We start from the raw sequence: 132367 nt of genomic DNA, 5'->3' as shown, positions 1-132367 counted from the left end.
ACAAAAACAAAGTGGGGAAAGGACACCCTATTCAACAAATGGTGTTGGGATAATTGTCAAGCCACATGTAGAAGAATGAAACTGGATCCTCATCTCTCACCCTATACAAAGGTCAACTCAAGATGAATCAAAGACTTAAATCTAAGACTTGAAACCATAACAATTCTAGAAGACAACATCAGAAAAATCCCTTCTAGACATTGGCTTAGGCAAAGACTTCATGACCAAGAACCCAAAAGCAAATGCAACAAAAACAAAGATAAACAGATGGGAGTTGATTAAATTAAAAAGCTTCTACACAGAAAAATTAATAATCAGCAAAGTAAACAGACAACCCACAGAGTGGAAGAAAATCTTCACATCCAACAAAGGACTAATATCCAGAATCTACAGTAACTCATATCAGCAAGAAAAAACAAACAAATCCATCAAAAAGTGAGCTAAGGACATGAACAGATAATTCTCAAACGAAGATAAACAAATGGCCAAGAAACATATGAAAAATGCTTAACATCACTAATTATCAGGGAAATGCAAATCAAAACCCTATTGCAATACCACTGCACTCCTGAAAGAATGGCCAGAGTCAAAAAATGAAAAAATAATAGATGTTGGCAGGTATATGATGAAAAGGGAACATTTTTACATGGTTGGTGAGAACATAAACTGGTACAACCACTATGGAAAACAGCATGGAGATTCCTTAAAGAGCTAATAGTAGATATACCATTTGATCCAGTAATCCAAATCTTGGGTATCTACCCAGAAGAAAAGAAGTCATTGTACGAAGAACAACTTGCACATGCATATTTATAGCAGTGCAATTTGCAATTGCAAAAATATGAAACCATCCCAAATGTCCATCAATCAACATGTGGATAAAGAAAATGTGGTATATGCATACCATGGAATACTACTCAGCAATATAAAGGAATGAAATAATTGGAGACCATTATTTTAAGTGTAGTAACTCAGGAATGGAAAACCAAACATCGTATGTTCTCACAAGTGGAAGCTAAGCTATGAGGATGCAAAGGCATAAGAATGATACAATGGACTTTGGGGACTCAGGGGGAAGGTGGGAGGGGGGTTAGGGATAAAGGACCACACCCTGGGTACAATGTATACTGCTCAGGTGATGTGTGCACCAAAATTTCAGAAATCACCACTTATTCATGTAACCAAACACCATCTGTTCCCCCAAAAATCTATTGAAATAAAAATAAATAAATGAGAAAAAGAAGTCTGAGAAGTTAAGTGACTCTTGTCCAGAGACAGAGTTGAAATGGGAGTAGACAGGTATGGTTAGTTTTAACCATAATCTCATCTAATACTCACATATAAACCCTGCCACCTCCGAGTAATCATGTCACTCAGAATGGCCTAGATATCAACATCCCCATATTACAGAAAAGAAAACTAGCTCAGATGCATGCATACCTTAGAGGCCTGTGGGTTTTTTTTTTTTTTTTTTCATCTAAACAGTCTCCTTTAGTCATGTCATTTCTAAACATCACCTTCATCATATAATTAATAATAGGCTGGGCACAGTGTATCACGCATGTAATCCCAGCACTTTGGGAGGCCGAGGCGGGCAGATCACGAGGTCAGGAGATCGAGCCCATCCTGGTGAACACTGTGAAACCCTGTCTCTACTAAAAATACAAAAATTTAGCCAGGCATGGTAGCGGGCACCTGTAGTCCCAGCTACTTGGGAGGCTGAGGCAGGAGAATGGCATGAACCTGGGGGGCGGAGCTTGCAGTGAGCGAAATCCGCAACTGCACTCCAGCCTGGGCAACAGAGCGAGACTCCGTCTCAAAAAAAATTAATAAATAATAATAATAGTTGCAACATGAATATTTGGAAAGCAGTTTATCATTTACAAATGCTTTTATGCATATTTTCCATCTTCTCAATGGCCAATGAGAAAGGTTTTTCTTCCAATTTTATAGATGTGGACACTGAAGTTCAGTGTACTTAAGTGAAGAGCTTAAATCAAACAAGAACAATTGAGACTGAAATCAGAACCAGAAGCAGTCAATAATGTTATAGAGAAAAATAATAGTTTAATTTATTATTAAATTAAGTCTTGTAGTACAGGTCCAGTGGAATAGGCAAGAGGCCAGGTTTAAAACAGTAGCTGCGTGGTAATGCTGAGTTGTCAGGCATGAACAATGATTGTCCAGTGGTTTGAGATTTAAATGCTTAGCTGGACTTCAGGTGAGACAGATATCAGAGATGCAGGGACAGTCAGAAGATTCGTTGCCAATAAATATGCCTAGCAGTTGCTGTGTCCTGGGCTCTGCAATTGCCATGGGCTTCTCGGATTCTGTTTATCCCTTCATTCTGCCTCGAGCTTGCCAAGTCATAAGCCTACTTGCAGAGGACCAGAAATGAGAGAAAACTACTTTTGGACCTACTCCCATGGACTCTTCCTTATCCCCATCCTCTGTTGGAGAGCACCAGAAAATACTCTACCTGGATATACTGCTGCTTAGACCAGAGCAACACCATGTTCAAATACACCAGGCACATGTTCTGTGGCTGGCACATGCAGCTCAGGACCATCTGCCATGATGGCTTTTAGCCTGCTAAGAAGATAGTGAGCTACTTCCTTCACAGCAAAGGAGCCAAAAATGAGCTTCTAGAGTCTTTGACTAAATCTAATAACTTTGTCTCTTGATCTTTTTAAACAAAAAGTAATGAATTGTATTTTGTTAAACCAGTCATCTGAATTTCAGAACCTTCTGCATTCCACTGAGAGAGGTTTAACTGCTCTCTAATAAGCCTATTTGATTTCTGATGGCTAACGAAGTTAACAGTGAACTTCATTGTTCATTGGTCCATATAAGCTCCATGGAAACAGGGACACCATCTTTCCTTTCCACCAAGCATCTAGAGTCATGTCTAACACATAAGAGCTATTTAATATACAAGTAATAATGACAGGAGCACTTATTACAGTACAAGTGTACTTATTCTTATTACTCAGAATGGACTGTTCCAGACTAAATACCTGGAGAATTAAGAATTGGTAGCAGTGTAAAATTTCTTTCAATTCACCATTTTCTCTTTGCAAAGTTAGAGAATGCATGTTCTCCACCTACATATTTCAGTGGGGATAGAGTGGGATGATCAGGCATCCAGATTATTTTTCTTTGTTTGGAGAATCTTAAAACAGTGGCAGGTGGGATGTGGGAGAGTTGGACTAGGGCAGGGTAGTCATGAGAAATACAGTAGCCAATCATATGTGCTTGAACAAGACAATGAATGTTAAAGAATCATAGAGATAGATATAAATATCCATATAGACATAAATATCTATCTCCAATAAAGATTTTTCAGGGTAATGGCAACAGGAGGTTACAAAATCTTTTGATGACTCAGTCACATGAGTATCCTATGGTGGACAAAGGTCAATGGAGAAGATGCCAGCAACAGCAGTTTTAAGCGAATGAACACACTGGTCAGTTAGAGGGATCGTATGCATACCTATTTTCCCAGTACGTCTTGGTTCTGGCCTGTTTTGCAAACCTCCCCATTGACTCTAGGTACTATCCAAAAGCCTTCTAAGGGGATCCCTTTTAGGATTCATTAAATCAAAGTTGGATTCACTGATTTTCTAATAAGAGCATTATTTTGGTAGGGAAAAGAATGCCAGCACACCATTAGAGTTGCCCAGTTTCCTATGGGACAATATGTGCTTTGGGAGGAAGCAAGAGAAAACCGTAGTATCTGGTGCTTAAGAATGTTTTACCTAGCAGCCTGGTAACACAAGAAGGTATCAGGCATAGTGTGCAGTAATTTTTGTATGTAAATTCTGATGACTTGGACACTCTGCCCCAAACCATCACTAACTTATTCTTTAACTATTAATCAAATTCCTACTATGTGCTTGGAGCCATGCTAGATACTGAGGAAGTGGCAATAAGGTAGCTGAGGCCCTATTTTTTTTTTAAATTATACTTTACGTTCTAGGGTACATGTGCACAACGTGCAGGTTTGTTACATATGTATACATGTGCCGTGTTGGTTTGCTGCACCCATTAACTCGTCATTTACATTAGGTATTTCTCCTAATGCTATCTGTCCCCCATTTCCCCACCCCACGACTGGCCCCAGTGTGTGATGTTCCCTGCCCTGTGTCCAAGTGTTCTCACTCTTCAATTCCCACCTATGAGTGAGAACATGCGGTGTTTGGTTTTTTGTCCTTGCGATAGTTTGCTCAAAATGATGGTTTCCAGCTTCATCCATGTCCCTACAAAGGACATGAACTCATCTTTTTATTGCTGCAAAATATTCCATGGTGTACATGTGCCACATTTTCTTAATCCAGTCTATCATTGTTGGACATTTGGGTTGGTTGCAAGTCTTTGCTATTGTGAATAGTGCCACAATAAACATATGTGTGCATGTGTCTTTATAGTAACATGATTTATAATCCTTTGGGTATATACCTAGTAATGGGATGGCTGGGTCAAATGGTATTCCTAGTTCTAGATCCTTGAGGAATCACCACACTGTCTTCCACAATGGTTGAACTAGTTTACACTCCCATCAACAGTGTAAAAGCTTTCCTGTTTCTCCACATCCTCTCCAACACCTGTTGTTTCCTGACTTTTTAATGATTGCCATTGTAAATGGTGTGAGATGGTATCTCATTGTGGTTTTGATTTGCATTTCTCTGATGACCAGTGATGATGAGCATTTTTTCATGTGCCTGTTGGCTGCATAAATGTCCTTTTTGAAAAGTGTCTGTTCATATCTTTTGCCCACTTTTTCATGGGGTTTTTTCTTGTAAATTTAAGTTCTTTGTAGATTCCAGATATTAGCCCTTTGTCAGATGGGTAGATTGCAAAAATTTTCTCCCATGCTGTAGGTTGCCTCTTCACTCTGATGGTAGTTTCTTTTGCTGTGCAGAAGCTCTTTAGTTTAATTAGATCCCATTTGTCTATTTTGGCTTTTATTGCCATTGCTTTTGGTGTTTTAGTCGTGAAGGCCTTGCCCATGCCTATATCCTGAATGGTATCGCCCACGTTTTCTTCTAGGGTTTTTACGGTTTTAGGTCTAAAATTTAAGTCTTTAATCCATATAGAATTAATTTTATATAAGGTATAAGGAAGGGATCCAGTTTCAGCTTTCTACCTATGGCTAGCCAGTTTTCCAAGCACCATTTATTAAATAGGGAATCCTTTCCCCATTGCTTGTTTTTATCAGGTTTGTCAAACATCAGATGGTTGTAGATGTGTGGTGTTATTTCTGAGGCCTCTGTTCTGTTCCATTGGTCTATATCTCTGTTTTGGTACTAGGACCATGCTGTTTTGGCTACTGTAACCTTGTAGTACAGTTTGAAGTCAGGTAGCATGATGCCTCCAGCTTTGTTCTTTTTGCTTAGGATTGTCTTGGCAATGCGGGCTCTTTTTAGGTTCCATATGAACTTTAAAGTAGTTTTTCCCAAGAAAGTCACTGGTAGCTTGATGGGGATGGCATTGAATCTATCAATTACTTTGGGCAGTATGGCCATTTTCATGATACTGATTCTTCCTATCCATGAGCATGGAATGTTCTTTCATTTGTTTCTGTCCTCTCTTATTTTGTTGAGCAGTGGTTTGTAGTTCTCCTTGAAGAGGTCCTTCACATCCCCTGTAAGTTGTATTCCTAGGTATTTCATTCTTTTTGAAGCAATTGTGACTGGGGTTTCACTCATGATTTTGGTCTCTGTCTATTATTGGTGTATAGGAATGCTTGTAATTTTTCCACATTGATTTTTGTGTCCTGAGACTTTGCTGAAGTTGCTTTCAGCTTAAGGAGATCTTGGGCTGAGTTGATGGAGTTTTCTAAATATACAATCATGCCATCTGTAAACAAGGACAATTTGATTTCCTCTTTTCCTAATTGAATACCCTTTATTTCTTTCTCTTGCCTGATTGCACTTGCCAGAACTTCTAACGCTATGTTGAATAGGAGTGGTGAGAGAGGGCATCCCTGTCTTGTGCCAGTTTTCAAAGGGAATGCTTCCAGTTTTTGCCCATTAAGTATGATATTAGCTGTGGGTTTGTCATAAATAGCTCTTATTATTTTGAGATACATTCTATCAATACCTAGTTTATTGAGAGTTTTTAGCATGAAGGTTGTTGAATTTTGTCAAAGGCCTTTTCTGCATCTATTGAAATAATCATGTGATTTTTGTCATTGGGTCTGTTTATGTGATGGATTACATTTATTGATTTGTGCATGTTGAAGTAGTCTTGTATTCCAGGGATGAAGCTGACTTGATTGTGGTGGATAAGCTTTTTGATGTGCTGCTGCATTTGGTTTCCCAGTATTTTATTGAAAATTTTTGCATCGATGTTCATCAGGGATATTGGTCTGAAATTCTCTTTTTTGTTGTTGTTGTGTCTCTGCCAGGCTTTGGTATCAGGATGATGCTGGCCTCATAAAATGAGTTAGGAAGGATTCCCTCTTTTTCTACTGACTGGAATAGTTTCAGAAGGAATGGTACCAGCTCCTCTTTGTACCTCTGGTAGAATTTGGCTGTGAATCCATCTGGTCCTGGACTTTTTTTGGTTGGTAGGATATTAATTATTGCTTCAATTTCAGAGCCTGTTATTGGTCTATTTAGCGATTCAACTTCTTCCTGGTTTAGTCTTGGGTGGGTGTATGTGTCCAGGAATTTATCCATTTCTTCTAGATTTTCTAGTTAATTTACGTAGAGGTGTTTATAGTATTCTCTGACGGTAGTTTGTATTTCTATGGGATCAGTGGTGATATCCCCTTTATCATTTTTTATTGCATCTATTTGATTCTTCTCTCTTTTCTTCTTTATTAGTCTTGCTAGCGGTCTATCAATTTTGTTGATCTTTTCAAAAAACCAGCTCCTGGATTCATTGATTTTTTAAAGGGTTTTTTGTGTCTCTATCTCCTTCAGTTCTGCTCTGATCTTAGTTATTTCTTGCCTTCTGCTAGCTTTTGAATGTGTTTGCTCTTGCTTCTCTAATTATTTTAATTGTGATGTTAGGGTATCGATTTTAGATCTTTCCTGCTTTCTCTTGTGGGCATTTAGTGCTATAAATTTCCCTCTACACACTGCTTTAAATGTGTCCCAGAGATTCTGTTAAATTGTGTCTTTGTTCTCATTGGTTTCAAAGAACATCTTTATTTCTGTCTTCATTTTATTATTAACCCAGTAGCCATTCTGGAGCAGGCTGTTCAGTTTCCATGTAGTTGTGCTGTTTTCATTGAGTTTCTTAATCCTAAGTTCTAATTTGATTGCACTGTCATCTGAGAGACAGTTTGTTATGATTTCTGTTCTTTTACATTTGTTGAGGAGTGCTTTACTTCCAACTATGTGGTCAATTTTGGAATAAGAGCAATGTGGTGCTGAGAAGAATGTATATTCTGCTGATTCGGGGTGGAGAGTTCTGTAGATATCTACTAGGTCTGCTTGGTGCAGAGCTGAGTTCCAGTCCTGGATATCCTTGTTAACCTTCTGTCTCATTGATCTGTCTAATATTGACAGTGGGGTGTTAAAAATCTCCTATTATTATGTGGGAGTCTAAGTCTCTTTGTAGGTCTCTAAGGACTTGCTTTATGAATCTGGGTGGTCCTGTATTGGGTACATATATATTTAGGATAGTTAGCTCTTCTTGTTGAATTGATCCCTTTACCATTATGTAATGGCTTTCTTTATCTCTTTTGATCTTTGTTGGTTTAAAGTCTGTTTTATCAGAGACTAGGATTGCAACCCCTGTTTTTTGTTTGTTTGTTTCTTTGTTTTTTGCTTTCTGCTTGGTAGATCTTTCTCCATCCCTTTATTTTGAGCCTATGTGTGTCTCTGCATGTGAGATGGAGGCCCAGTCCAGCTGTCTGGATGTGAATACTGGTGTTACCACTTCTAGCTATAAGACCCTAGGGAATTGACTTAATCACTCTGTGCTTGTTTCATCTGTACCACAATATTATTCACACTTGCCATATACAGTTGTTATATTAATTCATTTAATTCTTACACATAAAGCACTGAGAACAGAGGCTAGTTTGAAAGAAGCATTCGGTAAGCATTAGTAGCAGTTGCTGTCTTTAAATTTATTATCAGTAGAATGTTTGACTGAATGTTACACACAGACAAGGCAACGGGAAACATCAAACAATTTGATGTGTTGTAAGCAAGGATATACAGGAAAACACTGAAGAAATGCACCATGAGGATTCTGGTCCAAGATGGCTGACTAGAAACATGAGATACCTTCTCCAGAAAGAGGAACCAAAATTATAAATAGACAGTCATACCTCAAATAGAACATTTAGGAGTGCACAATAAAGTATAACAGAGAACTTACAGGAAATACCTGAGGCAGAGAAAAAGAAAGTGAGCATTCAGCTCAGCCTGGGAGTCCAGAGAGACTAAAGTATTCCAAGGAGAGGGTAAGCGAGAATGCTTTGGTGGTCCACATCTCTGCCGTATGCTGCTATGCACTGTACCACAGGAGAGTTCCTCTACCCACATGAACCCTGACACTAGTTTGGGTGGTGATTTGGAGACCCCATGAGAGCACTGTATCAGAGAGGGAACTTATCCTGAGCCACTCACCCCTACCCTGAGACCTGAGCAACTGTGGCAGGACACTATTTTAGGAGCACTGCTGTCACTGGACTATATCTTGTTCTGGGAAACACAGCCTCTGTATCTCCACACCCTGGGAGCTCCCACTGACATTCCCCAGCATCCACTGGGATGGCTTTAGCAGCATAGTGCTGGCCATCCCCAAAGTTGCTACAGAGTCCCCAGTGCTCTAGCACAGTTGTCCCCAAACTCCTGGCTGTGGACTGGTACTGGCCTGTTAGGAACTGGGCCGCATAGCCCAGATCATGGCCTGTTAGGAACTGGACTGCACAGCAGGAGATGAATAACAGGCAAGGGAACAAAGTGTCATCTGTATTTATAGCCACTCCCCATCACTCACATTGCTGCTTGAGCTCCACCTTCTGTCAGATTAGATTCTCATAGGAGCACAAACCCTATTGTGAACTGTGCACGCAAGGCATCTAGGTTGCATGTTCCTTATGAAAATCCAGCAAATGCCTGATGATCTGAGGGAGAATAGCTTCATCCCCAAACCACTCCACCCCCTAGTCTGTGAAAAAACTGTGTTCCATTAAAACCAGTCCAGTCCTTGGTTCCAAAAAGATTGGGGGCTGCTGCTCTAACCCACAGGGAGTAATAATACTTGAGTAAAGGATAGTCCAGTGCACCAACAAGGTGAGCTTCTGGGACAAAGGAAACCAAGACATGTAGTTTGCAGAGTTAAAGAGCTCCCTGACTGGAGCTATGAGAAGTGACCCTGCCACCACCAGCAGCAGAAGCTCTGTTCTAGGCTTTGCATGTAAAGAGTGAAATCCCCTCCCATGAGTGGAGCAGCCTCTGTGCTTGGTCTCAAGTAGAGAATGGAACCCCCTCTTCTCTCTGTGCACACCAGCTCCTGCAGCTGTTAGAGGCTGGGATGGGTGAGCCAGTGGGCTGTCTGGGGCTATGAGTGGTGACTGCAACCCCACACCACAGCCACTGCCAATACCAACCCACATCACTCAAAGGGTCCTCCCACCACTGCCACTGATCTTGCTTATATCACACTGGCTGCTCAGAGACCCAAGAACCTGCTCAATTGCCTGGCCCACTGTTGCCACCACTCACATATGAGCAAACCACCTGGAGGCCCAATAATTCACCTGCCAGTAACTGCCAATCCAAGTGCCAGTGTTCACCAATGTAGGGAACAAAGATAGTCATACTCAGCTGACTGCTGCTGCTACTGAGGGCTGATAACTGGCCCACTTTTCTCTCTAGTCTCCAGTGTAACTTCACCATAGCCTCTAGCAATTACTGCACCCTAACCTTGTGAGAAAAAGTCACAGAAAGCATGAACACTGTTTACAGCCAAATAAATCATACAGAGGCTACACTACTGCACACACACAGAGTCAAAAAGTTCCCTACCCAACCAACACCAAAGATACATCTTCAGGAAATTCCTCTACTACAAAAGTAAATTCAAAACAAGGAAGAAGTAACCATTAGGCCAGTTGCACTGATATCCACATAAGGACACAGGAAACATGAAAAAGCAAAGAAATATGACATCTCCAGAAAAATGCAATTATTCTCCAGCAATAGATCTTAATCAAAAGAAGTCTTCAAAATCCCAAATAATTCAAAATATTGATTTTAAGAAGCTCAGTGAGCTACAAGATAATTCTGAAAAATCCAAAAAAAACTCATCAAAGAGATAGATTTTTTGTAAGAACCAAACAGAAATTCTGGAACTGAAGAATTCATAGAATACAAAATACATTTGAAAAATGTTGAAAAAGTTGAAAGCCTTTTCTCTAAGAACTGGAACAAGGCAAGGATGTCCACTTTCTCTCCTCCTATCTAACATATTACTGAAAGTCCTAGACAGAGCAATCAGACAAGAGAAAGAAAAGGCATCCACATTGGCAAACATGAAGTAAAATTATCTCTTTTCTGATGATATAATCTTACATCTTGAAAAACCTAACAACTCCCCCAAAAACCTCTTAGATTTGATATATTTGGTAATGTTGCAGTATACAAAAATCAATGCACAAAAGTCAGTAGTGCTTCTATACAATAGTAACCTAGCCAAGAAAGGAGCTAAGAAGGCCATTTCATTTACAATAGTGACAAAAAATAAAATACCTCTAAATGAATTCAACAAAGGAGGTGAGAGATCCCTACAAGGAACAGTATAAAGCACTGATGAAAGAAATGGAAGATAAAGTAAACAAATGGAAAAATATCTTACACTCATGGATCAGAAGAATTTAATATTGTTAAAACCACCATATTGCCCAAATCAATCTACAGATTAAATGCAATCCCTATGAAAATGCCAATCTCATTCTTTACAGAATTAGAAAAATCAATCCTAAAATTCATATGGCACTAAGAAGAGCCCAAATTGCCAAAGCAAGCCTGAAGAAAATGAACCAAGCTAGAGACATCACACTATCTGACTTCAAAATATTTTATAAGGCTGGAGTAACCAAAATGCATGGTATTGGTATAAAAATAGATGCATAGACCAATGGAACTGAATAGAGAAGCCAGAAATAAAGCCATATATCTACAGTCAACTGGTATTTGACAAAGCCGACAAGAATTTACACTTTGGCAATTGGGGAAAGGAAACTATTCAATAAATGATGCTGTGACAGTTGGACAGCCACATACAGAAGAATGAAACTGAACTACTATTTCTTACCGTATACAAAGATCACCTCAAAATGGATTGACCAGTTAAATGTAAGACCTGAAACTATAAAAATACTAGAAGAAAACTTAAGGAAAAAACTCTCCTGGACATTACGCTAGACAAATAATTTATGACTAAGACCTCAAAAGCACAGACAACTAAAACCAAAATAGGCAAATTGGAATAAAACTAAAAAGCTTCTGCACAGCTAAAGAAATAATCAACAGAGTAAAGTAACAACCTGTTGAATGAGAGAAAACATTTGCAAACTATTTATTAGACAGGGACTAATATTCAGAATATACAAGGAAGTCAACTCACCAAGAAAAAAAAAAAACATTTAAAAGTGGTCAAATAACATACAAATTTTTCACAAGACAACATACAAATGGTCAACAGGTACATAAAAAAATGTGCAACACATCATTAATCAGAGAAATGCAAATCAAAACCACTGAACACTATTCAGAATGACTATTATTAAAAAGACAAAATAACAGATGTTGGCAAGAATGTGGAGAAAAGGGAACTCTTGGTGGGAATGTAAACTCATACAGCCACTATGGAAAACAGTATGAAGATTTCTCAAAAATCCTAAAAACAGAATTAGCATTTGATTCAGCAATCTCACTACTGGGAATATACCCAAAGGGAATCAAATCATCAATGTATCAAAGGAATACCTGTACTTGCATGTTTATTACAGCACTATTCACAATAGCAAAGATATAGAATCAAGCTAAATATCCACCCGAGTACAATACATTTTCACAAAGTATAGTGCCACAATAAACATAAGTGTGCATGTGTCTTTACAGTAGAATGATTTATAATCCTTTGGTTACACCCAGTAATGGGATTGCTGGGTCAAATGGTATTTCCGGCTCTAGATCCTTGAGGAATCACCACACTGTCTTCCACAATGGTTGAACTAATTTGTCAATTTGGCTTTTGTTACCATTGCTTTTGGTGTTTTGGACATGAAGTCTTTGCCCATGCCTATATCCTGAATGGTATTGCCTAGGTTTTCTTCTAGGGTTTTTATGGTTTTAGGTCTTATGTTTAAGTCTTAAATCCATCTTGAGTGAAATTTTGTATAAGGTAAAGGAAGGGATCCAGTTTCAGTTTTCTGTCTATGGCTAGCCAGTTTTACCAACACCATTTATTAAATAGGGTATCCTTTCCCCATTTGCTTTTGTCAGGTTTGTCAAAGATCAGACAGTTGTAGATGTGTAGTGTTATTTCTGAGGCCTCTGTTCTGTTCCATTGGTCTATATCTCTGTTTTGATACCAGTATCATGCTGTTTTGGTTACTGTAGCCTTGTAGTATAGTTTGAAGACAGGTAGCGTGATGCCTCAAGCTTTGTTCTTTTTGCTTAGGATTGTCACGGCTATACGGGCTCTTTTTTGGTTCCAGATGAAATTTAAAGCAGTTTTTTCCAATTCTCTGAAGGAAGTCAATGGTAGCTTGATGGGGATAGCATTGAATCTATCAATTACTTTGGGCAATATGGCCATTTTCATGATATTGATTCTTCCTATCCATGAGTATGGAATGTTTTTCCATTTGTTTGTGTCCTCTCTTATTTCCTTGAGAAGTGGTTTGTAGTTCTCCTTGAAGAGGTCCTTCACATCCCTTGTAAGTTGGATTCCTAGGTATTTTATTCTCTTTGTAGCAATTGTGAATGGGAGTCCACTCATGATTTGGCTCTCCATTTGTCTACTATTGGTGTATAGGAATGCTTGTGATTTTTGTACATTGATTTTGCATCCTGAGACTCTGCTGAAGTTGCTTATCAGCTTAAGGATATATTGGGCGGAGATGATGGAGTTTTCTAAATATACAATCATGTCATCTGCAAGCAGAGACAATTTGACTCCCTCTCTTCCATTTGAATACCCTTTATTTCTTTCTCTTGCCTGATTGCCCCGGCCGGAACTTCCAACACTATGTTGAGTAGGAGTAGGGAGAGAGGGCATCCTTGTCTTGTGCCGGTTTTCAAAGGGAATGCTTCCAGCTTTTGTCCATTCAGTATATTGGCTGTGGGTCTGTCATAAATAGCCATTATTTTGAGATAAATTCCATCAATACCTAGTTTATTGAGAGTTTTTAGCATGAAAGGGTGAATTTTATCAAAGGCCTATTCTGCAGCTATTGAGATAATCACGTGGTTTGTTGTTGGTCCTATTTATGTGATGGATTACATTTATTGATTTGCATATGTTAAACCAGCCTTGCATCCCAGGGATGAAGCTGACTTGATCATGGTGAATAAGCTTTTTGATGTGCTGCTGCATTTGGTTTGCCAGTATTTTATTGAGGATTTTCGCATTGATATTCCTCAGGGATATTGGCCTGAAATTTTCTGTTTTGGTTGTATCTCTGCCAGGTTTTGGTATCAGGATGATGCTGGCCTCATAAAATGAGTTAAGGAGGAATACCTCTTTTTCTATTGTTTGGAACAGTTTCAGAAGGAATGTTACAAGCTCCTCTTTGTACCTCCCATACAATTCAGCTGTGAATCCGTTCGGTCCTGGGCTTTTTTTTGGCTGGTAGGCCAATCAAAAAATTACTGCCTCAATTTCAGAACTTATTATTGGTCTATTCAGGTATTCAACTTCTTCCTGGTTTAGTCTTGGGAGGGTGTATGTGTCCAGGAATTTATCCATTTCTTCTAGATTTTCTAGCTTATTTGTGTAGAGATATTTATAGTATTCTCTGATGGTAGTTTGTATTTCTGTGGGATAAGTGGCGATATCCCCTTTATCATTTTTTATTGTGTCTATTTGATTCCTCTCTCTTTTCTTCTTTGTTTGTCTGGCTGGCAGTCTATCTATTTTGTTGATCTTTTAAAAAAAACCAGCTCCTGGATTCATTGATTTTTTTTTTTTTTAAGGGTTTTTCATGTCTCTATCTCCTTCAGTTCTGCTCTTAGTTATTTCTTGTCTTCTGCTAGCTTCTGAATTTGTTTGCTCTTACTTCTCTAGTTCTTTTAATTTTGATGTTAGGGTGTCGATTTTAGATCTTTCCCACTTTCTCCTGTGGGCATTTAGTGCTGTAAATTTTCCTCTACAAGGGGCATGGTGGCTCACGCCTGTAATCCCAGCACTTTGGGAGGCCTAAGCAGGCGGATCATGAGGTCAGGAGATTAAGACCATTCTGGCTAACACTGTGAAACCCCATCTCTACTAAAAATATAAAACATTAGCCGGGTGTGTTGGTGGGTGCCTATTAGTCCCAGCTACTCGGGAGGCTGAGGCAGGAGAATCACTTGAACCTGGGAGGCAGAGGTTGCAGTGAGCTGAGATTGCACCACTGCACTCCAGTCTGGATGACAGTGTGAGGCTCTGTCTCAAAAACAAAAAAAAACAAAACAAAACAAAAAATTCCCCTGAACACTAACTGTAGCTGTGTCTCAGAGATTCTGCTACATTGTGTCTTCACTCTTATTGTTTCAAAGGACTTATTTATTCCTGCCTTAATTTTGTTATTTACCCAGTAGTCATTGAGGAGCAGGTTCAGTTTCCACGTAGTTGTGCAGTTTTGAGTGAGTTTCTTTATCCTGAGTTCTAATTTGATTGCACTGTGGTCCGAGAAACTGTTATAATTCCCATTCTTCTGCATTTTCTGAGGAGTGTTTTACTTCCAATTATGTGGTCAATTTTAGAATAAGTGTGATGTGGTGCCGAGAAGAATGTATATTCTGTTGATTTGGGGTGGAGAGTTCTGTAGATGTCTATTAGGTCTGCTTGGTCCAGAGCTGAATTCAAGTCCTGAATATCCTTATTAATTTTCTGTCTTGTTGATCTAATATTGACAGTGGGGTGTTAAATCTCCCACTAGTATTGTGTGGGAGTCTTAAGTTTTTTTGTAGGTCTCTAAGAACCTGCTTTATGAATCTGGGTGCTCCTGTATTGGGTACGTATACATTTAGGATAATTAGCTCTTCTTGAATTGATCCCTTTACCATTACGTAACGCTCTTCTTTGTCTTTTTTGATCTTTGTTGGTTTAAAGTCTGTTTTATCAAAGACTAGGATTGCAACCCCTGCTTTTTTTTTTTTTTTTTTTTTTTTTTGCTTTGTATTTGCTTTGTAAGTATTCCTCTATCCCTTTAGTTTGAGCCTATGTGTGTCTTTGCATGAGATAGGTTTCCTGAAGACAGCACACTGATGGGTCTTGACTCTTTATCAAGACCCATCTTTGCCAGTCTGTGTCTTTTAATTGGGGCATTTAGCCCATTTACATTTAAGGTAAGTATTGTTACGTGTGAATTCGGTCCTATCATTATGAGGCTAGCTGGTTATTTTGCCTGCTAGTTGATGCAGTTTCTTTGTAGTGTCGATGGTCTTTACAATCTAATATGTTTTTGCAGTGGCTGGTACTGGTTGTTCCTTTCCATATTTAGTGCTTCCTTCAGGAGCTCTTCTAAGGCAGGCCTGGTGGTGACAAAATCTCTCAGCATTTGCTTGTCTGTAAAGGATTTCATTTCTCCTTCACTTAAGAAGCTTAGTTTGGCTAAATATGAAATTCTGGGTAGAAAATTCTTTTAAGAATGTTGAATATTGTCCCCCACTCTCTTCTGGCTTGTAGGGTTTCTGCAGAGAGATCCACTGTTAGTCTGATGGGCTTCCCTTTGTTAACCTGACCTTTCTCTCTGGCTACTCTTAACATTTTTTTCTTCATCTCAACTTTGGTGAGTCTGACAATTATGCGTCTTGGGGTTGTTCTTCTTGAGGATATCTCTTTGTGGTGTTCTGTGTATTTCCTGAATTTGAATTTTGGCCTGTCTTGCTAGGTTGGGGAAGTTCTCCTGGATAATATCCTGAAGAGTGTTTTCCAACTTTGTTCCATTCTCCCTGTCACTTTCAGGTACACCAGTCAGACATAGATTTGGTCTTTTCACATAGTCCCATATTTCTTAGAGGCTTTGTCCATTCCTTTTCATTCTTTTTTTCTTTAATCTTGTCATCTTGCTTTATTTCATTAAGTTGATCTTCAATCTCTGATATCCTTTCTTCCACATAATTGATTCAGCTATTGATACTTGTGTATGCTTCACAAAGTTCTTGTGCTGTGTTTTTCAGCTCTGTCAGGTCATTTGTTTTCTTCTCTAAACTGGTTATTCTACTTAGCAATTTGTCTAAACTTTTTTCAATGAACTTACCTTCCTTGCATTAGGTTAGAACATGTTCCTTTAGCTCAGAGGAATTTGTCATTACCCACTCTGAAGCCTAATTCTGTCTATTCATCAAACTTATTCTCCATCCAGTTTTGTTCCCTTGCTGGCAAGGAGTTGTGATCCTTTGACGTAAAAGAGACATTCTGTGTTTTTAGAATTTTCAGCCTTTTTGTGCTGGTTTTTCCTCAAACTTTGTGGTTTATTTACCTTTGGTCTTTGATGTTGGTGACCTTGGGATGGAGTTTTTGTGTGGATGTCCTTTTTGTTCACGCTGATGCTATTCCTTTCTGTTTGTTATTTTTTCTTCTAACAGTCAGGCTCCCTCTGCCTCAGGTCTGCTGGAGACTGCTGGAGGTCCACTCCAGACACTGTTTACCTGGGTATCACCAATGGAGGCTGCAGAACAGCAAAGATTGCTGCCTGTTCCTTCCTCTGGAAGCTTCATCCCAGAGGGGCACTCACCAGATGCCAGCTGAAACTCTCCTGTGTGAAGTATCTGTTGACCCCTGCTGGGAGATGTCTCCCAGTCAGGAGGCACAGGGGTCAGTGACCAACTTGAGGAGGCAGTCTGTCCCTTAGTAGAGCTCAAATGCTGTGCTGGAAGATCTGCTGCTCTCTTCAGTGCCAGCTGGCAGGAAAGTTTCAATCTGCTGAAGCTGTGCCCACAGCTACCCCTTCCCCCAGGTGCTCTGTCCCAGGGAGATGGGAGTTTTATCTATAAGCCCCTGACTGCGGCTACTGCCTTTGTTTTAGAGAGAAGGAATCTAGAGAGGCAGTCTGGCTGCAGTGGCTTTGCCAAGCTGTTGTGGGCTCCACCCAGTTTGAACTTCCCTGGGGGCTTTGTTTACACTGTGAGGGGAAAACTGCCTACTCAAGCCTCAGTAATGGCGGATGCCCCTTCCCCCCACCAAGTTCCAGCATCCCAGGTCGACTTCAGACTGCTGTGCTGGCAGTGAGAATTTCAAGCCAGTGGATCTTAGCTTGTTGGGCTTCTTGGGGGTGGGATCCACTGAGCTAGACCACTTGGCTCCCTGGCTTCAACCCCCGTCCCAGGGGAGTGAACGGTTGTGTCTAGCTGGCATCCCAGGCACCACTGGGGTATGAATAAAAACTCCTGCAGCTAGCTCTGTGTTTGTCCAAACAGCTGCCCAGTTTTGCACTTGAAACCCAGGGCCCTGGTGGCGTAGGCATCTGCAGGAATCTCCTGGTCTGCAGGTTGTGAAGACTGTGGGAAAAGCATAGTATCTGGGCCGGAATGCACCATTCCTCATGGCACAGTCCCTCATGACTTCCCTTGGCTAGGAGAGGGAGTTCCCTGACCGCTTGCACTTCCCAGGTGAGGTGACACCCCACCCTGCTTCAGCTCACCCTCCATGGGCAGCCCCCACTGTCTAACTAGTCCCAGTGAGATGAGCCCGGTACCTCAGTTGGAAATGCAGAAATCACCCGCCTTCTGCGTTGATCTTTCTGGGAGCTGCAGACCAGAGCTGTTCCTATTCAGCCATCTTGCCAGCGACCCAACCACCTCTTTTTGGGTAGAAATTATAAAAGCCTGAATGCACTTTTTCTTTTAGTTGGAAAAATGTTTAAGCACCATTGCAAACAGTAGTAAATAAGCTTTCATAAGAGAATATATTCACTGATAGAGCAAGTACAATAAAAAGTTAATTGTAGAATCTAGGTAGAGAATATACAGATGTGCATTATAAATTCTTTCAACTATACTATATGTCTAACAAATTTTCAAAATAAAATGTTGTAAAAGGTTTTTAAGCAGGTTAAATATGACTTAAAATATAAAAGCATTAGCAAAATATACACTCTAGTTAAAATTCCATATTAGTAGATAATAAAAAGTACTAATCAATCTTATGAATGCAAAGTTTGAAAAATGCAAAAATAAATATATGAACAAAAAATCACTGTAATGTTGACTAGCCATTTTATTGCATCCTTTTGTTAAGGATGGAGTAATAGCTAGCTATAGGATACCTATAATAAGTACAATTAAAACAAAGCATAAAGAAAGGTTAAAACAAGAAAAGGAACAAAGAAAATATTAAGAAATATCTTCAATAATTCTACCAAAACAGGAAATATTTAAATATGTGGCCTTCCTTTGAATGAAAACCAAGAGGGAATGGTTCCCTTTTGCCTCTATAGATGTTTCACTGTCGCTTTTTTCTTCTTCTTTAAGTAAGTTAGGGATCCAATTGTATGAGAAACCAAGGAGTAACTTAAAAGGCTGAAGTTAAAAGCATTGATTTGCACTTGAGTGAATTTTATGGGCTTTGTTGTTTTCTGAGTTTTTTCTGCAAGCTTTACTCCTAAGTGCTCTTTGTAAGCCTGAAGAGCAACAACATGCTAAATTTTCATTTCTTAAAGGACATCTCATTTTTGGATTTAGGATGTTAGCAATTTACATACCTACAGCATACTGATCTTCCTACTGCTTAATTCTTCCCAACAATCCAGAAGACTGGGATTATGCCAGATAATAAGACACCATAACAACCAGATGGCAGGTGGAAGACGCAGCCCAGCAGGTCTTTTGCCTACACAATATCACACCACTGCTTAAGGGCTCCCCAGTATAAGAGACAATCTCACCAACAACCTCAACAGAAGAAGCATCCTGCCTGCCTCTCGTTCCTGACCTTGCCACTTGGATATTATAACAGCTGTGTGGGATCCCGCAGCTCAGCACCTCTTATTTGGCAGTGGGTGTCTGCAAAATATTTCACTTCTACAGTAGGTGGGGGGTATTAAATAAAACCTAGTTCAGGTGTGAGGATAAATGTACCCTACATCTGCTCACAAATTTTGATGATGCACTGCTGGTGGGAAAAAGCACTAATCATGAACAGATATCATTTGTTGCTTAAAAATAGTCAAAGTATATATTTAAATAAAACAAGATGATTTCTTAAAACTTGTGAGAATTGAAGTAGTATACAAGTCCTAATAATTATTTTCTGGTCCTAAATTAAAAACATCTATGGTGATTTTTTTTTAATGCTAGACACTATGCTAAGTGATTTAGGGGAATTGTTTTATTTGGTTTTCATAACTTTCTTTGTAAGTACAATATTATCCCTTTTTACAAAGGAGGAGACTGAGGCTCAATGCGCCTTAAGAACTTACTGTCTCCGTGACCCCAGCATGTATCACAGCTAGGGTTTTGATAGGTCTAATCTGACACCCAATCCAATGATTTTCTCCACCCAGCAGTACAGACTCCAAGAGCGTTGTATTGGGTTACTAAAGTCATATACGAAGTTGAGACAAATTTGTACCACATATGGAGTTTGGCAAACATTAAACTCTCTTCTTCTAAATTCTAAAACAGTTAAAGATATTTCTGAAAGAAAATTATATAACATAGCATATTGCTAATTTCAGAACCTTGAAATGAGTTAAAATCATGGTAGATGCCATATTTGCTTCCTGTTACAATTAAGATTAAAAATAACTCTCTATTATCTATAACTATATAAAATATACAGTATATCATTATATAAAATGAGAAGCATAGATGTTATATAGTAATATTGTTATAATATCCTATTACTAAATCAGTGCTTCTCATTTTATTTTTCTTAATCTGTTAGGTTTTTCTCCTACCTGATGCTCTTTTTTCCCAACAATTATATTTTCCTAGGTTCCCTGAAGACAGAGAGCAGGAATGCAATACATTAGCAAATAACAGTGAGCTCCAGCACTTCCCCCCACCCCTGCCCCACCATTTTCTGTAAGTTATTTCTGATTCCTTTGATAATTTAAGAGAATAAAAGAAACTTGGATTTTATTTCAAAGTTATATCAAAACAATCATTTTAAAGAGGAAACTCCAACATCATAAAAATTACAGATTTTTTAAAGTATACTAAACCTAATTGAATTTATCTTAAATAGGCATAGTTATGAAGACCAATATTATGTATATGGAAAAATCGTGAAAAGTTAATACAAGTGTTTTATTTATCCAGAAACTTCTTATCTGGCAAACTCAGTCTATTCTTGAAGCAACCAGGAAGGTAGAAACAAAGACATTTGATCAATCAAAAAAGAGTTCTGGAAGTCACAAATACACATGACCAAGGAGGTCAAGTTGATGTGGCACCTGAATTATGTGAGTCAACGGGAATGGTGGTGACCAAGGATACAGTATCTAAAGCGAGCAACAGCTACTCAGCACTAGTGGGGTTTTGCTGAGTAGGACCAAGGTCATAGGATCTTCCAAGTTTCAAACAGAGGCAAAGCTTCCAGGTGTTTCATGTGACATTTCGTCCTATATGAAGCACCACACAGGGAAAAAAAAAAAAAAAACTCTACCATCCAAGACCCAACACCTGGATGCCTCTGAACTCTGCTAGCCCTACCTCCTACCTATGCATGGACACCTAGGAGATTTGAGTGACTCTCCCAAGGTCAGACAGTTAGAAAGGGACAGAACTGGAAAGAGAACTTAGGTCTCCTGTCAACCTCATGCTCTCCATATTTATATCACAGCCCCCAGAAGAGACAACCGATGAATTTTCTTGGCAGCTGTTCCTCCAGAACATCACAGCAGCACATCACAGCAAGCCCACCGGTGGGCCATCCTCTGGGAAATGGGTAGAAAGCAAGTAGTGAATGTGGATGACACTGCACTAAGCTGTTCTGTGTCCTTCAGTCAATCATGCCTGCATTATTTTTCCCTTTGAAATGACAGTTTATCCTCAGAAATAGGATTTTATCAACAATGAAGGGAATTCTACTTAGGTGTTTTCACCATTAAGCAAATTGAGAACTAGTCTCGGGAAAAGAATCTGTTAAGTGTCATTGAAACACTGCCCAAAGGAAAAAAAACAAACAAACAAAAACTAAGATTAATATTAAGCTATAAAGATGGCATTTTTCTTCTCAAAGTACTTTTCAAACTCTGTAATCTCATTACAAGTCAATGAAAATTCATGGCTCTGATGCATCTTGCATGACAGGATTTCTAAGCACTTACAGAGCCATAAATTCCCATCAAGAACATCTCACAACCTGAAATTTTCCAAAGGAAACTCATCCGGTTCCTCACTCAAATTGGGCCTTATATTCCCATCACCAGACTTTGGCCTCGTCCAGAGCAAACCCATGAACTCATGGACTAGATATATTATTTTTCCATGTACAATAAATTCAAAATTAAGAAAAACAAAGTCTATGCTCATATCATCCAGAATCATCTTTTATAACATCTTTGAGAAACTCAAATAAAGCTTGTACAAACTCCACTTTGCTGTAATTTTCTGATTCTTGATAATGTTACTATTATTGAAGTATCAAGAGTAATAGGGAAATAGGTTACCTTCTTTATGTTAGTGTAAATATTTAATAGCAAAAACACACATTGTTTAATACATGTCAGACATTCTCATTGTCACTCTATGAGAGAGCTACCATTATCAGCATCATACAGATGAGAAACTGAGACACAGGGAAGTGAAGTAAGTGGCCCAAGTGCAGTGCCAGGACTTGAATCCAGGGAGTCTGTCAGAGTTCAAATACTTGATAGACCACACTGCCTTATGGAGAGGCATCGGTCCTTCAGCAAGGGGATCTGGGCTTTCTCTTATCTGCTGTGGTAAAAAGTTACCCTGTGAGGGTGTTGAAGTCCTAGAAGTCCACATAGGTTCAAGTACTGTCCCTGAGGCTCTCCTCAGAGGTCACATCCACCATAAGGATGGGCGATTCAGGGTCATCTTTCATCAGGGCCCCTGAGAGCTTCTTCTTAATCCCAAGGCCATTTAAGTCACTGGGGAAAGCTTTCCACAATGGAAATAAGTCTGCTTCTGAACTGAAGAGGAGGAATTATCTACCTACTCTGAAGAATATTCCTTTCCATCTATAAATAGGATCCTGCAGAGATGTGTGTGGAAAGGTTTGGAAATAAAAGAGCCAGGAGAAAGTGCAGGGCCGCCTCAGTCCAGCAGGCTGCCCATGACCCCCTGCATATTCCCGCTTATGGGCTTAGGAGAATGGGGGAAGGAGGTGGTAAAGCGTCATTCTGAAAAGGGTCAAGCCAGATTTGTCATCACCATTTATTTTAGCAGGCTCTTTCATTTTATCCTCCTGGTAATCCCTTGAGATGGATGTTATTATTATCTGACACATGAAGAAATTGAGGTTAAAAGTAGCTAAGCTACTTGCCCAAGATCAAGCCTCTTGGTAAAAGAGAGCAAGAAAGCAAAAACCTAAGATCTATGTGAACTAGTCCAGTGCTCTGTATGAGCAGGAGGGAAAAACAGAAGCCCAAATGCCCTAGATGTCAACCATCAGTGAAAAATCAAAACTGATATTGAGTCTATGGGTTTAGAAGGTCTTGTCCCAGGACTCTGTTTATTTTGAAATATGCATTTACATTGTCTATATGGCTCTATGAAATGGTCTTCATTGGTATTCAGAGAGAAGCAGAGAAAATAAAAATGTTGGCACAGAGTATTTTGGGACTAGAAATTATGGCATTAAGGGAGATAGGGTACTGCTTCTAGAGTTTCTCAGGGAACCTGCCCGTCACCCTCCAAGTTCTCAGATTTATAAACTGTTACTGATATAGGAGCTAAAAAGAAATTATCGAGTCAGATAGTGAGGACAACAGATTCCTCAGTGGAATTTCCCTTTTAACAAAAGGCAGCCCCAAAATCATTTCTTTTCTAACGAACAGCAGCCTGAAAAATTGAGCTACAGACATAGATAAGCAAGCTGAAAGCTTGCATGGGGGAATGCCGGCAGCTGTACCAAAAGAAAAGGGCTACCTGGAAGACAGGCATGTTCAACATGGAGGCTTCATCTTCTCTTTTCTTTGTCACTACATGTACAGTAAGAAACAGGCAACGTGGAGCTGGCTAGGTAGAGAACCCATCTGCATGACCAAAGATTAGAGTGGGGATGGCCAGATTTTCACACACTACACAAATGACACACTTGGTCCGACCAATCTTTCATGCTCTATATAAATCAGACACCACCTCCTCAAGCTCACCTATAAAACCTTCTGCACTTCACTGCGGAAGTGGCAACCCATTTTCTCTGAGACCCCTTTCTGTAGCAAGAGGGCTTTTCTCTTTCTTTTGCCTATTACATTTCTGCTCTGAACCTTACTCTTGTGTATCTGCATTCTAGTTTTCCGTGGTCGTGAGACAATGAATCCCGAGTATTTAACTCAGACAACAATGCTGCTACCCTATCACCCCCAAAACCAGAGCAGAAGCCAAACTCAGGCATCAGATCACCAATGACAAAGCTCAAAGTGCCAGAGAGCATCTACCTCAACCTGTGCCCTGCCTAACAAAGTGAAAAGAGAAATCAGAGGTTCAGAAGCTCAAGGTCAAATAGAAAGTCTCTGTAACAAAGACTAGCAACTACTCTTGCCATTAGTTTGGGATTCACTCCTCTGCTTTCTACTTTCTGGTTATAGTATAGGCATTGCAACTATGGTTTACAGCTCTGGGTCAAATGAATGAGGGTTCAAGTTGTGATGCTAATTTGTGACCTTGAACAAGTTTTTTAACCTGGTATGCACATTGGTTTCCTCATTAGCAAAATGGGGATAGTAATGGTGCCTACCTAATAGAGTTATGAAGCATAGAAACTAGAGTTATTATGCATATAAACACTTCGTACAGAATCTGACCCAAGGATGTGTTCAATAAATGTTAGCAGTTGATTATGATGCTCATGAAAGTACATTATAAACTGAAGTGCCATTTGGATGTTATTTATTACTACAGCCTAATATTCCTAACAAGATCCTATACTATATAAATCTATTCTCCCTTACATATCATAATAGCATTTAGGCAGTTACAAAATCTATAAAACCATCTTGTTTCTCATCATTTTTAATACAAGAAATGCAAACTACATACATAATCCTTTCTAATATTCTTACATATCACAATCCAGACCCAGATAGTAAATATGTCTTTGCACAAAGCTACAGATTAGCCAATAAGACAAATAGCCCTCTCTGACAACAGTATATATTCAAAATACAATTGAAAGATGTAGTGTAATAAACATATATATTTGGTCTTTGTCCCAGAGTTCCTGGCACAGAGCTCCTAAATCCTTTGGAATTTCCTCGGCAGTAGGAATATCTTTTGTGATTTACAATGAGACACTTAGACCATACCTGCATTTATGCTAATGAGGTGACTCATGAAAAGGCCCCCTCAATAGCTTCAAGATGAGTGCTAGTCCCAGAAAGTCCAAACATGTTTAGAGAGTGGGAACTATCAACCCTATCCTCCAGTCGATGGGGATGAAAGACAAACTGGAAATTGAGTTCCATCATATGGCCAATGACTTCAAAACTCACATTTACATTATGAAACCTCAATAAAAATTCAGAAAACTAAGGCTTGTAGAATGTCCCTCTCTTGGCGACCACATGTGTTTGCAAGGCTGGCACACCTGGAGAGGGCATGGAAGTGCTAAGCCTCTCCCTCAGCCTCATATCTTACCCTTTGCATCTCTTCCACTTGGCTTTCCCTGAGTTGTACCCTTTATAATAAAACTGTTATCATAACTACAGCTGTTTCTTGAGTTCTGTGAGTTGTTGTAGCAAATTATCAAACCTGACGGGATAACTTCATGAAAACTTCCAAATTTGTCACCAGCTGGGCAGAAGTGCAGAGGGCTTGGGGGCATTTGGGATTGAGAGCTGGCATGTGAAGTAGGGGTGGTCTTGTGGGACTCAGCCCTTCAACCTGTGGGGTCTGTGCTAGCTCTGGGTAGTTACTGTCTGAATGGAATTGAACTGTAAGACTCCAGCTGGTGTCAGAAAGCTGCTGTTGGGATGACACAGAAGACAGTTGGTTTGATTTTGAGCCTTCATTTATGTGTTGGTAACTGTGCTGGTAAGAGCTCTCTAGCTCTACTTCCCCTTGTGATTAATAGATTCCCCCCTGTGGAGCAAGAAAAGAAAGGTTGTCTGCACCCTCTATCCTCAGGCTGTGTCTGAGGTTATGGAGATACAAGGAAGTCACCATGATAAAAATCTAAAGCTGAATTTTAAAAGCAACCTCAATGACCTACTAAACATTTGACTCGTTTTTGTCACCCTTGGTTAGGACAAACCCTTCCAATTGTAAATTGAGAAAGATGTGTTTGCTTCAAAGGCATTGCACAGAAATACAGGTTAGCTGCAGATCCAGGTAATTATAAGGCAGCATGGGGGTGGGACAGAATCCTTGAGTTCCAGTCTTGGTTCTGCCTCAGAGTTTAAGTGGCCTCACCAAGGTCATACAGCCAAGGAGTTTCTATTTCTTCATTCATACAGTGAGGAAGTTGCATGAATTTTGAAAGTGTGTTCCAAGAGCCACTTGTGTCAAACCCACCTGGTATGCTTAGAAAGGCAGTCTATGTTGCCCCACATCTGATGACACGAAATATCTGGGGTTGTGCACCGTGGAATCTACATTACTGGTAAGCGTTTTGGGCGATTCTGATGCCCAGTAAAAGTAACAACTGCGACTTCTTTTCATTCTAAGAAAGTATTTTATAGCATTATTTCTATCACATCATTTGTCTAAGTACAGAATAAGTTATGTTTGCTCAGGGCATCAAAAAGGCAGGCATCATGTATTTCAGTATTAATAAGTCTTGCTAAGTATCGATATGGACAGGAGACAGGGAAATACTGGGTAGAAGAGGGTGGGTCCCCTGGCAAAGGCCCCACCCTCAAGCCTGGAAACCTGCAGCCCTAAATTAGATCAGGCATTCCTGTTTACATGCCCAAAAAGTTGCCTTTTGGCCTGCCATGCCCCATATTCTGTACCCATATAAACCCCAAACTCTAGACTTCAGAAGGAGAAGATGAGCAGACGAGCAGATGAACAGAAGAACGGCATGGCAGAGAAGGAGCGTCTGAACGTCAGGAGGAGTTCAGCTGGGGATGGTCAGAGAATCAGTTGCTGGATGGCCAAGTTCCAAGGGAAGATAATCTTCCCAATCCATCCCCTGTCCAGCTCCCCATCCCTCCCACTGAGAGCCACCTCCACCACCCAATAAAACCCAGCATTCACCATCATTCAAGTCTGTGTGTGACCTGATTCTTCTGGTATACTGGACAAGAACTCAGGATACAGAAAGCTGTCACACTGGCCCCCTGCCCTTGCAAAAAGGCAGAGGGTCCACTGAGCTGGGTAACATTTAAGCCATTCACAGACAGTAAGGCTAAAATAGCACAGTGTAACACACATCCACTTAGGCTCCTTCACCTGTCTGTCTGCATGATCCCCCTCCTGTAAGGGGTTTGAGCAACAAGCCACATCCCTGTCACATGTCCTGTGAGGGGGGTCAGGGAACTCTCCCATTTCAGTATAGCTAGTTAGATAAAAATCAACACTTTTGCAATTTGTGAATCTACATAATTCTCTGATAATCCCCAAAACCTCCTTGTACAACTTCATCTTTGTGATAGTTTCTTTTGTGTGAGTTTTTCACACAATGGCATTATCTTTCCATTTAATTGGTCTACATAGTTCCAGCAGGCCTCAGAAGTAAATCTCCCCCAACTCTATACCAAGCCAGTTACAAGCTTCTTGACTATTCACTAATTTCAGGTTAAGGGCAAATGCACTTAGTTAATGCTATGATACAATATTTTAACCATCAAGGAAGTGCTCATTAGAGTAACAAAAGAATTTAAGAGATTCTGATACCATTAACAGTGCAAATGCTCCTGATTCTAAAGATTAGTACTGACCCCTCAAATCCATCTCCTTCAAAGGACATCAGCTATTGCAAAGTTTCAGAATCCTGCTTCTCCCTTTTTGTCTTCTTTCTTCCCTCTTTCATGTAATATTTGAGTTGTTATCTGAAGCACCCAGCTGAGGTCTTTGGCTTTTTTATTTCCATTTCAAAGTGCCTGGCTTCTACACAGATCTCTTTACATTTTAAATAACACTTACATGTTTGCAACCTTCTTACATTGCATGTTTGGAAAACACATGCTGGCTTAAATCATTCCCACTTCCTTCATTTAAGTGGCCACTAAACTGATGCTTCAATGCTCAGACCTAAGCCATTTGTCCTGGGTAAGGTAATTTAAGGTAATGGAAATTTGGCTATGAAAAAAAAAGAATCAGGTTCTCCAGAAGGATTGTAATGGGTAACTTAAAATAAAGGTTGTCTGGATGGTGAAACCACTTTTTGTTCTTATGAAAGATTCCAAGAGAATCCAAGAAACTTCAAGCTCGATTTCATGTTTATAAACAATATCTTTCTACACACTAGTTGCATAGGATAGACTCTATGTATATGGGTCCTAACCCTTGGAGGGAATGGGAAGGGTAGAGGGCTTTACAAATTTTAGGCAACCTTTCCCCTACACTGTAAAAAAGATGGAACTTTCCTACATACTCTCTCAACAAGAGCTTCTCCAAGTGTGGGCCATTGTGCTGGCCTATGAGTTGTTTATTACTGGTCTGCAGCAAGTACTGACATTGAGGGAAAAAAATCAGAATTTATAGAGATTGAAAGAACAATTTTATGCCTGCTAAAAATAAGGAACTTGTATTTTGTATAGATTTTTGTGTTTTTGTCTTATAAGAGTGTTAGCCTATAGTGGACTAGAAATTTTTAAAACAGAAAGACCATTTATCACAGTTTGAAAAATGTTACTCTATGTGACAGCTTCCACTCAACTTTCAAGAGAAATCTCAAAGACCACAGACATGCTCCCCCAAGCCATGATGTGCTGATCTGTACAAATTCTAGTAGCCTATGCATCTTATATGCTTTAATAGTTGCAACACAGAGATGGGAGGTTACTTCATGCCATTTGTGCCAAAATTTGGTCAAGAGCCAGCAGAATCTCCAGTATGAAAGAAGTTATCAGATAGCAGAAAACACAGAACAGAGGTGGGTTTCACCATTATGGAGCTCAGATATGAGCCTCAGTTCTTTGAGCTCAGCAAATCCCCAGAATCACAATCCCAATAACTTGTACCTCTGGGGGATATGCAGGGTCCTTTTAGGAAATACAAAACACACTTATCAGTGTTGACTGCTATGGGGGGATGAGGAATGTAGGCTGCAGAGACTGTGGGTGCATCAGTGAGCACTTCAACATTCCCTCCCTGCAACTTCTCTAAATGAATTAACCTGCTGGGGGGCTGGACATCCCAAGGGTGGGGAGACTCCTGATAATACACCCAGAATACGGTATCAAGTCTAGGAAACTCATGGACTGAAATGAGCCCATGAGCTTCTTTCTAGTACCCTTGCTCAAAACCATCATTTTTTTGGCATAGGGGGCAGCTATCAGAATTAACAAGGAGAGGGATTGGGTAGTGGCCTCCAGCAGATTGTGTATTTGAATGTTTAGAGGTCATAGCCATTGCCTACTCCTACAGCTTTTGCAAATCAGTCAAAACAAAGCTCTCTAAATGATGGGGGACTACCATATCTTTTAAGTTTATTAAAAATATAAAGTTAAGGAGAATCCTTGATATTCCTTCTCCAGAGATAATGTGCAATACTCAAAGAAACGATGCACTGAGAAACAGGAGAGTGGGTTTCCATAATGCCCCCATCTTTCCATCTACTTCACACACACAGAATTTCAATCACTTATTCCCTGCGTGACTCAAGGAAACGATCACTTCCTCTCTTGGGCCTGCAAAGTCCACACAGCTACCTATGAGTCTCTCCAGATGACAACCCAGGTTTTCCAACCTGAAGCCTCACACCCCCTTCCACTTCTTTGATCTATTTTAAAAATAAGCAAATTCTGCACTTACTGACTCCAATTGAAAGCAGAGGTGTCTTTAATTATTTACATCCAGCAAATGCATTCCATGTCTTCAATCCTGAAAGAAATCCAAACAAATGTCATCTTCAAAACCCATTCTTAAAAAATATTAGGACTTGCTTTTGCCATTGACATTTGTGTGCCTGTATAAGTGGGCCAAATGGTTAATAATAACTATAAATCCATGAAAACTGAGTGGTAAAAGAAAATCCGCTCAAAAAACTACTCTGGAAAGCCAAGAATTTTCAAAGTGGCTTTAAGTACAGGGATAATTCAAGAAGGTATACCACTGATAGGGAAGGATTGATACTATCTTGAATCAGTACATTGGCCCAGGAAAGCCAAATCTTTCATCCTTCCCAGAATCTTGCATTTCTGAGAGGCTCATTGCTGGGTGGGAATTGTGTTGGTATAATATAGTTAATGCAATAAGGTATCTAATGCTTGCATATCCTTAACTTCTTCCCCACTGTTTCCTTCTTCCCCCAGCTCCCAAAATTTGTGTTTGCTTTTTAGATCTGACCCTGCTGTTCACCTTTACCACAAAATTGTTTTTAGCATGACAGTTTTTGACCTTATGATCACTAGAAAGATCCAGAACAGGAGGGATTTTAAAAGTTTAAGCATCCTGTAAGAGTAACATTGGAAAGAGAAGGAGCTACTGAGTTGGAAGGAGGCAGAGACAGGACCCAGTGAGATAAAGCAGGAAAGGTAGGAGCCCAAGCAGCCTAAAGATTTAAGTCCAGAGAAGTAGAGAAAGACGAATGGCATACATGGGACTGGGGAGGCAGTTTTTGGTATGAGAGATAGAAAAATGTACTGTAATTATGCAGTCCTATTGCAATTATGATCCAAAACTTTGAAATCTGCTTTGATAATCACCCAACACCTGGCAATAAAGTGCCGAGGAAGTAGGTGTGGGATGAAGAAGGGGGGCATCTTTAATCAATAACATACTGAGGTCTCGCCTAAAAGGTTTACTCAAGGATTATTTAATTCTGTAGAAGCCTGTACCCATGTTTGACACAGCTATTTAGTATTTGACAGGAGCCCAGACAGTGTGAACTTGCATGTTAATTTGTTGATTTATGTCTAGTAAAAGAGATGTCCCCAAACATCAGGGTTTTAAGTTTTATTGCTCTGTGAAATATTAACCAGTTTTGTATGTAACCAAGCAAATGTATGCTCACATTTTAAAAATTTCTATAAATTCCTGATTCTTCAAATACTTTTGCAACCAGCTTTATCATCTCATTTGTTCCCTTATCAATGAACTGAAACTGACACGTTTATATATTTGTATCAGGGTCATGTTTTTAACTTTTTGAAAATTATACTTTGACAATGAATGTATAGTTCCCGCCACCATTATTACTACCATTAGCTTTTGTATTAAATCCTCAAATTTAGTTATTTTTTCAGCTGCTATACTATTTTCTTTGAACTAAACTGTTCTGAGCCTGGCTTAAAAAAAAAAAAAAAGGCCACCCTAGTTGCGCATGCATTCTTTTGTTTTTTTGTTGTTTGTTCGTTTTTTGTTTTTTTACCTGAATGACAGCTGTATTTGGGGATGTCTGCTGTCTTAGAGTCAGAAAGGCTGAATTCTAGTCCTCGCTTCACCTAACATTCTAAGCCAGGCTCCTTTCCTCAGTTTCTTCATTTGCAACATGAGAGGTGCAGCCTCCAGGATATCTTCCCCAGTTCTGACAATCCTGCAGTCTATTCCAGGATGTTCTCTTTGTCTTAAGGGCTATTGTGTGGCCCTCTTGTCTAGGTGGTAAAAATGTTCTAAAGCTCCACAGCTTCCCTTATTCCACAAAGAAGGAAGAAAAAGCACCCTTGTGGGTTGAGCTGAGTTACTTTAGACCAACTAGAAGAGGAAAGTCTGTGTCCTGACCAGAGAAGAAATTCATCAGAGTGAAGGCCAACAGAAAAAACCTTAGTGAACACACAGAAATGCAAAGCAAAGTAGCTGAAAACTCTCCCAACCCAGTCAGTATGTAAATCCCTTAGCAGATTGCAGATGATTTCATATTCTTATTTGGGAGGCGGGAATTAAAAGGAAAAACATTTCCATTGCCATCACCAATAAATATATTTAGGCATCAATATCAGCATAAACACGTGAATCTGTTCACATGTTCTAGCCATTTGAAGTGTTTATATCTGTTGAATATGTATTATTAAATTAATGCCGATTGGAGCTGGGAAGAAATTTAAATTGAAATGTCTTTCATTGTGCTGTAGGTAAGCCTGAGTGTGGGAAGCAAATTATCTGGCAAATTGAACTTGCTACACTCCAAATACCCATTCCTGGTGAACGTATGGTTTCCTGATTATCTACTTGGTTTCCTTCCCAGTGCTGACAGGCTTCTTCCAGAGCTGCCATGTGCAGGGAAACTAGTGTGAGGGTTGGTAGAGGACACAGGGGGCTTGCTGGGGCCAGGGCTCTGAGGCTGCCTGACCAGCCCAGGAGCACTCCTCATGGTCCTTTAATAAATAAGCAAATCATAAATGGAGTGATGGATATGTTGACCAGTTATGAGTTCCATATGAGCTTATGGAAAGCCAGGGTTGATTTTTAATTAAATTAAGGCAAGGAAAAGCACATTCACTTAAGAAGAAACATAGATTCAAATCAACCTGAAGGAGAGAGAAGGGTTGAGTCAGTTAAGGGGTATCAGCACTGGAATAATCACAGTCCTGACTCAGCCTAACTAGGGAAAAATGGGCAGGTTTTATCCTATGAGATAGATTCCTACAAGCTGTTGGAGTTTCTAGAAGTGGCTCTAAATGTCCCCGTGCTCTTCTTTCCCCATGTCTTCTCATATCACAGGAGGGCATTCCAGCTGCACAAAACTTCATGAAGGGCTGTCCCCTGGCTCCATCTCTGCCAATACCTGTGGGGACCATGGGAACTGTCCAGGATGGCAGCAGGATAGAATGTGTGAGACAAGATGACACTTTACAAGCCCCAGAGTCAAGGATGCCCAAACCCTCAGTCAGTCATCCCAGTGAGAAGAGTTCTCTGCACTGAGTTTCCCTATCCCATAAACTCAGGTGCCTGGCACAGGAGGATCAGATTTGAGTTAGGCAACACAATGGCCATTTCTCACCATGGCGTTGTCCCTGCCAAACAGTGAAAATAACAATCGGATTCATCTATTTTCATCGGACTCTGCCATATTTTTCCCCATTGGCCATTATCAGTTTGGTGGTTAGATAGATTCAATCCAACAGAAAGTAAGGAATGTAAAGAGGATGGCCATCTCAAATCCTATCCAATTACCTAGATTCTTGCGGCAAGTTAAAAATACAAGTTTTCTACTTCCTTGGGGGAAATATCTACTTAGATTTCTAAAGGGAAATGTTAGGCTTTGCCTAATTTGGCTGTATGGTCTGACCACATTTGGGGAAGAAATAGAATAAGCCCCATTTCTATAAAGACCATCTTTGGCTACAGTAATGAAGCAGAAATAACAGATATGAATGGCAACAGCCAAGACTTTTTGAATGCCTACACTCTGGCAAGCACTCTTCTAAATGTTTCATACAAATCACCCCATTTAATCTTCATAGCTCTATGAGGTATCCTGCCTTTTCCTCTCAATTTTACAGATGAGGAAACAGAGGCACCGAGGTAAATTAACTCATCCAAGGTCATAACTGGCATTTTAGTCAAGAGGCTCACTGCAGTATGAGACAATCCTAAAATCTGTGACTTAACATACTAAACATGTATTTCTGTCTCCAATGAGGTCCATTTCAAATATTCCAGGTCACGCAAACTCCATCCCTGTTGGGTAGCTCTTCTGCAAGCAATGACTCAGGGATGCATGTTTGGTGCACTTTGTGAAGCTAAAGGTCATATGTCAAATATTACCTATGAGACCACTACAGCTAAGCATTGAGTGTGGAGAAAACAAACCTAATTTTTAGACTTCCTAGGTTATGATGTGACACACATGACTGCCTTACACATTTTATTGCCCAGCACAAATTACATGGTTTCCCCTAGATGCAAAAGAGCAAAAGAAAAAAACAAAGACATCTGGCTAGGCAACCACTTTCCAGCAATAACTCACCACTCCGAGCAGAAGCTAACAGTTCTAGTGACATATCACCCTGTCTGCCAGAACTGGGGTATGTTATTGCTGAGATTTAAACCTTAGCCCTTTCAAGTCACCGCTAGATCAGTTTCTGGCACCAAACTGTTTTGGATACTTTCAAAGATAGTAATGTATATGTTAAAAGAAAAAACTCTTTTTTTTTTTTTTTTTTTTTTTTTTTTTTTTTGAGATGGAGTCTTACTCTGTTGCCCAGGCTGGAATGCAATGGTGCGATCTCGGCTCACTGCAACCTCTGCTCCTGGGTTCAAGTGATTCTCCTGCCTCAGCCTCCTAAGTAGCTGTGACTACAGGTATACACCACCATGCCCAGCTAATTTTTGTATTTTTAGTAGAGATGCAGTTTCACCACATTGGCCAGGATGGTCTCAATCTCTTGACTTTGTGATCTGCCCACCTTAGCCTCCCAAAGTGCTAGGATTATAGGCGTAAGCCACCACACTGGGCCTAAAAGGAAAATTTCTAAGAAAAAATACTGTATGAATTAAGTGGCCAGGTAAATCACGTATATAAGCAAAGTCAGCATGAAAGAAAACATGATGCTTATCCTATGGCAACAGTCACTCAGGTTCAAGGCCAGAGAGAGTGAGTATTTTGGAGGTAATGAAACTGTGGATAACAGAAATCTTATCTAATGAGAAATCCAGATTCAGTGTGATGGATCTTTCTTTTCTCAGAGAGAGAAACCAAAAATGTAAAATTTTATGAGAAAGCTCCAGGTTTTCAAATGTTAACCAAAGGAAACTAATTTGAGAGCTAGTTCTGGCAGGCATTTGGTTTTCAGAAGGATTATTAATAGCATTCAAAAACGAGAAGACTTCATGAAATGGGCTGAAGGAATTGCAATTGGTACCTGTTTTTCTTTTAGATGGAGTCTAGCTCTGTCGCCCAAGCTAGAGTGCAGTGGTGTGATCATGACTCACTGGAACCTCCACCTCCTGGGTTCAAACTATTCTCTTGCCTCAGCCTCCCAAGTACCTGGAATTACAGGCACCTACCACCACGCCTGGCTAATTTTTGTATTTTTAGTAGAGATGGGGTTTCACCATCTTGGCCAGGCTGGCCTCAAACTCCTGACCTTGTGATCCACCTGACTCGGCCTCCCAAAGTGCTGGGATTACAGGCGTGAGCCACCGTCCCTGGCCGGTATCTTAAAGTATCTGGTGAGGAGTCTTCCGGCTAAAGGCAACGGACTGCTCCCAGGCCCCTGACAATCGCTACACCACAGTTTTTCTTTGAACCATCCTTGGCTTTATCTAGATGCCCACCCTAACCTCTTCTGGGCACTCCTTTTAAAATCCCCCCATTTGCCATTAACCCCAATGCTTATCCAAGTTTTGTTTCTTTAACATTCTTCTCTTTCTTCTTCTCTGTACATTAGAGGTATTTTCTACTCATTCTGGTCTTAAATGTCATTCTAAGGATGACTTGTAAAAGTCTGTCTTTCCTCTCTTCTAGCACTAGGGCTACCTTTCTAGGAAATGTCATCTAAATCAAACTCTTCACCCTGCCCCTCAGCAAACTGAGCTTCACATCTTGATTTTCTTCTGCCACTTACTCTAGTGCTCCTCAAACTACTTTGGAGCAGGATTTTTTTTATATACTCTTAGGAACTTCTTCTCCGTGAATATTTTCACATTTATATTTTGTCTGAACTTTCTGCAAACTGGTGAGCTTAAATAAAAGATGATTTAGTGGAATGTATACATTGGAAGCTAAAGATAGTATATTTCTCTGGAGAGATAGAAATTTACCTCTCCTAGAACCACTGACTTATATTCCAGGCTAGGAAAGCTATGGACCACATTCCTCTTGCCTCCCTGGAGCATGTTTATATTCCAGAGTAAAGGTTTCTCTCTCTCTAGAGGGAGAGGATAGGCCAATATTCCAGTCACTCTATGTAAGCTCTAAGTCTCTTAATTTCAGGGTTCTTCCCCTGTTCTCATTGTATCATCCAAAAAGGACTGAGGCTGAGAGAACTGTGCCAAGATACTCTGAGTAATAAATAATCTGTTCTCTGATCCAGAGGTGTCATGTTTCCTGTCAGAATATCATATGCATATAAACGTAACAGATACATGTGTGAAATGCCATAAAAATGAATGACATGAAACTTAAAATACAAAAGCAAAAGCATAAAATATAAAACATTTTTACTATTACATTCAACAGACATAAAGTCACTCCATCAACTTGCCATAAACATTTCTAATGCTTACTTTCAGTTTCTGTGCTCATTATGTCATGAATCAATGCAAACAGTTTATGGACCTACATTGATTTATGGACCTTCTTTTGAGTGGCACTGACTTTTACCACTAGCTGGTTCAGGTTAAAACTTCAACATTAACCTATCTACAACTCCTTAATGAAGATAATATGGGTAGAAGTTGGAATAATGCCCAGCACATACGTAACAGTTCAATGACTGTTAAATATTATTGCTATCCAACTCCACCCTCTCCTTCACCCTTTCTTCATAATGAACTCTCAAGTCTCGTTAAGTTTATCATTTATTTTCTGCACTTGTCCCTCCCTCTCCATTCCCACAGTCATGACTTCAGTTTAGACAGAATCTTATCGCACAATGATGGTATTTCAATCACATGCTAATGAGAACATAGACAGCTTTACTATTCACAGCTTGAGAAATTGGTTGGATGGTCAGTGATTCCACTGACAATATAAAACGCACTTGGGGAGTCTATTGGGAAAAAAAGCATTAATTTATTTAGAGGAACACTGAGTTAAAGCAGTGTATGGTTAGAGACCCATAGTATGACTGACCATTTTTATTCCATGGGATAATGTCTATAAAGGCCAAGTTATCATGTACCGCATTCCAGCAAACTCCAATTTCCTTCATTCATAATGGAAGATACAGGAAAAGAGGAGATAAAGGAGCATTGTGTGACTTCTCTTATGTCTATACAGTCTGCCTCTCACTGGAAGTGGCTTGGGAAGATGAAGCAGGGACAGAAAGAACGCACCCTATCAAGGGTGGGCCCAGATAAAATTGCTCCCCGCCTTGGGAGTACAATGATATATTCCTTGTGTGTGCCCAGAATGTCATAATACATATATGCTTCTGTCTGACTCTCATTGGACAACTCCTGCAATCATTTTCCGTGATTTTGCAGAATTTAGTATAGAGAAAACTATAGAAGCTTCCAGAGATGAAGCTTCCAGGCCATGGTGCTTGGAGCCCTAAAATTTAAGCCACATGGCTCTCCTAAGGTACACATAAAGAGTCACAAACCTGCGACATGGAATAGCGTGCTTAGAGGGCTAGATCCACTTTAAGGCTAAATGGAGAGAGGTTTTGCAAGCCCCTAACAGGCACCGGAAGGACTTTTGAATGTAGAAATGTATTACAGGCAGCTAGAAATGCAGCCCTGTTGAGACTTAAGATTGGAGATAAGAAGTGTCAATGTGGTATATACAAAGAAATGCCATATTATGAAATTGGTAGGTCAAAGGTATAATAATACAATCAAAGATAGATCCTAGAAGAATCCTTATATTTAAAGATGAAAGAAGAGCCAGACAAGGAACATACAAAGATGAAGAAGAAAATCCAGAAAAGTAAACACAAAACAATAGCAAAGCATTAGAGAAGCTATTGGCAGAAAATATTTTAAGAAGAAAAGGATGTCTGTAATGTCACATGTAAGACAAATGATGAGAATTAAGGGATGGAACATTACTGAATTTTATTACTAGGAGGGCATCCTAGACCTTTGAGAAAGAAGTTGGAGTGAACAGGAAAAGTCAAGGAGTAAGTGGGTGGTGAGGCTGACAATTCAACTATGAGACAGGACAATTTCAAAACTAATAAGAGAAATGAAGCAATTATGCATTAATGCAAAGTTACATTGTAAATGACCTGATTTAGTTTCAATGGTTATTCTAGTTCTTTTATGATTTATATGTAATACCTTGCTATCTGTTGTAACAACAAGTCAAAATCTGGAATATAGGATTAAACAACAACAGTAAGAAGGCAATTGTTATCCATGTAACTCAACTCAAAGTGCCCGTTGGTTACAATTACTTGAATAATACAAAGGAAAACATTCGGTGACCTAAATTATCCATGATCCCCTCAAATCCCCCTTTATGGTGTAAAATTAAGAGCCAAGGTGAAGTCCAGGCACTGTGGCTCCTGTAATCCCAGCACTTAAAGGCAGGTGGATCACTTGAGGTCAAGAGTTCAAAGCCAGCCTGGCCAACATAGTAAAACCCCATCTCTACTAAAAATATAAAAATTAGCCAGGTGTGGTGGTGTGTGCCTATAATCCCAGATACTCTGGAGGCTGAGGCACGAGAATCACTTGAACCCAGGAGGCAGAATGTGCAGTGAGCTGAGATGGTGCCACTGCACTCCAGCCTAGGTGACAGAGTAAGACACTGTCTTAAAAATAAAAAAAGACCTGAGGTGGAGAAGAGAATAAGAAATGGCATCAGAATCCTTACCGGGTAAAATATTGGAATAAAAACTCTCATCAAGAGAAAGTGAACCCTCTGCAGATTGTTCTATTAAGAAGTTCAAACACAATTGAAAACAAAAAAATTCAAACACAGAAAGAGAATAGAAAGATAATCTGCACCATCCATTGAGCCCCTAATCATACAGTGTATGAGAGATAAGAGGCCATGCTTAGCAGCCAAAGCCTTCTTAACAGTGAAGTTCAAAGCCAAGCCAACCAAGTCAGCTTTCCACTGCTGCTCTTAGACCTTTATGTTACTAGACATTATTATCCAATGTAGAATGGAACATGGGGCCAGTCTAATCAAACCTCCTCCATTTCTTGAGGAAAAAGAATTTTGGTAGCTTGAGCTTAATGTTGAAATCCTGTGTAGGAGAGAGAGACTTTTACACTCACTAAGGTTAAAAGAGAGATTAACAAGACTGAGTCTCACTCCTAGAAAGCAACCTGAACCCCATTGCCTACTCTTTCCTGATTCATATTGGCCTTGATTCTCAAGACAGATGATCAACACCCTCTACTCAGCCCATTCCACCACTCATAGCTCCTTCGTATGTAGCTCTTTCTCAGTGTTGACACTGTCACATAAATGTCACCTCCTTAACAAGATCTTCACAAACTACCATGTAAATAAAGCAAGCACAGTCCCTATTTTCTCTCCCCACTGTTCATTCCCTTCAAAGCATCTGCAGAATGTAATACTTCCTGCCTTTTTATTGTCTAAATACTCTACTTCATTTACATACAAAGGTTTGGGTCTTAGCTGTTTTTTTCCACTAGTATACATTTTAAGAAATTTTGGTAGAAGAAAGAGAGCAAGAGTAAGTGGGAAGGAAGAGGAAGGAGAGCAGAGGGCATAGGCTAGGAAAGAGAAGGGACGGTACTGAAATTGTATCAATAATTCTCTAATGGCTACAAACTTGGGGGCTTATGAGAGACTAGATTTATCTTGCAATTCTATAGGTCAGAAGTCTGAAAGTGGCTGTCATAGCTAAAACCAAGCTGTTGGCATGGCTGCATTCCTTCTGGAGCTGTATGGGAGACCCTGCTCCTTGCCTTGTTCAGCTTCTAGAAGCCACCCACATCCCTGGGCTTCTTGCAATAGCCCACTCCACCCATTCCTCTTCTACTCTCCCCTTTCTTGAACTCTGACTCTCCTGTCTCCCTTTTACAAGAACACTTGTTGTAATCAAGTAACTCCAGTTTTTCTAAGAGCTAGTTTTATTTTTTGTTCTCTTTTCTCTTTCCTTTTTCTCTTCTTCCTGATTTCCTACTTAGCTCTTTAGAAATGCAATTATAACCTTTTACCTTCATCTCACCAGACACTCCCTACAGGACAAGCTTATCTAACTGTGCTTACTTAAAATCTCCACAGCAGAACTCTCTCCCACCAGGAGATTGCCTTGAAAAGACAATAGTCAATTTACAACCAAAAGTACAACTTAGTTTTGCCTGGATGGTGCCAGCTTGACCACCCAGGAGATAAGGTACCAAAGCAAGCCACAGGGATCCTCACCTGTTCATTCCCTTTCCTATGTGTCATTCATGCCATCTCCCTTTTTTTTATTATTATTATTATTATTATTATTATACTTTAGGTTTTATGGTAAATGTGCCCAATGTGCAGGTAAGTTACATATGTATACATGTGCCATGCTGGTGTGCTGCACCCACCAACTCGTCATCTAGCATTAGGTATATCTCCCAATGCTATCCCTCCCCCCTCCCCCCAACCCACAACAGTCCCCGAAGTGTGATGTTCCCCTTCCTGTGTCCATGTGTTCTCATTGTTCAATTCCCACCTACGAGTGAGAATATGCGGTGTTTGGTTTTTTGTTCTTGCGATAGTTTACTGAGAATGATGATTTCCAATTTCATCCATGTCCCTACAAAGGACATGAACTCATCATTTTTTATGGCTGCATAGTATTCCATGGTGTATATGTGCGACATTTTCTTAATCCAGTCTATCATTGTTGGACATTTGGGTTGGTTCCAAGTCTTTGCTATTGTGAATAATGCGGCAATAAACATACGTGTGCATGTGTCTTTATAGCAGCATGATTTATAGTCCTTTGGGTATATACCCAGTAATGGGATGGCTGGGTCAAATGGCATTTCTAGTTCTAGATCCCTGAGGAATCGCCACACTGACTTCCACAAGGGTTGAACTAGTTTACAGTCCCACCAACAGTGTAAAAGTGTTCCTATTTCTCCACATCCTCTCCAGCACCTGTTGTTTCCTGACTTTTTAATGATTGCCATTCTAACTGGTGTGAGATGGTATCTCATTGTGGTTTTGATTTGCATTTCTCTGATGGCCAGTGATGGTGAGCATTTTTTCATGTGTTTTTTGGCTGCATAAATGTCTTCTTTTGAGAAGTGTCTGTTCATGTCCTTCGCCCAGTTTTTGATGGGGTTGTTTGTTTTTTTCTTGTAAATTTGTTGGAGTTCATTGTAGATTCTGGATATTAGCCCTTTGTCAGATGAGTAGGTTGCGAAAATTTTCTCTCATTTTGTAGGTTGCCTGTTCACTCTGATGGTAGTTTCCTTTGCTGTGCAGAAGCCCTTTAGTTTAAAGACCTCTTCAAGGAGAACTACAAACCACTGCTCAAGGAAATAAAAGAGGATACAAACAAATGGAAGAACATTCCATGCTCATGGGTAGGAAGAATCAATATGAAAATGGCCATCCTTCCCAAGGTAATTTACAGATTCAATGCCATCCCCATCAAGCTACCAATGACTTTCTTCACAGAATTGGAAAAAACTACTTTAAATTTCATATGGAACCAAAAAAGAGCCCGCATCACCAAGTCAATCCTAAGCCAAAAGAACAAAGCTGGAGGCATCACGCTACCTGACTTCAAACTATACTACAAGGCTACAGTAACCAAAACAGCATGGTACTGGTACCAAAACAGAGATATAGATCAATGGAACAGAACAGAGCCATCAGAAATAATGCCACATATCTACAACCATCTGATCTTTGACAAACCTGAGAAAAACAAGAAATGGGGAAAGGATTCCCTATTTAATAAATGGTGCTGGGAAAACTGGCTAGCCATATGTAGAAAGCTGAAACTGGATCCCTTCCTTACACCTTATACAAAAATCAATTCAAGATGGATTAAAGACTTAAATGTTAGACCTAAAACCATAAAAACCCTAGAAGAAAACCTAGGCAATACCATTCAGGACATAGGCATGGGCAAGGACTTCATGTCTAAAACACCAAAAGCAATGGCAACAAAAGCCAAAATTGACAAATGGGATCTAATTAAACTAAAGAGCTTCTGCACAGCAAAGGAAACCACCTCCCTTTTTAAAAGCACCTGCTTTTTGCTCCAAAAAGAAGGTGGCACCCTTAAGGCAGGAAGCCTGTGCTACTTCTTTATACCAGACCTCATTCTTGTCAATTGGATTCTGCAAGCTGTGAGCCAGTGAACCTGCATTTTGGTTACATTGTGACTACAATGGGCCTGCCTCAATAATTCAGGATAATCTCTACATGTCAAGATTCTTAATTAAATCACATCTGCAAAGTCCCATTTGCCAGGAAAGGTAACATATTCACAGGTCCAGAGATTAGAATATATCTTTGATGAGCCATTATTCATTCTCTACCACTGTCAGGAAGAGAAAGAGAAAGGAAGAGAGAAAGAAAGAAAGGGAGAAAGGGAGAAAGAAAGAAAGGGAGAAAGGGAGAAAGAGAGAAAGAGAGAAAGAAAGAAAGAAAGAAGGAAAGAAGGAAAGAAGGAAAGAAAGAAAGAAAAGAAGGAAAGAAGGAAAGAAAGAAAGAAAGAAAGAAAGAAAGAAAGAAAGAAAGAAAGAAAGAAAGAAAGAAAGAAAAAGAAAGAAAAGAAAGAAAGAGAAAGAAAGAAAGAGAGAAAGAGAGAAAGAGAAAGAAAGAAAGAGAGAAAGAGAGAAAGAGAAAGAAAGAAAGAAAGAAAGAAAGAAAGAAAGGAAGGGAGAAAGAAAGAAAGCAAGGGAGAAAGAAAGAAAGCAAAGGAGAAAGAAAGAAAGCAAGGGAGAAAGAAAGAAAGCAAGGGAGAGAGAAAGAAAGCAAGGGAGAAAGAAAGAAAGCAAGGGAGAAAGGAAGGAAGGAAGGGAGGGAGAAAGGAAGGAAGGAAGGAAGGAAGGAATCTTTTCTCCTGATTTCTCTTTTTCTATACTAGGCTACTAGTAAAAGCCTGAAAAATATTTTTACATTGCAACACTTTTGTCTTCAACTAATTTGTTTTAAAATTCAAATTAAAGTTAACAAAACACTATGGTCAGTCTGAATTTTCCTTCTTCATCTGTTAATTAAATAGATCATCTTTAATTGCTAAGGATCTAAACAACTATTTCCTTTTGTACATTCCAGGCGAAATGAGTAATTATCATCCATTCCAAATCAAGTGAAAGGTCATTATTTTAGGAGTCTTTAGGAAATTGACCAAAATAGCAATAACTGGCAAGTATTCTATGTTTCTAAAGGTTGGTGGCATCTACTTGTTTTAATGGAATCAACCACCTCAATTCCTTTAGACAGTCCTTCAACACAGTTACTTAATAATTGTTCAGCTGAGTCAAAACAGTCAATTCAGAAATTATTTAACAAGATGTTGCCTAAGAAACATCAAATAATTACTCTTATTGCCTTTTCCCCCTTCATACTTTTTTCTGGCGGTTTCTACATTACGTAGAACAAGGAATCAAAAGCAAAATTTTGGCAGATCCCATAAACATGATTAAAAATGGCCACTGTTTATTCAGAAAATAAGAGATTTTATCTATCTAGCATAATTGCTCAATAAGTGTTAGCTATTATTATTATACCCATCCCTATGATTCTTAACTTGAAATCTGCCAACTTATATGTAATTAACAGTGAATTTGTTAAATATTCAGACTTCTTTCAAATTATCCTGATAATTTTTTTCTGAAGCCAAAATCCTCCAGCAAGCCTCACACTGGCTTTCAAATTAGGATGTATTCTACATTCAGAAAGCACAACAAAACTCTCTCCTGCTTCTTCAGACCCTAGACTCCATAGTTGATGGAGTATTTCATTATGTTGCCTGCAGTTCTTGACAAGACGGGAGAAAAAGGAGGAAGACACTAGGAAATAATTGAAATGAGAAATGTCACCTTGAGTTTAGTGTCAGTGAGATTATACTCAGCCTTCACTGGAAACAGACAGTGGAAGTAAAATGTCATTTACAAAAAATACCAATCCTGTGCCTGAACAAATCCATCTTTCATTAATATTTGATTTTTTTTGTTCTTGTATTGATTGCCATGACATGACTGTCATCCAGCTGAGTCCCATAACTTCTATTGCAGGCAATTTCCTTACAGAATTACTTTCCTGAAAGGATTGGATGTCATAGCAGCCTTGTCAAACTGCACACATCTACAGCATTAGGTAGTGACTGTTCAATAATTAATTTACTAGGCTGGACTGTTGGTCCCGTTTGAAAAGTTCCTGTTTACTGTCCATGCTTCTTGAGGCCAACGGCCAAGAGTAGAGGCACCATGATTGAACCACATATAGCAAAATACCAGGTTGTGTGAGCTGTTACAATTAATTCTAAATGTCTTGAAGAAAGAGCTGAAAAATGAGACTAGAGCTGAGAAGAACCATTATCCATTAGTCTTTGGATCAAATGATCCATTAACAACCTTTGTCAATACAGAATTTGTTGCATCCTCATTTGTAATTAGAAAATTTTCCTAGTTATGCTGTTAAAATGATACAATTTATATACTATTCTTCACTGTATGATAAGGAATCAACAGAACAGGAACTAGGGCTAGAAGGACTAAAACATTCTGAAGACAGCTCCGTTTCAAGTTTGCTTTGCCTCACAGCAAATCTGCATGAAATAGAACAACTGTACTCATTTTAAGTAGTCATTCAGGGTAGTATTTCTGGTTGTACACCATTTCTCCAGTCACAGCAGTTGCAAAACATGATTGCAAATTTGACTCCTCCCACTAAGAGTTCAACTCTCTTCCCCTTGAATCTGGGCAGACTCAAATTGCCTCAACTATATAGCACAGTGGAAGTGATGCCGTGTGCCAAGTCATGCGGCTTTTACCCTGGTCACTGGAACACTCGGAGTCCTGAGCTACTGTGTCAGAAGTCTAACCACACATATACTATCATGCTGTGGGAAAGCCCAAAAAATTGAGGAGGTCACATGTGGGCACTGTGTTAATAGTGTTCCAGCTGAGATGAGCTGTTGAGTCATCCCAGATTTCATATGTAAATGAGAAAACTTCCAGATGATTCCATAATCAAGCCATTAAGCCTCCTCAGTTGAGGCTCCAGATGATGTGTGTAGAACATGGACTAGCCTTCCCTATTGTACTCTGTTCAAATTCTTGACCTGCACACACTTTGAGCATAATTAAGTAGTTGTTTTATACCACTAACTATTAGAGTGATTTGCTTTACAGAAATAAATTGGAATATTTATCCCATCTCAATTTAAAAGTGCAAATTAAGGAGATTGTTTTTTCCAACTCTAATCTATAGTATCCTTCCCTTCCCTGGTGGTCTGCTGCTCATGTCGACCATCTCAGGCGAGGAATATACAGGGTGGAGGCTCAGAAGAGAGATTAAAGGGAGCAGGAAGATAGTTTGCACTCACTCCAAAACAGAATTAGTTGTGGGTATTCAGAAGAATCATTGAAAGAGCTAAAAGTACCTTGTGGTGGGACTGGAGGTAACAGTACATGGCATTTCACAATTGAGAACAAAATTGTACAAAATGTACAAAATCGAGAAGCTATCTCAAAGGACTAGAACTACTCACAAACAACTTCAAAAAGTCTACCTGGGTTTTTTATTTTGAACTGAAACTTGTTTCTTACATCAACTTTTCAATCAGCAATGCAAAAGTCCCTTTCAGTTTGGTATTTGCTTAGGTTATGAGTACATGAATTGCTACACAATGTTAAATGGCCCCATAAAATATTACTTGTCTGTTACAAAGCCATGATGGAAATTCATGAAGACTTGCTGCTTACCTGCCATGTTTCCTATGCAAAGCACCTGGATCAGTGATTGGAAAATCTCTGGAGAGGTGAAAAAATCATGTTCTAATTTGGATTATGTCACTGCCCTGCTGAAAATCTTCAGAGACCTCTCAATGCCTAATTACTACAGTTTAATTCTTGTGTCTTACTGTTCTTGGCATTTTATCATCTTCTCCTAACTTACTTAGTCATAGTTATTTGTTCTATTTAATATTTTAAAAATGACTATGTGTCAGATACCATTATTAGGACAACATTGGTGACTAGTGACAGTAGATCCCTTCCCTGATCAAGCTAACATTCTTAGTGGGGGGTGTCAGAATCTTCAGTAAATAAAATATTTTATAATCTTGATTAGTACCATAAAGAAAATAAGGTGATGTGACAGGGTAATGGATAGGGTAATCAGAAAAGTTCTGAGGTTGACAGGACGTAATGAAAGTGGGCTACAACGTAGTATGTATCGTGTAGTACAATGTCTAGTGATGAGTTTTAAAGCAATTTACAGATATTTTACTCCTTAAATTCTGTAATCTTAGACAAGGGCATTTCCCCACATAATTACAGTTCTATTAACACATGGAACACAATTGATAATTTCTCAGTGTCAAATTCTCACACCATATTCAATCTAGTAGTTCCCCCCAAATATTTTATAACCACTCTGTTCAAGGATCCAAATAAGATCCAATCTTTACAACAGGTTATGTCTTTTGTTCTTCAAGAATACTGCTACTCTCTTTTCTCCCCATACTGACTAGTTAAAATACTGGGCTAGCTTTGAATTTGCCCAATGGTTTCCCATGGTACCATTTAACCTGTTCTTTCTTCTGTATTTTATATACACTGGAAGTTAGGTATAGCAGCTTGATTTGACTCAAATTAAAAATTTTTGGAAAGACTACTTGATAGGCAATTCTGTGTACTTCATGTTATATCACCTTATAAAGCATATCACATTCAAATGCTCCTCCATCAACCTTAAACCTTCCAGGTTAAGGTGTCACAGACTGATCCTACCTTTAGCAGGTAACATTTCCTGACTTGAAAGCAGAAAGTATTACATATGGAGAGATAGTATGACACCACACAACTATCCAATTCTTTATCAGTCTTTCATTGAAATGGTTTAATTTTTTGTTTGTTTTTGGTTTTGTTTGTTTTTGTTTTTGGAGATAGAGTCCTGCTCTCTCGCCAGGCTGGAGTGCAGGGGCATGATCTCGGTTCATTGCAACCTCCGCCTCCTGGATTCAAGGGATTCCCCTGCCTCAGCCTCCCAAGCAACTGGGGCTATAGGCGCCCATCACTACATCCAGCTAATTTTTTGTATTTTAGTAGAGACGGGGTTTCACCACATTGGTCAGGATGGTCTCAATCTTTTGACCTCATAATTCGCCCGCCTCAGTTCCCCAAAGTGCCGGGATTACAGACGTGAGCCACCGTACCTGGCCAGTTGATGATCTTTGACTGACTCAGTTATTCCATTAGATAATTCAAAGGGGCAATTTTTCTAATGCCTTTATTTCTTCTATGTTTATTAGCCAACAGTCTGCTGTTAAAAACAAAAATCAAAAAAGAGCCTTCTCTCATCAGATGGGGTTATTTGATCACCCTGTCATGCAGTTTGCAGAGAAAAGTCAGATACTTACCTCTGCCTTTAAATCCCTGATGGATTTTTAAACTCATTATTTGCTTGGGTTTTTTTTTTTGTTGTTTTTTTTTAATGGAGGCTTGCTCTGTTGCCCAGGCTGGAATGCAGTGGCGCAATCTCAGCTCACTGCAAGCTGCACCTTTTGGGTTCATGCCATTCTCCTGCCTCAGCCTCCCAAGTAGCTGGGACTACAGGTGCCCGCCATCATGCCCAGCTAATTTTTTGTATTTGTATTAGAGATGAGGTTTCACTGTGTTAGCCAGGATGGTCTTGATCTCCTGAAATTGTCATTATTTGCTTTTGATGTGGATTGCTTTTATGAGAATAACTATGAACTCATGGAATTTTATATAGTAATTGTCACGCATGTCCCTGTGAAGAGAGTCCACAAGCAGGCTTTGTGTGAGCAACAAGGCTGTTTATTTCACCTGGGTGCAGGCAGGCTGAGTCCAAAAAAGGAGTCAGCAAAGGGTGGTGGGATTATCATTAGTTCTTAGAGGTTTTGGGATAGGTGGTGGAGTTAGGAGCAATGTTTTGCAGGCAGGGGGTGGATCTCACAAAGTACATTCTCAAGGGTGGGGAGAATTACAAAGAACCTTCTTAAGGGTGGGGGAGATTAGGAAGAACACTGATCAGTTAGGGTGGGGCAGAAACAAATTGCAATGGTGGAATGTCATCAGTTAAGGCTATTTTCACTTCTTTTGTGGACCTTCAGTTGCTTCAGGCCATCTGGATGTATATGTGCTGGTCACAGGGGATATGATGGCTTAGCTTGGGTTCAGAGTCCTGACAGTAATTATGCTTTAATCAATTATAGTCATTCTTACTGTTATTTGGATTATAACAACTGTGGATATTATGAGCACCTTCAAACTGACTGTGCCTTTTTAAGTGACCATATTAGTCTTTAAGTACTCTTTGCTCTCTAGAACAACAGAATATTCCAACACTCAGGGCATTTTCTTCATCACACATGAAATCAGTCATATCTTTGAATCCAAATTCTCTTCATGATAAATGATATGTAGAGAACAAAATCTAAATGTCGGGAGTGATCACTGGTCCTGGGAAGCTATTTCTTGGTTTTCTCAATGTGAATCTAAGATATTTATCTTTTAAAAATTATAAAGTTTTTTTTTCCATTCCAAGATGGCTGAATAGGAACAGCTCTGGACTGCAGCTCCCAGGATGATCAACGCAGAAGACGGGTGATTTCTGCATTTCCAACTGAAGTAACTGGTTCCTCTTATCAGGACTGGTTGGACAGTAGGTGCAGCCCATGGAGGGCAAGCTGAAGCAGGGCGGGGCATTGCCTCACCCGGGAAGCACAGGGGTCAGGGGATTTCCCTTTCCTGGCCAAGGAAAGCCATGACAAACTGTACCTGGAAAAATAGGACACTCTTACCCAAATACTGCACTTTTCCCAAGGTCTTAGCAACCGGCAGACCAGGAAATTCTCTCCCGTGCCTGGCTCAGTGGATGCCACACCCATGGAACCTTGCTCACTGCTAGCACAGCAGTCTGAGATCAACCTGTGAGGATGCAGTCTGGCTGGGGGAGGGGCATCTGCCATTCCTGAGGCTTGAGTAGGTAAACAAACTGCAGGGAAGCTCGAACTGGGCAGAGCCCACCGCAGTTCAGCAAGGCCTACTGCCTCTATAGACTCCATCTCTGTGGGCGAAGCATAGCTGAACAAAAGGCAGCAGAAACTTCTGCAGACTTAAACATCCCTGTCTGACAGCTCTGAAGAGAGCAGTGGTTCTCTCAGCACAGCAAATGAATTCTGAGAACAAACAGGCTGCCTCCACAAGTGGGTCCCTGACCCCCATGTAGCCTAACTGGGAGACACCTCCCAGTAGGGCCCAACAGACAAGTCATACAGGCAGGTGTCCCTCTGGGACAAAGCTTCCAGAGGAGGGATCAGGCAGCTATATTTGCTGTTCTGCAATATTTGCTGTTCTGCAGCCTCCGCTGGTGATATACAGGCAAACAGGGTCTGGAGTGGACCTCCAGCAAACTCCAACAGACCAGAGCTGAGGGACCTGACTGTTAGAAGGAAAACTAACAACAGAAAGGAATGGCATCAACATCAACTAAAAGGACATCCACACCAAAACCATCTGTAGGTCACCAACATCAAAGACCAAAGGTAGATAAAACCACAAAGATGGAGAGAAACCAGAGCAGAAAAGCTGAAAATTCTAAAAACCAGAGTGCCTCTTCTCCTCCAAAGGATTGCAGTTCCTCACCAGCAATGGAACAAAGCTGGATGGAGAATGACTGATGAGTTGACAGAAGCAGGGTTCAGAAGGCCAGTAATAACAAACTTCTCCGAGCTAAAGGAGCGTGTTCTAACCCATCACAAGGAAGCTAAAAACCTTGAAAAAAGGTTAGATGAATGGCTAACTAGAATAAACAGTGTAGAGAAGACCTTAAATTACCTGATGGAGCTGAAAACCATGGCACAAGAACTTCATGACACATGCACAAGCTTCAATAGCTGATTCAATCAAGTGGAAGAAAGGGTATCAGTGATTGAAGATCAAATGAATGAAATAAAGTGAGAAGACAAGTTTAGAGAAAAAAAGAGTAAAAAGAAATGAACAAAGCCACCAAGAAATATGGGACTATGTGAAAAAACCAAATCTATGTTCGATGGGTGTACCTGAAAGTGATGGGGAGAATGGAGCCAAGTTGGAAAACACTCTTGAGGGTATTATCCAGGAGAACTTCCCCAACCTAGGAAGGCAGGACAACATTCAAATTCAGGAAATACAGAGAACACTACCAAGATACTCCTCGAGAAGAGCAACCCCAAGACACATAATTGTCAGATTCACCAAAGTTGAAATGAAGGAAAAACTGTTAGGGGCAGCCAGAGAGAAAGCTTGGGTTACCCACAAAGGGAAGCCCATCAGACTAACAGCGGATCTCTCTGCAGACAGCCTACAAGCCAGAAGAGAGTGGGGGCCAATATTCAACATCCTTAAAGTAAATAATTTTCAACCCAGAATTTCATATCCAGCCAAAATAAGCTTCATAAGTGAAGGAGAAATAAAATCCTTTACAAACAAATGCTGAGAGATTTTTGTCACCAGCAGGCCCACCTTACAAGAGCTCCTAAAGGAAGCATTAAACATGGAAAGGAACAACCAATACCAGCCACTGCAAAAATATGCCAAATTGTAAAGATCATTGATGCTATGAAGAAACTGCATCAATTAACAGGAAAAATAACCGGCTAACATCACAATGACAGGATCAAATACACACATAACAATATTAACCTTAAATGTAAATGGTCTAAATGCCCAATTAAAAGACACAGACTGGCAAAGATGGGTCTTGATAAAGAGTCAAGACCCATCTGTGTGCTGTATTCAGGAGACCTATCTCATGTGCAAAGACACACATAGGCTCAAAATAAAGGGATGGAGAAAGATCCAGCAAGTAAATGGAAAGCAAAAAAAGCAGGGGTTGTAATCCTAGTCTCTGATAAAACAGACTTTAAACCAACAAAAATCAAAAGAGACAAAGAAGGCCATTATATAATGGTAAAGGGATCAATTCAACAAGAAGAGCTAAGTATCCTAAATATATGTGCACCCAACACAGGGGCACCCAGATTCATAAAGCAAGTCCTCAGAGACCTACAAAGAGACTTAGACTCCCACACAATAATAATGGGAGACTTTAATACCAGCTGTCAATATTAGACAGAACAACGAGGCAGAAGGTTAACAAGGATATCCAGGATTTGAACTCAGCTCTGCACCAAGTGGACCTAAGAGAGTTCTATAGAACTCTCCACACCAAATCAACAGAATATACATTCTTCTCAATACCGCATCACACTTATTCTAAAATTGACCACATAATTGGAAGTAAAGCACTCCTTAGCAAATGTAAACTAACAGAAATCACAACAAACTGTCTCTCAGACCACAGTGCAATCAAATTAGAACTCAGGATTAAGAAACTCACTCAAAACCACAAAACTAAATGGAAACTGAACAACCTGCTCCTGAATGACTACTGGGTACATAATGAAATGAAGGCAGACATAAAGATGTTCTTTGAAACCAATGAGAAAAAAGACACAACGTACCAGAATCTCTGGGACACATTTAAAGAAATGTGTAGAGGGAAATTTATAGCACTAAATGCCCACAAGAGAAAGCAGGAAAGATCTAAAATTGACACCCTAACATCACAATTAAAAGAAGTAGAGAAGCAAGAGCAAACAAATTCAAAAACTAGTGCAGAAGACAAGAAATAACTAAGATCAGAGCAGAACTAAGGAGATAGTGACATAAACCCTTCAAAAAATTGATGAATCCAGAAGCTCATTTTTTGAAAAGATCAACAAAATTGATAGATTGCTAGCAAGACTACTAAGAAGAGAGAAAAGTCAAATAGATGCAATAAAAAATGATAAAGGGGATATCACCACCAATCCCACAGAAATACAAACTACCATCAGAGAATACTATAAACACCTCTACACAAATAAACTAGAAAATCTAGAAGAAATGGATAAATTCCTGGACATACTCACCCTCACAAGACTAAACCAGGAAGAAGTGAAATCTCTGAATAGACCAATAACAGGCTCTGAAATTGAGGCAATCATTAATATCCTACCAACCAAAAAAAGTCCAGAACCAGAGGGATTCACAGCTGAATTCTACCAGAGGTAAAAAGAGGAGTTGGTACCATTCCTTCTAAAACTATTCCAATCAATAGAAAAAGAGGGAATCCTCCCTAACTCATTTTATGAGGCCAGCATCATCCTGATACCAAAGCCTGGCAGACACATACACACACACACACACACACACACACACACACCCAAAAAAAGAGAGAATTTCAGACCAATATCCCTGATGAACATTGATGCAAAAATCCTCAATAAAATACTGGCAAACTAAATGCAGCAGCACATCAAAAAGCTTATCCACCACGATCAAGTCAGCTTCATCCCTGGAATGCAAGACTGGTTCAACATATGCAAATCAATAAATATAATCCATCACATAAACAGAACCAATGACAAAAACCACATGATTATCTCAATAGATGCAGAAAAGGCCTTTGACAAAATTCAACAGCCCTTCATGCTAAAAACTCTCAATAAAGTAGGTATTGATGGAATGTATCTCAAAATTATAAGAGCTATTTATGACAAACCCACAGCCAATAACACACTGAATGGGCAAAAACTGGAACTATTCCCTTTGAAAACTGGCACAAGACAGGGATGCCCTCTCTCACCACTCGTATTCAACATACTGTTGGAAGTTCTGGACAGGGCAATCAGGCAAGAGAAAGAAATAAAGGGTATTCAATTAGGAAAAGAAGAAGTCAAATTGTCCCTGTTTGCAGATGGCATGATTATATATTTAGAAAACTCCATCAGCTCAGCCCAAGAACTCTTTAAGCTGATAAGCAACTTCAGCGAAGTCTCAGGATACAAAATCAATGTGCAAAAATCATAAGCATTCCTATAGACCAATAATAGACAGAGACCCAAATCATGAGTGAACACCCATTCACAATTGCTTCAAAGAGAATAAAATACCTAGGAATACAACTTACAAGGGATGTGAAGGACCTCTTCAAGGAGAACTACAAACCACTGCTTAATGAAATAAGAAAGGACAAAAAACAAATGGAAGAACATTCTATGCTCATGGATAGGAAGAATCAATATCATGAAAATGGCCATACTGCCCAAGTTAATTTACAGATTCAATACCATCCCCATCAAGCTACCAATGACTTTATTCACAAAATTGGAAAAAACTACTTTAGAGTTCATATGGAACCAAAAAAGAGCCCACATTGCCAAGACAATCCTAAGCCAAAAGAACAAAGCTAGAGGCATCATGCTACCTGACTTCAAACTATACTACAAGGCTACAGTAACCAAAACAGCATGGTACTGGTACCAAAACAGAGATATAGACCAATGGAACAGAACAGAGTCCTCAGAAATAACACCACACATTTACAACCATCTGATCTTTGACAAACCTGACAAAAACAAGAAATGGGGAAAGGATTCCCTATTTAATAAATGGTGCTGGGAAAACTGGCTAGCCATGTGTAGAAAGCTGAAACTGTATCCCTTCCTTACACAAAAATTAATTCAAGATGGATTAAAGACCTAAATGGAAGACTTGAAACCATAAAAACCTAGAAGAAAACCAAGGCAATACCATTCAGGCCATAGGTATGGGCAAGGACTTCATGACTAAAACACCAAAAGCAAGGGCAACAAAAGCCAGAATGGACAAATGGGATCTAACTAAACTAAAGAGCTTCTGCACAGCAAAAGAAATTACCATCAGAGTGAACAGGCAATCTACAGAATGAGAGAAAATTTTTTCAACCTACCCATCTGACAAAGGGCTAATATCTAGAATCTACAAAGAAAAACAAATTTACAAGAAAAATAAAACAAACAACGCCATCAAAAAGTGGGCAAAAGATATGAACAGACCCTTCTCAAAAGAAGACATTTATGCAGCCAACAGACGCGTGAAAGAATGCTCATCATCACTGGTCATCAGAGAAATGCAAATCAAAACCACAATGAGATACCATCTCATGCCACTTAGAATGGTGATCATTAAAAAGTCAGGAAACAACAGGTGCTGGAGAGGATATGGAGAAATAGGAATACTTTTACACTGTTGGTGTGAGTGTAAATTAGTTCCACCATTGTGGAAGACAGTGTGGCGATTCCTCAAGGATGTAGAACTAGAAATACCATTTGATACCGTGATCCCATTACTGGATATATACCCAAAGGATTATAAATCATGCTACTATAAAGACACATGCACATGTATGTTTATTGTGGCACTATTCACAATAGCAAAGACTTGGAACCAACCCAAATGTCCATCAATGATAGACTGGATTAAGAAAATGTGGCACATATACACCATGGAATACCATCCAGCCATAAAAAAGGATGAGTTCATGTCCTTTGTAGGGACATGGATGAAGCTGGAAACCATCATTCTGAGCAAACCAGACACCGCACATTCTCACTCATAGGTAGGAGTTGAACAATGGGAACACTTGGACATGGGGCGGGCAATATCACACACCAGTGCCTGTCAGGGGCTGGAGGGCTGGGGGAGGGATAGCACTGGGAGAAACGCCTAATGTAAATGACGAGTTGATGGGTGCAGCGAACCAGCCTGGCGCATGTATACCTATGTGACAAGATAGCACGTTATGCACATGTACCCTATAACTTAAAGTATAATAAAAAATTAAAGAAAAAAATAAAAATTATAAAGTTTATACTGAGACAATTAAATTTTTAGTACACAATTTGACTTAACATTTTATACTTGTGTTTCTCTTTCATTGGAAATCATGGTTTTTAATTACAATAACATAATTGTTTATTTACTTTGTAGCTTAAATATAGCAGCTTCTAGATAGCAAAACCAACATTATTCCTAAAATTAAATTTACCTCGTGTTGTGTAAATAATTGTGCAGTTATTTTTCTCTTTAGAATATTTCTAAGGATGCAATCAGTAATGCATCAAAATCATTTGAACTAGCTCTTTATGGATATATTGTATATACTTAGATTCATTTGCTCATATATTCTAGTTTAAGTTTAGAGACATTAAAAATATACTATTAATTTGTGATCTAGTTGATTTAAAGTTATCCAATATAAGTTTTTTCTGTTTATTATACAATTAGCTCTAATTGCTTATATTTTCTAAATCAACATTGGATATAATTTGAAAATAAAACCCATTGAAATTCACTCATTTGACATGTTTTAACAAATAAATAAAAACACTCCTGAAACCATTACTATAATCAAAACACAGACTAATTTCATTACCCAAGGTCACCCATGCTCCTTTGCAGAGACACTTCATCCTTCCCCACTTTGATCTTTTGTTAGGCTCTATAGTTTCTAGATATTTTTATAAAGAAAGTTGTACAATATGTATGACCATATATAACTTATGGCAGGCACCCTTCAGTATCATCCATATTGTTCCTATATTAGCAGTTAATGTATCTTAACTAGTAGTATTTTATTGTATAGCTATTTGACAGTTTATTTACCAGCTGGTGAACATCTGAGATTTCTTAGTTTTGGGTTGATTTTGGTGCATGTTTGTGTGTGTTTGTGTGTGTGTGTGTGTGTGTGTACTTTGTTTTATGGATAAGTTTATAAATGTTTACATATAAGTGTTTTTGTTTGAATATATGTTTTTATTCAGTTGGACTAATACCTATATGTGGGAGTATGGGGTTGTATGGTAGGCTTATGTGCAGCTTCATAAGAAGTGTTCCCTTTTTCAGACATGAACAGACACTTCTCAAAAGACATATATGTGGTCAAAAAAACATGAAAAAAAGTTCAATGTCACTGATCATTAGAGAAATGCAAATCAAACCACAATGAGATATCATCTCATGCCAGTCAGAATGATTATTAAAAAGTGAAGAAACAATGATGTTGGTGAGGCTATGGGGAAATAGGAACACTTTTACACTTTTGGTGGGGATGTGAAATAGTTCAACCTGTAGGGAAAAGAAAGAGAGATCAGACTGTTACGGTTTCTATGTCGAAAGGGAAGACATAAGAGACTCCATTTTGAAAAAGACTTGTACTTTAAACAATTGCTTTGCTGAGATGTTAATTTGTAGCTTTGCCCCAGCCACTTTGACCCAACCACTTTAATCCAATCCGGAGCTCACAAAAACACGAGTTGTATGAAATCAAGGTTTAAGGGATCTAGGACTATGCAGGACGTGCCTTGCTAACAAAATGTTTACAAGCAGTATGCTTGGAAAAAGTCATCGCCATTCTCTAGTCTGAATAAACCAGGGGCACAATGCACTGCAGAAAGCCACAGGGACCTCTGCCCTTGAAAGCGGGGTATTGTCCAAGGTTTCTCCCCATGTGATAGTCTGAAATATAGCCTCGTGGGATGAGAAAGATCTGACCATCCCCCAACCTGACACCCATAAAGGGTCTGCGCGGAGGTGGATTAGTAAAAGAGGAAAGCCTCTTGCAGTTGAGATAGAGGAAGGCCACTGTCTCCTGCCTGCCCCTGGGAACTGAATGTCTCAGTATAAAACCCGATTGTACGTTTGTTCAATTCTGAGACAGGAGAAAAACCGCCCTATGGTGGGAGGTGAGACATGTTTGCAGTAATGCTGCCTTGTTATTCTTTACTCCACTGAGATGTTTGGGTAGAGAGAAACATAAATCTGGCCTACGTGCACATCCAGGCATAGTACCTTCCCTTGAACTTAATTATGACATAGATTCCTTTGCTCACATGTTTTTTGCTGACCTTTTCCTTATTATCACCCTGCTCTCCTACTACATTCCTTTTTGCTGATATAATGAAAATAATAATCAATAAAAACTGAGGGAACTCAGAGGCCAGTGCCTGTGCAGGTCCTTGGTGTGCTGAGTGTCGGTCCCCTGGGCCCACTGCTGTTTCTCTATACTTTGTCTCTGTGTCTTATTTCTTTTCTCAGTCTCTCGTCCCACCGGACTAGAAATACCCACAGATGTGGAGGGGCAGGTCACCCCTTCATCAACCATTGTGGAAGACAATGTGGTAATTCCTCAAAGATCTAGAACCAGAAATACGATTTGACCCAACAATCCCATTACTGGGTATATACCCCAAGAAATAGAAATCATTCTATTATAAAGATACATGCATGTGTCTGTTCATTGCAGCACTACTGACAATAGCAAAGACAAGGAATCAACCCAAATGCCCATCAATGATAGACTGGATACAGAAAATATGGTACATATATACCACGGAATTCTATGCAGCCATAAAAAGGAATGAGATCATCTCTTTTGCAGGGGCATGGATGGAGCTAGAAGCCATTATCCTCAGCAAACTAACGCAGGAACAGAAAACCAAACACCACATATTCTCACTTATAAGTGGGAGTTGAACAATGAGAACATGTGGACACAAGGTTGGGATCAACACACACTGGGGGCTGTGAGGTTGGAGGAAGGAGAACATCAGGATAAGTAGCTAATGCATGCTGGGCTTCATACCTGGGTGATAAGTTGATGTACAGCAAACCACCATGGCACACATTTACCTGTGTAACAAATCTGCATATTTTTCCTGGAACTTAAAAAAAAAAAAAAAAAAAAGAAATGTTCCCTTTTTCCCCAAAGTAGCTATACAAAGTAGCTATTAATGCACTCCCTGCAGAAGTAAGAGCTCCAGTTGCTCCATATTTTTATCAATACTTGATATTTTCAGTATTTTTCAAAATCAAATTTAATGATATACAATTTACATAAAGTTTACCTTTTTTTGGATTCCGTTTACATTTGGCAAAGGTATAATCATGGGATTATCAAAATCCATAGACTAGTTCCATCACAATAAACCCCTCTTGGCTCCGTTATGGTCAAGCCCTCCCCTGCCCCCAGCTCCTGGTAACCACTGATCCTACTTGTGTTCCCATAAGGTATTTTTTGTTTCATTTTTTCTTTTTCTGAATGTCATAGACAAAATTGTACAATAGGTAGCCTTTTGAAATGGCTTATTTCATTGAGATGATCAGTTTGAGATTCATCCATGCTGTTGCATGTATCATATTATGTTCCTTATAATTGCTGAGTACTATGCCATTGTATAGGTATGCCAGAGTTTACTTATTCCTTTACAAGTTGATGTATATTTGCATTGTTACCAGGTTTTTTGGCTATTACAATGGAGTCACTGAACATTTGAGTACAGATTTTCATGTCAACATAAATTTTCATTTATCTTGTAGATGAGTAGGATTGATGTCATGTGATAAGTATATATTTAACTTATTTGCATCTTTTTTCTGTTTTTTTTAAATATATGAATCATACTTTCTAATAGGTATTTTCACACTCTTGCCTGCTAATTTTGTTATCTGTTATACCTGGGTCTGTTTCTGCTGAGTGTTTCTTATGGCTAGGAGTTATCTTTTCCTGTTACTTTGGATGTCTGATATTTCTTTAAAATTGAGATAGGGTCTTACTATGTTTCCCAGGCTGGTTTCAAATTTCTGGGTTCAAAAGATCCCCCAGTGACCAGGAGGGGTGGCTCATGCCTGTAATTGCAACACTTTGGGAGACTGAGGTGGGAGGATCACTTGAGGCCAGGAATTTAAGACCAGCATGGGCAACAAAGCAATGCTTGTCTTCACAATAAATTTTAAAAATTAGGCATGATAGCAATGTGCCTATTGTCCTGGCCACTTGTGAGATGAAGGTGGAAGGATCACCTGAGCCTGGGAGGTTGAGTCTGCAGTGAGCCATGATTGCACCACTGCACTCAAGCCTGGGCAACAGCATGAGACCCTACCTTAAAAAATAACAACAAAAAGACCCCCAGCTTCAGCCTCCCAAGTTCCCAAGACTACAAGTGTATGCCACTGCACCTGACCTGGTAATTTTTTATTATTCCTTTAAACATTATGGGAATTTTTCTAGTAAAGTTACTCTGAAACAGTTTAATCTATTAAGGCTTGCCTTTAAGCTTTGTTGAGACAGATCCTAAGGCAGCCTTTGGTCTATGGCTAACTTATCCCAAATACTGAAGTTGTAACTATGCAAGGACTTGAACTAATGCCCATGTATAAGGAGGCCTTTCCAAACTCATTAGAACAGAAAATATTCCCAGCTTGCAAGGAGCTCCTAGCATTATTAAACTGCTTCCCAAAAATTATATCACTGCCCTTACCGAGTTCCCTTTCATACACTCTAAAACCAGTACTCAGCCAAAAACAAGAGGGGATGCTTCTGCAAATTACCAGAATGCCCTCTATGAATTCCATCTTCTCTGGTGTTCTGCCTCAACAAATATCTGCCTTATTGGCCTCTTGAATTCTGTCTCCTGTGTTATTACTTGGAAACTTTCTGCTTCTTCTCTTTGCTCTGGGATCACATTCCTGTACTATGTTTTCCGATGATTGTATGCAAACCATTGTTTTATATGTTTTATCTATTTTCTTATTATTTAAAGCAAGAAGGAATCTGGTCTTTCTTACTCCATCATGTCTATAAGTAGAAGTCCCTGAAATTGCTTTTTAATTTCCATTTCCCATTGTGTATTGCTAGTGACTTCTGCTTGTTTTTAATTTTGGATTACATTTATCATTGACATAATTGTATTTTTAAATTTATATTTTCAAAATAAGATTATTAAAAATAAACTCAGTAATTGCATTCATGCTCTCACACCCTTACACCACTCCTTTGGCTAACCTTTATCATTTTAGTTTATTCTTCTGAGTTTTCTGGTAATGGTCTCATAATATGAAAAGATAGCTCTGCAAAGATCCATGGGGTGGGGACTTGAGCCAGAGACAAAATACAAATTCCTTGATGCTTTCAAGAGTGTTGCCTATTTTAAAAATAATAAAAGAGAAATAAAGGAATAAAATGAAAGCCCGGAAGGTATCCAGAGTATTATAGTGAAGAAAGGAAAGACACCATTCATTTTAGGTTATAGAAGTCACAGAAATCTTATCAGGTAGGGCCTGATGTGCTAGAATAAAAAAAACTTAGCCATTATTCTCAATGTAATAAGAGGCAATTGAAGAGTTTTAAGCAGGGGAATGATCGGAGAAGGTTTTCAATCTTAAAACTATCCCTCTAGTAAGAGATATGGAGGGTGAATTTTGTTAAGGGGACAACAATAGCTATATGAAGACAAATTAAGAGGCATGGTAAAAGTTTAGGGGACAGATGATGATTTTGCCCATATAGGTGACCAGAGTAGAAACAGAAAGGTAAAAATGGCTTCAGATTACATTTGTTTTCATTAGAAATTGCTGGTGAGTTTCATGTGATGGTAAAGGGAAGAAATAAATAAGAATGATTCTCTGGCTTTTGAGAAACTGGGTTCTCTGAATTACAAGCAAGAAACAGAGTTGATGGGAGGAGATTGGGGGACCAATAATTCTGTTTTGGCCTGTTCAAGTTGAGGGACCTATTAGACATTCATCTGCATATATCAAGTATGAGGTTGGATATGTTGGCTTAGAGCTCAGAGACTAGGGAGGGCAGAAAACAATCTGAGAGGTAATGAACAATGCAGTAGATCAAACCATCCTGGGAAAACATGTGTTTGGAGAATAACAGGGGTGAGACCCAAGCCCTTAGTACATATAAACATGCAGGTCTGACAGAGGAAAAGAAAGCAGCAAGGCAATACTGAGAAAATGAAGTCAGATAGGAAAAAAAAATAGAAAAGTGCTATGTCATAGAAAAGAAACATGCAACTCAAGAAGGAAATAAAGTTGTGTCCAACTCAGATCTGTAAATAAAAGAATAGAGCAATCTCAAAGACAAATAGAGATGAAAGCATAGATAGTCCAGAAAAAGACAGGGAAAAAAAAAGGTGGGGGCTACCTGCTTCTTTTCAGTCCCTGTCATGTTGGGTAATATTTCCTATAACTGAGATCCATGCAGTTCCCAATGTGTCCTCCAAATTCCCTTCACATATTCCGGGCAGATTTCTCTTTCATAGTTATGAATCCTATGACTCTGCTTCAAGAGAAGGAACTAGATAGCCTGAAGCAGTAATTCATATGTTAAAAAAAAAAACTTTTTGAGAATCATAATTGATGACTACAGCCATGTGTGACTTTTTAAAGGGGTAACAACAAAAAAAGGAATGAACATTTGAATGTGACCTATATACCAGACATAAGATGTTCTTCACCATACATTAAGTCATTTAACCATATAGCAAACATGCAGAATTAGATTCTGTTATTCCTATTTGGATATAAAGAAATGAAAGCTTAGTCAAGTTAGCCAAGTCTCTATTCCTTGGATGTAAAGCTAATTCATGGCAGCCAAGTTTCAAATCAAAGTTTACTTCAAAGCTCACCATGAACACTCTCCCAAATAAGGCATTATTTTGAAGGACATGATTTTTTTCCCCACTCTTAGCAGATTCCATTTCATGCAGACAATGTTGCCATCAGTAAACTATCTTTGGCACTGACTCCCGCCCCCACCACTGCAGTAGCATAGTCTACATGTACATTGCTGACATGATTAGGAAAGGCCAATGACAAAGAAAATGAAGTGTGTTTTCTGAAAAGCATGCACATTGATCTGTATGAGGTATCCCTCCCCAAATTCCCAAAGTTAGTTGAGCAATGGTATAAAAATAATGAAAACAATGTGTTGAGTTTAGGAGAGACTACATGCTAAATTATAGAAGAGATTCTGGGATGTTTATAATTTCAGCTTGGGGCAAAATTTACAGTTTTATATGTTGCACAAAAATAGTTACACAAAAAAAGTGCTGCTTTTTAAACATTTAGCAATAAAATACAGCTGAAGAATGAAATCTCAGAGACAGGAAATGTCAAACATTTTATTTAACATGTGTGGCTACTGAGACAAAGGATTAAGTTACTAACTCAAGTGAAGTTACTTGCACAAGATCAAATGGCTACTGAATAGTCAAAGACAAAAGTAGAAAGCAGATGTCTCTCCACTAAGATTCAGCTCTAAGACCATATGGTGTATCAGTTGAATCCCATGTGTATGTATAGCTGATAGTCACCTGTAGGTGAATACTGTAGCTCAGATACAGTAAGTGCAAATTTAAGTAAATTAGAAAGTGAACTTTCTTAATTTCTGAACAATTCGTAATTTCAACTTCAAAAAGACAGGCAACAGTTTTTCTATCCATGACGACAACCTTTAACAAAAAAATAGCAAACACCTCATTCAGGAAAGATTTTTAAAGTGGTTTTTTTTTTCATTTTAAATAGATGCAGAAATAAATGGAGGATTTGAGAGAAATTTCTGCAGCCCTTTCAGTATGGAAGGGCTGAAAAATCAATAGGATCTGCATTCTCAAAGGAGAAACATCAAAAGAGGTCAAGGGCCAAGTGTGCATCTGGGTAGACTTTTCTCCTTCCTTTAAAGGAACACTTGGCCTTTGAACTGCATGGTTTTATACTACAAAGGTTTTGAAGTTATCCAAAATCTTTGAAGCTGAAAGAGGAGTTGCTTAATGCTAAGGACTGAATATCCTGAACAAGTCACTAAAGCAGGCAAAATCAAAGGCTTTCCATGAATCCAGAACAATGGCTTTCATCCTACTGACCATGATGTTGAAACACAACTTTGAAAATCAGAAGTGGAGAAACTAGGAAACCCTCCAACATCAATGAAGACAATGAGACAAGGTCTGTGTAGCAACAAGATTACCACAGAGTTGAGCATCATGTACCTAAATCTATTCTCTTACCTGCAATTACTAGCTGTGTGATCTTGACCAAGTCACGTTCTCTCTCCTAGTCTCAAATTCCTAATCACCAAATAAAAAGATTATAATCTGGCTGGTAAACTGGTTACACCTTTCGGATCAATTTCAAACGACAAGTTGTCCCAAGCAAGATCAACTCTCAACTACATCCTGTAGGAAAGAAATGTACTTTAAATATAACACAATTAGGTTAAAAGTAAATGGATAAAAAAAAATAGCATGTAAACACTAATAATGAGAACATTGATTTATATAAGACATAGACCTATTAGACTTTGGGTTACAATAATTTGCAGATAAAAAGTATTTAATTATGATATAAAGGGTCAGTTTATAAAAAGGACATAAAAGTCTTCAGTGTATATGCACCTAACAATTTCAAAACACTGACAAAACTAAGAGGAAAAATAGATCTATCTACAATTATAGTTGGAGATTAATACTCCTCTCAAAAATTGAGAGAAAAAATAGAAACATTAGTAATCGTTAAGTATTTGGACAACAGTATCAAACAACTTGATCTAGCTGACATGTATAGAACATTACAACACATGTCAGACTGCATATTTCAACTGCACATGGATCATTCACCAAAATAATGGCTAAGAAAAAAAAAAGAAACATGAAATTTCCAATCCTGGAAGCACAAGGAGTTCTGAGAAAGTAAATCACAAATCAATAGCTAGAAATGTGTAGTGAAACTATAGAACACTGAAGAAAATGATCTTAAAAGCAGCTAAAAAATATTCATTTATCAAAGGAGTAATAATTAGAAGATTTCTTTAAAGTAACAATGGAAATCAGAAAACGTTCATAATAATGAGACAGCCAGGTGGGAAGGGGGTCCCCAGGGAAACTCCAGCTGGCCTGCACACTTGGAGGAATATGCACTGAGCCACGGAAATTCCGGCCCTTTGTAACGGGAAGGAGCCTGACCCTCCTCTTCCTGGGTGGAACTCGGGACTCCATCTTCAAGGAGTGAAGCATGTACTAGTACTAGCAGGGCTTTCACTCTGCTGAGAGTCCGTTTCCCCTTTTCTTCCTTTTCAACCCAATAAAAGCCTGCCTTACCCTTCAAGTTGTCTGCAAGCCTAATTTTTCATGGCTGTGTGATAAGGACCCTCATCTCTAGCTGAAGTAAGGAAAAAGGCCCACAACAATAACAAATAAAATGTTCAAATAATATGCCCCAAGGTGAAAATAGCTGTCAATTAGAACAGAAATGTCTCTGGCAAAAATCTCTTAAGGCCAAGTGATATTTCCAGATAAACAAAAATAGAGTTCAGCACAACAAATCTTCTTTAAACAATCTTCTAAAATATGTACTTGAAGGAATTTAGACATTTAGAATTCAAACATTCTAAGGTTTCAATATTGCTCAGGAGGAAAGTCAAGTTTTGATTGACTTCAGGCTTCAAAAAAATTAAGAATACATAGGGAAATGTCAAGTTTGAGAGAAAAGATGGGTTATGTAATTTTCAAAATAGTAGAGAAAGAAATGGAATTTTCAAAAATAAAAGATGAAGCAAGGAAGGAGTCAGAAAAGCTTCTAAAAACTAATACAAAAAGCAAAAACATTAAATGAGACAATAGAAATAAAGTTTAAAACAACAGTAATCACATCTAAGATTGATCAACTATATTGTCATTTGAAAGGCAGATAGATTTAAATTCTACTTTATGCCACGAAGGAACATGCTAAAACTTAGGAAAATCAAAAGGTTGATAGGAAAATGGATGGAAAGCATATACTAAAAACTAGCTGAAAAAACAATTGGGGAGTTTGTATTTATATCAGTCAAAATAGCATTTAGGTAAAAAATATTAGGGACAAGGAAGATCACATAATCACAGAGTTTCAGTTAGCAAGATGATACATTGATTCTAAACCTGATTATAATTAAGAAGAAATCGACAATTTACCAACATACCCTTAGGCTTTCACATAGCTCTCAGTAATTGAGAGATAAAGCTGACAAAAAGAATTAAAGATAAACAACTTATTTGCATTATGCAAATTTTGTGTAACTATTAATGAATTCATACTAATCTGAAGCCCACCAATAAAACATTTGCTAAGATTAACTACTATAACAAGTTTTAACAAATAATCAAAATATTAATTGTATTCTTGAATCTCAGTATAATTAAATTCAAAATCTGTAAGAAAGCATCTAGAACTATCCTTATATGGGAAAGTCTAGAACAAGTAGGTAATGAGTAGTGGCCATTTACTTCATTTTAAAAATTATTTTCTCTCCCATTTTAAAATTGATGTAAAATCTAAATTTTGCAGGGGTAAGAAAGGAGACCGAAACTATGGAAAGATAATTGAGTCCCAGGATCTGACAGATGGGGTCGAAGGCAGGAGAGAAGGAAGGGACAGAGGAATTAGAAGATTTGATTGGTATGAAGATTCAAATCATTTTTGGGGGGGAGTTAACTAGACAACTGAAGCAGGATGACCATAACCAGATGGGTCTGTGGAGGTTAGGGGTGAGCGGGCAGAATGAACTGGAAGAGTCAGCAGGCACTGAATGAGGGTCATGGATATTAGCTGACAGGCTGGGCCTTCTGCTGAGTGCTGTGGTTTCAGATGACAGGTGGAGACTCTAACGTTATTTGGTTTTGGAGGAGCAACACCTTGAGTTCTACAGAGAATGGGTGACTAATACCAGCCAAGAAGCATGACCTCATTCATCCCTTTTCCCTCTGGAAGGGCGTCTATGGTAGGATTGTTTGTTCTGCTCTAGTTCTTAAACTCCATAAACATCATTTCAACAGAGCCAGGCCCAAACCATGAAAATCAAGTTTTATTAAGAATATTAATAACAAAGGAGGAATTTCTGGTTCCTCCTTACCAAGTCCCCAGGCATCATCCTCCTCACCAAGTCCCCAGGCATAGTGATGCACATTCACCCAGACTCTAGCGCATATTCACCCAGAGTACAATTAGAAAACAACTGTGAAACAATTCTTACTAGATATAATACACAAAAGACTTGGCTACCAAGATCTTTTAAAAACACTGATTAGATATCAGCTTAGAATACTTCCCTACACAGTTTCCTAGATGATCAATAATAGATTGGGGCTAGCAATAAAAGATAAAATACTTTTGCTCTCTCTGGTCTAATTATTATGTGAGTATTTTATACCATTCTCCCTTACTCTGTCCACAGAAATCTGTCCTCCACTAACTTCTATATATCGCTACTAGTTTAGACCCTTAAGATACCTTTAATAAGTCTCACCTCTCTCTGAAATAACAGTCTTGCCAACATTAGAAAATTTGTGCGTGTAAAAACTGGGGGACAAAAAGGATTATAATTGACTTAAATTGATACAGAAGGGTAGAGGATTACTAGGAAAGTTATATTTTTAGAACATGATTTCCCATTATGTTTGTACAGGTTATTTTTACCAAAAAAAACAAAAACAAAAACAAAAACAACAACAACAACAACAAAAACAAGGCAGGTGTTACCAGTATGGTAGAGACTAGAAGTTCCTTCACTGAAGTTCTCCATGCAGTTATGAGTCCATGTGGCTGTCTTGTCTCAAGCTTAGCCTGCACCAGTCTGAACGCAAGTCCTGCTTCTTGCCTTCCTGAAGCCCAGGCACACTGTGGAGGAGCCACTGCACAACTCTGTTGGGTGAGCAAGCCTTCCAAAGCTAGCCCAGTGGCACTGAGTACTCTAGGTCCACTCATGCAAATGTCTCTCGATGAAGTCTCTAATTCCCTGTTTGTCTCTCATTTACTATTTCTTCTCCTCTGACACTTCTCCATTAGTCTACACATATACCTGAGACTACTATTTACTACTTTTGATTTTGGACAAGTTCCATAACCTCAGGAATTATCAGGAATTGCATAGATCAAAATGAGATAAGCCAGATCTTTCAAACTGAGTCTGTAAGGGGGAGAGCCTGGGAAATCAGTGCCTTTTAACTAGCAGGTGGTTCTAATGATGGAGCAAGTTTGGAAAACACTTTCATTAATGTCACAATGCTTTGTTAATATGTAGCTGAATCACCTGAATGCATTTTAAACAGGCAGCTTCCCCTGATCTCTCCAGACCCACCTGAGACCCACCAACCAATTAAAGCAGACTCTCTTCATGTGTGCGTATTCTGATGCAAGACACCTGTAGAAAGCACTTGTGGAAGCCTGACTGAAAACTGATAGTGTGCGCCTTGTCCATCAGCATCAATATCACCTGGAAGTGTTTCAGAACTACAGAAAATCCTAGGCCCTACCTCTTCTGAATCAATGTGCATGTTAGCAAGACTCCATCCCCCTGCCCCAGGCAATTCTTATGCATGTTACCTTCGAGAATGGGTTTTAGTTAGGGTTCTCTCCAGAGACGGAAACTACAGATGTATAGAGAGATATATGAAAAAGGATTTATTAGAGGCAATTGTCTTACTTGCTTATGGAGGCTGAGAAGTCCCACAACAGACCTTCTGCATGCTGGACAATCTGGAAAGCCTGTAGCGTGGCTCAGTCTGAGTTTGAAGGCCTCAGAACCAGGGCATTCTATGGTGTAATTCTCAGTCCAAAGCTAAAGGTCAGAGAGCCCGGTGGCACCTTGGTGTGAGTCCTGGAGCCCAAAGGCTGGAGAAACTGGAGTTCTGATGTCTGTCTACAGGCAGGTCTCTTCTCCAGGGAGACTTTGCCCTTTATCTGCCTTTTTGTTCTGTTTGGGGCCCCCAGCTGATTGGATCGTGCCTGCCCATATGGAGGGCGGATCTTCTTCATTTAGTCCCAGTTTCCCTCAGAAGCACCCTCACGGATACACCTGGGGCAGCCCAATTATTCTAATCAAACGCGAAACCACCTGGGTTTCCCTTTCAGCAGAAGAGGGAAGGGCTCAGTATCTACTGAAGCATGGAGAGTAAATAATGCTTTCCCAGATAAGTATCCCTTAATACAGTCAAGTTCACACCCAAAACCAACCATCACAGAAGCAGTGACTTAAGCCCAACAGTGAATCTCAGAATCAAGATTCTAAAAATGATTCTGTTCTCAAATGTTCATGGGCTAATTTAAAATGTAACTTAACCTACTTATTATCTATCTCTAGATTTTAAAAAATAGTGCACAGGAAACTTTAACAGGTAAGTAGTCATCTGTCTTTAGAGCTGAGGTCTGTGTGGCCAGGTGATCTGTGTCTGTTCCATGTTTCCATTTGGAATGGCAAGAGCTCTGCCTACCAGCTGGTTTGGGATGTCTATGGCATGAATCATCAGCCATTTGGACCTTGACAATAAAAGTTTTTTAAAGGGAAATTGCTCCCCATCTGAGGCCTCAGTTTCTCTATTTGTAAAGGAAGATTACCATGCCCACTTCATAGGTTTGCAGAGAAGATCCAAATAATGTGTGTAAAATGCAAGCTCAGCATGAAGCATGAGGCCATGTTTTATTTGTGAAAGGGAATGTGTAACCATGGAGGCAGGAAGTAGTGGTGAATGTCTCTGGAGCTATATTTTAAGCCCTCACTGGCAGGCGCACTCTATCTTGCTATTGTCAAAGAAGGAATAAACAACAATTGTATCACATTGGTATCACATCTGGAGAAACGCATGGGAGGACAAAAGGCAGGTAGGTATAAATGTGAAAATCATTTTCCCAGAGAAGCCAATTTTTATTTGCAGCTTCTTTGGCCTCTCAATTTATTGTTCTACTTCCAAACCCAGAAGTGTCCTCACATTTACCAACAACCTGGAATAATAAGGTTCTGACACAGATTTTAACAATTGAGGATTTTTGAATCATAAATGAATATACCAGCAGGACTGTTTAGGATCCTTCTCTCTGTTTCCTTGCAATGTTATTCATTCCTATGTTAATTTATACCTGCATTCCTCAAGTATTTACTATGTCCCAGGCACTATGCTAAGCTTTGGATATACATGACTTTATTTAACCCTTATAATAACTCTATGAATGAGGAACTCATGCCTTTTCTGTAGAGAAGGAAACTGAACCACAATTAAGTTATAAACATGACAAATTCACTCAGCTAGTAAGCGACAAAGACAGCCATTAAACCCAAGCAGCCTGATTCAGATTCCATGTCCTTTGCTTTTGGAGCAGCTATTGTGTGCCTGGCACTGGGGCTACAAAAATGAGATACATACAGTTTTTGCTCTCAAAGACTAATGGCCTAATAGAAGACTGCAAATTCTAACGCAAGGAGGGTAACCCCACCACAAGACTTGCCCATCGTAAACATTGCTAATGGATCCTCACAGTCTTTCCCACTGAATCTGGACTTGTCACGTAGGGTTCCAGGAAATCACTGCAAATGCTTGAAGTTGGCATTTCAGATGACACCTTTTTCCCGTTCTTGCTACTGTGGAAATCTAAAATTATTAATCTTTATTGCCTCTTGCCTTTGCCTGTGATAGAGGCAAAGGAGAGTATTGATATGTTGTGCAACTAGCAATATTAGGTATTAAAGATCTGTTGCAAACAAGCACAAGCCTAGGAAATGACAATATCACAATAGTCAAATAGCCAAGAATATTGCTCTAATTTGTACAATTTGTCAAGAAAGATAAGCCTTTTACCTTACCCAAATCATGCCACGTCTCCTAAATCTCATAGCTCATATAAGTAATTTGCTTGAACTTTATCTTTTCAGGAATTAAAAAAAGGTTAAAAATGGAGTTTAAATAAGATATAACTGCATTTAATATCAGATATGGTGGGCTGACAAGGCAGAAATCTACCTTAGCAAACCTAATATTATTCACTTTTCTCCAGTTAATTGAAAATGCACAGGTGGGCTAGGCTAAAATTAGCATAAGAGAAAAACATTATTTCTGTTTATATAATTTGCATTCCTTTGTAATCAGTGAAATGACATATCAGACAAGAGGCTTACCTGCTGCGATGCAATCTTCAATCCCCATCATGTATTAATCATCCCTCTGCAATATAATAAAGCTGCTTCTGTCATGATGTCATTGAATGTAAACAGTCCCAATTATTGGTAATTCTCAATTGTTTTGCAGAAAGAACAGTGTGGTATGATCCATGGGCTTTGTAAGGAAACAAAATAATAAAGTTAACTGAGTTTTTCATCTTAGTTGAAACTTTTCTGCAGACTTCTCAGGTCCTGTGCTTACTTTCTTGAATTATTTCTAAAAACTGAAGCAACATACAAGCAGACGCTTGGGAACAAAACATCTTTCCGTTTATAAGTTTCAGGAAAATTTTAATAGGCTGAAAACGAGTAAGCAAGTTGTGCTGCTAATTTCCCACAGGCATTTCCCAAGTTTTTACCCATCACACCATAAGACCTTTGAATAAAAAGGTTCTGTTTGAACCAGAATATTGTTGTTACTCTTGTTCCACATAAGAGAGAAATAAAAATTTCCAGCAGTGAAAGCAAATTACAAGACAAGGAATGAATGTCACACCTGTCTAGCATTATGATGCACTTTCTTTAAGCTTTATCAGCATTTAAATCTTCTGACACTCTCAGAAAGTAAGTGATCACTAGTATTTCTAATGGTTTTTGAGACAAAGCTCTTCAAAGGAAGATGATTCCTCAGATGTCAGAGAAAGGCTATCATCCAGGTTGGAAGGCTGAGATGATGGTGACAAAACCAGTCACTCTTCACTACTTTCTCACCAGTGGCAGACATTACTAAATAATTTCAATGCTTTTTCACACTGAGCCCCATTTAACCTTCTCACCTTAATCCTTTGAGAAGCCACTAACAACGAATTGAAATTGAAGCACAAAATGAAAGACGTTGTCATTTCTTCTTTCAGATTCAAACACCTAACTAGAGACTGTTTGAACCACTTCTTCATCAGGAAGGTACTCAGGAGACAAAAAGGAGCAGGAAATATTTGATGGGATTCCCCAAACTTTCTCTTTCCTCTTCTACCTGTCCACCAACCCATCTTCTCTTTAAGAAATAGTAAAAGTAGTTGTAGAAATTCAAGGTAGGGAGTCTCATATGGATGACTCCCTCATCCCTGGGGAACTAGAATGTCATTTTACGCAGAATGGTTGCTCATACCCATAGAGAACTTTGCAGGCCTTGGTAAAAAATAAAATGAGAAACCATTAAAGGATATCATCCAGAGAGAAGCTTAATCATCTCTAAGCTAAAAAAAAAAAATCACTGTGGCTCCTATGTGAATACAAGTTGGAGAAGAGCAGAATGAATACTGGGGTAACCAGTTGGGAGTTGCTGTAGTCTATGGAAAAGACAATTGTCCTTAATCAGGTTGGCCTGCCATAACAAAACAGTATAGAATGGGTGTCTTTAAAAGCAGACATTTATTTCTCAGAGTTCTGGAGGCTGGAAGCCCAAGGGTGCCAGGCTGGTCAGGTTCTGGTGAGGGTTCCCTTCCTGACTTGCATTTGGCCGCCTTCTTGCTATGTCCTCACATAGAGGATGGAGAGCTCAGTATATCTTTTTCTTTTTATTAGGACATTAATCCAATCATGGTGACTCCACCCTTGTGACCTCATATAAGTCTAATTATCTCCCAAAGGTCCCATTTCCCCCTGAAAAACCTCATCTCTCCCTGTCAGATTGGAAGTTAGGGCTTCAACATAGAAATTTGGACTGGGAAGAAGGAACACAAAAATTCAGTACATAACAATGATGGTAGTGTGGAATAGGTGAGAACAGTGGGGTGGAAAATTATTCATAAAGCAGAATTCACAGGACCTGGTGAATTGATTGAATTAGGGAGGTAAGGAAAGAGGGGCATCAAGGATAATGCCAAAATTTCTAGCTTGAGTAAATGGGTAGGTGATGATGTCATTTACAGAAAAGAAGAAACAAATTTAGTGATTATGCAACTTATTCCAAAGAAAATTAATCTGATCTTATGTAGGAAATACTTTTTTAAAAGACCTGGAGTGATGCTACTCAATGTAATAGTCTATCCTGAAGATAAATATTAATGCTAATAATAATAATCATACTTAATTTTATTGTTTTGTGTCTACCAAGTATAATGCTAGGCTTTGTATATTTATTTGTTCATTTTCCATTTCATAAATAGCTCTATGACATGGATATTATCATCCTCATTTTACAGATGAGTTAACAGAGACACAGAACAATTAATTTTCTGTGTTTGTTAATACTAATGTTTGCCAACATTCATTTCTCTTCTAATCAGGGACAAAGAGGACTACAATCCCCTGCCCACTTGAAGTGCAGTGTAGCTTCATGATGTGCTTCGGCCAGTGGAATGTGAGTGGACGAGAACTATTACTTTCAAATGGAAGTATTTAAGAGCCTTTGTTTGATTTTCTGTGCCCCCTCATCCTCTGCTGAGCTGTCCAAAGAAGCCAGGAGTTCAGGTAGTATAGCTGTATGTTAATATAGCTCCTATAGGATCTGTCAGTGATGACAATTACATCGGGCATGGAACATGAGCAAGGAACAAAACATGGTTGCATTAAGATGCTAGGACTTGGGAGGGATTCCCTACTACAGCATAACAGCTTCTTCTGACTTACACGAATTCACTGTCAGTAAAAGACTGAGTCAGTCTTGGAAAACAGACCCTTTAACCACAACACAGTGTTTATAAAAGACGGAAATTATCTCAAAAATGTGGCAGCTTAATATCAGATCAGAGACTTGGCAAGTGGAGTGAAGGGAAGGCAGTGTTGAATGTCTGTGGCCTGTACAGACCTTTCCCTATGGGAGGGGTCCTCTTTTGCACTTTTTTTTTCCACTTGCATTGGACCTCTTGCCGTATCGACAAAACAAACCTGCTTATTGGTATAAATTCAAGTGTTTCAAATAAGCCTGTGAAGAACATCAGTGGTTCCAGACACCTATTCTAGGTCTTGCCCAAGGGAAGAAGCTTAGTCATTGAATGATCAATTGGCCAAATATACCAAATTTGCTCATTGTAATTTTGTAAAAATTTTAAAAGACTTAACCCTCTTAACAGAAATGTTCATCTTTGGGTATCAAATAAAATATTCAGAAAAATATACATTTTATTGCTTGGCACTAAATTCTCAGTACTAATATGGACATTTTTCTTTAGTCTTGATTTATTATATGTTATATTTTGGGTAATTCTGATTTATTTTATTTACTTTTGAGTTTAAATTAAAGCTTACAATTGGCTTTTGACAAATTGGTTATCAGTGAACTAGCCTTAGGAAACGAACATTTGGAAAATTAATTTTCAGAAAGTTGTCCACTTCCACTGTCCCAAAGAAAGTTCCAGGTCCCAGAAATAAAGGCAATTTTATGAATTTAGCTAAAGCTGCAGTGACAAAGAGACGTGTTGAAATGGGAAAGGTTCCCTTGTCCCCCTCTCAGGGCAACGCGACGGGAAGTGACTCGCTTCTTACATGCCCCACTGCAAAAACCTCTAAGGGAGCATGCAGACAGGAAGGTTGTGGGGCTCCAACCCCACGGCAATGACTAGGGATGAATGTTTACAGCTGAAACCCCAGTGGGCTGTGTTACAGGGTACTCTTTTAGTTTACCCTTCCGTAGGCAGATTGCATTAGTCAGCTCAATTAGACCTTCTGCCTTATCGCAAGGACAGAGGGCTGTCTGTATCCCGGGGTTTCTTGCCTTGGTGTACCAGAGGAATCAGATCACACGTGGGCTTGGAGAATGAGTGCAAGGTTTTATTGAGTGTAAGTAGCTCTCAACAGATGTGGGAGCCAGAAGGGTAATGGAGTGGGAAGGTGGTTTTCCCCTGGAGTCAGACCACTCAGTGGCCCGGGCTCTCCTCTGACTGCCCTGGCCAAAGTCCACATTCTTCCGCCAGTCAATGGCCTGCTGGCATGCCGTCTTCTGTCCTGTGCTCTTCTGCCAGCATGTTCCCCTTGACGTTCTCTCAATATTCAGCCACTTGTGTCTTCTTCCACCCATGTGTTCCTCTCGACGTCCATCGACTTGTGGGTCTGCCTGCTAGGGACTGGGAGTTTTTATAGGCACAATAGGCGCAGGATGGGGGCGTGGCAGGCCAGGGTAGTCTTGGGAAATGCAACACTTGGGCATGAAGGCAGGAGTGCCCATCCTCACCTGGGTCTGTGGGCACAGGCAGGGTGTGGAGCCCTCTCCAGGGATCACGCCCTTCTCTTCCCAGCACTTCCCTTCCCTGCTTTGGTATCAATGTCACATGGACAAAATAGACACCTTTGTTTTATTTGCTTTTGTCTCCTGAAATTCTCCATTTTCTGATAATGGAGTCTTCAGTGGTTTGGGTAGGAATAACTTTTCCCACCGTGAACCACAGGGGTTGACATGAGACATCAAGTCAATCAACTATTGCATTTCTCATTTCAAATCCTGTATTCACTATTTATTTGTAAATGACAAAATCTCAATTTAAAAGAGCTATAGCAAAAAGGACATTTGCTGACTCATAAACCTGGGAAGTCCAGAGGAGCTTCTGGGTTTAGATATGGCTGGATCAGAGAGCTCAGATGATCCTTTCTCTGCCTGTCCTCCTTCTGAAACATGAACCATGAATCTGGAAGTATCAATAACAAGCATGGTACCTGGGAACTCTCAGGTGCCACCATTCCTTCTACATGGTTCCAGCCTGCCTGAGAGAGATGTTAACAAGGCTCACAAAAAAAAAAAAAAAAAAAAAAAAAAAGATCAGAGAATTTAGAGAAGAAACACCACAAAAATGAGTATTCTAAGCCTCACACCCTCACTTGTAAACCTGGAGGAAAACACAACAAAACAACAACAAATCCTTAAATATGAGAGGACAGAGCTCTTTGCAAAACAAGTCACAAGCAAAATAAAAGCCTTGCTTATAAAAAAGAAAGGCAGTTTTTATAGGCGTGACTGGGATAAAATGCTTATCCTCCACTAAATCTTCTAATGATGGGGACATCTCTGCCTCATTTGACCACTGGTCGAATTTCTCTCCACTTCTGATACCCTATGTTCCTTTCTTCATTTCTAGTTTATCTGTTTATTCAAACTCTTCAAGAAACAATAGAGCTTCCGCTGTATAATTGGTGTGCAGTAAATAAGTAAGTTGGGATTATTTCAACACACTTCAAGCAACTAGAAATAAACTAAAAATCAAGATATTTATGGAACACCTAGTGAGTACCAGGCAATATGCTAGGTGTGGAGGAAAAAATAGTGAACAAGATGGAGAAGATGGAAAAGTTCCATATTCTGAGGAATGCACAGCAATATTCAGAAAGAACTCTAAATGCAATGAGTGTGTGTTGAAGAACATAAAGTAGGAGCATCAAATGTTGTTGGGGGGAATCAGAGAAGGCTTCCCAGAGGAAGTAACAGATGGAAAGATGGCAGGGAGTTAGCCAGGGGAAACGAATTTCAGGAAGTTGGAGCAGAGTGATGCAGACAGAGGGTGCAGCATGCACCAGATTCAATGGCAAGAGAGCTTGGTGCTGTTGAAAAATTGAGCAATCGGAGCTTCAAAAGTGAGGAGGAGGAATGGTAAGAAATGTAGCTGGAGAGAAGTCTGATGCTAAACTCTAAGGGATTTTGAAAGTAACAAGAAAACTTTAGACTTTATTCCTGCCCTGCTGGAATGGTATTGAAGGATTTTAAGCAAGGGAGCAACATATTCAGAGGGTGCCTTTCAAAGATTACCATGTTACTGGGCGGGAAGTGGGTCAGACAAGGGCAAGGGCTGAGGGAGATCCAGTTATCACAAACATGGGTTTGCAGTGGCATGTTGAAATCATGCAGCTGTTTCAAATATTGTAAAATGTAATGCAAATTTTACATTTTGACATACTATGTATACTACCGTGTTGTAGTGCTTTAAAAATATTCCCAATTATTCACTGGTGCTAACCCCATTAATTGAGTAGCAAATAGACATTTTATTCCTGTTGAAAGAACCCTAATTTTGTTAAAGATGGCAATGTGAAATGAGCCCCAAATACAGGGTCATCAGTGTCCTAAGCCCATTGAGGCAATTTTGATTTCTTTCTTTCTTTTTTTTTTTTTTTGAAAATTCTGACTTCTGATGTGTAATGGTCCCTACAACTAAGAATGAAATATGATCTAATTCTGGAAACTGAAAGTGAAATGGAATTTTTATGGAGAGTATTCTGGAAAGTTTTGCTTTCCTTAAAAAGGGGATGGAGACAGCAAGCACTATTCAACAACCCGTTCTCTTCTTTCCACTTTGTACACAGACTTGGGCCCTGAAAGTATAAAAGTCATAGAATGAAAGGACAAAAAATAGGGGAAAAGCTGATATGCTAAGGATGGTTAAAGGTTGGCTGCTGAGAACGAAAAGATGGAATCTAAGTCCCTAAAAGCACCAATTACCTAATTCTGGGGATATCATGTGGTCAAATTAAGCCCCTATTTATTTAAACCATTGTTTTTGTTACTTGCAGCCAAATGCATTTCTACTTGACATGCTAACCTTCGGGTGGAACAGATATTCCCCTGAAACAGATTTTATTTATCCTGAGATTTCACATATCACCAGGCACATCAGGCCAGACCCCCCAGGAAGCATATGCACCTGAGTTGGAGAAATATCCACCGTTTTCAAATAATTTCATTCTGATTTACAATCCAAGATTCCTTTTCTTTGCTTAGTTTCAACCTAGGAGCAGTTTAAACTCTAAAGACCAAGAAGGACAAGTGAGAGTCCTTTCATCCTGTGTGTGTGGGTTTACCTTGGCCCTCTGGTAGGGAATGACAGTGACATTTTCTTAAACACAAAGCCCTTTTAAATTGCAGATGAAAGTAGTACATCAGTACAAAGAATATTTACTGTTCTTGGAGAGCTTTTCCATTTGTTTCCTTCCGGACGAATGTACTTTTTTTCAAGAGCCCCTGAGTGGTCTGATCCTTTCAGTTTTCAATATAAGTTAGGCAGGGAAAGATGAAAAGAGGGATGGCTTTGCGATGTGGCTTCTCTCAAAAAGTTGACAGTGGAACAGTACACTTTCAGTTGCTGGATGGGCCCCAAGCTATAAGGAAGGCTGAGTCTTTTTCTGCACTTCTCTCGTTTGAACATCCTCCCACAGTCTAACAGTCCCATAGGCAAGTGCCAGTTGGACTGCACAAGCATTATTCTTTCATAGCTGTTTATGAGCAAATGCAGGCATTCCCCAGACTCTAGGCAGTGAATCTATTTCTCTGTATTTAAAGACAGAAGCATGGCCATCAGGAGGAAAGGGACTATTTGTGTGATAAATGCAGAAATGCTGTGGCTTTGCATGATTTATTGTAGATGAGTGTGAGAGGGAATATAAAAACTATTCCATTAATTTCATTTCCATTTTAGTGGTTATGTGGGCTTAGCTGCTTTGAAAATTATCTTCTTCTTCTCTCTGGAGGGAGATTTGCAAAACTACAGAATGGCTGGCTGTGATTTGGCATAAGCAATGGACTCATCTTAGGAAGCTAGTTCTCCTGGCTCTCCCAGCCCTAACCTCCTTTAATGATTTTTGGGCAATGAAAGAAAGTTGTCTGGAGCCTTCTCTAATTCTACATATCCCCAGTCTAATAACAGTGTCATTGTGCCTTCCCACTAATTATACCTAGGCTATCACTTCATTCATTCATATGTAAGTCCATCTGTTCCTTGAAAGGGCTCAGTAATGTCTATCCTTGGAAACTCTAATATTCTGGTTATGCTTTCATATCAAGAATGTTCTTTTTACTGCCTTCATTGCATTTTCAAAACCTAGACTTCTAAAGTGGGTATTTAAAAGGAATCATTTTAAATTCATATCGATTCTGCCAATTCCCAAAGATATCTTTAAGCTGGAAATTTCTTATCACAAGTTCTAGCTTCATTTTAGCTTAACTGGCAGAAAAGCATTTTGTACTAAGCAAGCAGGTGATGATATTTGCTTAAATGTATTGAGTTCTTATTATTAGCCCAGGACAGTTCCAGCTGAAATATCATCTCACTTCAGCATCTGCACAACCCACTGTGGTAGAGTATATAAGTAATTAGTAACTAAGAATTTAATTGTCTAAAATCATACATCAGGTACTTGGTAGTGCCTGGATTTGCACCCAAGCGTTCAGATCCAGAGTCCAGACTTTTAACTGCACTACTTAGCTGCTACAAATGAATATCTTCAAGGAAAGCTATGCATTGAAATTTATCAATTATCAGTCCTATATTTTCTATGGCTATTTTGAAGAACAGATGAATTTCATAGTGTTGTGAATATTTTTGGTGGTCAACCCAGCATCATATTTTCTTCCCTCCTTCCTTCCAAAACAATTATTTTTGTTCAAGTATTCATTCTGTTCTCATAATTAACTCCATCTTCACCTCCAAAAGTGGTCCTTCATTAGTCTAAGCCAGATGTGGTACCCCGATCTTTCTTGATGGTGATTGGATATCAAGCTTGAGCCGATCTACTCTAGAAATTCTCCTGGTCATTATCATTGGTTCCAGGATAAACTCAATATGAGTCAGTTCAGTAAGACTGAAGGGAAGAATATTTATCCTAGAGTGAGGGAAATGGATTATGTCCCTCCCACTATAACCACGCAGTCACTTGCCCCACGTGCTGCTGGTAGCCATCGTGCGACTAGGAGGAGAGCCAAGCAGATACAAAGTTGATAGAGGAAACAGTTAAGTGGACAGGAGAGACACCTCCAAATCCCTGATCACCAGAGCTTGATTGCATACCTCTTTATGGGAAATACATTTTCTTTGTATTTGAGTTAAGTTAAGCCACAGTTTATTTATAGCCAAATGCATCCTTAACAAATGTAGGCATCCACTCACTTGGTATGAGTTCAGGGGCACTGAGTGGGAGACTGCACCTGGGTATCTCACCTGGCTACAGAACCTCACATTCCCTATAACTACAGTCATTCCTTAAGGATCTTCTGATGCACAGACTGTTAACTAGGCCAACATAATACCTTATTTGAGGGGAATATTTAAGAACATCAGGTTCACAGGTTAGTTCATATTAACCTGGCCCTGTTTGGTGTCCCACCTTCTGAAGTCTCCATTGTACCTGTTCTTCCCCTAACTACTGCCACCCTGTTTTTCCTTCAGGTCTTCTAATTTACCATGTTCTCCTCTGCCTCAAGCTCTTAGCTGCTATCATCCCTCCCTGCTACACACACACACACACACACACACACACAGAGAGAGAGAGAGAGACAGAAAGAGAGAGAGAGAGAGCTTTGGCTGGTCTCAGCTTTCTGAGCTCAGCTCAGTTAACATTTCTTCAGGGAAACCATCTCTAGTCTTTCTAAGCAAATCACATCCCCCATGAACCATTTCATGGACACCATCATGGCAGAGACTGAGAGATGTCCCTCTATATCTATTCTTTCTTTATTCTTTAGAAGCAGAACCCTAGATTTTTAGCCGGGCACAAAATTGGGCCAGAATAAGGAAAGATTACATCTCTCACCTCCTTTTCAGCTAGGAGTGTCCACATTTCAAATATAATAACTCATGCTATTGGTGCCTGGTTCGTTTCCCCTCAGCCATCACCATTCCAAGAAATTCCAATCCCATCCTACTGCAAGCACTGGATACTCCCTGAATCGAGGCTGTTCTCTGGGCTGGGACTGGCTGGAAATGCTGGAAAGTTAGGGAAGCCTTCACTCAATTATAGATTTGGTGCAGGAAAATAAATAGCACAGCTTTCTTACCTTTAGGGTGGAATTACTCTGAAGCATATGTTCTACACTGCCTCCTAAAGTCCCCAGTGGGATTGAACCTCAGGTGTCCCTGCAGTAAGTTGTTCTAGAAATGTTCATGATTGCCTGCCTTCCCTTCTCACTTCTCCATTTCTGCTGTAATATTCTAGGATCATCTACCAAATAAACTACACATACTTTACCCTTCATCTCAGGTTTTGCTTGTAACAAAACTCAACCTGAGACATAGTACTCTTTCCTATGCAAAGGTTTCCCTAATCTTCCCAAATTAAACATGATCATCTTTCTTTTCTGAAGCCATTTATACGTATTTTGCATCTTTCTTGTGGTATTTTTATCGTTTCCCTATTTCTTGGCTTATATCCTCAATTAGAATCCTAATTCTTTGTGTGTCAAGTTGAAAGCTCAGGTTCTGGTGTCAGACAAATGTAAAATCCCAGCTACACCTGTATGTGACTAGCTGTGTAATTTCAAACTGTAGCCCTTCAGGGATGTTTTCTCATCAATATAATAAAAATAATAACAGCATCTACCTTTTAGCTTTTTCGTGAGAATTAAATTAGGCAATCCATGTAAAGCATTTAGAAAAATGCCTGACCCAAGTTATTGCTTAATACATTTTGTTTCCTACCATATTATTATTATTATTAATAGTAGTAGTAGTAATTTTTACAACTTCCACAGTGTAGAGTACAATATCCATTCAGTGTATAATTAGACATGAAATTGATATTTATTAATAATAAAGTGATGAGATAGATCAGCACATTTTGTCTTCATACTCAGCATTGAGACTTGATTTAACCAATGGACTTTTACAGCACACAAAAGAGAAGTACTGGTAAACTAGTCAATCTTTAGGATTTCTCAGAGATGTGAATATAAACCGCAAGTGCTCTTCCATCTGCTCTGGGAGCAATACACACTTGGCCATTTTCTGAGAAGTTCAAAGGCACAAAAACGTGGGTTAGATATCTTTCTTCTCCTTTGATCTACTCAAGACATGCTTAAAGAGATGTACTCTAACTTTATACATTAAAGTATAAATAGATAATACTTTAAGCTGCACTTAGCAGTTCCGTATGGAGAGTGGATATGGGAGCAAAGCAGAAGCATGATGTATCTTTCTCCCAGCCATCTTCTCTATCATACCAGAGTGAGCTTGATAAAACAAAACTGACCAGATTACCCCTCTGCTAAAATGTCCTTGAAAGCTTCCCATATCCTGCTGTAAAATATGGTTTATAAGGTCACTTACAGTTCATGCCAACCCCTCCAGCCATGTCATCCCAGCAGGGTAAACTCAACCCAAGCCAAACTTCTTGTGATCCATCTGAAGACGGCTTACCACTTACATGCCATTGCGCATGCTGACTGCTCTGACAGAAATGCCCTTCTCCATCCCTCTTTTGTGTGTAGTATCTCCTCACCTTCCAAGATTCAGCTTATCCTCCACCAAGAAGCCTTTTCTATATCCTAACCCCGTATCAAGTAAAACTGACCACTTCCTCTTATGTCTCTCTTCCAAAAGCTCTAGCTTTGAACCTATGATGCTAAATAATACATGGAATTCATGTACCACAATATCCAGTTTGTTCATACCAGAAAGAAATAATTATTTGTTCCAGCCAAGCTCAAACATATTTGACATCCAAGCCAAAACATTTCTCCACTCTTCTCGCAGGGTTCTTTTTTAGGCCACAGAGTGCCTACTTTAGATGAGCACCCTAAGTCCCCTCTCCCTTGATTTGCCTTCTTGAATCTACCCCCTCTGCCACCTCCCAGAACCTGGCTCCATCAAACCAACCCCTCACTCTCTGTGGTTAAGGGCAGCAAGACCTCTGACCTCAGGTGACCAAGGCTGGCAATGGTAAAACCTCACATTTTATAAGACAAACTCTCTTGCATTATGGAGCAACTAACTTAATATTTCTGTGCCATAAGTTCCTTAACTGTAAAAAAATAAAAATAAAAGTACCTGTTTCATAGAATTGTTAAAAGTATAAATGAGGTAATACACAAAAAACATTTAGAACAATGCCTGGCATATACATGTTCAAAAATGAGAGTTATTATTTGTTACATTGTTAATTATATCAGAAGTAGTAGAAATAATGATCACCTCTCACATTATAACTTTTAAGGATGATTATGCCAAAGACACTCCACCTCCACCAAGAGTAAGGATAGAGAGAAATGGAAGGGGCAGGAAGGGGATAAGACGCTTATTGACCACACATGTATTTGTTTATGTATGTGTCCTGTTCCTCCTTCCCCCATGCAGCTAAGCTAATGGACTGTGAGTACTTTAAAGAAAGAACCTATGTCTTGATCCTAGTTGTATCTCCAGCATTTGGCATGATATTAGGTCCCCAGTAAGGACTCAATGAATGTTTGTTCTGTATTAGAGGGACACTTGGACGATAGCCTGTTTCTACCTAGCATTGGTACTTGTAGACAAATTCCAGAATAAATAAAGGCGAAGACCCTGGCCATGTATTGCTTATCTGTATGTGGGAGGCTCATTCATGTCTGGCTAATCTTTTATTTCTACTCCCCATTTTCAGAGAAGCACTGAGAGTATGTAAACAATGTGTTAAGAACTTGGTTAATTGATAGAAAACAGATTTGGGATTTAATTATGTGTGTATAAAACTTCACCTCAACTCCTCCATGACCATTTTTTACTTTTGATTTTGGTACCTATAGAAGACTAGCTGGCACATAGTAGGTGCTCAAAATAGATATTTGCTGAATGAATCCATGGCAGATACAGTCAATTCTGCAAGAGTTGCAAATTAGGGAATCAAGAAAGCAGGAGAGCTGGTACATTCAAGGAATACATTGCTTTCAAGATGGTTATGCACACTTCCAACTGAGCGCAAAGGAGTGGGAACAAGCTGGGGGCCCTAATTCTTTTTTCTTTCTTTCTTTCTCTCCTTCTTTCTTTTGTTCTTGTCTTTCTTTTTTTTGGAGACAGGGTCTTACTCTGTCACCCAGGCTGGAGTGCAGTAGCACAATCATAGCTAACTGCAGCCTTTACCTCCTGGCTGGTCAAGCGATCCTCCCTTTTCAGGCTCCAGAGTAGCTGACATTACAGGTAAAAACCACCATGCCTGCCTAATTTTTTTTCTTTAATTTTTTTAGAGACAGGGTCTTGCTATGTTGCCCAGGCTGGTCTCAAACTCCTGGACTCAAGCAGTCCTCCCACCTCGGCCTTCCAAAGTGCTAGGATCACAGGCATGAGCCACTATACCTGGTCTTCCTAATTCCAAAGCAAACAGATTTTGTATTCCCCACCACAAGCTAGATGCTAGGGCAATCTCTGATCCTAATTCTTTTTTACAATATATTAATGTATCTCTGTATATTTACCTTGTTTTAAAAAAAAAACTTTAAATGTACACATAGGACTATGTGAGAATAAACAAAGACATCAAAGTTTATCTTCTCTACAGTTGGAAGAATAATGAAATAATGGCAAAGCACCCCCTCTATAAAATACCTTTATGAGCAAATGTAAACTAACATTTATTATAGAACCAGGGATTTTAAGAGGGGAAGCGGAAAAGCTTTTAAATCAAATCTGGCACTCTTGCCTGATTCATCCCATAACAGAGCAACATAATATATTACAGATAAGGAGACAAAGCAGTGAGGATGCTCATTCAGAAGCTACTGAGAAGCTCTGAAATTATTTTAGGCAGTAGTGTGTTAAGAAAGAAAGACACTAGAAACAACAGGAACCAGGTAAAGATAGGTGGATTTCTTCTCATTTGGCTGCAGGAATTTAGCTTCATGACCTGAGCCAGCCACATGCTTCCATACCAAACTTTGCCTCTTTATTCCATTCTCCTTTTTCAACTTTCTGCTCTCTTTGGCAAGGTAATAAGAGCTTCTCAATCAAACAGATGATTTGTATTCATACTCTAGCTCTGCAGTGTGATATTTATGTGTTTGTGGGCAAGTTCCTCCTCATCTATAAACTGTGGATATTTCTTAGCAGATAATAGTTGATATAAAGATAAAATAATATAACGTATATGTATAGAATATAGTTCTTGCAGAATTCTTATTAGTAATACATTGTCCCAGTGTTCACGTTGCTAGGCTATACTGTGAACAAACATCTAAGATCCTAGCACGACTCCTTCAAAGAGGTTTGTGCATCTAGGGAAACGGTTATATACATGGGTAGGGGGAATTACAGAAGTGGGAAGAGAAGAGAAATAGTACCTGTTGCATATATACCTTATGGCAAATGCTGTATTATGTTTCTAGAAATGACAACATTTCAGGATAAATATCATTAGTATGCCCATTTTTTTTTCAAAAGCAGACATCAAGGCTCAGAGATAGGAAGTCATTTACTTAACTAGAAAATAAAGGCAGAACTAGCTTTAAACTCCAGTCTGTTCTATGCGACTTCAAATTCCATGGCCTTTCTATTGCTTAAAAAGGAAAATATACAAATACAACAAATTTTTAAGAACCCAGTTTATTAGATACTTGCAAATGTATTGCCTTATTTAATCTTCACAGTAGTCTTTTGAGGAAAGAATTCTTATCTCCACCTTCATTTTACAGAGGAGGAATGTGATAGTTTGCCTGAGACCATTATGTCCAACGGGAATCTCTGTTTTGTAAAAGACAAGCATCCTAACCTAGACCATTAGTTGGTTCATAGAAGTGAAAATGTCAGAGCTACCTGCTTTAGGCAGGGTGTATGATCCAGCAGGCCAACCCATGACACCAACACTGTTTCTCTCTCTCTCTTTCTGCCTTTCGCAGTGTTGACCTCATCCTCAGGCTCCACAGTCTCCTACGCTGCTCCAGTCCTTCCCCTGATGGCTGAAGCATGGGAGACTCTCTATGGAGCTTGAGGGTGAAGCCAACTTCCCTTTCCCAGAAGCCCCAGCAGTGCCTCTGTGCATTTATTTGGCTCTGATTGCTTCCAGAACACATCCCTGACTGATCCATATGGCCAGGCAGAGGGGTGGGATATGATAATTGGCTCATGCCAAATGGGAAGTATCCCTGGAGGCTGAGGATGAATGAACAGACATCCTTTCTACCCAGAGGCATAAAGACAAAATGTAGTGGAGAAGAAGCTGGAGGGAGATCAGGGCTCTGTCACCCAGAAGATGCAATGGATTCTGGGGAGGTTGAATGTATTAAACAACCTTGATAATCAATGCTGTCTGATTACCAGTGGAATTTTCTTTCCATTTCACAATGATTGCTTTATAAAAACAATTAAGTAGCAACATAAAGTGATTTTCTAGGCCAAATGAATGGTTCACGTATTAAGAACCGTAGATCATCTACAGTGACTATAGGAAAGGGTGGGAGTGGGAGTCTGCTAAGTAATTCCACAGTCCTAAGCTCTGGAATTGAAAGACTCAGAGAGCCAGAGGATGAGAGAAATTCTAGGTCAGAGTTGGGAGGATGCATTGCAGAAAGTTTCCATGATGAGGCTACCTGTAGGATGATCAGGGAACAGTGAGTTAAAGACCTCGCTTAGTCAAAGACCCTACTATTAAAGAAGGATCATGGGAAATAGTTCCATTTAAAAACTTCAGAAACTCTTAGAAGGTAATATGGTTTTTGAATATAAGTAATTCATACATACTCCAAATACTGAACTATGTGAGAAGTATAAAGAAATCTAACAAAGTCTTAATTTTTTCCATAGTGACTTTGATGCTTTTAAAAATATAGCAGGCATAAAACTATTTCAAAAATGATTTTACTCATACTGTTTGGCATCCTTGATTTCCTGCACATTTTCCTGAGTTATTCAGCAAGGGGGCAAGGAGTGGGGGACAGAAGGGAGTAGGGTTTGAGAGGCAGGAAGATTCTGGCACACTCAGGTTGTCGAAGTGGACTTGATTCTGAAAATAATGGTGAACCTCTGCAAATCTATTAGCAGAAAGTATAAACAAAGACAAAGCTGTGCTTTAGGAATATTCATGGAGCAGCAGTGTGCACAAAAGATCAAAAGAAAAAGACATTTTAAGAGATGGATTTGATAGACATCAAGAAAGAAAAACTGGCAAGACTTGGTGACTGATTTTGGTTGGAGAAGGAAGAGTTAATGGGTTTGTGCACTTGAATGAATGACAGCAATGACAGAGGTATAGACGTTATTTACAAAAATCATATCTCAGGGCTTATTGCAGGTCACTTTTGTTATTTAAGAAGTTATTGGCTCAGTATGAAGTCAACCTGAAAGGTAAAGAATTAAACACACTTTCTTCAAGGGGAAAGTAGAGGGCTAGAAAATGAGATGGTAATTTAACTTAGATATTGAGAGAAGAACATTTTTTAATTAAAATAACCAAAGAATTAGAAATATTTTTCATTTTTCAATATGATTTTAAAAACATTTAATTCAGTGAAGCAAAAACCACTCGACACTATCAAATAGTTTTGTTTACTTTGAAGGAACTGTTTTAGTGTCAGATAGAAAAGTTTTTGCCTCTGTGAATATTGCCTTGAGGACTGTGTTAAATTCCTATAAATTAAAATTTGTGTGTAACTCACGTATTCATAGACAGCTTAAGGCCCTTAGAACATTACTTTTAAATTAGGAGAAGATTAAAGGTCCATTCATCTTTTACAATTCTATTTCATTATCATTGATGTTGTTTCTTATCTCAACTTTTGGAATGTTGCTTCTTATTTCAACTTTTGGAATATCACAATAATTTGGTAGACATCTTTTGAGGTATCTTCCCAGCCACAACTATGTTTCCTGAGAAGTACTCTCTCCTCCACTAAATAAGTAAGCACAGCCATAGGTATACCATCTGGCACTGCCTCTTGGCCATAGCTGATTGGATCGGAAGTAGTCAGATGACCCATGTTGAGCCAATCAGATGTTTTATCCTGCTATTTGAGCACCTGTATCAGGAAAGATGGAGATATTTGCCTGTGGAAAGAGACTTCTAATAAGACGTGAATTTGTTGGCCAAAAATGCCATTTTGAGGGGAGTTGTAGCAGTTCATATCCACCTGAAGAGGAAGGCTTTCCTCTTCTGAAAGTAAATGTGGAAAGTAGAAAGAGACAGATAACTTGTAGCTCTAGAGCAAGGTGGAAAGTAAAAATGCTTTGGCTCCTGGTAACACTCCTGTACTGCAGGAGACCAAGGTGCATACCGCTGAATTCTGTGAGAAATTTCTAAACCATAACCAACACCTGAATGTTAGACCTAGGAGATGGAACTTAGCAAATAAAGTTTTTGCAACCATATAAGGTAATTATGCTGGATTTTTAGGGTTGTGTTTGGGGCTGTTCAAGTCTTGATAAGCAACCTTTCTCACTTTAGCGACCCTCCCCATCAGATTTTCTGTTGCTCTGCTCCTCTGAACACCTAGTATTCATATTCTGCACTACAACATTTGACATGTATTCTATAGAATTTATGTCTACTTACTGTTGATAAGACCCTGCTATGCATTAATTTGCTTGGTTCTTCCTAATAATTAGAGTAATCTAATGAGCAAAGTACAGCCTGAAGTGATGCTTTCCCAGGGCAGGCAACAAACGTTCTGGTATAAGATCACTACAAACCTAGTCAAAGTAGCAAGTTGACAATGCTACTTATGTTTATTCCTTCTATATATTCACATTAATTGCTAACATATCACCCTAACAGTATGATTAAATCACCCATTAAAGAGATAGTATCCTCTATTTTCATCTATTTATACATAAACTACCTCCTTCTGGCAATACCCTTAGCAATTTATGGGCCTTTGTTGAATCACGGAATTGGTTAATGATTCTGGGAGGCTCTTGCCAAAAGACACGTAATACTTCCACTTTCTTAAACCAAACTGACAAAGTCAATCCTTAGAACAGTAGGAGGTTATAAGTGTATGTTCTGTGTCCATCATTGTGTGTTTTTATTCTCCACAATTTAAAATTCTCCAAACAATACTCTTATCATCCTTGACATTAAAACTGAGGGAAAGTCCTTGAAAGAGACTCTGCCATTATTTCTGGTCTCCTGGTTTTGATAGCCTGGTGGTTAAATAATCTCTCTAATATTCTGAAATGCATAATGCATTAAGCTCTTTGACTGCCAAAGAGGCATCACAGACAGATGGGATGTGTAATGAGCATAAGGCAATGGTAGCAGATCCTGCTCAATGCTGGCTGGTGGGGATGGTGAACTTACATCAGCATGATCTGAGCTCTGCAAAGAACACCAGGCATTGAGAATTGGGGAATCTGACAAACAATCCTTAAGCCTAGAAGAACTGCTCATCTGAAACGCTGGAGCCTTGGAGGGTCAGGGGCCAACAGAACTGAGCCTACGCTAAAGGAGGCTGGCCAGAGCTCTATGAGAGGAAGGCCAGAGCCCTGCTGAGTTACCTCCGCTCCCCTCACATTCTCCATGTCTTCGCCTGAATTATCAAACATAAGCATTTAGATCATCTGGTTGCATCTTATTTACCAAATTAAATATAAAAAATTCTGTCCCTTTTGTTGAACCTCTGGGTCAAACTGGAGCCTGAGGAGACGCTCTGAATATAGAAGGTATCCTGGCTACCTGGAAATAGACATGCTGGGAAAACCAAAGCAGGGGAGAGGGGAGGAGAGAGGAGGATATGAAGCAAGGAAGAGAAAGGATGAGCAGAAGAAAGGGGAGTGAAGAGGGAGGGAGCGGAAGGGGGAACTTAACATACAAAATGGGCGGAGAAAAGGGAAAGAGGTAGAGGTGGAAAATAAGGAAGAAAGAAGAGAGGAGAAAAAAGAAAGAGATGGCAAGAATAAAAGAGAGAGGTAATTTACAAAATAAATTAATTTATTTAAGGGAGGAGGAAGGAAACAAGCAAAGAGAAGGGAGAAGAAGAAAAGGAAAGACTAAAAGAAGGAAGAGAGGGAAAAAGGAAAATCATCAGCCTATTAAAAGCACCACATCTACTGTTCTAGATGCCCTCAATACTAACTAGAGGAATAGAAGACAGGGGACTTACCCCAAGTCTCTTTGACCTCCAGCTGCAGACTGATCAAAGAGAGATACCTGTGAATCCTAGGTGACTTTAAAAAAGAAAAATAAAGGACTACTTAGTGATAGGATAATGGACAAAGAAAAAAAAAAATGTCACCCAATCCTTGCACCCATGTTCCCAGGCAGGATATTTCCACCATCTAGGTTCTCCTTCAGGTGGCTGTGGCTGATGGCAGATGCCAGTGTTAGTTACTCCCCTAGGACCAGAGCTTTAAAGGCTCTGGCACCTACCTAGGTAATGTCTGAGAAACGTAGGAGGATTTCCCCCGTTATGGAAGACTTCCATCCAGCAAGGAAGAGGTGGGCTCACCACAATGACCCAGGATTCATCTACTTACTACAAATGTCTCCCCTCAGTTCTGTCATCTGATGTGTGAGCCTGTTTCTCCCTAGTCAACTTCCCCCAAAGGTGTAACAGCCATTAACATATTTTAAGCTGAGACCAGCATCAGCAAGTATAGGCTCAACATTGGATTAATTTTTAACTTACTTATAAAGGAAAAGGTTAGTAATAAATAGGAATCAAAATGCTCTTGTAACTGAGACTTGTTTGTCAGTGCCATGTCATTATTTGTGCTATTTTATTATAGCACTTGGTTCATAAACCAGCCTGTCATTTGTTCTTCTTTCCTAGGTGAGAATAGCAGATGATATTGGTGTTGCACTCAGAGTTTTTTTTACTGGGCTATTGCACTCATCCCCCAGCTTCTGTTTCTATTGGACTTTAGCTGTCCCCTTCTTCTGAGAATTGTCCTGGGTCAAAGTGGGGCCATCTCCCGGGTGCAGTGGCTCATGCCTGTAATCTCAGCACTTTTGGAGGCCAAGGCAGGCAGATCACTTGATGTCAGGAGTTTGAGACCAGCCTGGCAACATGGCAAAACCCTGTCTCTGTTAAAAAAAAAAAATACCAACATTAGCTGGGCATGGTGGTGGGTGCCTGTAATCCCAGCTACTCAGGAGTCTGAGGCAGGAGAATAGCTTGAACTCTGGAGGCGGAGGTTGTAGTGAGCCGAGATTGCACCATCGCACTCCAGCCTGGGAGACAGAGCAAGACTTCATCTCCAAAAAAAAAAAAAAAAAGTAGGGCCATCTCATCTTGGAGATTGTCCACCTCTCTCCACAGCCTGCAGTCACTCATGAATTCCGCTAGTTTGAGGATACAAAGGCTAAATCCCTGGATTCAAGATGGGCCAGCTCTGTAGGATAATTCACATTCACAGCTTCCTGGGGGACTCAGCTAAGACTAGACTTATTTTGAAGTCATATTTTTGCCTAATTTTTTCATGCATTCCCTTTCTCTTAAATACATCATCAAAAATCCACTTGCACAAAATTCTCTATTTCAGGCTCTGCCTCTGGGAATCTGAACTAAGACAGCAAGATCACCCCCCCAACCCCATCCAATCAAATTCCACACAGAGGCAAGAGATTGCAGAAATACCCAACATCGCCATGCTAACAATATCTACCTGCCAAAACATTCTCATGCCTATAAAATGATGTTTTAGGAATTGTTGCTGCCTCAATATTATTTGAACAAAAATATTTGAACTGGGGGCACCATACAGACCCAGGCAAGACTTCACATATTTAAAAGTGCATTTGCATACTGTTAGAGAAAAGGCATTCTCAAATAATACTTTCATGAAGGCTTCTTTTACTTAATTCCTTATTTGCTCAGGTTGGAAATACTGCACTCACATTGTAATAATATGAATGCATAACCTCTGGGTTAAGCAGGAAAGCAAAGTACCCTAAATTACTTCATATAACTCTTGTGGTGATAACTAAACACTTTCTTCAGCATTGTACTATTTACTGACTGCATTTTATTCCTGCTTCAATAAAAAACTGTCAAGTACTCTGAGAATTTCACAAATTCACTTTACCCTACTGACTATAGTGTGCCATAAATTAATTACTGCAAGTGCATAATATTTATTTCTGCCCAAAGCAGTCTGTACTGGTAGGCCTTATTAGCATTCATTGAAGAATATAAAAATAAAGAGTATAGTTAACATGAAAAAACCATTTATGCCTTCACATCTCCAATGACTAAGCTTAAAAATAATTTTCTACCTTATTTTTTGTTGTTGAGTTTGTGTCATACACAGCCTCTTCACATTTTTAAGTTGGTTGTACAAGACAAATGCAACTTGTAGGTAATTCAAGCTACGTCGCCTATCAACCACATACAAAGTGAAACACCACAGATGTTTGATAAATTTGAAACCAGTTCTCCAGCCATTTCTATAAGCAAACACTCTAGGTTGTGATACAAGAGGGGGACAGGGAAGTGCTGGGTAGAGAAGGGCAGGCTCCCTGGCAAGGGCTCCACCCTCGGGTCTGTGCCCATGGACCTAAATGAGGACAGGCATTTCTTTTATTGTGCCCAAAATATTGCCTTTTGGCCCACCAAGTCCCCCCATCCTGCACCCATAATAACCTAGGACCATAATGGGCACAGACGCAAGCAGCTGGATGTTAAGAGGAGCAGAAGATCGCACTGGCAGACACGAGCAGACACTGGCAGGCCATTGATGGTGGAATGACACCGGTGCCTGAGGGAATTTGACCAGAGGCAGTTGGAGGAGTGTCTGGCCACTAGGCAGCCTGACACCAGGGAAAGACCACCATCCCACTCCATCCCCCTTCTGGCTCCACATCCATCTCACTGAAAGCTACTTCCACCATTCAATAAAACCTTGCACTCAGTCTCCAAGCCCACGTGTGATCTGATTTTTCTGAAACACTAAGGCAAGAACCCTAGGATACAGAAAGCCCTCTGTCCTTGCAATAAGGCAGAAGGTCTAAATGAGCTGATGAACACGAGCTGCCTGCAGACAGCAAAGCTGAAAGAGCACACTACAACACATACCCATTGGGGCTTCGGGAGCTGTAAACACTCAGCCCTAGATGCCGCCGTGGGGTTGGAGCCCAGAAAGGCTCTCCATGACCTGCCCATCTGCCTGCTCCCCATAGGGATTTGAGCAGTGGGGCACTGAAGAAGGGAGCCACACCCCTGTCACATGCCCTGTGAGGGGGATAAGGGAACCTCTCCTGTTTCAGTTGTAATATCATGGAGGGCAAGAGCCTTGTCTATTTTTTTAATATAATTCACTTTCGTATCCCCAACGAAACCGTCTATAGTGGCTTGCAATGAACAAAGTATCACTAAATGGTTGTTGAAGTGACAAATGAACTTGAATTCAAAGCATGATAGAGAAAATTAATCACTGAGTATCTAGACTACAGACTTATTTGGCACTATGCATGCTTAAATAATGTTAAGAATTTTTCTGATCTTAGTTTACCTTCTGGGAAGAACTGAAGGCTCTAAAACCTCGCTTGCAAATGTAAAGTGCTCTGACTAAATATCTGACCTCACTGATAAAATATTTGGGGAAAACCTGTGGTGAAACAGAGTGTCCCTCAAAGAAAGTGGTTCTAATTCAAACTTTTCAGTAAACCATGTTTGCCTGAAAACTAACTTGAACAAGCCAAATAAAGCTGGGTCTTCCTGTACAAAATAATTGAAGGCATGTTGCTGTACTTTGCTCCTCAAAGTGTGATTCACTGGCAGCACAAAGGCATCACCTGGGAGCTTGTTAGACATGCAGAATCTTAGGCACCGCTCCAAACCTGCTGACATATGTATTCCCAGGTGAGTGCATGCTTGTTAAAGGTTTGGAGGCACTGTAGCAGCAGGGCTGTCGGTGAGGGGCTTATAGGTCCAGGATTCTTTTTCCATATTTGTGTGCTCTCACCTTCAACAGCTAGCATCTGTCTCTTTGTCATAGGCCTTCCCTCCCACTGCTGGAACTTGCTTTATCATTGCACACAGAAACAGGAAGTGCTTGAGAATATGTGTTCCCATGGGACAGTCCTATGACTGACAGGTGAGAGTACAAACACACCAGATCCCTAGTCCCTGATTGGACAACTGGGTTTTCAGAGTTTCTCCGTGGCATTGAGCCAAAGTAAAACTCCGTGGAACTTTGCTTGATACTGAAATGGAGAGTTCCCTTATTTCCCTTGCAGTGTGTGTGACAAGGGTATGGCTCCCTCCTTCCTTGCCCCACTGCTCAAACCCCTAGGGGGAGCGGGTGCAGAGGCCAAGGGGAGTGCTTTTGTGCTCCAGCCCCAGGGCAGTGTCTAGGACTCCGGAAGCCCAAGTGGGTGTGTGTCACAGTGCGCTCTTTCAGCTAAGCTGTCTGCAGATGGCTTGTGTTAATCAGCTCAATAGACCCTCTGTTTTATCACAAGGACAGGGAGCCATTGTGACAGCCTCAGTTCTTGCCCAGTGTACTGGAAGAATCAAATTACACGTGGGCTGGAAGGATGAATACAAGGTTTTATTGAGTGGTGAAGATGGCTCTCAGCAAGATGGACAGGGAGCCAGAAGCGGGGGACGGAGTGGGAAGGTGGTCTTCCCTTGGAGTTGGGCCGCCCAGTAGCCAGACTCTTCTCCGACCTGGCTGAATTCCCCCTGGTGCCCAGGTGTCCTTTTTCTTCCCTCCTTCTCTATGGTGCCGCCCCAACGCTGTCTGTCACTCTGTTCCTCTGCTCCTCTCTATGTCCAGCTGCTTGTGTCTGTGCCCGCTAAGCTCTCAGGTTTTTATGGGCACAGGATGAGGGTTGTGGCAGGCCAAAAGCAACTTTTTGGGCGCCTAAACAGATATGCCTGTCCTCACTTAAGGCTGCAGGTCTTCAGGCTTGAGGGTGGAGCCCTTGCCAAGGACCTCACCCTTCTCTACCCATCGCTTCCCTGCCCCACTCCCATATCAATACCACACTCTTGCTTGATCTTTCCTTACTGGTCCCACTTCCTCACTTTCTCTATTGGCCCCTCACCCCTAGATTACTTTCTAGTAAATAACTTTCTCACGAAATCTCATTTAAGGGACTCTTTCTGAAAATCACAAACTAAGAAACTTATTTGTCAATGACATGTTGGGAAATGTTTAACAACTCGCTGTCTGGACTAGGGGGTTGGCAGACAGTGGCCAGGGGAGGTCGGGTGTGGAATGTCTGTTTTTTACCTTTGACAATTCCATGGTGTAAATATTCCCACCATTATAGATCTCGAAGTATAAATATGCAGTTTCAGAATTAGAACAAGATACTTATAATCTGCTTTTGCAAGTGACTATGAGATGGTTCTATCATACCACTGCCTACATTTATATCCCATCTCATTTAAAACCAATAAGTTTTTACAAAAGTTTCTTGAAGATTAATTATGGCATAATTATATTGCACAGCACAAAGTGAAAGTTTCTAAAAATCAATCTATCTGTCTAAAGAATCATGTGGCAGAAAAGATGTTTCAATTCATTAATTAAATGAACATTTATTGTGCCATTTCTATGTGCTCATTACTGTTGCAGAGGCAGGGGAACAAAAAAAATAGTGAATAACGCATATGAGATCCCAGTCTATGAGGAGTTTACAATGTAGTGAAGGAAACAAAAAATCGATAATTTCAAATTTTGATAAATACTGTGCATAAAGCAAGGAGTCAAGATGGAGTACTGGATGCATTTGGGGAACCTACTTTTGATAGAATTGCCTATAAGAGCAAAAGGAGTTGCTCACCATGTAAAAGTCGTAACAAAAACATCCCAGGCAGAGTTAATAGCATGGGCAAATGTCTGGAGACAAGAAAGAGGCTGAGATGCTTGAGGAAATTTTTTAAAAGTTGAAGAAGGCCGGGTGCGGTGGCTCAGGCCTGTAATCCCAGCACTTTGGGAGGCCAAGGTGGGCAGATCACCTGAGGTCAGGATTTCTAGACCAGCCTGGCCAACATGGTGAAACCTCGTTTCTACCAAAAATACAAAAATTAGCTGGGCATGGTGGCACACACCTGTAATCCCAGCTACTTGGGAGGCTGAGTCTGGAGAACAGCTTCAACCTGGGAAGCAGAGGTTGCAGTGAGCTAGAATCACGCCATTGCACTCCAGCCTGGGCAATGAGAGTGAAACTCTGTCTCAAAACAAACAAACAAACAATGACAACAAAAAAAAAAAACAGTTAAAGAAAGTGTTGGAGCAGATTGTGCAAGGGAAGAGGTGAGACAGTGAAAGATGAGATTGAGAGACTAATGTCCATTATAGGCCATGCCTCACAGAGCATCGTTAGGAAGTATGGATTTTATTCTAAATGCAAAGCACAACATTGGAGAGTTGTGAGTAAGGGAGTGACTGATTTTAATTATGCTTTAAGATGATTCAGAATCTGTGGAAAGTAGATTGGCAAGAGCAGAAGGTGAAGGATCTGTTAGGAGGCAAGATGTGGCCCAGGAGAGAGATGATACTGCCTTTGATAGCAGTGGCATTAGATACTTGGAGAAGTGAAGTAGTTGAGCATGTATTTTGGAGGTGGAATTAAGAGAATTTGCTAATAAATTGAATGTGACCCTGGGAAAAAAGAAAAATGAGTCAAAAGTGACTCTGGGTTTATGGCTTAAACAACTTGCTGCATCTTATTTTGTCTCTCTCTCTCTTTTTTTTGTTTGTCGTTGTTGTTGTTGTTGTTTTGGTCTTTTCCTAAAAGAACGGGTTCATTTCACTGTCTTGGTCATACCTCCTCTTCTTGCCCCTACTTATATCTTCCAGAATTTTTCTTTTAAATCAAAGGTGACAGCATGCCCTTTTAAAATGTTATATTACTTTAGATTTTCATAGTTTCACTTAATTTTCTCCACTCATAACACTTACTAACTCAACAAAGTACAACAAATGAAGTTGAGCATTTTCAACAAAGAACCCTCAGTCAATACCTGGGGAAGGGAACAACTACAGCAGTCCACTCTTAATCAAAGCTTATCTTCCTGAGAGTTGGGCTTTCTACAGTGTCAGTAACCCACAGTCAGCCATGGTTGGAAACGAGATGATTACTCTACAATAAGATACTTTGAGAGAGAAAGGGAAGGGGAATACCACATTTACATATCTTTTATTACAATATGTTGTTATAATTGCTGTATTTTATTATTAGTTATTGTTGTTAATCTCTTACTGTTCCTAACTTGGAAGTTATTTTATTTTATTTTATTATTTTATTTATTTTAAGTTCTGAGATACTTGTGCAAGACGTGCAGGTTTCTTAAGTAGGTAGTTATGTGCCAGGATGGTTTGCTGCACCTATCAACCCATAACCTAGGTATTAAGCCTCACATGCATTAGCTATTTATCCTGATGATCTCCCTCTCCCACCCCCTGACAGATGCTGGTGTGTGTTGTTTCTCCCCCTGTGTCCATGTATTCTCATTGTTCAGCTGCCACATATAAGAGACAACATGTGTTGTTTGGTTTTCTTTTCCTGTGTTAGTTTGCTGAGGATAATGGCTTCCAGCTCTATCTATGTCTCTGCAAAGGACATGATCTCATTTCTTTTTATGGCTGGGTAGTATTCCATGGCATATATGCACCACATTTTCTTTATCCAGTCTATCGTTGATGGGCATTTGGGTTGATTCTATGTCTTTGCTATTGTGAATAGTGCTGCAGTGAACATATGCATGTATGTATCTTTATAATAGAATTATTTATATTCCTCTGGGTATATACCCAGTAATGGGATTGCTGGGTCGAATGGTATTTCTGGTTCTACGTCTTTGAGGAATCGCCACTCTGTCATCCACAATGGTTGAACTAATTTACATTCCCAACAACAGTGTAAAAGTGTTCCTATTTCTCCACAGCCTCAACAGTACCTGTTGTTTCTTGACTTTTTAATAATTGCCATCTTGACTGGCATGAGATGGTATCTCGTTGTGGTTTTGATTTGCATTTCTCTAATGATCAGTGATGTTGAACTTTTTTCATATGCTTGTGGGCCACATAAATGTCTTCTTTTGAGAAGTGCCTGTTCATATCTTTGCCCACTTTTTAATGGGGTTGCTTGTTTTCTATCTTGTAAAATTTATTTAAATTAAATTCCTTGTAGATTCTGAGACATACTCTCAAGTATCTTGAGGAGTGCCCAAAATATACAAGAATGGAGATGGCCCCATGAATGTGTGCATTTTTTTTAAATAAAATATTTTAACTCCCACTGTCATTTCTTCCCCCAGCCCTTAGGTAATAAATTCCTCAATTGTAAACCTGATTGCCTGCCTGCCACTGTGTATAAAATGCAGCCCTTCAGAGAAGCACAGCTCTCTGGGCACAGTGGTAACTTCTCATTATGAGAGGTGAAACAGATGAGTTAATCAGGAAGTCCCTTCATCTCCTCAGAGGCTCATCATTCCTATTTCAGGAGTTCAGACAAGCAGTTAATCTGCTGGAAAGATGGAAAATGAAGTGGCTGTAGCAATCTATTCATGCCAGAGGGGGCCTTATATTAAAAAGAGGATGCTCATGTATTATCATTAAGGACATCTAGGTTGTTCACTCAAGGATTTATATTTTAATACTGTGTTTATTGAGCCTGCTGGCTCTTTTTCTTCTAGGTAGGGCAAAGCCACAACAAAATAATCATATGACTGTATACTACTTTTTATTTTGTGAGGCCTTTAATGGATAATGTCTTTTCTTAAACCTCAGAGTAACCTGGTTAAACAGGAATTGTTCTCCCATTTTGCAGATAAAGAAAGTGAAGCTCACAGAGATGACAGACTTTCATGAGTTCACACAGTAAGGTGGTGACTTACCTGAAACCTAAATTCAGGACTTTCAACTATTCATTCCATGACCTGACTCCACGAGAAGTTGGAGACTTCAGGCTTCCATGACTCCATGGGTTGACGGAGTTGACTTCCAACTCATGATTCCATGAGTTGATAGAAAAGAAGCCTCAATCCAGAGTGTTAATGTCCATACACAACCATTAAACTAAACTCATCCTATGAAGCACTTCATTAAAGTCTGTGCTGTACTGTAAGGGTTCATGGGTCTGAGTTTCTGCTCACCAGACTTCCAGGTACATTTGTTCTGACCAACTAAGTCCATTGAGACTTTCAGTCCATTTTTTTAAGTATGGGGTGTAAGTCTTTTTTAATAAAAAGTTGCATCCTGTATAAAGGCCACAATGAAGCATATGCACTTACTCATGTTTGAACATTTTTAACCTCCGATTTCATATAATTCAGCCTAGCAAAATTTTATAAATTTTATCAGTCTTTTCCATGAAGGAGACAGCCAGACGTTCTGAAAAGAAAAATGGCCTTGAGTTCAGAAGTTCTGGGTTCAAGTCAGACTCTGAATGTAGCACTTAATATCTGTGAGCCTTAATTTCCACATTGGTAAGAGGGAAATGATTATAATAATGCCTGGATAATAGCATATTTGAGAGGATGGTTTGAGAGCATCTCATTTAGCTAAGACTTATAAAATATCTATCTTATTCCAGGCACTCTACAAAGTGCTGAAGAGACAATGAGGAATAGACAGAGTCCTTGCCTCCAGGGAACAGGATTCAGCAAAAGAGGCAGAGGAATAAATCAGCTATTGCCAAACAGCCTGGAAAGTCATACCAATAGTACAATGAAAACAGAGAGAGGCTGGGTGCGGTGGCTCACTCCTGTAATCCTAGCACTTTGGGAGGCTGAGGCAGGTGGATTGCCTGAGCTCAGGAGTTCGAGACCAGCCTGGACAAGAGGGTGAAACCTCATCTCTACTAAAACACAAAAAATTAGCCGGGCATGGTGGTGTGCGCCTGTAGTCCTAGCTACTCGGGAGGCTGAGGCAGGAGAATTGCTTGAACCCAGGAGGTGGAGGTTGCAGTGAGTCGAGATCATGCTACTGTACTCCAGCCTGAGCGACAGAGCGAGACTCCGTCTCCAAAAAAAAAAAAAAAACGAAGGTGGCAGCTACCTCTGTGATTGGGGTGGGGCTGAGAAGGATTCAGAAGTGTCAAGCAGGAAAACTGTCTGAATCAGTGGTTTCCAGACTCATGAAGAGTTCTGGAAAATCCCTACACCCTGGCTGTCCCGTGAAAAAGGTGCTGCAGCAGGTGGGGAGAGATGAGGTAGCTCAGGTTTACTTCTGAGTAGATCAATTTGTGAACTGGAAGGGCTGCAGTATCCTGGGACATCATCATTTCAAGTGAATAAAGAGCAAGGGGACAGGAAATTGTGGCTTTGTTTCCACTGAAAGTATTTATGAATGAAAGCATTAACTGAATGACTTAATGATGACAAAGAAGATAAACTTTTAAAATGAGCATATTTCTCTATCCATGATAAATAATTACATTTTCTCAACCAAAGCTATTACGTTAATAACCTGGGGTTGGTTTGTTTGGCAGAAGAGAGAGAGTGGATAGTGCCAACCATATCTCCTTGCTAGGTATTTGTCATGGCATGATCTATTGCTATGAGGCATTATTATTAGAAAATTAGAAATTATAGCATAGATATTGGTACAGTTCTATTGGAGAAACTCTTGGGGTGAGGTCACGTTGCACAGTGCTCTGAGCTTGAAATGTCTGTACAAGGATTCAGAATTGAGAGACTGTAGGCACCCAGAAGCCACCAAATGTTCCTTCCTCACTGGGCCAGTCATTGGATCAGAACAGAAACTACCAGGCAGAAATCTGGAAGGACCAGGCCAACGGATTATCTGCCTCTCTTAATTCTCTGCCATCCTATAGAACACCCACTGGCCGGGGTAGTGGATACATCTTAACTACCAACTAACATTTATTCACCCTTAATCTGGAGGAAAACAAATTAATCCTGGGAAACTAGCTCTATCCCTCATAATCATCTCATATAATTTTGGTTGGGCTCACTTCAGTTCCAGCCACAGGGAAGCACTCCTTATCTGGGTCAAGCCAGTTATCAAATTTCACCTCCTGGCCAGAATATTCGAGAATGTGAAACAATACATAATGGTCCCTTTACACTCAATGCTGGGACTTTGGCTGGACTTATTCCACTCAGTTGGGATAGCTGGGTACCTACTAAGCTTGAGACTCCTGAGTGCCTGAGACAAAGGCAAGGTTGAGAGATTAAGGTAGAAAAATTAGTTTTGATGACATAACTTGCCTCCTGGGATCCATCTGTGCATAATGCTAGTTAGCCTTTAACCTTCCAATTACTAGCCGAAATTCTACTATTTCACTCTAGATTGTTTGATCTGGATTTCAATTATGTTACCAAGAGAGTTCTGACTAGAACATGATGACGTGGTTTGGCTCTGTATCCCTACCCAAATCTCATCTCCAACTGTAATCTGCACGTGTTGATGAAGGGACTTGGTGGGAGGTGATTGGATCATGGGGGCAGTTTCCCCCATGCTGTTCTCATGATAATGAGTGTGTTCTCATGAAATCTGATGGTTTAAAAGTGGCACTTCCTGCTTTGCACTCTCTCTCTCTCTCCTTGCTGCCTTGTGAAGAAGGTGCTTGCTTCTCCTTTGCCTTCTGCCATAATTGTAAGTTTCCTGAGGCCTCCATAGCCTTGAGGAACTGTGAGTTAATTAAACCTCTTTCTTCATAAATTACCCAGTCTTGGGTAGTATCTTTATAAGAGTGTGAAAATGGACAAATACACATAAAATACTCTATATTGAAGAATGCAGTGAGTCCACTTAGCAAATCCAAGAATCAGGACATTTGCCCAGGCCTGGAACCAGATAGAGCAATAATATGCACACTTTTTCTGTAAAGGGCTAGATGGTAAATAGTTTTGGCTTTGCTGGACATACTTCCCTATGGCACTAACTCAGCTCTGCCTTTGGAGGGTTTAGCCTATGGACCCTGAGATCTGCTGCATCTGGTATCCCTTTCCTGTTTCTGTGCTGAAGTTGTCTTTCAAAATTTCAGAGCTTTCTTTGCCCTCTATTAGCTGTGTGTACAGTCAACTAAAGAAAAGAGGCTGTGCCCAGAGCCAAGTCCAGGTATAGTTACACAAGGAGCCTCCATAGCCTGAGTGGCCAGAGAGACGGTATGATGCAACCAATAGCAGAAGAGACAGGGATCCATAGCCTGAGAGTGGGCAGGAAAACCAGTGGGATGAATTTGTAGGATATGTAAGCATTCACTGAGGATGACCAGAGAGACCTAAGGAATGAAATCTCAAGACAGGGCTTTTTGCAGCCAAATGTGTTGGGGACTCCTGTCTTAATTTTGATACTTAAAAAATAGATTTTAACCTTATTCTCCAGCAGAGGCTGATGGGGTCTGGGGCACTTGGGATATACTTATATTTGTCTTTATCAAATGTTGATAAGACAAGCAAACAAATACACATGTTTAAACAAGTGAGATCCCATGATCTTCCTACTTTCTCTCTTTTGACTCTGACAACACATTTCCAAACAGCACAACAGCTAACAGGAGAAACAGCCTCAAGAGTCCACAGTGTAGAAAACTAGCCCAGTGCATTGGGGAAAAGTCCTAGGGGACAGGAAGGTAACAAAAGTCCAGGGTTAAGTGTTTTCTTCCCAACTGTTCAAGAAACTTGGGGATGAGAAAATTCAATGGCACTTAATAACATTTTCTAAATACCTTAATTACTTAGATTTTGGTTATTAGTTAATGAGCTGGAAAGATGAAATAAGACAATATTAACTCATGAGCAATCAGAATAATTCAATTAACATGAGTATGCATGATGTTGTCTGGAACCCTGTTGTGATAAATAAAAATGAAAACTCTTTGGTAAAAATTCAAAGGAAAAATAAGTGTCCTCATGTTCCTACAAATCACAGGGAGGTAATTCAAAAAGTTTACTTTTTAATCGTGGCCTTTCTTTACCTGACTATAATGTATGAAATAAGAAAATTCAATGATAAACATATGAAATAGGCATCTCTATCTTTGATTAACCCAAAATCTCCTCACTCCCACAGACATGCACAGGGCCCAGTCAAAAGTGTACAAAAACAGAATATATAGTGTTTCTTCTTCTCAATTATTCAGTTAAATTCAATATCTGAGGTGATAAAGACCTGGCTTAAATGCCTGTTAAAAGATGAAGGCGGTCAAATAAATCATATACTGTAGAAGAAAATTCTAAACTCTCAAAAAACTCACTGCCTTCTAAGGCATATGATTTATTGACAACAAATACAGCAATATGTGCAATAATAAAAGTACATTATAAATCTATAAAAAGCATAGAGATGGCACTGATGAGAGAAAGGTGAATGGAGTGGGATGGGCAGACAAAGGTTGCAGAGATGAGATTGCTTAAGCTAGGTCTGGAGTCTGCACAGGAATTACTAAATGGACAAAGGGAGTTTAAAAGGCTCTAGGTAAAGAGGACTGCATGGAGAAAAGTAAAGACAGTCAAATAATGAGGGAGAAAGCACATCTCAGTTGATTTTAGTGCTGGAATGGAGAGTCCAAGATGGAGGGCCTAGAATGGTCAGTGAGCAGACAACAGTAAAAATTTTTAAGCAGAGAAATATTTTGAACACATTTTTTTCTACAACAGGAGACTGTTGTCTGTAGCTTTGTAACCAAAACACCAGGGGTTCAGTCTAGGTCCTGCTGTTTGCTGCACAGAAAGCCAATGACTGAGATGACGTGTCCTGCCAAGGAAGAAGGCTTTAATAGTGCTCTGCAGCTGGGTAGATAGGAGCTCAGTCTCAAATCTGTCTCTCTGATTGACTAAAACTAGGGGTTTATATAGTAGGGAAGAAATGTAACAATGTGTAAGAAAACAGGAACCAGGGATGGGGTAGGGAAGCAATCATGATGAATGAGTGGTCCCACATCTCATTGTCTAGATGTGGTGATCTGGTGAGTTTCAGTTATTTGATACCTTTTTTAAGAGGCCTGAAAGTCATTTCCTGAGGAAGGAACTCAAATAAAACAAATGAAATTTCCAGTTTTAAGAATAGAAGGGTCAATTTCTATGTTTATCCAAAAACAACTGTCTATGAGACTATTGGGTTGGTTTCAGCTTGTTACTCAGTGGGTTAGCAGGCAGTGTTTATGGGGAAAGGATCATAGCATCCAGTCTATTCAGGCTCATAGCAACCTCAAGTCTGTGATTACTGACAGTATTCTCAACTTCCGCCAGCCATTCCCATAAGAGGCAGGTGTTTTATTGTCAGAAAGTGTATTAGGAGCAGCAGCTGGGTGTCTGAAAGGGCTTGTAAATGCAGTGACCATTGAGATGGCCCAGGGAACTTACAGACAACTTTTTATTAGCAGGAGCCAAATTTTTAATGCGGAAGTTGGATATGTACATGCAAGAGATGCCAGGTGTTATTAGCATCAGTGCTTTCTGGCCTGCACCCTGCCTCTTCTTTGACATTTTTCCTAATTTCATTCAAGCATAATAGAAAGCGGGGAAGAGAGTGTTGGACCCAAGAATGCCAATACCTGTGTGTCAGAACTCTCTGTTTCTAAACTAGGGAAACCTCACTAATTAATTGTGAGGCGGTTTCTATTGGTCCTCAGTATCCTTTTGATTTGTCAAGGCTGCCACAAAGAAGCTATTAACACTGGCACAGGAAATGAAGCCTAGCTGCCATTTCTGTTTTAGGACAGTCCTGTAGAATGGTTTGTTAACAGTGGCTTCCAATGGACATAATTCCAATGGAAAGGCGTTTAAGGTGGTGGCCTCAGTGCTTGATGGTGGGCTACCAGAAGGCTAAAAGCCAGCCTTTGCAGAGTCAAGGCAAGAATCAGAAGTAAGGGTAAGAAGAATCGGGGAATAAGTGTCCAGAAGTCAAAACTCAAGAGTCAGAGGCATACACTAACCCTTCTGCTAGGAATATTCTTCCACCTGTTATTGCTTTGATAAATTCATATTTATTCTTCAGGTGCCAGCTTAGAAATTGCTTTTCTTGCTCAACTCCCACTTGTCAATTTTGTCATACCTTTTATTGCACTAACAGAATCCCAGACTTTTCTATCATGGCACCCTTTACCATCTATGCAACTCTTATAGGCACTGAATATTTCCTTAAAAAATGCAAAATATTAGTCTGGCTCTATTTGTGACTAGCACAGCAGATTCCCTATTTATTTATTTTCAATTTTTTTCCTAAACTTGTTTTGATGAGCAAGCCTCATTTACATTTTTCAAATTGAATTGACATCAGAATACAGAAAATAATATGATTTGGCCACCCAACCAGGTTAGTTAAGTCAAAGGGTATGTATATTATCAAGACCCAAGGAGGCTTTGTGCCTTGAGCAGAAAAACTTTATTTATTTATTTATTTTTATTTTTATTTTATTTTTTATTTATTTATTTATTTTTTTTGCTATAGCAGGGTCTGCTTCTTTTTCCAGGACATAGCCAGCCCAAAGTCTTGGCTTGAAGCCCTAATTCCCCATCTCTGGAAGTTCTCCATAGTTGCTGAGTGAATTCAACCAGTGAAGTAAAATGCGATTAGAACCAAGTTTGTTATTACATAAACCTGCATATATTATGTAGCCAATTGCAACCTGAGTTTGAAAGAGACAATGTACTTTGGAAAGAAAAGGGGCAGTTGTTCAAGTCAGAAAGGCCTGAGCTTTATTTTTATTGTTTATTGAGGGAGAGGAGTGTATTTCAGTTCTGCATAAGCTTAGTCAAGTTACTTAGCCTCTCTGAGTTTCTGATTTATTAATTGTAGATACTTTGAAAACTTGCTGTGTTGCCACCTTTCAAATATCATTTGTTGAGGCTGGCACAATGTTTGACCATAATTAAAAGAAATAAAATTACAAGTACACCTTGTGAAAATTATTAATCAGGTTACAACTTGTATATATATATGCTCTTTCAGTCGTTACCACTGCCCTAAATAGGCTGTCTTACTATCTTCATTTGACCTGATAAAATTAAGCCTCAGAGAGGTTAACCTGACTTGCTCAAGGACATCCAGATAGTAAAGGTCAGAGAGAACCAGGATTCAAACACAGATTGGTCTGATTTCTTAGCTCACGTGGTGCAGTTTGCCCACAACTATGTAAAATAACTGCAATTATAGCTCAAACATGGTCAGCTTACAGAGATGGTGTGGATACACCTCCACATTGTGAATGGCTTTTTGACAAACTCTAGATAAAACTTATATTTCCTGTCTTCCCTGGGGATAGTAGGCAAAAGTTGCAGAAGTGTGGGGCTTCTTAAAAAGCACTTTAAAGGGGGCTCACTCAGTGTGAAACCACACTGTTTGCCCCTTACTCCTTTCAATTGAACATGATGGCTGAAGCTACAATAAGCATCTCATGACCATAAGGTGACCTCTAGGATGAGGGTCATACTAAGGATAGAGGAGCAGAAACAGAGAATACTCCTGGGTCCTTGATAAATGTGGAGCTCCATACCATCCCTGGAATGCCCACAACTAGACATCTTGTATATGAGAGAAAATAAAATTTTTTGTCTTATTTAACCCATTGCTATTTGATGTTTTTAAAAAAATATATGGCTGAACTGAATCCTAGCTAATATAGGTTTCCACTAGATTTTTCATGTTTATGTTTCTTGGACTCAGGAATATAACAGAATGGAGACTTCAATCACATTTTAAAATTTATAAGGCATAACTGAATTAGGCAAGATACACAAAATAATAGCCAGAGAATACCAAAATGACCATATAATTTGTTACTTCTTCTGGCTCAGGACAATCACAAAAAAAGAAAGGAAAAGAAAATATTTGTTATTCTGCTTTGTAGTATTCCAAATATCCATCATTTAGCTCTCAAGGGAAAGACTCCCAAAGACTGAAGCTTCTGGAGTAAAACCTCATATCTGTGCCCTAAGAAATCATCCTACTAGTTGGTCTAATCTTTTTGAATACTGCTATAAGAATAGTCTACTGATCTCCGTGTTCTTACAAGAACATGATACAGGAAGGTCCACAAACAACGGGGACCACATATTGAGTACTTCCTCCATCCGAGGCAGCACTCTAACTCCTTTACATCAATTTAACTCCTTGAATTTCAGAATAACCTCATGATCATTAATTTCTTTTACAAATCAGCAGGCTCATATACAGAGAGATTCCAAACTAGGTATGCACAGGAAAGAATGATTTCAAAGAAATAATGGTATAGCAAACGATTTGAAACCCATCTAACACTTTCAATTACAAAAAAAAAGTAATAAATGCCCTCCTTAAGGGAAAAATATTAAATCAGAAATACGTCTCTTTTTAATATAGGAATTGACTTTAATTAAAGCAAGTTATGAAGTAAATCTCTAGAGCCTTAAAGTTTTTTGCTTATTCTGGTTTTAAATTTCTTAGCTGTACTGATAGAGAACCTTGATTTGTTGGCAAACTAGCTAAGGCAGAAAGCTCAACAACACACTCAAGTCATACATTATCCTTGAGGTAACAGGAAGCTAAAGAGCGTTTGTGTTTATTTGTTTTTGTAGAGGGTTATAGTCTTTAAGAGGGCAAATTAGTAAAGATCAAATGCCAGTTAAGAACAAGATAACAAAAAATTTTCAGAAGCAATTAAAAATGCATAAGGAAATATCAACATACTTTCCCCAAAATTATTTTGGAGTGAAGTCATTGGAGGCATGCCTCCCATGCACAGGCACCATTATCTTTGCATTTATTCTGCGGGCTGTACAGTGTATCTTCCACTTTCCCTTCCAGATCCTATTTCCACTGCTTTTCACCCTTCTCTGTTCCCCAAGAGGCTGGCCAGTGGGGCCACTTCAGTGGGGTTGGCCATTGGAGCACATTAGCAGGAGACCAGAGGGGTGGAGGAAAGTATGTTTAGGCCATGCATTCCCTAGCGTCTCCACAGGTTTTAACAAAGTGCATGCTTCTTCCACCCTGGCATCCCCCCTCACAGCTCTCATTCTTTCTCTCCATTTATTTTTCTTTAGGTTTTAGTAACTATTCCCTTTCCTTCCCCATTCAGACCCAGCCTATTTCTAGCCCCAAGGTAGTACCCAAACTCTTTTGATGTTCCATAACATGGTAAAGGATCTCTTTCTAAAGTGCTCTTGAAACTACACAGCTTGTGTGTCATCTGCTTCCTGCCAGAACCCTTATTAAGGCAAAATGCCTTCAAAATCTTGGATATGAAGACTTGGATATGAGAAATCAGCTCCCTTTACAGCTCTCTACCTTAGAAAACAGCCCCATGTATAATGTCCTTTTTGAGGATTATCCAGGGGAGTTCTAAGGTTATTACAGTCATAAATAAAGATGTTAACAGCTACAGGGATTCAAGAGTACCAGCAAGAAAACTTCCTTGTGCCAACCTGAGATGAAGAATAGTTCACATCAAAATGAAAGGGGAGAGGCAGCAGTTGAGTTATAATAAACAGAGCAATAAGCCACAGGCAAAGCCCAATAAGCAGGGAGAAGCAGGCAGGCATCCCTACCTTGGGATGTGAGATCAGGGCCAATCGGATGATAATGGGAACTCGCTTCACAAACCAGACACAATTGCTCAGGCAGCCTGTAGGGCAGAGAACAGAAAATAGGGAAAAGGCAACTTAATTCAAATAAACTTTTCCGAACATGACTTGAGACAGGCTTATCACAAAATCCCTCACAGAGGTACGTATTGGAGTTATTCCGTTACATTTACACATATTAGAGTCCTCAATACAGCCATGATTATAGATCATATTCTTATTGAAGCCTGATTGATTTTCTAATTCATTCATTAGTTCATTTACTTCTTCATCATCCATCCACCCATCCACTCAACAAACAATGTTAGGGCATCTACAGAGTACAAAGCATGAGACTATGCGTGTGAAATACAAACAAAAGCAAGGGACAGTCCCTAACTATAATCTGGTTGGGCACATTAACAAAGAGATGAACAAGCTGATGATTTCATGATAAGTGATGGACACCATGATAAGTGCCAACAAGAAGTGGACAAATTCCTAGACACATACAGCCTACCAAGGTTGAGCTATGAATAAATCCAAAACCTGACCAGACCAATAACAGGTATTGAGATTGAAGCCATAATAAAAAGGTCTCTCAGTAAAGAAAAGCCCAGGGCCCAATGGCTTCACTGCTGAATTCTACCAAACATTTGAAGAAGTGCAAAGGTAGTGAAATGCAGAGGGTGAGGGAGCACAGAAGAAGCAGACATGGTTCAGAGTCTGAGGGTCCTTGGGGATAGCCAGGGAAAGCTTCATGGAAGAGGTGGCAACTGAGCTAAATTTTAATGTTGAATCTGACTTAAAAAGAGGAAGAGTGTCCTAGCATGTGGTATGGATCATAGGCATCTTTAAATAGACAATTTCAAAAGAGCACAAAGTTTTCTTCACATCTTTCAAGGAAACTCAATGCCTGAAGTGATACCCAATGTCTGAAGTACCCCCATCCTTTTCCTAACACATACCTTTGTTGCTAGGCAACTGCCCCTGGGCTAGATCCAGCCCTATTCTCGATTAATTTGGGGGAGATATTTTGTTGTTTAAATTAATACCCTTGGAGCTTCATTTTACAAAGAACAGGGAATTCTTTGGGCCTTTCTATTTGGTTTAACTGTGAATTTTCTAACTTCTCTTCAATCATACTTCCACCTCAACTTAGATCCAAAGAAGTCACACTATCACAGTGAAGAAGAACTGGTGTAATCATTTTGAAACAACCTTTCTCAGATCCACTCGCTTAGAAACTATTAAACTTTTTGAACTCTCTTGGGAAATAGAAAAATGATTAAGATGAGTTTTGAGTATCTTTTTATAACAAGGAAATCTTGCAATATAGAAAAAGGTGTATTGTAATTAAGTACATTAAACTTCGACTGCCTCCAGCTATGTAACCAATGCAATGCCAGGGGTTAGATGATGGAAAGCAATGTGCTTCAGGGTTTTCATTCCTGAAAACTTTTAAGGCTGATAGAAAAGTGTCCCGGTGCTGCACTACGAAGAAATATTCTTTTTTGAATTATATGAAATGCTATTGAATCATTTTATGGAAAGAGGCAGACTTAATTAGAATTATCTCCAAGAAAAATGAAGGCCCTAGAATAATTCATAAAATATGAGCTTACTATGCAGAAGAGATGTGTTCATTGCTTTATAAGTGTATAGAAAGAGACAAAAGGATACGATCAAAAACCGTTTGTAGTAATACCTGTAGTTGGGTTGAGAAACAGTAGTGGAGTTTCAAATGCTGGAATGAATCATGTAAAGGAGTACGTAATTGAGCGTGTACAGGCATACCTCATTTTATTGCATGTCACTTTACTGATCTTCGCAGATACGGCACTTTTTACAAATGTAAGGTTTGTGGTAACCTTGTATTGAGCAAGTCTATTGGCACTATTCTTCAAACAGCATGTGCTTACTTCATGTCTCTGTGTAATTGTCATTTTGGTAATTGTCACATTATTTCAACCTTTTTCTTATTATTATATCTATTATGGTTATCTGTGATCGGTGTTCTTTGATGTTACTGTTATAATTGTTTTTGGAAACGATGAACAATGTCCATATAAGATGGCAAATTTAATCAATAAATATTATGTGTGTTCTGACTCTGCCACCAACTACCCATTCTCCTGTCTCTCTCCATCTCCTCGCGTTTCCCTATTCTCTGAGACACAATGAACAATAGTGAAATTAAGCCAGTTAATAACCCTATGATGGCTTCTAAGTGTTCAAGTGAAAGACAGAGTCTCACATCTCTCATTTTAAATCAAAAGCTAGAAATGATTAAACTTATCAAGGAAGACATGTCAAAAGCTGAGGCAGGCATAAAGTTAAACCTCCTGCACCGAACAGCCAAGTGGTGAATAAAAGGAAAAGTTCTTCCAGGAAATTAAAACTGCTACTCCAGTGAGCACACAAATGATAAAAAAGCAAAGCACATGTTGCTGATACAGAGAAAGTTTGAGTGGTCTGGATAGAAGATCAAACCAGCTACAACATTCCCTTAAGCCAAAATCTAATCCAGAGCAAGGCCCTAACTCTCTTCAATTTCAATTCTGTGAAGGCTGAGAGAGGTGAGGAAGCTGCAGAAGAAAAGTTGGAAGCTAGCAGAGGTTGGTTCACAAGATTTAAGGAAAGAATCTGTCTCCACAACATAAAAGTGCAAGGTGAAGCAGCAAGTGCTAACTTGGAAGCCATAGAAAGTTTTTCAGACAAGATCTAGTGAAGATAATTGATGAAAGTGGCTACCTGAAACAACAGATTTTCAGTGTAGATAAAATAGCCTTATATTAGAAGATGCCATCTAGGACTTTCATAGCAAGAGAGGAAAAGTCAATGCCTGGCTTTGATGATTCTTGTGTTAGGGGTTAATGCAGCTGCCTATTTTTAGTTGAAGTCATTATTCATTTACCACCCTAAGAATCCACAATCTACTCTGCCCGTGCTCTAGAAATGGGACAACAAAACCTGGATGAAAGCACATCTGTTTACAACATAGCTTGCTAAATACTCTATACCCACTGTTGAGACTTACTTCTCAGAAAAAGAGATTTCTTGCAAAATAGTACTGCTCATTGACCATATATCTGGTCACCCAAGAACTCAGATGGAGATATACAAGGATATTAATGTTTTTATGCCTGCTAATACAAAATTACTCTTTGATCCACTTTGCAGCCCATGGATCAAAGAGTAATTTTGACTCCGAAGTTATTATTTAAGAAATACATCTCATAAGGCTACATAGATAGTAATTCCTCTGATAAATCCAGAAAAAGTAAATTGAAAACCTCCTGGAATGTATTCAACATTCTAGTTGCCATTAAGAACATTCATGATTCATGGGAGGGGACCAAACTATCCACATAAACAGGAGTTTAAAATATGTTGATTCCAACTTTTATGGGTGACTTTGAGGAGTTCAAGACTTCAGTGGAGGGGATAGGTGTTCCAAATAATGAGAGAACTAGAATCAGAAAGGGAGCATGAAGATGTAACTGAATTGCTGCAATATCATGATTAAACTCAAATGAATAAAAAGTTGCTTCTTGTGGATAAGCGAAGAAAGTGGTTTCTTGAGATAGAATTTACTCCTGGTGAAGATGCTATGAACATTGTTGAAATGATAACAAAGGATTTAGAATGGTACATAAACCTAGTTGATAAAGCAGTGGCAGGTTTTGAGAGCATTGACTCCAGTTTTGAAAGTAGTTCTAGTGTGGGTAAAATGTTATCAAATAGCACTGCATGAGAAATCTTTTGTGAAAGAAAGAGTCAATCAATGTGGCAGACTTCATTGTCTTATTTTAAGAAATTGCCACAGGCACCCCACCTTTTAGCAACCACTGCCCTGATCAGTCAGCAGCCATCAACGTCGAGGCAAGACCTTCCACTAGCAAAATCATTATTACTCACTGAATACTCAGGTGATCATTAGCATTTTTTTAGCCATAAAGTATTTTTTTAATTTTATGCCATAAAGTATTTTTTTAAGGATTTTAGACATAATGCCATTGCACACTTATTAGACTACAGTATAGTGTAAGTTTTGTATCTACTAGGAAGCCAAAAAAATTGTGTCACATGCAAGTATTGAATATTTGCTTTACTGCATTGGTTGGAACCAAACTCGCAGTATTTCCAAGGTGTGCCTGGATTTAGAATACAGAGCATTAAGTATAGAAAACAAACAGAATGCTTTTTTTTTTTTTTTTTTTTTTTTTGAGACAGAGTCTTGCTCTGTCACCCAGGCTGGAGTACAGTGACACGATCTTGACTCACTGCAACCTCTGCCTCCCAGGTTCAAGTGATTCTCCTGCCTCAGCCTCCCAAGTAGCTGGGACTACAGGCATGCACCAACATGCCAGGCTAATTTTTGCATTTTTAGTAGAGGTAAGGTTTCATCATGTTGTCCAAACTGGTCTCAACCTCCTGACCTCAAATGATCCACCCACCTCGGCCTCCCAAAGTGCTGCGATTACAGGTGTGAGCCACCACACCCGGCCAGAATGTCTTAATGGAATCTTGTTGTCTATTAATGTGATGCCTGTTGCCCCCTGTTACCCTGTGTTCCATAGAGGAACAAAACACTTTGCCAAAGACTGGAAATCCTCCTACTTAAGGGTTTTCTCTAAAATGCAGAGACTCTAAATGACTTATTCAAACCTGCCTGTCTTCACTTTGAGTTTCAATATATGTAATATACATATATATATATATAAAACATACAACAAATATAGAAAATGACACAAGACTCCCAAGTATGCAAAGGCCAAATATAGCCGATATTAGCATTCCATTGTATTTTCTTCAAAACTCTTTTTTATTTTTTGTTACAAATTGAAGCTATGTCTTTCTTCCCACTCTTCCTTGCCCTGCCCCCTCCCATGTATAGGTACCAGAGCTCTAAAGTTGGTGATTATCATTATTGTGGATATTTTTGTACTTTTACCAAATTTATATGTATCTATAAATAAGATATAGTATTGATTACTGCTTCTCTATAATGTACATAAATGATGTCACAGCATATATATTCTTTGTACCTAAGCTGGACTTTTGGCGCCTTTTCATACCATGTGTTGATTTAAAGTGCACAATTAAATCAACATTACCCAGAAACATCTTGATAGAATCAAGTAAAGAGATCTCATGGTATATTAACAAAAATGTGAGGATTGTTATCAGAATCACTCTTAGAATTCATACCTCCGTATGGCAGTGGTCAGTAAACTATTTCTATAAAGAGCCAGATAGTAAAAATGTTCTGCTCTGAAGGATATATGGTTTCCATGGAAACTACTTGATCTATTTCAAATAAAAAAAGCAGGCATAGATAATATGTAAGTGAATGGGCATGGCTGTGTTCCAATAAAACTTTATTTATAAGAACAGGCTATGGACTGTTTTTGAAGTTTGCCAACCTCTGGTACACGGCAGTGAGAGAGGAAGGAGGGACCCGGCTGTGCCATCTTGCTGTCTATAGAACTCTGGGGTTGGTAGGGCTGATCTAAGGGGTCAACTTCCTTCTTGATGCTCCAAATGCATCCCTTATGAAGTGCTTCTCAGATAAAGATAAACCCTCATTAGTGAGGAACACTGTTTGGTCCAATTTATAAGGGGAATGTAAAATTAAATAATTTAAACCTGAAGGTGTTGGAACTTTAAACTATTTTGAGCCCTGAGAGGAATGTGGCTATGTGGCTTGAGTCACATAGCAGTTAGCTGCAACTTTTCCTTTTTCTTGTGAATAATTAGGAAAGACCAAATAGTGCCAAAGATAAGACCCCTGGAGATCATGAACCCCCTCTTATAGAATGTCACAGCAATCTTCCTTGAGCTACAGCAAGCTGTAACCAATTAAATCACTGTAATATATGTACTGACCTTGCATGGAGAATGTTTTAACCCTTATAAACTGCTTCTGCCTATATAAATGAAACCTTAGCTTATCTGCTTTGGAGCACTGACTCTATTTCTTTGGAGTCTGTGTTTCCTGAGTGGCTATTCTCAGCTTTTTGCTCAAATAAACTCAATACGTAATCATAGTTTCTAAATTTAAGGTTGACCGAAACTCTGTATGTGGCTAGCTCCTAGTACCAAGAGGCAGGTGGAGCAATGACGTGTTACCATGGAAAGAACACTTAGCTGGCAGTCAGGGGACCTGGGTTTGGTTCTCAGTTTACCACTGTCATCTTTGTCATCTGTCTGGTCTCAGGCAAGACACTTTCTCTCTGGGCCTCAGTTTCCCTCCTGAAAAATTACTGTGTTGGGCTACATTATTTCTGAGTTTCCTTACGGTGTCCAGATCTCATGATATTTGGCATGGTATAAATAAATAGAATATAGAGAAAATCCTCAAGAAGGACAGATGATTTATTTAAATTTCATTAGCTTCCTTTCCCTACCTACTAGTCAGTATGAATATGGCTATAAAAGCAGACATCAGGAAGTGACTAGAAAGATGGAGCAGGAATTAAAGGAATCAAGGGGAGAAGAGGTGCTTAGTGTTAAGAGTACCACTATGGATGAAAAGTTTGACTTTAGATATAAAGGCAGCTTATATAAAATTATAAGCTACAGCAAAATTGTTCCATGTTGGCCCAGAAAGAAGAAACGAATGCTGTAAGAAGGACTTAGGTTCAGCTCAAGCAAAAGAGATTCTTTCAAGAAATTCTAGATTTCTAAAAATGCAGCAGCTGTTACAGGTGCATCTTATTCATAGATGTGTGCACAAAAAAAAAAAAAACTGACCACTTGAAGTAATATAAAAGGGTTGAATGAGAAGTTGGACAAGAATCCTGAGACTAAATCTCCTTCTAGACCCAACATCTTATAACTATATCAACATAAGCTGGACTTGACGTACTTAGAGCTTCCTTCTGAAAATACCCATTGAATTTTTAGAAATATGTAGCTGTTACAAATTATCTCAGACAAGGAAGATTTTTAAAATATTTATGTTTTTCTTCAGTACCTAGTACAATGCCACATTGTACTAATGGCACATAATAGGTGCTTATTAAATATTTGTTAAGTAAATGAAAATTTATATAATACTGCAAAGGGGAGCGTTAAATGGTTTACGTGTTCCTGGTCAAACTTGAACTAACTTCCCTGCTTTTCTCTTCTAAACATCTCCACAGGGTCATCCAGTTAGTGTTTGAATTGAGTGGCCATGTGAGCCTAAAAGCAAACGCTTGCATTCCAAGACATGGGGAGGGGTAGGAAAAGGCAGACCATCCGGTAAGGTTTGGTTGGCCACAGCCACATGTGGTCCATTGTTAACTGGGCAGCATTCCTGTGTGCTGCAGGATGAGATGAACACTGGCAATTAATGCAATCACCTTCTCGGTAGCAGCAGCAGGATTCTCTGGAAGTTAGAGCAGTTAAGAGGAGAGCACAGCTTGAGTCTCAGATCTGGGATGCCAGGGTAGAGGCTTAGGGGAGTCTGTTCTGCCTCCAGCTTCAATAAACTCTGGCTTTGGAAACAAGATCCATAGCAGAGAACGACCAAAGGGGAAAGAAACCCATTCTTTTCCCACTCAGAATAGAATGGGGATGTGTCTATGTGTTCGGGGGGTCAAAAATATAAAACAGTCAGTGATGCTACTGCTTCTTCCAAGTGCATTCAGCTACATGATTCATTTGATCCTGCTGTAAGGTGAACCAACAGAATAACCTGGAGCTTCAGACTCCTAATTTCAGACCCCTAACCCATGCCAGTAATAAATCTGAGATTCATTTCATTTTGTCTCATGTTTCCACAGCCAGATAAAATAAATTCCCTCTCAGAAGCACCTGGACCTGAGAGGCCATCGCCCAGGTGTGCAGCTTTGGAAACTAGAAAAGAGTATGATGATTATCATTCTGTTTTCTATAGAGGAAAAAGATGAGCAAATGAGGATCAGAATCCTGCCAAGTCTAAAGCCAGTGCCTCCATGGAAACCTAATTTCTACTTAGTAGCACTAAATGATTAAATTAGACCCTTTGACACTGCTTCTTAACAAGGCATGATAGCTGGGTGCTTTGTTTTATGATTCTAGTTGTTGAATATGATTAAGAGAAGATTCTCTGAGCTCTCCTTCAACCTTGAGAGAACCCTAAATTGTTTTTTTTTAATTACACAGGCAATGCTGGAAGATAACATACGCTACATTTATTGATCAACTTCTCCAAGTGCTGGGGTTTATACTTGGCACTTGCTAGATGATTACATTATATTTGCTGTTAATAATTGCACCCTGGGAACTAATTTAACCTCTCATTCCTCCCCAAAGTAGTATTTTACCTTACCCTTTAGTTCAAGGGAAAGTTGGTGAATCTTAGTCGCCATAAATGAGATAAAAGGTAATTTGTCAGATTAAATCCCTGAGCTGAAAATTAAACAGTGAGAACACTGTATGAGGTTTTTATGATTCTCAATCCTTGAGGTGATCACAGAGACATAAATTTAGGTTTCAAAATTGGAGTCATTCCCCGAGGAAGGGACTGGGTTTGGCCTGAGAGGGAGGATCTTGAAGCGTGGGAAGTGATGACATCAGGCTCAGTTTTTCAAAGGAAACTTTAGAAATGAGGAGGATTTTTAGAAAGTGAGAGAAAGTGCACGTGGCCTGCATAGGGTCCTGAGAAGATACAGGTTAGGTCACATTCATCTGGGAGGAGGGGGAGCTGTAGAGGTGGAAGCATGGGGCTGCTCACATCCCTTCAAGGAGAAACCCTAGCAAACATTACAATAATGACTCAGCCCTACCTGATCTGGACACCCAACCCTCACCCCCTCTCTATCGCTCTGCCCTTTGCCTGCCCCACCCACCCATGCTGCCCAGGCTCTTCCTTGACTGTCCCTGCATGTTCCTGCCCCAGGGCAGTTGTATTTGCCGTTCCTTCTGCCTGGAATGCTGCCCCCTCACTCCCCAGGCGATCACCTGGCTCACTCCCTCACTCCTTCAGGCCTTTCCTCAAAGGTCTCCACTTGATGAGAATTTCCCAGACCACTCTGTTTAAAATAGGAATCCCCGCCTCCTGACCTGCCCACTCTCCTTGAAGGCTCTTTTTTCCCATAGCACTGATCATTTTCTAACATATCATATTCTTTACCCTTTTATTCTCTGTCTCCCTGTCACTTCTGAATACAAGCTCCCTGTGAGTGGTGATTGTTGCCTGTTTTGGTCACTGCTGTGTTCCCAGTGCCAAGAACAGTCCCAGGGTACATAGTTGAATGAATGAAAGAGAGAAAATAAAAGTCCAACTCAGGGAAAGAAAATAAGAGAAACCCCAAGCAGGATGGAAGAGATGAGTTGCAAGGATAAAAAGACAACTCCAAAAGCTGAGATTTTGGGAGACGTACATAAAGAATAGAGCAAGATAAATTTCTCCTGCCATCCCTGCTGTGTGGCTTGGCATGCGGGCTCATCACCTGATGTCCTGCCCTTTAAAATGATCTGCTCACACCTCATAGGTTCTGTTCTGCCTGAAATAGTTACAGCGACTCAGCACAGAGGGGTGGGAGTAAATCATTCTCTAAGCTGTTATCAGCGGTGGCCAGAGCTGTGTTATCTGGTGGCTTTCTGAGGCTGGAGCAAGCCCGGGCGGGCCATCTTGGCATGCTGTCCTCTCCACAGTGCTGCCACACATCTGGTAGGAATAGAAGGAAACATGTCACCAGAGCTCATCCCTCCTTATACCAAACCACAGATTGATCTAAAATTTCCATTCAATTAAACAGTAGAGAAAGAATAACCACATGCATAAAACTCTACTATCCCCTGAGATTCCTCTAAAATGAGAAAAAAATACAGACTTTCTGAAAAAGAGAAGAATCTAAAAGGGCAACAAAGATGAAATAAGAGATACTAGTAAATAAGAGATGTTAATTTATTTTGGTAAGAGTGGGAGACAATGGAGGAATTGGCGTATTTCATCAGTTCTAAAACATGCATCTTTTTTAACATTTTAATGTTTCTGAAATCAGAATGGCTCTTACAATTGGTGGTATCTTACAGTTGTAATTGGCAGCATTTTTCCTTCTAAATTATTTATTAGATAATGAATAATGTATTCTATAATCGATTGCATCTTAGATGAAATAAAACATGATAACAGCACAGAGAAATCTGAATGCTGAAAGTTCACAGAGGGCCATGCCAATGAGAGGAAGCCAAGCTCCCTTGCAGAATTCCAGAAGGGGCAGAAGATTTGCCTGCACCATGTGCTATGAGGGTTGGGGTGAAGAGTTGGGCCAACGAGGGATTGGTTGAAAGTTGGTAGAAGGAACCACAGACTCCCCCAGATCCCTGACACTTTCCGCACTGATGCAGCCAGCTAACTACCCTTCTCTTCCCCTCATCCCCTGGATCCAGATAAAATACAAGAGGTTCAATTAAATTTGAATTTCATATTATAAATAATTGCATGGGACATATTTATGCTAAAAATATTCTTTGGCCATCTGACATTCAGATTTCAATGGGCAGCCTCTATTTTGTTTTTGTTTGGATGTGGAGGAATTGAATCAGACATGTTCTAAACTGTGAGATGCAAGCTCCGTGGAAACCTAGGAAGAGGCACAGGACTGAGCACAAACAGTTTAAGTAAAGACCTATTGAATGATGACAGACTCAGCCACATTTTATTTGTTATTGTTTGTTTTTTTGAGACAGAGTCTCACTCTGTCACCCAGGCTGGAGTGCAGGGGCATGATATCGGCTCACTGCAACCTCTGCCTCCAGGGCTCAAGCAATTCTCCTGCCTCAGCCCCCCGAGTAGCTAGGATTACAGGCGTCCACCACTGCGCATGGTTAATTTTTGTATTTTTAGTAGAGATGGGGTTTTGCCATGTTGGCCAGTCTGGTCTTGAACTCCTGACTTTAGGTGATCCGCCTGCCTTGGCCTCCCAAAGTGATGGGATTACAGGCATGAGCCACTGCACCCGACCACTCAGCCACACTTTGTAGTTCAGCTTTGAGAGCACTGAGGGTCAGATTCACTCCCTCACTCCCATTACCACCATCCAAGGCAAGAAGCTTGGGAGCTCTTGTGTGGGGACCCTGACTTTGGAAGATCCCCTAATGAAGCAGCTAGTCCCCTGCCTACCCAATCATCTGACAGAGAAGCCCACCATTCAACAAGTTCTCTCTCCCTGCTGCCCCTGAACATATGGGACTCTCATGCAGATTTCTGCCCCCACTCTGAAAATGGACAGACAACAAAACACCACTAGACATTCAAAGGAAGTCTGCAATTTGGGAAACAGTAACAGACAATAAAACAGAAAAAGAACTGGCCGGGCGCAGTGGCTCAAGCCTGTAATCCCAGCACTTTGGGAGGCCAAGGTGGGCGGATCACGAGGTCAGGAGATCAAGACCATCCTGGCTAACACGGTGAAAACCCGTTTCTACTAAAAAAAATACAAAAAATTAGCCAGGCCTGGTGGCAGGCGCCTGTAGTCCCAGCTACTCGGGAGGCTGAGGCAGGAGACAGGCATGAACCCAGGAGGCAGAGCTTGCAGTGAGCTGAGATAGCGCCACTGCACTCCAGCCTGGGCGACAGAGCGAGACTTCGTCTCAAAAAAAAAAAAAAAAAAGAACTTTCAAGACAGAAAGGTAATATGAGAACGGGGTGGTAGGGAAGCCTAAACGATAACTAGCATGTTAGAGGGAAGAAATGGTATTGGATTTATGAAAGAGTATCATCCTGTCTTTAAGAGGGAACAACAAATAAGAAATTCTTTAAAAATATAATCATCAGAATTAAAAAAAAACAATTAGGCCCGGCGCGGTGGCTCACGCCTGTAATCCCAGCACTTTGGGAGGCCCAGGCGGGTGAATCACCTGAGGTCAGGAGTTAGAGACCAGACTGACCAATATGGTGAAACCCTGTCTCTACAAAAAATACAAAAATTAGCTGGGCATGGTGGCCGGCACCTGTAGTCCCAGCTGCTTGGGAGGCTGAGACAGGAGAATTGCTTGAACCCAGGAGGCAGAGGTTGTAGTGAGCCGAGATTGCGCCACTGTACTCCAGCCTGGGCAACAAAGTGAGACTCTGTCTCAAAAAAAAAAAAAAAAAAAAAATAGAAGGGTAAAGAGGGTAAAGGTAAAGATTGTGAAATCTCTCAGAAAATAAAATAAATAGGCATACAGATGAAAATTTGGAATAAAAAATATATAATATTGAGAGGATCCATCCAAGAAGTGTTCAACTAACAGGAGGCCTAGAAGGAGAGAAGAAAAATCAGGAAGAAACAAAATTATCAAAGAATGTAAGAATATTATCTGGAACCAATAAATATACGTTCCTGGACTGATAGGGCCCACAAAATGCACAAGACCAAGAATGGAAATCGTGCAAAGTCAGACCCATTGGCATAACCACCAGAACCCTAGTGATGAAGATTCTTAAAGAATTGGGGGTTGAGGTTAAATGCACATCCAAGTTATGGTTTGGGAACAGGTGAGCACCACATTTCAGGAATGACATTGCCTTCTGAGATGGGAATCTCAGTGATAGTCCAAGATCCCAAGGGGGTGGGAAAGGATTTTTGAGGGGTGCATGGAATAAGTTAGGCTGGAATCACTTCTGAGCAGCTATCTACACAGCCCTCACTCAAGTGAACAATGCACTTCACTTGGCTCTCGTGACGTGCAGTTAGCCTCTTGTAAAAGAACTCACTGTTACCATGCACGTTGGAAATTCTGGACTCAACATCTGATTATGCTAAATGACAGAGAAAATGAGCAAGATTTCATGACTCAGAAGCATTCAAAGTACTCAAGATATTTACACATAAGCACATTGTAATTAATCATAATTAATTGAAAGCAATAATTGAAATTGGGAAATCTCATGCAAAAATCTAGATTTCTGGCTGATTTCAAAGCACATGTAGATTTGAAAACATAAGGCTAATCTTCTTGAGACAATTGGCTGGAGCTTAATAGTTGCCTCCTTCAGATTAGGCTTGCTGTTCCAACTAGCCAGAGTCCCTATCACTCCCTATTTTCCCTGAGTCTTGATGTCGGTTGCCCATTGCTATTTGTCACTGAATGGACATTCTCTTTTTTTATTGTGATAGAGTTAAGTGGAAAATGAACTTTTTCCTTAACATGGTCAGCATCACTCAGACTCATCACCAGCCTAATTCTTGTGGGCATTTGAATTGCTATCCTGCTTTAGCAAGCCACAGCATGACATCCCACTAACACTGTGTCTAACTACACTTAAAAACTGCACCATGAAGACAATTTTGTTTTCTTTTTTCTTTTTTTTAGATGGAGTCTTGCTCTTGTCCTCCAGGCTGGAGTGCAATGGCATGATTTCAGCTCACTGCAACCTCTGCCTCCTGGGTTCAAGTGATTCTCCTGCCTCAGCCTCCCAAGTGGCTGGGATTACAGGCACCTGCCACCATGTCCACCTAATTTTTGTAATTTTAGTAGAGATGGGGTTTTACCCTGTTGGCCAGGATGGTCTTGAACTCCTGACCTCAGGTGATCCACCTGCCTCAGCATCCCAAAGTGCTGGGATTACAGGAGTGAGCCACCATGCCCAGCCAACAATTTCATTTAAAGAGAAGCCCTTGGTAGGAACCAGGGATGGAAATGCTTTTGATAACTAACCACTTAATTATTCTGGATCTCAGTTTCCTTCTGCAAGAGAAATCTTAAATCTTGTGATGCTTAGTTGCTAAGGTGCTGCTAATGTAGTAAGAAAAAATATGGCCAATGGAGAAAGTAATATTTCCATTATCAAAACTAAAGTCCCATTTAATGACTTTTCTCTTATTTGCCCCAGCTCAAACATGAAAGCCCCCATTGTGAACACTGTATTTCACAATATTTCCCTGGTTTATCCTTTCTATATCTTGTCAATTTAGAAACATTAAAAAAGAGAGAAAAAATAAGTTATGATTCGGCATTTTAGAGAGATTAAAGATCGTAGACAATTCTAAAACTTTAATACAGAGACTTTTCACAAGCTTAATTGAGGATGGCTCTAAAAATTAAGGAGAAAAAGATAAAAGTAACGTGTTATTGTCAGTAAAAGCTGCCAACAATTTATCAAGAGTTTGATGTGGCTGTGTTTCAGTTGGCCTTGACTAAAAGTGGAGATGCTCTGAAACTCTCCTATTAGTTTAGTGCAAAAGTAATTGCGGTTTTTGCCATTGTAATGGCAAAAACCGCAATTACTTTTGCACCAACCTAATATAATTGGTATGTCCTTAATTGTGCGGTGAAATAAAGGCCTCAGCTTACCTCATGTGGCTATTTCAGGCAGAGGAATCCAAAGCCACAGGGGAGTGAAACAGTATGGCTGCCCGATGAACTTTGCTTTGTTCAAGGTGCTAGAGCAGGTATGAACCTTGAGGAAGGAGGTGGCACAGATGAAGGGTTGCGGCATAAATTTTGCTGAACTATTCATGTAGATGGTATAGCATATTATACTAGATGTGTTCACACTCCAGAAATATGCAGTTGTTTAGAAGAAATGCTTCCTGTCTTCTTTGTTATATACCTCTTTATTAATGTCAGTAATGATAAGCACCTTTTATTTGAGTGCCACAAGTGCATCTCACTGCATTAGGTGTTTTTATGCATCATCTCTGATCTTCAGAACTACGTTGCTAAGTGGATAATTACCCACGATTAACCCAATCATCCATCCAACCTACACATGTGTTTTGAGCTCTGCCTTTATGCCAGGGCCTTTGTACCCAGCACGGGAAATGCAGTTGTGAATAAAACAGTCAAGGTCCCTACATTCATAAAACGTATATTCTGGGAAAGAGTAACCTACAATTAACTGCAATATAAAATGTAAGAAATTAATAAGCACCATGAAGAAAATGAAGACAAGGAGATAGGAAAATATGATAAAGAATGTGGGTGACTGCTATATATGTATATTTGTTTACAAACTGTAATGAATGCCACCACCATATAATAAAAGGAATCTATTTATGAATATGCAATGAGAGTAAACTTAATTTTGGCTTGGGTGGGGTGTCAAAAAAGACTGTGTAGGTAAGTGGCATTTAAGCTGAGACTTGAGTTAGTCAGGTGGGGTGTTAGGTGAGGTGGGGGTGGGAGGTGGGTTGTAAGTAAGAGGAATAGCATGGGCAAATGTCTTGATGTAGAAAAGAATTTGAATTATTGGAGGTGCTAAACTAAAGCCACAGCAAGGAGAGTAACTCACGGAGTAGGACAAGGTGAGGTAGAGAAGAGAATGGCACAGGTCAAACGCTCATGAAGGTCAGTGTCATATCTAAGGAAATAGGTTGTTACAGGTTAATAGAGCCCTAAGAACTCAAAGATAAGTGATCAATATTAGATTAGAATCCAGATATATCAAACTATGTGTCCCATCTATTCAAGTAGCTCTTTCTAGTACACATGCTGTCTCTGTACCAAGAGGCAGTTGAGAACACACACACATACACACACACACACACACACTCCTAAACTGGGAATACCAGTTCAGAAGCAGATCCCTGCAGTTTGGCTTCATATGTTTTTGGATAAAGATGACCTGGCAGTGCCTGGCCCATGTTCCTTCAGTACTAAAGTTCAGACCAACAGCTGTCTGTTGTGTCTCAGTAAGGAGCTGGACCATGCAAGTCAAAACTAGGCTGGAAGCACTTAACACCTGAACTCCTGGGCTGCTGGCAAGCCAGATGATAAAGGAATAAACAGAGTCATTGTACCTCATTCTTGGCCTTTAAATCATCTGAGAGCCTTCATCATTTTTGTCGAGTTATTTTAATTGCTCTCATTTGCAGAAGCAAATTAGGTGCAGCATTGTTCTCAGGATGCTGTTCAGATTGATGCCAGGAAGGAACAAAATGAGCAAAAAAAAAAAAAAAGAAAAGAAAGAAAACCTCTTTCCAAACAAAAGCCCAACCAATCTCTGTGAGGGAAACTGATTTGTAAACCTTGTCAAGGCAGTTTCGAAGGCAAATCTATTCGGGACATAGTGGGGTTTGTAATCAAGGTCAGAAGAAATAGTTCAATTAGTACATGTTTCTAACACCGATAAAAGATTTTCTTGCATTAGAACTCTCAAAGAGAATGACCTTACCACTGTGTAGTCTCCATGAACTCAGAATCAAAGAGAGGATTGTTTCTTATAACAATGCTATTGAAAGTTTGTTAGATTAAACCTTATCTAACACATGCTAAATAAAATGGTGATTGGGGAAGTAATTTTGAGAATGCAGGCAACCCACACACTTCTCTCAGGTTATCTGGATAATTTATTTATGTTTTCTCCTCACCAATTTGGGTTGTTCTGATTAATTTACTGCTTAATGACCTGACCACAGGAAGGTGAACAGGGAAAGGAAGATTTGATCCAGTTCAACACATTTTTAATGAATGCATATTTAGACCAACTACAGAACAAAGCACTGGAGATATATTCTATAGCAAGGGTAAGGAAGAAACAGACACTTTCTCAGAGCCCAGAATGTACGGTTGAGCTATAAACTTGCTCAGACCCTCAATGCCATTCTCAAGGACTCACACAGGCATACAAGGCATCCCTTGGGAGCATATATGATGGATTCCCAAAGAAGTTTCAATTGGTAAGATTTTGTGCTGTCATCTAGGGACCATTAACATAATTCCAAAATTTCAACACTTGAAAATACAATCTAGGTTCTTATTGATCTGGAAGCTCAGTAAAATCACGGTCCTTTGTGTCTAGGTTTTGAAACTATTGTCTACATTTTGTGTATATTTTACAAACTATTTTCTTAAGCTACTTGTAAGCCATTATTTTTGTGGGTCCTGCCTCTGAGGATTCCTCTGCATTGTCAGCAGTGATGTTTTTTCAGAATTTGGTACCAGGACCTCCTACATCACAGCCATTTGGCAAGCTTGTTAGAATGTACATTCTAAGACTTCCCCAAACCCATTGAATCATAGTACTTGAGGAAGAGACCTAGGCACCTGCATTTTACTCGTCTGAACATGGTGATGTGCCTACAAGTTTGAGGACAACTTGTCTAGAGTTAAAACATTACACAAATGCTGAACTTGAATAATATTGCTTATTATCTTCATAAAACTTAAAAAAAAAGACTTTAAGCAAAGCTTCTTAGGAAATTACAATTCAATTATGAAAGGTGAGTAAAAAGCTGAAGCTAAATACATCAGGGAAGAAAGAATGCTTATCCTGCCAAAACTCCTGGCAAAGTCCAACAGTTTTCTAAGGTCTTAGAAATAATATTGGCTTCTGAAGATAAATGAGTTTATGAAATAAGAAATGTTGTCATTCCATCATGATGTGCAAGTAGATCAGGTTTGGGTTGAGGAGCAGCTCCTTTCCCTATGCATGTCATTTTTACTCTATTTTTTTTCCCAAGGCCTTGGGTTGGCTGGCTGTCTTTACAAGGTTAGATAGTAAAAGTAAGAAAAATCTACTGGATTCCCTAGACCAATATATCCAATAGAAATTTGTGGAAAGATGGAAATACCATCCATCCTCATTATTTATGGATTCCAAATTTGCAAATTTGCCCAATCGCTAAAATTTATTTGTCAAACTTATTTCTCCAAAGTCAATACTCACAGGGCTTTTGTGATCATTCATGGATGAATTTGAGTGAAAAATGTGAGTTACCAGATATGTACATTCCAAGCTGAGATTGAACAAGGCCTCATCCTGTCTTCTTGTTTTCAGCTCTTATACTCTATCTGATTTTAGGTCTCTTTAGTGCCATGTTGTTCATATTTTTGCACTCTTTTTTGGTGATTTCACTATTTAAATAGTGCCCAAGTGTAGTGCTAAAGTGCTTTCTAATGTTCCTAAGCACAAGAAAGCTGTGTTGTGCCTTATGGAGAAAATAAGTGGATTAGATCAGATTCATCCAGGCATGAGTTATAGGGCTGTTGGCCATGAGTTCAATGTCAATGAATCAAATATATATATAGATATAGATATATAAAATAAGGTGTTTTAAATAGAAATACATAACACAAGGTTATATAATGAATGCTTGATGAAAACATTATGACCACAGGCTCACAAGAACCTAACTTAGTATTTCTGCTAGGAGGTAATGTTCAGTATTCACTAATGCAGTGCTCGTGGTGACTTTATAGAATATAACTATCATGAAAAATGAGAATTGACTGTATTCCATTCTGAGGATGCTAGCCACTCATGACTACTGAGCACTTAAAATGTAGCTAGCACAAGGAAGAGGTTAATTTTTATTTACATGTTAGTAAAATTTAAGTAAATTGAAATAAAATACAATTTTGCAATTACAGTAGCCACATGTGGCCAGTGGTTATTTTATGTGCAATGCAGCTATAGACTCTGGAAGCCCTGGTTCTCATGAGGTGCATACATTAGTTTAGTGTTGTTGAATAACTAACTACCATGTGTCAATGAAGAGTGAAACTGTAAAATATTTGAAAAGATTTATTCTGAGCCAAATATCAGTGACCATGACTGGTCCATGACTCAGCCCTTGGGAGGTCCGGAGAACGTGTGCCCAAGGAGTTGGTGTGAAGCTTGGTTTTACATATCTTAGGGAGACATGAGACATAAATCAATCAATTTGAGAAATACATTGGTTTGGTCCAGAAAGGCAGGACAACTCAAAGTGGGGTGGTGGGCGGGGTGGGGGCTTCCAGGCTAAAGGTAAATTTAAGCATTTTCTGGTTGACAGTTGGTTGAATTTCTCTAAAGATCTGGTGTCAAACAGAAAGGAATGTCTAGGTTAAGATAAGAAGCTGTGGAGACCAAAGTTTAATCATGCAAACAAAGCTTTTAGCTAGCAGGCTTCAGGGAGAATAGGTTGCAAAATGTTTCTTATCAGACTTAAAGTCTGTGTTGATGTTAATGCTGAAGAGGTATAATGAGGCATGTTCAGCCCCCACTTTCCATCATGGCCTGAAACAGACTCTCAGGTTAAATTTTAAGAGGCCCGGCTGAGGAGGAAGTCCATTCAGATGGCTAGGGGGGCCTTAGAATTTTATTTTTGGTTTCTACATATGCTTAATGGCTTAAAATAACACAGATTTATTTTCTCAGTCTCTCTGGATCAGGAGTCTGGGCATGGATTAGCTGAGTCCTCTGCTTTAAGGTCTCAGACTGCAAGCCATGTATTAGCCAGGGCTATAGCCTCATCTCAAGACTCCACTGGGAAAGGATCCACTTCCAGCCTCATGTGGAGGTTTGCTGAATTCAGTTCCTTGTGGTTATAGTGAAACCGCCTTTGCAAACATGATAACGAAGAAATTATGACAGTGAAAGATATCAGACCTAACCAACTTCATCTTGCTTCTAACCTCTAAACTGTCCTTGTCCATTCCTGGATGTAGGCCAAACTAGGCTTGGCAAGGAATTTAGTTTATAATTTAAATAATAGCCCTTCCCAAAAGCTAAACTGTTAATTGTAAAATTAATGAAAGGCCGCCAGCCACCAAGTTAGAATGAGAGGAGCTGGAATTCTAAATATTACCAGCCGTTATTCCGGAGGCCATAAAATTTGCAACTTTGCCAATTATTCTTAAAGGTAAATTCACTATTGTGAACCTAAAGTGGGCCTTTGGAGATGCCTTTTCAAATTTTTGCATTTCTAACAACTGGATGGCCTCACCTGGACCTGCCAACCAGTTCTGTGGCCCCCACCCAGGAACTGACTCAGCATAAAAGAACAGCTTCAACTCCCTATGATTTTACCCCAGAGCCAAACAATCAGCACTCCCAATTCACTGGCTCCCTACCCACCAAATTATCCTTGAAAAGTCTGATCCCTGAGTTTTCAGGGAGACTGATTTGAGTAATAATAAAACTCCTGTCTCCTGCACAGCCAGTTCTTCATAAATTATTCTTTCTCTATTGCAATTTCCCTGTCTTGATAAATCAGCTCTGTCTAGGCAGTGGGCAAGGTGAACCCATTGGGTATTTACAGTAGGACTGAGGGGTCTTTTTTTTCTTTTCTTTTTTTTTTTTTTTTTTGGCTAACTGTTGGCTGGAGACTGCCTCCCTAAGTTCCTTTCCTAAGTTTTTTGCCATGTGAACCTACCCAACATTGCCACTTGCTACATCATAGCCATCAAGGAAAAGAATCAGCTCCCTAGAAGAGTATGTTATCCAAAAGATCACCAGGATAGCTGAATAGTAGAAGTGTTACCAGGGGTCTTTGCTCCCAGAGCTCCCAAGATAGTGGTGGGCCGCTTCTAAGACGGTGGCAAGCCTCCTGTTCTCTGACCTGGGGTTCTTGGCCTCATGGATTCCAAGGAATGGAATCTTGGGCCATGCAGTGAGTGTTACAGCTCTATTAGAAGCCGTGGGTCACAGAAGAGAACCGTGGAACCCAGTGACTAGTATTCACCTCGATTAGGATGAACCCGGGCACTTAGCCGTGCAGGAACAATGGCAAGCCTTTAGCTTGATTGGGAGTGGCAATGGGCGCCTTGCTGGATCAGGAGCACAGCGGACACCCTGCCGGATCCAGAGGGATGGAAGTCAGCCGTGGGTCTGCAACGGCAGCAAACAGCAGTGGTGGACGGCGAGTGAAAGCTCAGCTCGAGCTATAACAAACACAGACCAGAAGAGAGTGCAGTTGCAAGGTTTAATAGAGTGAAATAGAGTGAAAAACAGAACTCCCATACAAAGGGAGGGGACCAAAGAGGGTAGCCATTGCCAGCTCGAATGCCTAGGTTTATATCCTGATCATTGTCCCTCCCACTGTGCTCTCAGGGGATAGATGATTGGCTATTTTTTTACCTCCTGTTTTTGCCTAATTAGCATTTTAGTAAGCTCTCTTTACTACCTGATTGGTCGGGTGTGAGCTAAGTTGCAAGCCACGTGTTTAAAGGTGGATGCGGTTACCTTCTCAGCTAGGCTTAGGGATTCTTAGTTGGCCTAGGAAATCCAGCTAATCCTGTCTCTCAGAAGGGAGAGCTTCATCTGTGATATCAGTTTACAAACCTGGAAGAGACAGTCTCTGGAGTTTACCAGAGACTGACGTTATTATGCCTTACAGAGTCTGTATTATATAATAGAGTCATACATATTTAGCAGGTTTGAGGAAAAGTTATACGTATTTATGAGGGGGATTGAACACGTGCACTGTGGTAAACATACATGTAACGTACATTCCCATGTTCACTTTGGGGCAGGGTTTTAGCATTAAGATGAGACAGAATTTGGCTCTTTACATCAAAAGGTAAAGTCTAGGATACAAAGACAGTTTGTGCAGTCTCTGCTGAAACTGGCTTGAGGTCTACAGTTGCTTATCAGGAAAGAGTGTTTGTAAGGCCAGTCCTCCTTCTAATCAGAGTTTTAGTGATCCGGGTTGTAAACCAGAGTTAGAAGGGTCTGATAGCTCCGTTGTTAGGGAGTTTAGCAAGTGTGATTCTCTTGTAGCTCTAGGAATTTAGGAAGTTGCCATTCATGCCAACTAAGCCCTAAACCCTCTATCTGTAGGTAATTTTTGATTCTGTAACCTTAGGGTCTATCCTAGTTGATAAAGGGGTGTGTATTTTGGTCTCTCAGATCATAAGCATGATAATCTTACATAAAATCATCATGGAATTTACATTTCATCACCTTCTCAGCATTCTGTTGCTTAGAAGCAAGTCACAAGCCTGTACACACTTCTGGAGAGGAGATTACATGGGTTGTGAATACCAGGAGGTAAGTATCATGGGGCTTGCTGAGAGACTGTCCTCCCCAGACATCCCCATGATCTTCTCTTGGGCAAGTCTTTCTACCTCATTGTGCTGGAGTTTCTGAATGTCTAAAACAAGGATAATACATATTTTATAGGATTATCATGAAACCACCTCCAGAGGGTTGACAAGAATTGCATACTAGGTTTTGGACAGAAATATAGTTATAATTAAGCATTAATAAGGCTGCACTTTGGCCTCATCCCTTGTTGCTAAAGGTCACTTAGCACTGGATTCTGAACATTTGCATACCCATCGTTCCTATAGATAGGATTTTTGACATTGGGGTCAAAAACAATTTAAGAGTTGATTTGCATCCCCATTGTTTCTATACACAGGATCTCTCACACTAGAAAGGCTTTTGCTTAAGGATCCCTTAAGATGTTTTGCAGATCTTTTATTCCAGCAACCAATTTGAAAACCTTCCATAGAGGAACAGGATCAGCATGAGAATATGGCTTTTTCATCTCCAGGTTCCATGACCCTGTACTCTTTGACCAATCAATGATCTCCATGTTTTGGCCCATTCTAAACCTTAAAAACCCTAAGTCCAAATTCCTTAGAGAGACAGATTTGAAGTTTTCTCTCATGTCCTTGTTAGGTGACCCTACAATTAAATCTTTCTCTGCTGCAACCTGGTGTCTTGGCGTATTGAATTGCTGTGTGCACTGTGCAATTAAACAATTATGGTTACAACCATATAAATTAAATGACCTAAATCAGGGATTAAATGGCATTGCCTGGTCTATGACAGAATATGAATAATTGTTATACTACTGATACTATTATTTAACGTAACAGTGATCTTCATTCCAACCTAGTGGTTGCAAATGGAACAATCTTCATTTTACCACAGAGAAACTGAAGCCCCCACTAGTCTTATATTTTTCTGACCCTGTGGTTTCAGGGCACGCAAGGCAACTCTCAGTTTTCTTGGTTCAGTTGGGCCCACAAAGATTAGGATTTCACAGCAAACAAGGCAGGCACAACATAACACATTTATTTTAACACTATAGTCTCCAATGAAATAGGACTCTAAGGTCATCCCAAACTTGTTTTACTTTATTATATAGATGTACATATGTGTGTGTGTGTGTGCATGTGTGTGTATATATATATACACACACACATATATATACATACACATACACATATACATATGATTTATCATATATTATATATAGTTATATAGAGAAAACACACATATATCATCAAATATGTACGTATATTTAGTGAGATATAATTTACATAATATAAAATGCATCTAAAGTGTACAATTCAATGACTTTTAGTATATTCATTCCATTGTTGTAGGACTTTCTCCTTAGTTCAGCTAAAAATGGGGTCCTTGTCACACAACCATGAAATATTAGGCTCGCAGATACTTTGAAGGGTGAAAAAAATGGAATTTATTGGGCAAAAAGGAATAAAAAGGGGAAACAGGGACTCTCAGCAGAGCAAGAGTCTTACTAGTACAGGCTTCCTGCTTCACAGATTGAATCCCAGGTACCAACCAGGAAGAGAAGGAGCCAGGCTCCTCCCCTCTGCAAATGGTGTGGACTTCTGTGGCTCCACCACAGTGTGCATTCCTCCCACTGTGCATGTTGGTTGAAGTTTCTCTGGGGACCCCATCTACCTGGCTGTCTCATTCCCTCCTGTAAAGAAGTGCATCTAACTGCCATTAGAATAAGGATAAGGATAAGGATGAAGACTGATCCTTAACTGTTTCCTGCTGATGGCGGGGGTGCTGTTCTGGGGAAATGGCAGTCAGAGCTCCCTCAGAGGCCTACCTCAGGGTCCCTGGCAAAAGGGACCATCGCCGGAGGCTCCAGTTGCATCACTGTTTGGAATTTGATGGCTTGAAGGCAAGAAAAGACAAACTGGGTTATTAGAAAACGTATCAAAATGAAACACGGGGAGGAGTGAGGAAAATTGAAAAATCCTGAGACCTTTTACTGGTTTTCACAGAGAGAGGGAGGCCAAAAATCTGACTGGTAAAAAAACTTTACCCTTTTGTCAGCATGTTGAGTTTCTGGGTTCTCTTCCCCTGAGCCCAATCCTAAGCCAACCAGTTTAAGCTTTGGGAAATTAACTCTTTCCAGCTTAGAGGATGCATCTGAGGGAAGTGTCCCATAGTATGAAGACACAATTACCTATCTGTGAAGAGAAGACAGAGAAGGAGAGAGGGAAAAAAGAAGGCATTTTTTTCAAAGGAGTCCCAGAGCTTCAGGATGCATTTGAAAGGGGTACAGACTGAAGATAAATGGCTACCCATCTAGAAAGAGGAGAGCAGGCATCTCTGATTCCCTTCTTCTTCTAGCAGATACCCAGGGTACCTGAGGGAGAGAAGGAAGAGCATCTGTTTCCCTCTTCTGTCCTTACATCCCCAAGTCCTGGCAACCTTGGCAAGTGCCACCATGGGTGTTAAAATGGCTTTCACCCATGTTAACAGGGCAGGTAGGGAGGTGGGAATTATTCACTCTTACCCACATACACCCTGTCTACTCTGCTGTCAGTAGCCTTGAATTACCTAGACCTCATTTATGCCCATGGATACTAGCATGGCCTTTATCCATGAAATGGGAAGCTTGGCTTAATTGGCAGGAATAGCCATACTCACCTGTGCTATGCCTTTTAATGTGCATCATCATCTGCCTCTGGATCCTTCAGATCCAGTTTTCTTTCCTAGGGCTTTGACTGGAAACTTGGAATTGAGTTTGGGACAAAAACATGTCTCAAGGGGTGGGGTTGTATGAACTCCTTATCATAGCCAAATGCCAAGGTGAAACTGTGGAACTGAGTCCTCCTCCAACAAGGGAGAGAAAAGGATGTCTTGTGACACATAAAGATAGCTGGTAGCTATAGTTATGCTTACTAGGATTTAGGTGCATTGTGTTTGGCTTTTGTTAGCTCCCTTGGTCTTACTTTTCCAAAAGGAATCCTCCAAGTGTTGGGCATCCTATTTATTCCCATCGCCTGGCAGGATTTGCAGGATAATTGCTCAGAACTAGAATATTGATCCAGATTTTCACATTACCCATCCTTCTTTTTCTTTCTGAGCTGTAGTGAGATTGCAGGTTGGTTCACAGGAATAAACAGGATTAGTATAAAAATGTAGGCAAAAACATAAAAACAAGTAATGAGTTTAGAATTTCATGACAAACTTATGGTAAGTTTTGAAACATAATTTCAATCTCTCCAGTCCTCATTTTTATAAAAAAAAATAATGATAAGACTGAGTTTTTTGCAAAATAGATTTTATTCTTATACTTGGCCTGATTATTTGCAGAAAATGCAGCCGGAATAACTATTTCTACATAAGCCTTTTGGATTGGCTTTGATGGAACTTTGTTCCATAAGGAATCACAGATAAAACCTCTTTTTTTTTTTTTTGAGATGGAGTCTCACTCTGTCACCCAGGCTGGAGTACAGTGGTGCAATCTTGGCTCATTGCAAGCTCTGCCTCCTGGGTTCATGCCATTCTCCTGCCTCAGCCTCCTGAGTAGCTGGGACTACAGGTGCCCACCACCATGCCTGGCTAATTTTTTATATTTTTTAGTAGAGACAGGTTTTCACTGTGTTAGCCAAGATGGTCTTGATCTCCTGACCTCGTGATCCACCCACCTCGGACTCCCAAAGTGCTGGGATTACAGGTGTGAGCCACTGCGCCCAGCCCAATAAAACCTTTTAAAGTTCCCATGGGTTTTTATCCTCAAATACCTGTAAGTTAGGTGAGCCTCTCCTCTTAACATCCCAAGATGAACTTGGAGCTCCTAGGTCTGCTAGAAAGTGACATTCTGTATTTACCACAGGTCAGGAACCCTGTACAAGGACTGCATAGGCAAGAGTATGAGGCCAATTTGTTTTTCCCCAAGGGCCTTTCATTGGCTCTGCAATTTGAGCTTGACTCCTTAAAGGGAATCATACCCTTCCAGTCAAAGCCTTGGTAAAATAACCAGTTTCTCCAATTGTGTCCTGTTGCAAAACAAAAATGGATTCTTATTGCACTGATGCAAAGAACCATATGGCCATAAGTTAAGAATACTCACAGATAGTTTCCAAATTCTAGAGGAACCAGGCAGAGAGAAATAAACATGCTCCAAATTTTGTTCATAGGAGTATACCTTACTTAGTTATTAAAGGCTGTAAATAGTTCAAAATACATTTCCATGACTCTGAAAACAAAACAAGGATCAGCAATATTCCAAGCAACAGTTTAAAAGATTATTTCAGTTTTCTGAGTTCAACACATTTAGTTCTTGTTTTGCTTGATATTCATGAACATATCAGCTCTTCTTGAGTCCTGTACATTTTTCCTTTATTCTAATGTTACAATCTCCAAAGTTATCAGAAACTTGTATTTGAGAACACCTGTCAAAGTTCTGTAGCTTATCATAAACCATCCTTTAAAAAGGATTAAAACAAGGAATAAAATGTCTGTGAATAGCAAAATGTCCAGGGTAGTCACAGTTAGAAACACAACTGACAAAGAAGTTTGGTTATCTCCGTGGTTTTCAATAACTTAACATAACAACCTAAACTATGATTGATAGCACATTATTAGACATTAGAATTTTTTAAATGCTATACAATTTTGAAACATATATTAGTATTATTCACCAAAATATAACCTAAAGAGGATTGAACACCATTTTGGCAATCCCATGTACATAAACATGTCAACTAATCCTGTTTACCTCTCTTTTCTGGACAATCCAGGGGCTCTTCTGGAGCCTCTGAAAATCCAGGTTTGTTCTTTTCTAATTTTTAATGTGGAACATCAGGTTACTGATTGGAGATCACATTTTCATGAGATAGGCTCATACGCCTATAAATTTCTAAGCATTTCTTTTGCCACATTCCATATGTTTGATA

At 39.6% G+C, this 132367-nt stretch overlaps 1 long non-coding RNA gene across 1 annotated transcript; it reads right to left on the bottom strand.

The window, feature by feature from the left end:
• Positions 1-66259: 66259 nt before the first annotated feature.
• Positions 66260-129649, bottom strand: LOC103890132 (uncharacterized). The gene is made up of 4 exons (XR_654494.4): positions 129216-129649; positions 105785-105861; positions 68767-68923; positions 66260-68278 (listed from the first exon to the last, which is right to left on the bottom strand). It is a non-coding gene; the product is annotated as an uncharacterized LOC103890132 (long non-coding RNA).
• Positions 129650-132367: the final 2718 nt, after the last annotated feature.

The sequence above is a fragment of the Pongo abelii genome, chromosome 2 (genome assembly GCF_028885655.2).
Source record: "Pongo abelii isolate AG06213 chromosome 2, NHGRI_mPonAbe1-v2.0_pri, whole genome shotgun sequence".
Lineage (NCBI taxonomy): Eukaryota > Metazoa > Chordata > Mammalia > Primates > Hominidae > Pongo > Pongo abelii.
Note: the sequence above shows the minus strand (reverse complement) of the source record. Positions and strands in the feature narration are given on the sequence as shown.